The sequence below is a fragment of the Magallana gigas genome, chromosome 9 (assembly GCF_963853765.1).
Source record: "Magallana gigas chromosome 9, xbMagGiga1.1, whole genome shotgun sequence".
In the NCBI taxonomy this organism is placed as follows: Eukaryota; Metazoa; Mollusca; class Bivalvia; order Ostreida; family Ostreidae; genus Magallana; species Magallana gigas.
The window spans coordinates 4,377,729-4,521,907 of record NC_088861.1 but is presented as its reverse complement, the minus strand read 5'-3'; the positions used below and the strand labels follow the sequence as shown (position 1 = coordinate 4,521,907).

Here is a 144,179-nt window from a genome sequence, read left to right as displayed (position 1 = left end):
ATTTAATGCCGACGTGATTTTTTAAAGGGAAACAATAAGTCGTTAATATATATCTGAATTCTATATGTTTAGCTAATGTATGACTATACTGACCGACTGTTCTTATTGCAATAACAACAATCAAACAAGATGATGACCCAAAATATCCTAAGGTTAAAAAACTTGGATACTAAGAGTATTAACTATAGTTTATTTTACATTCCTTAACGTTTTTAAAAGTTGTATTTGTTATAACTACGATATGAAGCGATAACAAGTCATAGTAGTTTAAACATATAGTTTCATCGACGTCTGCAAAAGTGAATGATATTTTGTCAAGAATTGTATATCAACGAAAGGGTTTATTTCCCTCTACATACAACAGTGTTTCTGTTAAACTCCAGTGGCCTGCCTACAGTGATACTTTCTTACATTAAAATTAAGGGAGTCATGAATCATATTGTCTAATTATTTTTTACCTTAATACTTTTATGAAATTTCTTACATGTGTTCGTACGGTTTTTCTTCTGAATTACTTACTTTATTATTGATATTTTAAAATAATAAATTCAAAGAAATAAGTTTGAGCTTCGTCTTTTTATATTTTTAATATTTTTGTTCTAGTTTTTTTTTTCAAACATATGAAAGCTTTAATTTTTTTCTATACCAGAAATTATAACACACGGATTGATTTTGTTAATATTTTACTAAGTTTCAACTAGGAAATATCAAGTAGTTAAGCAATTTCGAATCGTGGACTAAGGGTTTTTAAGCTTTGATATATGTATAACATAGCTGTGATTTTTGAATATTTTTAATACATTTTTAGGAACATTGTGTGTAATTATATTTAAAAACACTTTCCTTTGATATTTGCATAGCATCACCATAATGAAAGGCACGTTGCTGATCTCAATCACTGCTTATAAAATACATGTAAAATGTTTGATAGAGCATCAAGGGTTAGGATATGTCTTTTCTCGTTCAGGACCAGATGTTATTGTTTCTTATTCATAAATGTTATGTTTTTAATCATATCTTAATGATCACACGAATAAGAGTTTTGTCAATCTAATTAAATTAATGTTTTGTCAACTGCTTTTACAGTTGTGTAGGTTTTTCCACTTTTCAGGTGAAAGATCTTTTGTTTTCCTTATGTTTATTGTTTTGTCTTATTTTTCTTCTGGGGGCAACTTTTTTACGAGACTCAATCGAAAAATACGGAGAATTTTACCATAGCTATTTTACTTAACGTCATATTACTACTAAAATTGACAGATATAATTTAGCATATGTTTCAAATACTTTCCTTCTTCATTTATTCCTTCATTTCTAAGAACTACTCCAAATTTAATCCTACAAAAATGAGGTCACGGCGCCCGGTTAAAACTTGTGTTATGTCGCCAATAAACCATTTGCTGTTCAAAGAAATATTTTCACATATTGGACTTAAAACAAAATAATATTAAAACTTCAAATTAAATATCGTCTTGCTATTTTATCCACCAAAAATGGCGAGTATAATGCTTAATTGAATATGCATCAGATACTAAAGACAGATAGTCCTCTTAATATTGACTAAAAACGTTAAGGTTGCAGAATTCACGGTGCAACGAGAGATACAAACAGTATATATTTAACTTGAGAAAAGACCTATACAAACTGTGAAATTGCTCAGTGTTACAAATTATATGTCAAAAATTATTTGCACAATTGGGTTTAACAGTAATACATTTAATGGGTGTGGTGGAATATATACCGGTGTATATATATATATATATATATATATATATATATATATATATATATATATATATATATATATATATATATATATTTTACATTGAGTCATTATTTTTTACAAGAACAACGATAGAATAGGATTACCGCACGATAGAACAGTATACACGCGTGATAGGATATGATTGATACATATAGGAAAGTAAAACGATGTTCATGATCAACTTATAATCGCTAAACGATCTTCTCAAATAAACTGATAATCGCAGAATTTGAAAAAGAAGACATAAGAATAAAGATTTACGTGGAATTTCTTTTTAGTAATAATTACCGAGTTGTTAATCATCGCTGCATCATTTATAGAATGTATTTATATGACCAGTTATTTTTTCAACTAACATTATGAGCTTAAATGGTCAATAAATCTTCTGTAATGTAAACGTGATATATATATATATATATATATATATATATATATATATATATATATATATATATATATATATATATATATATATTTCTTTTTAGGCAGTCTCTCAAACAGAATGGATTACTGTTTACAAAATTCCACATCAAAAAGGAGGACGATTAAACTATACACTTAACATCATCGACACACCGGGATTCGGAGACACAAGGGGAATCGATCGAGATCAATGTACTATAAGCCAAATCCGTCATTTGTTTTCTGCAGAATTTCCTAAAGGAGTTCATTACATCGATGCAGTTTGTTTTATTGTTAAGGCTCCAGATGCCCGCCTAACCGTATCTCAGAAATATATATTTAGTTTAATTATGGCCCTATTTGGTAAAGATATTGAATCAAATATTTGTACATTAATAACATTTGCTGATGGCGCCGAGCCACCTGTTCTCGCTTCCCTAAAAGAAGCTAATCTTCCTTTTGGCTCTACATTTGAGTTTAACAACTCGGCACTTTTTGCAGCGAACAAAAAATTGGCTCCCAAATCCTTGTCTTCAATGTTTTGGGATATGGGATGCAAGAGTTTTCAAAAGTTTTTTGATGAAATTTGTCATTTTGAAACAAGAAGTCTTACCCAAACAAAAGACGTCTTAAAAGAGAGAAAACAATTAAAAACGGTCTTTGAAAGCATATATCCACAGGTAAAAGCTGGCTTATCCAAACTCTCAGAACTTCGAAACCAATTAGACGAATTTCAAAGAAACAGAAATGATATAGAAAATAACAAAGATATTGCATATGAAGTTGAAGAAACAAAACAAATAAAGGTTGAATTAAAACCCGGGGAACATGTAACAAACTGTCTAATTTGCAATATTACATGCCATGAGAGATGTGAATACGCGGATGACGATCAGAAAAAAAACTGCTGTGTAATGAACAACGGGTACTGCACTTTCTGTATCAAGAAATGCATTTGGTCTGAACACAAAAACACCCGATATGTTTTTAGATATAAAACAGAAAAGGTTCGAAAAACTTACACGGAAATGAAAGAAAAATACGAACAAGCTAACGGAGTTAGAATGACTCATCAGGCCTTCATTGAGGAGCTTACCCGCGATGTTAATCATCTCTTTTTGTGTGTCAAACAAAAAATGAGGGAATTGGAACGTTGTAAAAGTAGACTCAAAGTCATTGCATTAAGGCCAGATCCACTATATACTGTAGAACATTTAGACCTAATGATACTGGCTGAGGAAATAGAAAAACAGCCAGGATATGAACAGCGAATAAAAGTGTTGAATGAATTTCGACCCATGGCTCTTATTGATAAAGACTTTGAAAATTTTGATGAAGAAATTCAATTAGCAAAACAAGAAATGGCATCATATGGAATTGAATCAGCCAAAAAGGAGGGAATCATTTTGGAACGAGGATTTGATTATATAAAGGATTTTTTTTCCCCATATTCATCAACAACGCCTAATATCCAACAAAAACGAAATAAGAAAAATAAAAAAAAGGTTTAACTATACTCAAATCATTTTTTACTTTATAATCTCTGAGCGTCTGCGAGGTTTTATTTGATTTAAATTCACTATTGCAACAGAGAGATAGATTGAATTAGCAACAAAATATGCTAAATTGTTACATTTGATATAAAGCAGATGAGATTACAAAATATAGCAGTATTGTATTGTAGTAGTAGCAAAGAAATCGATCAAAACCCGTTATACATGTCAATTTACGTTTAGCATCCTTTTCGAATTCGTGTATATTCTTTAGTTTTAATGGATGTTCGATATTCACAATATTAATTGTGTTATTATTCACATTGCTTCTTTAATTTCGAGTAATGATTAATGATGTACATTAAGAATCCACATACACAGGTACTTGTTTTTCTAAAAATTCGTTACGTTCATCTCAAGGTGACTATCGTGATACAAACAGTATCTGCTGAAAAGAATAATGGACTAGCTAATCTGGATAATCTTGCATATCTAATTATATTCTATTAAAGATCCCGTGTACTGATTATAATTGTGTTTAATATATATATTTTTTTAGATTCATTCAAAACCTTAATACATTTGCCAGCCGATCAATTTAACTTTCTTACGTATATATGTACAAGTTTAGTTAAAATCCGCTGTATATACAAATGAAATCGTATAATTATATGTGGGCAGTATAGATCAACTGAGTAAAACATCATTTGTTTAGATGAAGATAAAGAAAGAACTAACACTTTCATTACTTAAGTCTCAATCCGGCTCGGATCAGAATGTGTATTATTTACATTTAATAATGAAGTTGTGGACTTGTGTTTTTTTTATATATATGTGTTTGCAATATGTTAACTAGTATCTTTTTTAATTATTATCAACATTTGATCAATGTAATTTCGTGGATGCGTCAGTTTCCAGTTCATCTATTCTTAAATTTGTTTTCGTTGAGGTTGGAAATTCGTGGGAGAGGGCTACTTACGAATACCACGAAAATTGAGTCACCACGAATTCTAATGATTCCACAGTATTTAGATAATAAACTTTTTGAAAGAATATCAGGTGTTAAATGCCGAACTTAGTACCTATATAGGAACCAATTTAAAACGATATGTTGTTTTATTGTATTTATTGTATTGTATTGTATTTATTGTATTGATACGAGATAAGTGTATGGTGAACAATGTTAAAGGTCATTGACCAAAAAGGACACTTGACGTAGTTTGAATTCGTGTTGTCAGCGGAATGACCAGTAAGAGTAAAACTCCCGATGATGATTGGAATTTGGAAAGCAGTCAACGGATGCAAGACTCTTAATTGTAATTAACCTCTAACAATGGACTTCGTTGATAAGTCACTTATGAACAATGACCCGAAAGGATGTATTAACAATTGCTTATTCTATATACTGAGTTTTATGCTTATGATTTGATAAAGAAATTGTAGATTGATTTTATACCACTATACGATAAGTGCACTTAATAAATATCATAAAACATGAAGTGACTTATGATTTCAAAAGTCTAAAGAATAACAACATAAGGATCACATCTTTGACATACAGCTTTATTCTTTCTTTTCTAAATTATATGCTAATTTACTAGTTTATTTCATTGAAATTCCTGGGCAGAATATATTCCCCCTCCCAGTCATAACCCTGCCTTACGTGTAGGTGATATAGAATATTAACAAAGATGGCTACTTATTGGTTTTTGTTTTCAAAATATGCAGTCAGGTTTTGTTTTGTTTGTTTGTTGTGTGTGTGTGTCAGTAGACGTTTCTTAACTTCATATACATTAACACTAAATCACCATTTGGCAACACCCTGCATTAAAAACCCATACCCTATACACTATTTGAGTGTTTTGGCCCCGCCCTATATATTCAAATCCCTACATTGGGGGATTTAATTTTAAATTTTGATAGATGGTTTTATTTTCTTTTTTTTATATGCAGTCAATATCAATAGAAGTTATAATAATTAAATGTTCGTTAATGTTAATATCCTTTTATTGAAGTGATTTATTTGATTAGGATACGAAAAGAGGGTTACAGTAACTGTTGAAACACATAGATTCTTTAACATACCAAAGGAGAAATTATTGTTCGGCCAGCACGTTTTTTTAATAACACTGCATATACTTATAAAGAGCATATTTCTTTTTCCGATCTTAAATGTTTACCCAAAGTTGCTGAATATCATATGTTTTGGAAGGAAAAATGAGGGTTAGGTGACCTTCATCCTGTAATCAATTAAATGATGCCCTTGTATTTGACCTGTATCTTTGGTTTACCCCCACCCCCATCCTCGTTCTAAAAACGTTAAGTTAGATTCACGAGTGTTAACAAATCATCATAAAATAAAAAAAAATTAGAAATTCAGTTCCAGAATTTGTGATATAAAAATATTTTTTCTAAGTGCGTTAAGAGTGTCGATACTAAAAAATGTTGATGTACCTTCATAACGCACTTTGAATTTTTTTTTCAAAGTGGGTTAACTTGGTCCAAAATTTAACGCACTTTGAAATTTTTTTTTTAAAGTGCGTTGATTTTGTCCAAAATTTAACGCACTTTGAAAATTTTTTTCAAAGTGCGTAATTTTTTCAAGGTGCGTTGCCACAAGGCATGCAAATTGCCAGCGTTTCCATTAAATAGCACAACTGCCAAATAAAACAGAAACCAAACAGCGTCAAAGTCAAAGCTTCTGCTATACCAAATAGTTACACAGTGAGACATGTTTTGTCAAATCTTCTGGGTTTTTTTTGTTTTTGGCAAATAAATTTAGCGAGGTGTTTTCTTTTCTTATTCATGTCGTGCTTTAAAAACAGGCTGTGCATGTTATGCTCATATACAATGGGCATGAAATTTCACTGTTTTACAAAGCATTGGTATTTAGCTGCGTATCGAAAAAATATGGGTTAATCTAATTCGCTTGTTCAAATATTTGATGCACTAAAGAGATTTTGTTTTAACTAGACATACATAACTTACCGAGTTCAGTCGCTCCCCGACACTTTACTAACATTAAAAGGATGAGAGAGAGTCTTTTCTACAAAACAGCATAATATGACACATCAAAAGAGCCCGGCTTTCAGTACTTCAGTATTATGACCTCTAAAGGGGATGTCCATAATGTCAGGAATAAGCTGAGGAACTGAGCACTGTAACAACTTTTCCCACAAAAATTGTTTATAAACAATATACATGTAATATGCATGGAAAGTTTACCTAGAAATGAATTAATATGTGTTTATATAAAAGAGAAGTCATATCTCAGCAAATTACAATGATTCTGTAAAATAATCAAATCGATCTTGAGAAGTCTGTTTTATGAATATAACTTAAGGTTTCCGAAAAGCTTAAGTAAGTCAAGCTGTTATTTAACTTTTATATGCATGTATACATATCGGTAAGTACGAAAGCCGAGAAGGATCATTCGAGATTCGAGATTCAAAATACGAGATTCGAAATTCGAGATTCGAAATTCGAGATTCAATATCTAAATTAACCAATCAAATCATGGATCTGAAACCTGTATCCTAGCAACATCAAACTGTTCTAAATAAAGATCATTCGTACATGCTCTTTCCTACACATAAATGTCTTAATAGCTCTTATATTGTGGTTATAAAATGGTTGAATTAACATTGATAAATTGACCCCACACAGGATAAACAATTAAATTAGTGATAACACTGTGGGCTTTGCAAATCTATGTGATTTTGTTTGTCCTGTATGTATTCCCCCCCCCCCCCCCCCCCCCCCCCCGAACCATTTTAACCCGTTGTGTATTCGCCCCAACTGTGTAAAAATAGGCTCGCGAAGAAAGATCTGTTTAATCTAAATAATAAAAACTGAGTGTGGTTTTAGCTATGAAACGAAATTCAATGAAATAATCGACATGTCAAATTATAGGTTATCATAAAGTTTTAAACCATAGAAGATATAATGATTTACAACCTAACGACAACAATCCAGATAGGAATAGTGTATTGTAGGGTATCAGTGCCATTGTCGATGAGAGAGAGGGAGAGAGAAAGAGAGAGAGACACGCACACAGACAGACACAGACAGACGGACAGACAGACAGAGAGTTTTGTAGTGTCAAATTCAGTTTTGATTTAGAATTTGAAATTAATTTGATTTGTTACAAGCATATATAGACAATAATTAAGCCTCTAAAAGGAGAAAAGAGAGGAGGTAGCTAGGGTAGGGCAGATCAACTAGCAAGCTTTAATTTCACATCGACTCTCTCTCTCTCTCTCTCTCTCTCTCTCTCTCTCTCTCTCTCTCTCTCTCTCTCTCTCTCATCACCTAGCATTTCCTTTTCCGTGAGGGGGTTTGGGGTATTTGTGATGTCTTACATTAGCTAGCGAAAATGATAAAAAAACATGAAATGTTCTTTAAATTGTGTGCGGATGTTATACTCCAATGATCTGTTTTCAGTATATACATTTCAAGAGGGGAGGGGGGGGGGGGGGGCTAATATAGTCCTAATTAGTTTGCCAGTTATTCTGTCCCCACTTTGTTTTCACTTCGTTTTCCAGGTTTTTTTTATTTGGCTCGGCAAATTAATATAAAACTTTCTGTGTAGCTCCATAACGATGCACTATAGATAAATTATGAGTAGTTTTACTTTTGATAAACAGGTACATATCCGTACTTGATTTTTAATTTGACTCTTATAATCGGATTTAATATTCCAATAAATATAGGGTAGGAAAGAGAAGACGGGACTTTTTTGCGCATGCGCATATCCTACTGTACCATTCATTCAACACAGGTATTACCACTCATCGAGTTCGACTTGCTTTCCTTTTTTTCATCCACTGGATTTGAAGCTATTAATTTTTGAAAATATTTTGAATTTATGGCCTGATTATATATAAATTAGAGCTGCGCTGGTGCATCTATTTACCTAAATGGACCAAAATATAACCAAATGAATCTAAAAATTTTGACAAAATTAGTTTTAAACGTACGACTCTTTTTCAATTCTAATCGGGTATGTCCTTTAGAAAAATCTTGAACCACACACATTTTAGCAAATAAAACGGCAATTGTTTCATTTGTTTATGGGGAGGGAGGTGGTGCCAGGACATGTATTGCTTGTGGCAGTTGTGCTATACTCTCATTTGTTATAATAGGTAATACTACATATTGATATAAAATGAAAGTTTCCAATTACACTGTACATAGCTTCTATCATGCATTTTGACCCGTGCGATAGTTTAAAACAATTTTCAAAGCATTTAATGTAATTCAACCGATCATTTTTGAAATTTAATTTTCTGGATCCCCGCCTGATACGTCCGCCTTCTTGTATATTAGAATTACATGTACGTTGACCATATGTACACATTAACTTAATCGGTTATGTTATGGGACGATAACATTTTTTATCAATGATAATGATAAGGATATGTAACAAATAACAGCCTATTTGTGGGTTTTTGCACTGATTATTTGAGATAATTTGCCGCCATCTTTATGCATTCCACACACCACTCACAGTTTCTTTATTTGGTGTTCTGTGTGTATGGCGACAAATTGGTAAATTTGCATCACTCACCCCTTGTAGCTTCATCCTGACTACATTTTATCTGGCTTAGTGTAATGTAGTAGTATATTAAATACACACATCTTTGTTTGCAGTGCTTATTTACATCTTTAGATCTTTACTTACAAAAAAAGTAAACATTTGTATGACTTATATGTAATTATTGTCATTTTTGGTGCCGGGGTGGGGGGGGGGGGGTAGGAAACTACAGAGAAACTTAACTTGGCTGTGAAACATATTTTTTTAGTTTTTCTTGTTGATATATCAATGAATGAATTATAACAAAAAACATGTACAACAATTAATTTTGAACTATTCATGCACAATCAAATTTTAAAAAGTTTTACTGTTCTCTGCACAAGAAATCGGCAATGTGAACAAATTGGCACCCTATCATCCCTACCTTTAATTGTAGAGAGTAGGTATCCTTCTATATTGAAAACAATTCCAAAAGTAAGACTCATAATAAGTTGTTGACTGAGGAAAAGAAAAAATTGTATTTATTAATAATTCCGTATGATGTGATAATATCTCAATGATTAGTTTATAATCATTCACTGTATGCATACATAAAAACGATAAGTAAGGCTTATATTTATTAGTGAAACAGGACAGATTATTTATATTTAGATTATTTAGATACATGTACTAATCTTCATGCGGGGATCTAGAAAGGGGGTCAGGGGATCTGGACCCCCTCCTCGGGAAAATTGGAGCTTATTAAATTTACATAGTACAATTTTTTGAAATTGGCCTAGGACCCCCTACAGAAAAAATTAGCTACGCTTATGATGTTCTCTACCATAACAACAATTAATTTTGAACTATTCATGCACAATCAAATTTTTAAAAAGTTTTACTGTTCTCTGCACAAGAAATCGGCAATGTGAACAAATTGGCACCCTATCATCCCTACCTTTAATTGTAGAGAGTAGGTATCCTTCTATATTGAAAACAATTCCAAAAGTAAGACTCATAATAAGTTGTTGACTGAGGAAAAGGAAAAAAAATTGTATTTATTAATAATTCCGTATGATGTGATAATATCTCAATGATTTGTTTATAATCATTCACTGTATGCATACATAAAAACGATAAGTAATGCTTATATTTATTAGTGAAACAGGACAGATTATTTATATTTAGATTATTTAGATACATGTACTAATCTTCATGCGGGGATCTAGAAAGGAGGGGGTCAGGGGATCTGGACCCCCTCCTCGGGAAAATTGGAGCTTATTAAATTTACATAGTACAATTTTTTGAAATTGGCCTAGGACCCCCTACAGAAAAAATTAGCTACGCTTATGATGTTCTCTACCATAACCGCATTTTTACACAAAAGGGGTGAATAAACCCGGGTTTTAAACTATTACTGGTGGTGAAATACCGCAGGGTTCAAACGCATCAGGTGGAAATGCACCAGGGCAAACAAAATCACTTAGATCCGCGAAGCACACTGCAGTATTACTAGTCTACTTAGATATTCTGTGTAAAAGTAAATACAAATAATCATTTAGTTAGGTAGGGAGAAGTGAACATAGCATTTATTTGTAGGAAAGAGCATGTACGAATGATCTTTATTTAGAACAGTTTGATGTTGCTAGGATACAGGTATCAGATCCATGATTTGATTGGTTAATTTAGATATTGAATCTCGAATTTCGAATCTCGAATCTCATATTTCGAATCTCGTATTTTGAATCTCGAATGATCCTTCTCGGCTTTCGTAGGTAAGAGAGTGAATAATGACAAACCAATCCCATCTTCACTCCACTCCCAATCTGCTTTAGAGTTTCCGCTGTAATGAAGAATAATGACCCCCGTAGAATAATGCCCGGGGGTCATTTTTCGACGTAGAATAATGACACCCCATTGCTGTAGAATTATTGGATTTTTCTGAAGAAAAAAGACACATTCATTCATTCTTTATTTCTTTAAGCTTTGCAGCCCACCAGATTATACAAATTAAACATAGTAACGTATAAAAGTGGGTATTTTTTACAGGAGACGCTATTACATTGTACATACATATATATGACAAATTGACATAAGAAAAGGCGAAAAGAATCAAAAGAACAACAATCTAAAGTTTATTACATATATCGTTTCTTAATTTCATACAATAGTAAATGTGTATGCCGAGGTTACACATATTTTTAAAATTTTCGTTATTAAACAATTGCAACAGCTTGAACATCGATGGTTTCTCATAAAAATACTTTTTAATATATTTTTGACGGTATTCAATATATACTGGACTGTTCTGTCCCGGCTTCCGTAGTTTGGGGAACTCTTCTGTTTCCGGTTTATATATGTCAACCGCATGGTTGCGGTCTGCAACGTTTTGAATTTGTTTACCATTATTGTTAGATACCCGCTGCTGACCACAGTGTAAGTTAATTGTTTGTGTTATTTTTGTGTAATTGTGTAACAGAAGCATCTCATCTATTTCTTGATAGCTGTTTACAGTCTAAATGATAAATTATCGTGTCAAAGTTTTAGTCATGATTAATTGTAAGGTCTACGTACACTATCGTTGATATATTTCAACATGAGTTAATTTAAAACAGCTTTATTGTATATCTGAGTTCTAAAGAAAGTATTTGATTGCTATTTCATTTACAATGTGTACTATATCTATATTGCTATATGTAAGTACACTATTGTGTGGTTAACTGGCTGCAACCTGAGGCAGCACACTGGACAAACTAAAATAAAATGGAATTCATCGTTTTCAAAATTCACGAAGTTACATGTGCCCTCTATAGAGTTAAAAAAAATTGTTACTTGAATCAACATAAGAAGAATCCCATCTAAAAAACATTTTGGGTTCTATAGTAGCTAGACGTTTAACAAGGCTCTAGCAGTGTAGTACATTTAAATTCAATATGTAGCGGTGCATGGTCTGAGAAAGTGGTAAAATTGCAGACCTAGATCTGGTTTAACCCTTTCAGTCAGCTGATTGTCGGAGCTATATTGTAAGTTGTTGTCCAGTACAGACTCGTGCACCTGATCATTCACAATAAAGTCAGGCAAAGTTTTTGTTCTGCTATTAAAATCGCTAAATAAAAAGATATCACCAATAGACATGTAGTAACTTAACTGATTTTCTAATTCCATAAACAAATCTATATCATTTTCTTTAAAAAAAAACAAGTTGAATTACTAGATGGAAAATAAGTAAATGCAATATAAATATCTTTTGTATGATTACAAAATCTCTTATCTATTTTAAGCCAAACAATAGTATCATGTAAAGACTCCACAAAGGATATAAACGGAGTATAAACATTTCTTATAAGCACTACTGTTCCCCCACCCTGTGATTTTCCTGATTTCCTAGGAAACACAAATGTTTGAAATTTTGGTCACTGATGTCAAAATCCTCTCACTCCATTTGTTTTCGAGACCTCCATGTATGTTCCACGCTATTATGCGCAGTCCTGTTTGGTTCTCAATTTTTTCCTACGTTCTTGGATTTCTTTAGGAACTGTTCCCTAATGGATATATGCGTGTCTTTAAGCCTGTAAGAACATTTGCGGACCATTTCCCGGTGTGGAAATATATTAAATTATATTGCTATATATGGTATAAAATTCCTCGTAGGTCGTACTCCGGTAAAAACACGTCAACCTCCATACATGTCACGTGTGTGACACAGGGGTCATTTTTCGTCATAATAAACATGAAGAAAAATGACCCCCGTAAAATATGACCCCGCTGTAAACAAGAATAAAAATTGGTTACCCAGTATCCCGACAAGGTATCTGACTTTGGAATTACTGGATATTTAACTCTGTTCATTTGAATTTGAAGTTATAAACACCGAACTTATAAAGGAATCGCTGTATATAGTTTTTCATATCCGTATCAATACAAACACACATACATGTACATTGCCACAAATTGATTGTTAACAGTTACGCCTTTTCTCTCGTCGGCGGGAAATAACGCTGCACTTGTGTAAAAATCAGCTGAACTATACTTGATTCTTTATCATAAATAGTTCTTAACAACATTTTTAATAGCTTTATTATTTAAAATCGATATTTCATTTACAAAATGTATGCACAGCTTAATTAACTTTATTTATCCCGATTTTACAATTGCATCGGCAACAAGTTGACAGGTGTGCAAGTGTGTGTTTAGAAAAATCTGTGCAGGTGGTGCTATTGTTGCAAAGCCATTCCGTAATTAAAAAAGGAAACAAATTAAAAACAAATTTATACATATTGAGGAATTAAATTGTGTGATAATTGACAAACAACAATCATGAAAAAATAATTGTTGTAACTAGAGCAGAGCTCAAGGCAAAACCACGAGTAAGTCTTCCGCTGTTGCTGCAAGTTGAAAATATATATGATTTGTTGTCAAACGATTAAAATGACTAAACTTTCAGTTCTGCTTTAAAAAAAAAGTTCTGATTGAAAGCCTGTATAAAAACGTGTTTTGAAAAAGACAGGAAGAAAAATGTTTTAGGAAAACTATTTGTCAAACACAGTTTGTGTAATCGTTTGAAAAATTCTTTAAACAATGAGTTGTTTAATGGCGAGTTAAATTTTCAAAGGATAGCAAGCATTATAATATACGGTATGTACTCATGATTTATGTCAGGAATTGTATTTTTAAAAAAAACGAACCCGCCTACAAAACACGCAACCATTTCTCTAAGGATATTTCTGTATTTAAATCTTTATATTTACATTCTACTGTGTTTTTCCATTAAATTCCGTGATGTTTAAATGCCTCTAAATGCAACTCCTATTCACTGCGTATGAATTTACGAGTAATTTACAGAAGTAGTTCTCAAACAGTGATTTCTATGTTATCAGTTAAAAAATGTATTTCACGAATGTTGTCAAAACACCATGTTTTATAATTATTCAACAAAAAAGTTGACTTTATTGTTAAAAGCAACATTTCAAGAGTTATTTATCATGGATTATATTTTCATGCTCGTCGATCTCATCTCAGCAGTCTATGTGAAAACCAGTTTAAACCGGTTTTACAAAACAGCTGTTCTTGCTGTTACTTATTCACTCCCTCCGTGATCTGCACTTTATATCGATTTATTTAAGTAAACAATTGATTTCTTCAGTAAGGGAATGTAAATATAAGCATTGAATGATTTATTTTTGACGTCGTCGTGTCAATAACTGCCGTCAGGTGAGCAGACAAATTATCATAACGCGCTAACGCGCGTTATTCAATTTGTCTGTTCACCTGACGGCAGTTATTGACACGACGACGTCAAAAATAAATAATTCAATGCTATACTAAATTTTTGAAGACTATGTGCAAGTTTGAAATTGTTGCGTGCTGTCAAAATTTAGTAGTTAGTCAAAATTGATGGCGTCTCTTAACTTTTCTTTAGGGAAATGTGCGTTGTCTGATATCATTTAATGCTGCTAGGAAACTTGGGCATTTAGAATTAAATCAGCTATCAAAGATCAGGGGGAGAATTTATGCAAAAGTGAGCATCTAAATTTGACACCAAATGGTGCTTTTTTTTATAGAGACACCGCTATGTAACGTGAAATTAAATATCCTTATTTACAGTATAATGAATCTTACTTCTCTCGACGATGCAATTATATGCAAAATCCTTATTTTTATGTCATTGGGTTGACTAATTAAGTTGAATAAAACTTCAATTGCGCTAGCGTAAATTGGAATTCTGGGAAGAAATTAGACAGTATGTGTTAGAGAAATCCGTAGAAGTTATGAAACTGGTCACTTTCTAGATCAAACTGCGCATAGATGTATTGAAAGACTGTCAATGGGTATCGTCTGTAGCCCTGGCCCTTGACAGATAGTAATTTACCGACTGGTGACGATTTGCTGCTGCAGACGTGTATTGCAGTTTGATCACACAAAGCGCACAGACGAACTTGGAAAAAAATCAAATTTCACAGTAGGCAAAGTTCAAACCATACAAAGTAGTTCATAAGTGCTACACGACCACTGGCTGCATTACAATCGATCGAGGCATTCGCCTCCAACATTCCAAATGTCTTTTTTTTTGACAGTCTCGTGTCTCACATGCTCTCTGATTTCACACATAAACAACCACACAAACAGCTGACAACCAAAACATCACAATAATATCCACATTGACACAACCAGACTTCAGCATGTACAGTAAAACTCGGTTATAGCGAAGTCCTAGGGACCGATGGATTTACTTCTTAATATCCGTAATTCGTTATATCCGTATAACGAATTCGTAATAATATCTTTAGCGAATTCACTATATATACATGTTTTTTTTTCACCAGACTATAACGTTTGCTGATTGAGGCTTAAAAAAATTACATTACTTTGATAGCTTTAATAATTGGATTATGAGTCGAAAAAATTTTATAAAAAGAAATTCATTCAAACTATTATGCTAAATGGTATTGCAACATTCAACTGTAAAGAAATTCGTTATAAAAATGTTAAATTTCGTTATTATTAACCTCAACGGGACTCAAATCAGTTCGCTATATCCGTAAATTCGTTATATCCGAATTCGTTATAATCAAAAAATTTTGCAAAGATATTTTTAGAATTTGACCGGGGACTTAAAAAAACTTCGCTATATCCGAGTATTCGCTATATCCGTGTGTATACTAAACGAGTTTTACTGTATACTTCTCCATTACTTACTTCTCCATTACTTAAATTACGTCTTCACTTTTTGTTGTTGCATCATTCATAAAATCAGTGAGATTTTTATGGTTTTCTTCAGGTCTGTGCAAATTAGGGCAAGACTATTGGGAAGATAAATAAATTTGATATCAGTGATATTGTAAAGAGTTTTCATATTTCAAGCAGATTTTAAGAAAAACAAGTTATTATTTAATAATCAAACTATTAATATTATCAGATTCTACACAAGAACATGAACTCTTTTCTTCGTGTCATATAAACGTTAATCATAAAAAATGTAGTTAGAATTATTTGTTCAAAAGTTATTGTCAAGTTAATTGTCAAAGGAAAAAAAATAAACAACGGATGTTTTACATTCGATACACCGGTATTTGCCCGAGGGTCAGTTGTAGATTGTTAAAGCCGTTTTAAAAGTAGATGCTAAGATCACAGTATTTCGTTCCATATTCATTCTAATTACAAACACGTTTAACTGCCATTCAAGTGTTTCAAAGAATATGTTTTAACAATTTAATGCTCAACTTAATTGAAGTGCTCATACAGAAGATGCACGGGGTGTCGATACTCGATTCATTGATTCAGATTCTTCCTCTGTTCAGCCGTGGATTTTTCACACTATAAAACATTCCACTGACGAATACCCCATTGACAACATAGTTATTAACCTTATCAACCGGTAGTACCGTACAGAATCAGATAATTCCCTTTTTCATTCATTTTACTGTCATCTGTGATAGTAAACAACATGGCGGAATCGAATATGAAAATATTGGCGGCTGGCATTTAATCGACCAATGAACACGCGCGTAGCTTAGACTGGTCCCCCCGCCACTGCGTTTTTTACTTCGTTTTGGGCGGGAGCGAGAAGTAGACTAGCGGGTAACTTTACATTAAAACAAAAGTAAAAGTAGAAACAAACAGCTTAAGAAAAATCAAAATATCAAGCGGTTTTGTCAGATACTTACATGTATATCTAAATAGTAAGTTGAGTGATAATTGAATTTAGGGAAAAATATATAACGTTACCAAAAAAAAAAAAATCTGACGGTTTGGTGTTCACGAAAAAAAAATGGGGTGGGGGAGGGATGTCAAAAAGTACTTAACAGTGCGACATTTAAGTCCGGACATGACAAGGTCCGGGCTTTTCGCTACCATTTCCGTTGGACATAGCTTACTTTTGTTTATATATCTTAGTGGGACATTTTACTTTGATCCTATCATGTCAGCATGAATGTACACATTGCTCTAGTTTTCTTATAATTGTCTCTCAAATATCAAAATCCCATGGGATTTTGGTGGGATTTTTCATCCCATCTCAAACCCCACCAGAATCCCATGGGAGAAAAAGTACTGTGGGATAAATCGTCCCATGTGGAAGAAAAAATCCCATAATTGTTAAAAGGTGGGATTAATTCTCCCATATAGGACAAAAAATCCCACAAAATAAAGAAAATGGGATATATCCCATGATTTTTCACATAGGATAAATGTTCCCATATATCACAGATATTTTTCTCATGATTTCTCATAATAAATTATTTTCTTTTGTTATTTCACCTTAATTTGCACATAACATTAAACTCTGTCTCATAGTAATTGATTAATGATTGGATCAAGAACTGTACAAACATTTCATGTTTTCATCTGATATTAATCTTTTAAAGGCATGTGAGAATGTATTGTGTTGATTTTCCAAAATACTGTAGGTGCATGTTTGCTATAAAATGCAGATTCTAATCCTCAATTAATAGTTATTATTTGGTTCTTCATTTTTAATCCATCTAATTTGACTTTCTTGTTATCTATCTCTTAAGAACTTATAATTTCATTACATATTATATAGCTCTTTCTTTTAATTACCATAGGCACTTCCCACCTAAAATCAGTGTATAAAAAATCCATCCCGAAAAGAGATGCATATTTGGCACAATGATGTATAGATGGTGAGCGTTTAACAGGTGCGGTTCTTTACCTCAGCAGATAAGAATGACCTTTGTTGCTGTGCAGTACTAATGCAACGCTTAAAAAATACTTTATGCAGATTGTAAGCAACCAAATGTTTACCCAATGATGACGTTTTTTCATATCTAATGCTCATAAACTTCATGTAGTCATTTCTCAACTCTGATGATCAGACTAATGTTCCCAGTGATGTTCCTAGTTTCCATCTTGGAGTGTAATAATTATGTTGAATTACGAACCCGATTGTTAAATACCCCCCCCCCCCCCCCCCCTTAAAAGAATTCGGAATACTAAGACAATCTCATATCATGTTTCATGGAGTCAGGTGCACAGAACAAGAACCACATCACCACATCGTCAATAACGGCGATTGTCTACGCCGCATTGTTGCCCATTGAACGGATTTTTTTTAAATAAAAGAGAGTAAAATATAACATTTGGGAAAAAAATGTTTTATATTGACTTCAAAATCATGCTAAAATAACTGTATCAAGTTTTGTAGTTTAATTAAGTCATTAAAGTGAGACTGTTTGGTTTTTTTTTTCAATGTGATTGTTGTTGTTTTGATACATGTAAGAAGGTAACAAGACTTCAAATTGTCGCTAAGTTTAATAAATTTCACAAACGCTATTTCTATAGGTTGGTTGCACCGAGCTCAGCTTGAGCGAGTTTCTGTACTTGTGTATATTACCTGCAAACAGTAGATCAAATAAGTGTATTTTAAAAATACATGCACATACATAGTACAGAAGACCAAAGGCGGCAATGTTGCAAACATCAACCCGTAATTATAAATTGCCAGACTGTCACCTTGATTAATATTCTTACCCCTCGGTGGTTCGTATTGTATATACATGTAATTATATCCCCGGATGTTTAAGACTTACCTGTAATTAAATCCGCGATGTACGGTTCTAGGATAACACAAAAGTGAATTTTTTTTTTTTAAATTCAATTTACTGGTTACAATATTATTTCCCTATAAATTAAATTATAAATGAATTAATCATTTTCCAAATGTTTCATTTTTTGAAAAATCTCTCTCTCTCTCTCTCTCTCTCTCTCTCTCTCTCTCTCTCTCTCTCTCTCTCTCTCTCTCTCTCTCATTATTTGCCTGCTTAAGTACTGCTTTAAAGTATACCAGGGACAAACGGTATCTAGACTACCTACATGTATAGTGCGGTCAATTTTTGATATAATGGAGATCTATGTGTAAAAACATCCTGAAAATTTTACTGCGGTCGCATAAGTAACTTAAGAGAAAAATTCCTTAAGAAGTTTTATTATATTAAACCCTCTGTCTTTAAATTAATTCTATTATTGTCAACACAAAATGTAAAGGATTTGTGCAATTTAGGTAAATATATTAAGAATGCTTTTGTAATCAGAAAACTTCATGTATAAACTTGCCTTTTTCAAGTGACCAGTATATGTATTATAACATGTGTATATTAATTGTATATGTCTATGAGCTGTACAGCTGTTGACTAATAAACAATACAATAAGTACTTTTCGAGATATTTGGGGAAAACACGATTTCACACCTTCAGAACGATTTTTAATCAAGCCGATTTGGCGCGGGATGAACTGTGGCGTCACGGGGTCAACTACTATAATAATTATGAGAAACAAGAATATCGTATGATAACTGTTTGTTTTCTTGCGTTGCTTTTTCGATATCTGAACATTTTTTTTTTTTAATTTCCTTATCAACACTGAATGACTAAATATACTGTTGTTTGAGTTTAAACCCATATTTTATCGAACAAAAATGCCGAATTCGGAAACTTGTTAACGTTTGCTTCATGAATTTAGTCAAATAATTGTGACACATTTTGCATCACATGTGTATTCTATGTAGCAAATTGACAATCAATCAAGGCACTATTGTTATAAGAAACCTATTTTTTAAACATTTTTCGGATGTTTTTTCATGACATTAATAATGATATTGATAAATTTATATGTTTTGTAAAAGGTGACGTGGGGGTCTATTCCTCGAATGAGACATAAAATTCAGGCACGAAGCATCAGTCGGGGGGGGGGGGGGGGGGGGGCTTGCATTTACCATGTTTACATATAAAAAAATTAATTATCATGGAGCCTCCCCCCCCCCTCTCATTTTTGGGGGAGTATGTAAGTATTAATTAAGGAAATTAAGAGTGAAATTGAAGTAACAGATATATACCACGCCAGCTCCCGCCCTCCCCCACGGATAAAGATATAGAAGATTTTCAATGTCCCCTTTATTTTTTTTATTTTTTTTTTGTTTGCTTGTCAAGATTTTTTGGATGAGTCTGAGATGTAATTTCAGGCAGGTAGCATCGTTTTTTAATTTGGGGGGGGGGTGTCAAAAACGATGCTACCTGCCCGAAATTACATCAATATTACCCGATTATTCATTTTAATATTGATTTCGGAGTTATAACAATCAAAATAGCATGCACATTTTAACAAACAATCGAGGGATTATTAACGGATCAAGGAGAAAGTCCAAGATGGCCGCATGATGAAGTGTGTCTCGTAACTTCTTTGAAAATACGATAATGGAATTTTATTTTACACTTATTTACATCCTTTGTCAAGATATGTTAAAGTTTCTTTCAGTTTTAATCATGATTCAGTGTCAGTATAACAATTTAATTAAGCTATTTGGAGTTAAATTGCTGACTATAGCGCTCGAAAGAAAGGTGTTCTTTATTGGACAAGAAATTAAGACCAGGGACGTACTTACTTCCGAAATTATTACTTCATTATTACTTGATTGCATTTTTTAAACAAGGTTTAAATTGCTGAATTGTGAGTTTTGTCATTTTTTAAAAGATAAGTAACAATTAAGGCATATTTTGAACATTAGTTTCTTTTTGATAGTCTCATGCATGATTCTTTGACCACTGATTGACGGACTATACCCGTGTATTAGCTAATGAATGCTTATTTTACACAGTCTAATTTGATTTCTGTTTTAGCTGTCAATAATCGAGTAGCTAATTATACACAAATCAATTTACTAGTCTAGAGGTGTGAAACCTCCTCTTTGTTCACCAGACTCGTGTACCATGTGTATACATACCCTAGACACACACGTGTCTGGAGCAGTAGCTTCGTTAGTTTACCTGTGCCATCGTCTCAGGTCAATCGTGTGTGAAGGGAGATTATGTAATCAACAACTGAATAATGAACATCAATCTGTCCATGCAAGCATTTAAGATATCGTAATCATCGGTAAAAAAAGCCGACGAGAATAGCCAAAATCCTTTAAAAAGAAACTTGATTGTAACAAAATAATTACGGATACAAATTTCTAAAGCTACAATACTTTAAATAACTAGATACGTCATAACATCAGAGCTATATCAATTTTTTAAATTTTTGACTGCAAAATCGAATTTATTTTGTAATGCTTTTTAAGGTAATTACTTCCTGTTGATCTCATAACCTCTCTTCCGCATGTTGAATAAGCAAATTAATAAAATAATGTTAAATATGTCGCCTTAATTATAGTTATATTATGTAAGTACAACAAATAATTTTCTATAATATCAAACTGCTAGCATTCATGCCATAAATACTCCATTTCATAGAGCTTTATTTGTGATGCTGAATAAATATATTATTCACCAATTCCTATATATTTGCTTTGTTTATCTGTGTATATTTAATATTCATGTCGTTATGCATGTACATGTATATCGAGAAGGTCATTGTGTACACAGCACACAAGTCAGTATTTTTGTCTAGATTTTTGTTTTCTCTCAAATTGTGATTAATTTTGCTCTCAATTATAAACCTCCGCGCAGCCACTGCGCCACTCGTGCTTTAATTGTACGAGCATTTTTTTTTTTTTTTTAATATAAGGTAAGGCTATCTTTTAAAAAGGAAAAAAACTGAAAATCAATAAAAGTAAAGCTAATTTTTTCTTCGGAATAATATATTCTTAAAAATATAGAGTATTTCACCCCTTGTTATGGTTCTTTATTCAAAATTTGAATAATTACTTTTTGATGTTTTATAGTACTACCAGGGACATTTATGTATATCACCGCCTGACATGGAATGCACCGATCCAGCTTTTTTTTCTTGGGGAGGTGGGGGGGGGGGGGGGGTCGGAGTGACATTTTAGTTTGCCAGGAGGTCAGAGGCATATTTTCGATATTTTTTTATGTAAATTTAAATTTTCAAGGGGGTCCGTCCGGTCAATGATACGCGTTTTGTCACTGCCGGTTTGATACTCAGCTTAGCATTAGCTTTGAAATTCGTTATCATTTATATGTTCTAATTAGAAACCAATTATATTTTTTTAATTATAGCCGAAGCACTTGTTCATTCTTGAAAATGATTCTCAAAATCATGCATGTATTGCATTTAACATGGTTTTACACGAAATAATTTAATTGAATGATCAGCCCAAATTTGTGGCATCCCGTTTAATACATGTTAAGAAGCCCGATAATTAACAGTGTTTTAAAACTTACGCACATTTGCATTGATTGGCAAAATGTGAATATAATAATCTTCGTTTCGGGATGGCATTGTAACGGGCTTAGCAAAACCAGGGACGCTGGTGTCTCACTGGCAAGAAAACTACCAATTTACTTAAAATGATATATGTCGCATTGATCCACATAAATATCTTATGCCAAAAGCTATCTGATTAATTAATTCAAAAATTCATTAATATTGATAGTAACGAATAAAAGTTGGTTAATAATGTTTACATTCACGTAATAAAAACCGTGTTTGATTTCGTAGAGACGGAAGACCTTAATGATAAGTGTTCGGTAAAAATTTCTCGCTTCTGAACTTCCAGTAAAAAAAAAATAAATAAGAACGCAGAACCTTAAAAATGGATGAAAAACAATCCAAAATTAATATAAAGATTCACAATTCACTCCTTGTATGTGCCAAATTTTCATTTTATCATGCAACTTGATAAACTGGTTCACAGCCAGTTTCCAAAACTCGGAAGTGGAGTGAAGACAAACGAGGGGAATAATTTTGCTATCATGAGCAGCAAGTACATGTATGTTCTTAATTATTTTCTTCATCCAATTTTAGCCTACAGCGAGTTCACCTGTGTCACGTGTTTCTGTTCAATCTGGTATCTGCTCGCACGTGTCTTACACGTGTATATCTCCATTCTTTGTAGAACAATAGGGTGCTAATTAATATACACAGACTGACACCTGTAGATACTGCCATGTGAATTGGTAGATGCTTTAGGACAATGGGATAGTAATTAGGTATACACAGAATGTGTCTCCTTGGTCAGTTGACTTATCTATGAGAAATTCATAATGAACACAACAAAGACTTTTAATGCTACATGTACACAGCTGGCACATGTAAAGCTTATTTGTAATTGACTTCAACACAATATTTAAAAGTTATTAAAATGATATTATAAATAAAATGAATGTGCAAGTAATAAAATGTTGAAAGAGTAGATTATCATATATATAAAGTCAATGTAATACAAATCATTGCATTCACAAAACTATATATGCATTGATCTATATTGATAAAGTTTAAATACAGTTTTGTAACTACACTTGTATTGTTTTCATTTTAAGGAAATATTTATAAGTAATATGAACAGATCCATATTTCAATTTTGTCATTAGTACAATTGGCAACATTTTAAAAAACATTATATAGTCTGGCATCATGTCTATTATAGACTGTGCACTGTTGCATTCTCTCATTGGGGGGGGGGGGGGGGAGGGTGGAGACTTTTTTCAGGACCCGTTTCTGTCGTTATAGTCAAATTATTTTACTACTCCTATTACAAAGTAAACTAATATGTCAACTTATATTCTTCCAAAAATATTATACATGTGTATAAAATTATCAATTATTAATGTCTTTATGCAAAGCATATTTTTACCAAAAATTATTAATTTGATGTAATATATATCATATACCATATGATGATTGTAAAAACTTGAATAACTTAATTGAATGAGCTGGTCATCTAAGATAGTCTTACCAATTTTTATATAAGTCCGTTGAATGATTTAAGTTATATGTAAGTAAGTAAATCATTTATTATTGTGACATGTGTATCTTTTACAACTGAGTAGTATACAATTACATAAATCAAACACCTGCCCATTGGACCTATGATAAGTCACTGTTAACACTAAGTTATATGATTTTATGCATGGGCAAGAACTTAATTTGTCTTAATTAAAATGCAGAATGAATAAAATTTGCAGCTTGTCTTGGAGAATTACAAATGAGAGTTTGAATTTAGAAACTAGAGAAATTAGAGAGATTATTTGGAAAAATAACAATTTGATATAGTTTTTTTCTGAGATTGTAATCTAAGTTCATTTTAGAAGAAATTGGAATGTGTCCTCTACATGTATTTTGTCTACAGAGTTTTCATGTGCACTCTGAGTCTAGACAAGTTCACCCTGAAATTGTGCAGTCTCTATTTTCAGGGGTAGTACATGTATTAGGACTATATACCCCACACCGAAACTGTGCCATTGTTGATCTAGCTAACAATATGTTTAGGAATGTTCATTGAGATGTTATTTTCTAGGCAAACATTTTCCTTTGATAGTTTGTATGTTCTTAATTTAGGAGTATTTAATGTGGATATATCCATTTGCCATCTTAGTTCATGTTCTAACGGCTGTTTGCTAATAAAATGAGTTAATATATACATGAAGTACATGGGGGCATATTTTCATAGGTTGCCAGCTAGTATATCTACATCATCTAGAATAGACATTGTGCTTTTATGAATAGTCCTTGTCACACTACTACATGTACATTTTAATACGTGTATTGTCAAACAACAATTTATGTACATGATATACCATATGACTGCCCAGAAAGACAACAACTTCAGTAAATAATGAGTAACATAAATACAAGGCTTTTAGTTACTAAAACATCTTGTCAATGAATAGAAGAAGTCGATCAGAAATAATTAAGTACTACATATAGGTAACTGCAAGTTAAAAATCAGAATTAATCCTTTAAAACCTATGGCCAAAAACTTTCAGAGAGAGAGAGAGAGAGAAAGAGCTAGAACATACCCGGTATATATAATTATGTTCATAATTAACTTTGAAACAAACCAAAATCATTCATTAGGAGAGAGAGAGAGAGAGAGAGAGAGAGAGAGAGAGAGAGAGAGAGTTGTTGAACATTAGGGTTCGATCACTGGTTGAAAATACATGTACCTGGTATGTATATTCAGAGCTTTATTTAAGCTCATTGAGCATTGTTGAGTAGAGTATTAGGAAAAATTTAATATGTAACATAACTATTGAATAAACATTTAAGTGTTTGTAGTATAACCTCACAATATCCATAAAAGTACCACTGAGACCAACATAATACAACTGCATGATAAATAAATGTTATTTAAGAAATTAATGTGTTCTAGCCTCTGATCCGCCATTCAGTAAATATTTTAAAACAATCTTGACTAATAAATGTCAAACATATAATAATGATTCCAATATAAGTCAGATGAGCAAATCTAATGTTTTGAGGCTGTATGAGCTATAATTTTTGAGAACCTTAAATTTATCACAATGATGGGACCCAGTTCATTTAACAGGCATGGGGCAATGACTTTTTTCATAAAGGAAAAGCATGGGACAAAAACTTCCTTAGTATTAATTAAGTACCTGTGGGATGAACACTTTTTTAAAATAAGTTACAATTCCCAACTCAAGAGGAACAATTAATATCTTTAAACATATTTTATTTAAAAAAAAAATAATAATTTAGGAGGGAGTTACTCCCATTATCATTCAAAACTGTCTGACTTGCTCTCTTTAATTTACACTAAAATTCTATGAAAAGATGAAATTAGAAAGCTTATGCAATTCTGAGAAAAAATATGCATCATATTGCCAATTCCATTGAGGTTTAAGAAAAATATAGCCATTTAAGTGAACCTACCATTTCCCCACTCCTCTATTTAACACAGATTCATGGGGCTCTCCTTTAGTAAAACATATTAACTTAATCTTTTAAACATCAATTGTTGTTCAACCTCCTTGAATAAGAAACCTTATTCAGTACTACATACATCTACATAATATTACCATGATAAAAGCATCAAATCACTTAGAAATACTCTTACATGTATTACACTCCCCGTATTTTGATTGTCAGAAAAAGCATTTATAGTTTGAAATATTTTACCTAATATTATGAAACTTGTTGCAATTTTCTTGGATCATTTCTTACACATATTTGAAATAATCATCACTGATGCTAAGAAATTGCTCTTTTTTGGTAAATTGGATGATTTGTAGCATTTTTATTCACAACTAGACATGCCATCCTGCATGTTTTTTTTTGTTTCCATGAAAATGGAAGTTAACAATCATATTTAGTGAATATCTTATCTATTCTGGTTTCTAGTCTCCTTTTGATAAACAGTAGGACCTGCAAGTATGATATACCTACCTTTAATTTAAATAAAATTAAAACACACCAGGGTTACGCTGGAGATGGATATATATTAATATAAGAATTTCATGAAAAATGTTCAATTTTTACATGTATTTCTACATTTTTGACGCATATATATATATACAATAAAAGGGTAAAAATATGTTGATTCTTGTTCGTTTCAATAGTAGTACCGTAATTATAGTAGCTAGATGTTATTTGAAGGTCAAGTGTACCTTTACATATCATACATGTATACGTAATGAAAGAAGGGAGATGATTTAATTTTTAACTAATGTAAAAACATCTTAAATATCACTTTTGCACAGGATACATACACTTGGGTTTTTAAGGTTGATACTATTATAACTACATTTGTTTACATGTAATTACTACATTTGAAAGAAACATATTCTTTAAAAAAAAAAATGGGTTTATAATTTGTCAGGTTTCTTATTGGTATTTCATAAAACCAGAGAGCAACTTCACTGCAGATCTATAAATTTAATGATTAAATTGATAAAAACTGTTTTAAAAGTATTAATTTATTTTTATCTCAGTAATTAACTTAAGCCTATAAATTGTCATCAGAATAGGAAATTCCAACTTTCTGGGTAGGCCAAATTTTACTCATTATGACAAGTGGTGGCCATTCTACACATGTAACCGAAGAGGGAGTATTAATAAACTCTCCTTCTGTATGTATATAAAAATAATTGTTTACATTGTACCTTTTGTAATCAAGTCTCCCAAAAGAAGTTTGGAGACATTGTTTTTGACAGCTAGCGGTTTCTTCTTTTTCTTCTTTCTTGCCTCTGAACTTGTCCATCACTTTTCTCAGAGATGGCTGCATGAACAGAGTTGTACACAACTCTAGATCTAGAATATGATAGGCCTGCATACCCTGTTTTAAAATTTAAATTTTTTGTTTTTAAATTGGGGTTGGGCAACCATAGTTTTGGGGGTCAAATAGGGGTGGGGTCTAACACTGAATCCGTAGGGGAAAATTATACACTATATTGTAAATGGTTATCACGTATTGAAAACCGTTAAAGATATTGACATGGATTTTTCAAATGCTAAATATATTGAGTGTTAATTATGGTCAATACATGGTACATTATAGATATGATCTCTGGGGACTATATATATTCCCCAACCCCAAGGTTTGGGAAATTACTTAATATTTAAAAAACCGTGACTCCTCACCCCTAAACCATATAAATTCTTGTTCCTTGTGCAATGGGGCATCATATGGTATATAGGTTATGGCCATATGGGGGTGGTTCCGTCTACCCCTGAAACAGGAAGTGCCCTAATTTAAATATCTCATTAAATTCCTATGAGATCCCCAACCCCAAACTACTTATATTCTTGTTCTTTGTGTTAAGGGGCATCAAATGGTATGTAGGTTATGGGCCCTTGGGGTTGTCCTGGCCCCCATTGAACAGGAAGTGTCCAAATATCTCGAAAACGGTTGAGATCCCCACCCCTAAACCAAATAAATTCTTGTTCCTTGTGTCAAGGAGCATCAAATAGTATATAGGTCATGGGCCCCAAGGGTGGTCATGACCCCCCCCCCCCCCCCCCTTTGAACAGGAAGTGCCCAAATATCTTGAAAACAGTTGAGATCCCCGCCCATAAATCATATATATTCTTGTTCCTTGGGTCATGCCGGTTCACCTGATGTACAGTATCAAATCAAAATTGAAAACAAAAATGAGTCTCCTTGCAGCAGTGAAAAGTAAGAGTTTATAGGTTTACATAAACAGAAATATTTTCATTAATATTCAATAGAATTGGTAATTTTTGGTATTTATTTTCTCAGAATTTGTTAAATCTTATTGTTATAAGCTCTTTTAAGTCATTTCAAGAAGAATATGTTATTGATGGTACATATAATTTAGCATGTGTAATTCATTAGATGGATATAATGACATTATCTAATAAATTAATACATTGGTTGTTTGAATATTGGTTTTACTAGACTATATGATCAGACAATTGAATCATAAGTGTTAAGTTAACCCCAACATACAATCAATCAAGATGATGTATTTAGAGGACTTTTTATCCTCTGCGATAAAATATCCCAACATGGTCATTCATAGGATTTTAAATCCTATAAAAGCCTTTTATAGGATTAATTATCCTATCAACACCAAAGATGGGAGAAAAAATCCCACGGGAGTTTATATCCCACAAAGATTTTTTTCTCCCATGGGATTTTGGTGGGGTTTGAGATCATGGCTGGGATGAAAAATCCCACCAAAATCCCATGGGATTTTGATATTCGAGAGACAATTATAAGGAAACTAGAGCAATGTGTACATTCATGCTGACATGATAGGATCAAAGTAAAATGTCCCACCAAGATATATAAACAAAAGTAAGCTATGTCCAACGGAAATGGTAGCAAAAAGCCCGCACCTTGTCATGTCCAGACTTAAATGTCGCACTGTTACTTGTTAACAGAATTTTGCAATCGCTTACATGAGGAAAAAGGACGTATTTTTTTTCATTTTGATTTAACTGATACTGATTAAGTCCAATTTCCTAACCTCTTGCTCACGTGAGAAAGTTGAACTAAGAATTTTGCTCATGAGCAATCAGGTTAGCAAATTTTTGCTCATGTGTATTTTGGTTAGTATTAATTATTCCTCCCTAACAGGGACTAACAATCTGCACATGAGCAAAATTAATTCCTACCTAATTTGCATACATTTCTTACTAGATTAACATGTGCTTCTCATGAGCTGCTCATTAGCATTTGTTAGAATGTTTGGTACGGGATGGCACTGGAACTTAAGTTTGGTGCACTGGAGTTATTAACTAATTTTAAGAAATACGTATTTCGGAAATATTTTCTCCTCATTTGGTTTTGTCATTTACTACATCCGGAATCGGAACGTGTTTGTTTTGTAAACATTAGATATTGAGATGGCGATTCTTTTTTAATCTGAAAAATCGAAGTGGGGTTTTGTAGGAATAAAGTGTGTTTTAGTGATGAAAGACGTGATGAAGAGACTTTGGAAATATTTTTAAAATACTTGCCATTCATAGGTTAAGGTGTTTCTCATATATTTACAAAGTTTACATTGTAAACTATTGTGTGTCACAAATCTTGACTTAAATTAAAAAAGTCTTGTTGGTTCCTTTTTGCTTTCAATTTAGCATTTTTAAATATTTTTTCAGTAAGCTAAATGAATTGCAACTAGGCATTGAGGCTTTATATTGAAACATTAGGCATATTGCATATTTCTCTTTAGGAATTATCATTATAAATTGAATGAGTATTTTCAGGTTATAACTCTATGTAGTTTCAAGCTGATTTTTTAATTTTTCATTTATTTATTAACTCATTTTAGCTGGTATAGTCCTATTTTTAGATTATCTAATGGTTGAACAGGGGGGTATTTAAAGTGAATTTGAAGTAAAAATCACTGATAGTGGTGACAAAAACATACGCAGATAATCTATGGCATTGCCATAACATGTGTTCTCATTCAAAAAATGAAAGTTTTGACGTAATCACACACATTTCATACAAAAGCCCTTATAAGGTATGTAATTTTTATTCGTAAGGGAGACAATTTGAAGACATGAATATTAATGAGAACAGTGTCACGTGGAATTTAGCTCATGAATAAAGTGTTCGTGAATTCTCCTTCTGTTCTGAACATTTGTTGTAATGTTGTATTTGTGATCATGAATATACTTTTTTCCTTTAGAGCAAATGTGTGAAGAGTACTTGACTATAGTAAGTCTTTAATAGATAATAGATAATGGTTTCTAAAAGCGTTGATAAGGGGTTCGGTCTCATATTAGGGATTTATATCCTCCTTGATTTTGAACACACGATCTTTTCTGCATTCAACGTTGTCAATGCTCATACAAACTATTGATGCATTAATCATCTTGATATTAAGGTATCCCACTCCTCAATGTTCTTGTATCAAAATTTTTTTGAGAAGTATATCATTGAAATCTGTAGACAAAACACACTTAAAAAATACAAAGATAATGGGAGGTAATTGTTTATCACTCTGAGTTATGGCGAATTTAATTTGACCTGTTTGCACCTAAAATGCTATTTCAGCCTGATTAAGATTTGTTGTCAGTATTGCTGATAAAGCAGACTTTTTTTCTTGAAATACTGTTTTTAATTATGCACAATAGTCACACTGAATAGAGGGATTACGAGAAAAATTTGTACGAAGCTGCATAAGTTTTTGTGTGACTTTTTTCACTTAAAATAAACAATTTCAATAATAGTTACAATTTGATCTAAGATATATGGCTTCAAAGGTAAAATTCTCGCAAAATTTGGCTTCAAAAAATTCAGACATTTTCTATATATTTGCATGATTTTATGCTAAACGTCCATCACTTTCTCAAAATTTAGTTTTGTACAAGTCACACAGAACCAATAGAACACAAACCTATTAAATTTAGAAAATGTGAATAATGAATAAACTATAACAAAAGAAAAGTATATCAAAAAATTTATAAGATTGCTTGTTTCTGACATTTTCGACTAAAAAACCATCCGCACGAGAAAACAGTTCCCATATAAATTGGTTTGTTTCTTGGATTCAAATGGATTGTCTTTATGAATGTTGTGTAATTATGAAATGATAATTTATCTGTGAGGTTTAAATTAATAAAATCATATTCCTTTAAAATATAATGAACATCTGCGTAATGAAATCAAAACGTGAGGAGTGAGATACCATAATTAAAGTATGCCGATGATAAAGTAAAATATATGTTCTGTTCGAGTACTCTCAGTACTTTGAAGATTTTCCTTATTGGCCGTTAACTTCTACCTTAATGACTGCTGTTAGTGCCTGCTAACTTCAGCTTGGTTAAAATGCCTAACAGTGGAGTAAACATTTCATAATTTTGGTTTCATTATTAATTCTGGGTGATGCACCTGCATACCCAGCAGTTTGTAGTAGGGGAAAATCGTCAATGTATGTTTAATTCATGAACAAGATTGAGTCTACTCTTTCATCGCCAATAAACAGAATTTTGTTTTACAGTGTCTTGTATCTCGAAATAATGTTTATGTGTTATCACTCGTAATTATGAGATACATGTAAATGTAATGACCACCATACCCCTATGTAATACGTCAGTATCTTGTTATAACGGAATGGTTTTTATTTCCTAAGATATACCCCTTCTTTCACTTTAGGTTTATTTGAATATGAATTAAAATTTCTGTTACTTTCTGTAAACTGCAGTAAAAATTACAGTATTGTTAAAACTATTTTACATATAAATAAAAATATGCTGAAAAACTTAAATCTATAAAGGGGGTCATTATTCTACAGGGGTCACTTTTCTTCAAGTAAAGTGTGCTCATTTTTATAAAAATGACACTTATTCTTCAGGCAAAAGGGTCATTTTCTACGTAGAATATTGACCGGGGGGTCATTTTCCTGCGTAGAATAATGACTGGCCATTATTCTACGGGGATCATTATTCTATGTTACACCGGCAGAGCTCAGGAAAAAAAACAACTCGACTGTGTTACATTGTCGTACATGACAACCCCCATTTTATAAAACTTAATTTAACTACGACATATTTAACGATCTTTTGAGATACCACAGAAGAGACATACAAGACTGTCTAATGATTCTTAAATTCATGGGAAGCGACTCCATTTTGTATAAAATTTTAAATCCGGTGATGTTAATACATTCGAGATGTTTTTTTCGAGCTCTACTAGTAAGGCCAGAGGTGTTGCGATTGAAATACAAACCATTCAGCATTCAAACTTGCCTGTGCCCCCTGAATATTTTCTTACCACCATTTTTTTCTGGTCTCATGTGACTGAGTGGAGTGAGTCTGACCATCACATAATTATGCAATATTATTTTACTGATTAAGGTTTATCATTATTAAGCCTATTTAGAGCACACTATTTTACTTATCAAATCTATTCATTAGGTATTCTTATAATTTAAGTGCACAGTCTGTCTTAATTTTCGAATTTATGAATAAAGTGACTGCAAAATGGATTCAAATAAGGTAACGTAATCATCATGCAATCATGCATTTTGATTACAGTATTCGACACTATTGTCAATTTAGACCATCACCCCTTTCACATGCAATGTTTACAATGTTTGGTGTGTAGTTCAATACAAAAATAACACGTTTTAATATATACAGCAAAATAACCAAATAAAATACAATGGAAACGAAATACCTTAATAACGAGAATGTGTTGATCGATTTTAAAGCAAATAAACATATTCTGAATCAGTAAAAGGCTAAGGTCACTATCAACCTTACAGAAAAATATTTAAAAACAAAAGAGTAAAAAAAAAACACGGTTTTTTATCTTTCCTTCCGATAACAACCGTAAGTGACGGTGGACATTTTTTAACCGTGGTGCACCAAATAATTAAACGTCTATCATTGCTGAAAAAGTCCAAAGGAATTCATAAAAGAACAGCAAACGGACACAACCTTGGGTAAATTAAAAACTCTCGGCAAAAGTATGTCAGTGATATCGAATAGTGATGGTGGAGCAACCAAAATATATGAGTGGAACAACATTTTATACAGAGAGTTCAGCAGTCCAAATGTTTCGAATAAAAAAAAAGTTTCATCAGTTGATCGTACCGAAGAAATATCGATTCTTTGTATTGAAACTTGCGTAGAAAACACTGATACTTGGACATCTAGGGATAAAGAAAACCATTGACAGAGTTACATTAGAATTTTACTGGCCGAAAGGTCAAGCGGATGTATAACGATTTTGCAGTTCCAGTGACATCTGTCAACGAACAAATACAAAAGGCAAAATACCCCCTGTTCCACTAGGTCGTATGCCTCTTATTCAGAACCATTCCATCGAGTTTCTGCAGTTATTGTTGGACCACTAGATCCTTGAATAACAAAAGGCAACAAGTACATCTTGACGATCATCAATTTCGCAACACGTCATCACGAAGCAGCGGCGTTGTCTGGCATAGAGACTGAGCAATTAGCAACAGCTCTAGTTCACGTATTTAGTCGGGTTGGAGTACCAAGAAAAATCTAAACAGACCAAGGAACACAGTTTACATCAGATGTAATGAAGAAAGTCAGCAGACTACTATCATTAACAGGAAGTACGACAACACCCTACCACCGTATGTGTAATGATCTGGTGGGAAAATTCAACGGCACTCTTAAACACATGCTTAAAAGGATGTGCGCGGAAAGACCCAAAGACTGTACAAACATCTGAACGCTGTACTGTTCGCATAAAGAGATGTACCGCAAGGGAGCTTGGATTTGTCACCTTCTGAACATCTATACGGACTTACAGTGCGATGTCCCATGAAAATCCTAAAGGAATTATGAACAAAAGAAATAGCTGATGATGATGTGAAATCTACATACATGTACCAGTATGTAATTGACCTCCGAGAAATATTAAAGGAAACATGCAAGATTTTTAAAAAAAAAAATACACAGGATGAAGCTTTGCCATTCAGTCAACTGAATGTTAACTGAATGGTCTGGAAAGGTGACTGAATGGCATAGCTCTGCCATTCAGTCACCTTTTAGTTACTGTTCAGTCACATTTCAGTTGACTGAATGGCACAGCTTCGTCCTGAGATATTCAGTTTTGTGATTCTAGCGGTCATATGATCACATTGAGGTTCTTCTGAATGGCCGTTTGCTTCATACTAAAAACAAACTCATTAGTAGGTTGCCCCACCCCTTCCTGTGCTCAAGCTGAATTTTATTTTAAAAGATAGCGAAAAGAAATCAAAATGTCCCAGGAATAAATTTTTGTGACTCTGCATGTGGAAAATTTTCTCCTTGATGTGTTTCACTATTCCACCCAATTGTTTATTCTGTCAGTCTGTGTTAATTCAATCACCCATTGCGACCGGAAATCTCGTGTCGCTCAATTCAGTGCCCTCATTCATTCATTTATTTCAATCTAAACACCATTGTACAATGGTACACAGAGATTATAATGATACAATATGTAGTATATCTTACTAATTAACAATGCATGCGTAAGAGAGAGAGACAGAGAGAGAGAGAAATAAAACATATGCAAAATCAACTCTGACTCGTTAATACAAATGTGAAATATGGGGGGTTCTAACCTTGGGAGCATTTTTATTTATTTTTCTAATAAAGCACAGAATATTTTATAGTATTTGATAAGCATTGATTGCGTTCTTGTTGCAACGAGTTACAGTTTAGTATCTAGTGACATTCATCTCCTATTTTGCACTTATTGCAATGAACACATAATCTTTCATGTCTAGGAATATTTATCCAACGCCCACTTTCAATGGGTAAATGGTCAATACATGTTCGAAATCTACAAAAAGTAATTGCACCTTTTTTTGGTAATGTATCAAAATAATGTTCAAATTTTAATTCTTCCTTATACATTCTATAATTTAGAGCTTTTGGGGATGATTGAAGAATAGATTGCCAATTTTGTTTGAATTTGTCTATCAACGTAAGTTGTTTTTTTGCCTTTAGTCATTTTGAGTTATGTATAGTTTTATCAACCCAGATATTAGATAAACCGCAGTTGTTTGAAATATGTTTGATGTTTTCATACCAAGGAATTTTCTACACCCAATTTCTTGATTCATACAAATTCCTAGATCATATATTAATTTTGCAATTTTTGTATTTTTTCCGGTAGGTATTCTTGACCAATAAGAAATAATGCGTGTTTAAATTTGAATTTTAAGTGGGTATCGACCAAGTTCAATATATATCATGAAATCTGGAGTTGATTGTTTTAAATTGAGTAGAAGTTTACAAACCTTGAGATGAATTCTTTCTAAAATTGCAATATTTGAAAAAACCCAGACTTCACATCCATGTAACAGTATAGGTTGAACAATTTTGTCAAATAAATCTAGTTGACACTATACTGATATAATATAGCAAATAATTTGAAAAAAAAATATCTAACATATTTTCAAACATGTCAGTAATAGTTGGTAAACCTTTAATATTAGACTCATTTAAAAAGTCATGTAAATCATTAAGGTACATAGAGAATAAAAAGGCTGACATATTTTCACCTTGCCTCACTCCGTTTTCACAATGAAAAAAAAGTAGTAGAGGTTTCGTTATTATAAACAATTATTTACTTAATATGACTGTATATATTGAAAATAATATTAAACATTTTGTAAAAATATTATGGGATAATAGTTTAAACCACAATGCTTTTCGCCATACGTTATCAAACGCTTTTTCGAAATCTACAAACAAATAATAAAGCTTTTTCTACTTCATTCTTAAAAGGTCGAATAGAATATGTAAATGAAAAAAATATTATCAATGGTTGAATATTCTTTTCAAAAACCTGCTTGGTTTTCATGTAATACATTAAATTCATCTGAAAATGTATTCAACCGTTCGTTAAGAATGAAGGCAAAAAGTTTTCCAATACAGCTTAGTATAGTAATTGGTCTGTAATTTTGTGGGTGGGTTTTTGTATATTGGTAACATATCTCCCTCCAACCAAATAGAGGGAATCTTACCAGACGAAAAAACTAAATTGAACAACTTTTCACAAACTGGCAACATTATATAAATAGTTCCTGTTTGGGAGGGTAATTGAAATTGACACCCCAAGTAAACCATTGTCAACCGACGCGAAGCGGAGGTTGACAATGGTTTTCGAGGGGTGTCAAATTCTACATTTACCCTCCCAAACAGGCACTATTTTTTTTATTATACTGAATGTCTTGTTTTTTAAAGAAAATTTTACTGCTTTTATATAGAAATGAAGTGAATTTAACGGCGAACCGTAGGTGCTTAATTTACGCGCATGTAACAATTCGTTGTGTTACCCGTTGCCAAGTGTGTTGCTAACGTTAAGGGTAATAGAACAGATTACCAACTGCGTCTAAACCAATCAGATTTCCGTATTTACCATGAAAGTAGAATAATAACTGATGTGTTGCTTTAATATATTCGTTACTTATACCATCTTCCCCACTGGCTTTATTATTTTTTAGATTCTTATTTACTTTTTTTATTTCATCATGGGTAATATAATCATTTAGATCGTGATTAAAATCTTTATACTGTAAACTAGCAATTTCATTATCAACCATGTGATTATTTGTAGCGCTTATTTCGGGAGACCGGTTAAGGTCTCTGAAATACTGATAAAGATCATCAATACTGATTGCCGATAGATTTTGGCAATTTTTATTTTTGCTATACTTATTTATTACTTTCCAATATTCTTTAGGATTTTTGTTTTTAATATCTTTCAAATATTTACTAATTTTGTTTTTTTTTGCTGCTTTTGATCAATGATTGTTTTTTGTGTAGTTTTTTTTTTCATTTTCTTTATATTTTTTAAGGGCATTTACTGTACATTTTCTATAATAATAAACTTTGCTATTACGATATTTTGTACGAGCTTTTCGGCATACTTTTGTAAACTAAGGTTTTGAATTGGTATGCGTTTTTGAGATTCTAATTTTTCCACCAATAATACTTGAGCCTATGGCAATTTTAGCATATATATATATATATATATATATATATATATATATATATATATATATATATATATATATATATATATATATATATATATATTGGATCTCGACAGTATCATTAATAACATCATCTGTGGTATTTTCAACACAACTGTTATCTAACAATAATAAAAGTTTGCTAAGATGTTCGGTATCAATAGATATAAGTTTTCTTAAGAAGGATCCCATGGTTTGATTTTTCTAAGTAATTAACCTTCAAGTGAGACACAGCTGCATTTGTATTTCGCTGTAGATTTAGATACAATACAATAGGTGTATGACGCTTATAGTTATTCTGATCAAACTAGTTTCTTAACATGTATTTATAAGTCTAAACATTGCCTGCTGATCGCAGAATAGTCTCACAGAAATGCATCATCTGTGATGTAGAAAACTTAAATCACTTCATTCATTCTTTTTTATTTATTTTTTTTTGGGGTGGGGGGGTGGGTGTGTGTGTGTGTGATTTAAGCGTTCTTTTTGTTAATTTAAAAACAAAAATCTGGTTAAAACTTTTAAACGTCTATTGTGTTATCAATCTTGTAAATAACTATCAATACACAATTATGCATGGTTACCTTTTACAATTTGTAAGTATAAATGAAACTGCACATTTTATTTGCGGACAAGGACACTCTTTTAAAGATCCTTAATATCATTGCACTGACGTGTGATTTAGATAAAATTATCTTTAATCTTGGCGTGTGTACTTTGGTTATTGTAAATATTCTGCATTTATCAGTCCATATACATCATGAGACTGCAATTGATAGAAACAAATGGTTTAATAACTTTGATTGTGATATTGCTCTTACGACTTTTTGACGGAATTCAGAGGAAGTGTGAGGGTAAGGTATTCATGACATAAGAAACTAAACTTTCCTTCATCATCAGTAATATTTTTAAAATTATTTACGGTATCATTGATTTGTTTAATCTGAAAAATCATCAGTTGAGTGCAAAATCATCAAAACCTGAAAAATAAAACAAACGTGTTTCATGCCGGGAAGCATTTTATGTTATATATTTATGTTCCGAATGGTTAACTTAATCAAAAAACTACTTTAATCATAAAATTATTATCTCATTGCGTGAGATTAATCGCACACATAAATTTGAAACTCCAGCATTTTTCAACAAGATACATCAGATCATTAAATAGCATTCAAATCAGATATCTTAGATTTGAAAACTAGCAGTAAAACATAATACCGTAACATCGTTTGCATTTGGAGCAAACGCATTGTGTTATTTTATATGTATTGTTATGAATGACCTCTGATCCTGGTCAACCCCAACATTACCTGCCAAACCTTCCTGAGCTCCAGTTCCGATTCTGCTGTAGACTGTACCTCCCCATGTTTCCTTGTTTCCCTTGTTATCATGTATTGTTTGTTGTCTTCCACATATTGTAAGGTAAAACACCAGATATCTTCGCTATGTATGTTTTGTAGTTTCCCGGCTACACAACAATACTATTTATCCATAATTGATAATTTTCAAAATAGACCATTACTGCATATAGCATTATTCCACGCATATTCTTGAAATAATTAACCTCTATCTGCTCGAAATTGAACCACCTGAGCCCTTCATCTTTGTACAGTAAAACATCACATAACAAATAGGTATGTTGCACTCTGCCACTTCTGCGACATTATTGTTTTAACAAATTTGGTTTGAAATAATCAGGAAAATGACAATAGATGATTATATAACAATAATTAATAAGTTTATAAAATTAATCATAAAATTATGAATATTTCATTCTTTATGCCAGCTTCACAACAATACTATTTTTTTCAGTTTCTTATCTACTAACATATTCCTTTACTTACTGAAAAATTGTAATAAGCATAGATAATGTTAGCTTACAAAGGGTCACTTGTATACAACAAAAGAATTGACTTTAAAAGCCGGAATAGGTTTCTGTTTTTACAAAAAGTATATCGATTTCCGTTCAATTTCTTAATTTTAGGCCATTCACAGTAAACTCTCATCTAATTCTAATTCTCATAATGTACAGTGACTGAAAAAAAGTTTCACAGTCGTTGTCCGAGCAGTTTGATTTATGGACGCTTTATTTTAATTTCATTATTTCTAAATTTTATTTTCAGTAAAGCTTTTATGATACGATACATGTACTTTAAATGCGTTTATTTAAAACCAGGGACATATTAACAACTATCAAAAGTCTCACGTGACGCGATTTCAAAGGCAGTTTCATGTATTTTTTTATTCTATTAAAACAATAACACATTATCCTTTAAAAATAATGAATGTGTTACTTTACTTTATTGTTACTCCCATTGCAAGTAGTTGTCTCTCAAATCAAAAACACAACACTTAACCCCATCTGGAACTAAATTGTAGCACACCTAGCTGTATGAAAATGTCTGCACGTGCTGAACTTGGAACGCTACTAAAACCCTTTAACTCTTTGCGACACAAATGCACGTCGCCTTAGTTTTTCCAACAGAAATAACAGGAGGAGTGATGTTTGTAGATGTAAAAGAATTTTTACAAGGCGTTCGAACACAATCATCATTTACTGTACATTCAACTGACCTCAGCTGTATCATTTGTATAAGGGGCGTACCTGATGCCGGGGTGGCAACGGGACGGAAAACTCTAACTTATCCAGCCCCATTTTGTTCTAATGTACATTTCTCCTGCATTTTTGGCATAAAATGTCACCCATGTACTCATTCGTTTCAAAGAACAAACTGCATCTACTTTGCAGTACTTCTCCCGCAATTTTGTCATTTCCTATAGATGTTCTGGAAAGGCAAACGAAACAGTTTTTGCTCGGCATGATTTTCTTTTACATGGCACTTGTCTCGAGTAACACATAGTGAATGATTATTGTCCTCAAACAAAGTTTTCTTACACTAAGGTATAGTTACGGTTGATTGCTTTCAATTCAGTACATACGTTATCATAAATCAGTCTTCAATTTGAAAAGCAAATATTAAAGGAGGGAAATCGGAGTAGAATACAGAATGCAGAATCTTGCATAAAAAAATACAAAAGAGTTTATATAAACTGATTATTTTGAAAAAAGAAAAATCATGCCATTCGTTTGAATCGAACCATGATACAAAAACCTTTAGATATACGGTTAGTGAAACCAATTGGACTTTTCAAACCTTACAGGTGAAACATGTTTATATAAACCACTATAATTTTTGTAGGTTTTTTGCTACAAATGTCGACCTCAGGGCAAAGATGAATCTAAGATAGCATATCCTAATTTATTCCTCTGATCAAAACCTAATAAAATATCTTAAGTTTTTAGGGGCAGGCCTGTCCTGATGGTTGTCTAGGCCAAACTTCATGCAGTGATAGACTGTTTACTGAAGAAATGATGTTTTAGCCAACTTTGAAGGATAATTAAAGAAATACAAGCGCAATATGCTAGGTTCTAAATTAAAATTTGAAAAAAAATAGAAATATGTTCCGTAGAAACGAAGTTAACCAAATATACCGGTCAATAACCAGTGCATCAGTTACTTGATTACAGAAAGAAGGACCCCTATCCCTCATTTTTTTTTCTTCCAAAACATATGTTATTCAGCAACTTGAACGCTTAAGAGCGGAAAAAGAAATATGCTCTGTTCAGACTGTTGTAAATTAAATACATGGAGTGATATTGAAAAAAAACGAGCTGGCCAAACAATATCTCCATCGGTATGTCAAAGAATCTATAAGAGTTTGAACATTCTGTTTTTAATTTCTAATCAAATAAATCACTTCAAAATAAAAAGAAATTATATCAATAAACATTAAATAATTGTAAATCCAAAATGAACATTAGGATGTGGGTTTTTTTTCTTGCACTTATCTTTTAAAAGGTCATATTGTTATTGATAAACATTACTACATATCCTTTCATCGCATTATGTTAGTTTACAAGCACATGCAGTAAGCCAGTTGAAATATTTTATACAATGATCTTCCAAAGTACGTTTTGAACCCAGTGCTTTTTAATGATTACATGTGCACGATCTATCATAATTTCCTTTTTAGCATAATTCCAAAAGGGCCCATGTGAAGGGAGCAGAATGGAAGCACAGAATAAGGTTCTACATTATTATTTTATTACAAATTAACTTTGGTTTCTTGTGACAACAACTTATGCAAACATAATGAAATGTGTGTATTTAGGATGTCCGTAAAAAAGAAAATAATAATAAGTATAATAATACATAGATTATGACATGGCATTTTTATATCCTATACTTATAGAAAATATACCCTTTTCTGCCCTGCGCGATATAAATAAAAATCTCGTCTACAAGTGTGATATATACCATAGGGGTATGCAATGAGATTTTTATCTCATACGTGTGGTGTATAATACCCGTGTGATAAACCTTTGCTATATCAAACGGGTGATGCTTTATCAAATACTTCCGGTCCGAACTATTTTTGACACAGCCCCTCGCTTCAAAGATTCAGTGACCTATTTTCGAAGATTTGCTAGTACTTTCAACATAACTATATGACTGCCGTCATGAAAAAAATTCTGATTTGTCAAGTCTTTCTGAATACAAATATACAAAGATATCCAAGATCATGTGTGTTTTAAGCCTTTTACGGCAATTTTAGAAAGTGATGTTAACACGACTTTGACGTAGCTCGTCGAAAACGTCATGACGTCATTATTTTTTTGCATTGATTTTTTTTCTATACTTCCTTTCATCGTCTTTAATTGTTTGAAGTAGCGTTAATTAATAATTTTCTACAATTCTAGATTTCTTACAATTTTAACAAAAGAGATCGAAACATTTTGAATATCCAGATATAGTTAAAGTTCTGCACACTTCTGATGACTCCACATGCAATGACACCCCCCAACCCCAACCCCAAACATAAAATAGATAGATAATGGATATCTAAGGTAAACAAATATCAAACTTTTCTCCAACCTTTAAATGCATCAAAGTTATCTAAGCTGCCGAGAAGCAAATTAAACAAGCATTCTGAGAGTATTGCATAAGCAATACACGTCCCCTACCGGTAACCCCTTTGATTGAGAATGGCAAAAGTTTGAGACCCTGTATATTAAATATTCCCTATCATAAATGTAGTAATTGTATAGTATGAAATTATGAAAAATGATTATAATAAACAGCAAACAATCTCAGAAATCCATTAAAAAAATACATATTTGAAGCAAAGCAAACACAGAAGTCTAGTCTATTATTCAACAGCCCAAACCCGATAACGAACCCGATTGTAATAATAATAATAATAATAACTAGAGCAAAGCTTGTTGCAAAGCAACGAGTGGGTTTTCCGCTAATGTCGAAAGCAACGCTAGAAGTACGTCTAAGAAGCAGAGTTCTTAATCTAGTAACAAATAAACCTAAGTACAAAAAGATTGAAAAAAAAAATCGAATGATTCTTGGTACAACTTAACATGATCCGAATGTTTTTAAGTACGACTTAACCAAAAATCCTCAACCATTTCAAGAACGACTTAACAAAAAAAACAATGTGTTTAAGTACGACTTAACAAATTTGACTTCATTTTAGGTACAAGTTTACTTTACCTTGAACTAACATCTTTTTTCTTAACCCAGAATGCAAAATTAAAATTTATGTAAAAAATCAATTTTGTTTAAAACATAATTCTGAGCAACTTTTCCTCTTCACTGCTTTTCAAAAGGTTGACCTTTCGTACTGTGTGCTCGTTGCATCATTAATTGTCGGAAACTTATCGATGTAAAGTTTACTTTACTGTACTTCTGTGAATATTTTCTATGTAAAATTACTATGAACCAGACAACATTGAAATGGTGAACATTTCAAAGGGCCCCGCTTATGTTATTTCAGAGAATTCTGCTTTGACCTTGACCTATAACTTGAAATTTTTCCAGCTGGCATAGAACTTTTAATTCAATTTCATTCCCCCTAACATACATGCATTTTTGTTCAATCTGACCAAGATTAAGCATATTTGGAAAATAATCTACTATTTAAAACTAATTTTAAAAAGATCTGCTATGACCTTCACATTGACAGACTTGGTTCAAGGTCACTGCACGCCATTAACCAATAAACTATGTAAAGGTAAAATATTAGCCAAATAGGGGCTAAAAGGAGAGTATATCTATGCTCTTAAAATATGGATTTTTGTGTGATCTGATATGACCTTGACTCTTCATCTACAAATATCATTCGAGGTCATTGCATATATTTTGAACAAAGGCATCATGTGGGTGAAGTATGAGGCTGAATGGAGCAAAGGGAGAGAAGATATACTCCGAACAAGGATTTTTAAAAATATAATTCTGGTATGACCTTCACAGTTTCTTTTCACTGAAAATAGGTTCAAGGTCACTACACACCCTTTCACCCTTTACTCAAAAGCTCTGCTTATGTGAAGTCTGAGCCAAATAGGGGTTAGTAGAAATTATATATGCTCTCAAAAAAGGATTTTTGCATGATCCGATATGATCTTCACCCGTTACCTAGAAATTTCATGCAAGGTCACTGCACATCGTTTAACCATAGAGACACTCTGTGAGTATTAGCCAGATTGGACCAAAGGGAAAAAAGATATGCCCCAGACAAGGATTTTATATATATAATTCTGCTATGACCTTAACCTTATACCTAAAAACATGGTTCAAGGTCACTGCACATCCTTCAACCAAAGGAACCCTGTGGATGAGGTATGAGCCAGATTGGGCCAAGGGGAGAGAAGCTATGCTCCTGTCAAGCCATCTCGGATGGACAGACGGACAAATTGATCACTAGAAGGCGCCCGCATAAACATGCCTTTTTATCTAATTTAAAATAGTATCCATGCTATCTGCCCATGGTGAATAGTCATCAAAACCATTCATGAGCAGAATTTGATTTCCCTCCTTTTTAAGGTGGTATGGGACATCTGTCGATATTAATGTGGATTAAAGTACTATGTAATTGAAAACTTTTCACTGGTTTAGAATTTTCAAATTTTACAATATTTAACCAAAAAATAGCTTTTAAAAATATTTGAAAAGGTAAAAATTGTAAAACCCCAGCGGGATTCGAACTCATGACTTACAGGTTTCTAGTAAACCCTCTAACCCACTGTGCTAAGGAGTTAGGTGACCATTTTTGAAAAGAAACTACAAGTACTTATATAATTACACTTTATTTTATTGTTTATTTCGATAAACAATACGTCACAACATGGAAGTGTCCCATATCACCTTAAACTCGGAACACCTCTGACCTAATGAGATCACCGCATTAAATACAAAGTTTGATTTAACTCTAATTTGTTTATCATCAAGAAATTCTGCATCGCTGACAAATAAAGTTTTCTTCTGTATAATGAAATACCAATTAACTGCCTATTCGGACAATAGCAAGTTTATTGTCCCATTCCACAGCAACTATTTCCCTTGGCTTTGCCTCATTAAATAGTTGCTGTCTTGGGGGACAATAAACTTCCTATTGTCCTCATACCCAGTAAATACTAAATAGGCATATAATATCCCATCCACCTACATTTCATGTTATATAACCTCCCGTTTGTAACCTTCAATTTCACTGTAAAGTCAACATATCTGTCATAGCTGCAAGTTTCACAATTTATTTCTGCTTCTCATGTACTTAAAATTAGGGGCCTTAATATTGCTTACCAATTCCAACAAGAGACATCCCTCTAACTATTGATAATCATTAAAATTCATTTCATGAATCTACGCAACAATGATAAACCTTCAAGTACAGTCACTCTCAATTTTACAAAAATATTGACGGTACTTTATCCGAAACTGTTCCTTGTATCTTTAACTTAGTACACTAACATTTTTATGAAAAGACGGTTTGTCTTAGAATAAGAAAGCTAATGCAATTCTGAGAAAAAGAATACCACATATTGCCAATTCCATTGAGGTTTAATAAAAATATGGCCATTTAAGTGAACCCACCATTTCCAATTTCCTTTAGTAAACACAGATTTACAGGATTCTCCATAGTAAAACATCTTTACCTGACCTTTTAGAGGTCAACTTTTGTTCAATCACCTTTAAAAAGAAACCTTATTCAATACAACATATGCCTACATGATATAATCATGATAAAAGCTTCACATCGCTTAAAAATACCCTTACATGTATACCCCCCACCCCCCAGTCTTTTGATTTTCATAAAAAGTCATGGTTTGAAATGTTTTACCTAATTTTATGAAACGTGTGGCAATTTCCTTGAGTCATTTCTCACACATATTTGAAAACAATCATCAATGATTCTAAAATTTGATCTTTATTTGTTTATTGTATGATTTGTACCATTTTAATTAACAAATAGACACCTGTCCTGCTTGTGATTTCTTGTTTTCATGAAAAAAGTAAGCTAACAATCATATTTAGTGAATATCTGATCTATTCTGATTTCTAGTCTTCTTCTAACCATGCTAAAACAGTAAGTTACAACCTACAAGTTAGACATCTGCCTTAAATTAGAATTAAATTCAAACACACCCAGGTAGCTGGAGACAGAGTTGATTTCAATGAAAAATGTTCAAATTTGACATGTTTTTCTACTTTTTTATGCATATATACCTTAGAAAGGTAGAAATAGGTTGTTTCTTGTTCATTTCAAAAGTAATTATCATAGCAGATGTTATTTCAAAGTCAAATGTACATTTACATATCCTACATGTAATCTTAATGCAGACAATTAAATAGAGGGGTGGGGGGGTTGGGTTTCAATTATGTAAACACATCTAAATATCTTTATGAAATAAAAAATAAAGGAAACATAATTGTATACTTTTATTGAAAAACAAATTTTCACAGCAATTATGAATTTCTTTAAACAGCCTTAATTTTGTTTTCATAATTTCTTATCAAACACAAACCACAACATGGCATGATGATTTCTTTAAGTTCCATTATTGTTCATGCATTATCGGATTTAATTTGAATTACCGGTAAATAGTCTGTAGAACACAAGGAATATGCATGTGGATAGAGGTGACAGGTTAATCTCAGGGGCTGACCCACAAGAATCAACAGGTACCGGTAAAAGCCATGTGGTAACAAGAGTCTGTTTTGAGCTGAAATAAATAAAAAAAATAATTAGCTGTGTTTACATACATGTACTAGTAATAGCTGTGTTTACATTAACATATGCATAGTATTTTTGTAAAAAATACACTGACCATGCAGTGTAATAAGTATGACATATCCCAATACATGACATAACATTTAGGCAGTACAAGATCAAAAATTTGCATATCAAGTCCTAATATAATATTAAAAAATTTTCATAGGTATAGACACTTATCAAATTGAGAAAGAGAGAGAGTTTGAGAGAGAGAGAGAGAGAGTTTATTACCGTACTTGTAGTGCAACAGTCAATATTTCAATCCGTAAATTACAAACGAATATTACCCACCGAACAGCGTCAAAGTACATGTACTGGTATTAGCTTCTGGTATACCATTTTTTATCAATTCTACTGTGTATTTTTTTTTTGCAAATAAATTTAGCGAGGGGTTTTGTTTATTTTCTTATAAATTACATGTTTTAAAAACAATACTACGTGTAATAAGCATAAAACATGTATGAGTAAACTTAATGAAGAATTTTTAATAGATTATTTTTCAAAGAATGTGGTACATTACATGTATGTCAATCTTTATAAAACTAGCGTATATTTCGTGCGCCATAAATTGCAAGTTTTTTGTAAATATCATTTACTTGCATGATAGGTATATATGGTCTAACCAAAATTTTCTTCATAAAGCTACAGCTGTATGTACCACATATATGTTTTGTCACAAGTATACATTTTTAAAAAAAATACCCAAATTCCAACAGTTTAAATAAACTCAACTCATTCTCTGATAAGTTCATTGTGTTTTGTGCGTGCATATCTTATTTGTCTGCTGCAACAGCAGCCAATCAGCGGTAAGCTGAATCCACAAAAAGAAAGTTTGTGTTTTAGGAGCGGGTAAATTGTTTATGCGACACTGTCAAGAAAACCACACCAAATAATAACAAGAAACATAAATATTCACTTAAATGTATTCTGTTGTAAAGTAAAGGTTTTTAACACTTATTGCATCTTGCAAAACATGTGATGACCTTAATCATCTGTCATATATCTGATATACATGTATATGTAAAAGATGGGAGAAATAACGACGGAACAAAGTGGGATTCAAACCTGGCCCTCTGAATCTCTAGTCAAGTGCTCTACCAACTGAGCTACATGTATCTGGCACCGGTATTCAAACCAGTCTGACCCTCACATTCCTCCCCCTTAATTGATCTTCACCCTCGAAGATCATCCCTGGCAGGATCGAGTTAACCTGTTAGTTCCAGGGGTTGGTCACAACACCAATATTGTAACAGGATGGGAGAAATAATGAAGGACCAAACCGGGATTTGAACCTGGGCCCCCTGAATCTCTAGTCAGGTGCTCTACCAACTGAGCTATCTGGCACTGGTATTCAAACCGGTCTGATTGTCACATATATAAAGAGTTATTTTAAACAATGTTGTTCAATAAAAAATAACACTCGCAACCTTCAGTTTTTGTCTGTAATTAATCAATATTGGCGTGCGATCAGTTCTCGCCGAGTACCATTTCTCACCAGAGCATTGTTACGTCATTTTATCAACACATAAAATTATAAACGAAAATATGATGTAACAGTGCACCAGCGAGAAATGGTCCTCGGCGAGAACTGCTCGCACGCCAGTACTGCCAGTAGTCAGATTAAAAAAAGAGAATAAAAAATTACATTTAAAACATTAACAAGGACAATATAAGTTCACATCATAACTGCTAAACAAGAAAAATTATGTGAACTGGTAGAATGGTAGGCATAGTTCTAACTTGTAACCTACATTTACAAGTACATGTACCGGGTACCCGTTGGTCTGCTAAACCTCTTTAATGATACAATGATCGGCATCATAAAGATATTAAAGTCATGTTTTAACTCTGAAGTCTGAAGTATACAATTTTATTTACTTGAAGTTATGTGTACAGAGTATTCATGACTACATTTGGAGTCTTCTGCACAAGAATATATGATATGTTTCTAATTAGACCCTGCTTTGAATTTTGAGTTGAAAATTCACAATCTGTTTTTTTTTTTAAATAGATAAATTCAGTTACCCTTTCCAGTCCCCCATGAACCTCGAGCGAGTCTAAACACCCATGAAACATGTAAAAATTACACGTTAGTAAACAAACACCCACACCATAACAAAAACATCTAACAGTGTGCACGTACTTACATGTACATCTATACTATATACTAAATTTTAACCAGTTAACAAGAAACTTTAAAAGGAGTAAAAGCCTCACCTTCTTCAGTAACATCCACATAAATCACACACTTTAATGTCCATCTTTTCTCCTTTATTACTCGTACCTTATCAACGGCTGATCGTCGACAGAAGTGTGGCTGTCAGAATTTCCTCGTAAACGATTCACACGAGAAAAATATCCTCCTTAAACAAATATGTAGTATTGTTCCCTGTGCATGTTCATATGTTTCACAGCAAATTGAAAATGCATTTGTACACCGAAAGAATACACAACTTCTCTTCTGCATTACGGCTCTCTTTCTACAATGCCGTTCGTTACTGTTTACATTCGGCGCGCGCGCGGGGGTTACAAACAGGGGCGCCCCGACAAATAGTTGCACATAGAACGTTTAAATAATGTGTGTTCGTTGAATTCATAAATGATATAGATGAAAAAAAAAATGAAATTGAATCACAACAATTTATCTAAGACGCAACACAACGTAATGCAGTAAATGCCTGGGCCTTAATGTGGCATTTGTTCGCTTGTGTGTCTATGTAGACATATTGTAGTATTTATTGAGTTAATATGTACAATTATAATGATCCGTAGGTCCGGTACCGCTGGACTCGCCGGTCGCCTCGTCCTAAACACGTCAGGCGTCTGTACTAGCCGGCTGCAGATCTCCAACTGGCGGTAAAAGCATCTCGTGCTGGAACTCCCGCTTGGTGACGTCACGGGCTATAAACAGCCCGTACATAGAATAAGTCCACAATCACTACACTCCCCTCCGTTTTCTTTGAGAGGAGTAGGTCACGTCTGGTGCTAACAAAACTTCCGAAAAACTAGGAAGTGGGAAAGCCATCCCGGCAACAGTCGGGATAGCAAGTCACTAGGGCAGGGCCCATCTCCACGACAAGGGCCGACACACACACACACAAAGGAAAATCCAGGGACAGTCCAAGTCGTTTTGGGTTGCTGGTTCAGTCCGGGAAGGACAGCTCCGCTATGTCTGGTCAACAAGACATGCCGTACGCAATTCTGAGGGCAAAGAGGGTCTCGGTGGTACATCCATCACTTCTATCAGGACGCCAGGACTGGGGTACTTCGAGTTTGTTGCCTCTCCTTGGTGCTGTCCTCCGGTAGGAACTTTGAAATACTCCTTCGCTACCTCAGGGCTGCTCTCCATAATTCTCGGCTTAACTGTAGTGGCAGCCTGAACATACAGATCTTCATCCCGCGAGACTGCTCCCTGAATCTGGGGCACGGAGTCATCCACCAAGTCCACCATGGCCTCAGGGCATCTGGATTCTGTAGGGATCTCCTTACTGCGCTGCATTTGTCGCCCCGGATTACTGTCTGTCGGGGTAACTTCACCATTTCCCAAGACCGCAGCTTTCAGCCTCTTGCGTCGCACCCTTCGCCTACCACGCTTCCTCCTGCACCCGATGATGGCACCAGAGGTGTCCATGTCCTGATCAGCACACGGGTCAACTGCAGGGTGCTTCCTCAAACTGTTCATCTTATCCCGGGTCAGCCGGCACACAGTGCGAAGCTGCCCGCTTTCTACGGGCTGTGAACTGCCCATCTGTGTCTCTGTATCTGCAACTGCTCGACGGGCACCACGGTAAGGCAGAGGACAATCGTCTCCAGCACCTCCTTCCGTCTTCCGTCTGACATAAGTGCGACATTCTCTCCGAAAATGGCCAGACTTCCCACACTTAAAATAGTTGCTTGTCCTTGGGCCAGGATGCCTTCTGGGGAGGCCAGTCATCTGGGTCCCAAGCCGAGTTGAGTCAAGTACTTCCTTGAGAGTCTTCTCTAGCAGCTGCACTTTCTCTCTCAACTCCCGGATCTCGCTATCAGCTTGGCCACATCCCTCACATTTAACAACCCGCATCGAGTCTTCTCCATTGTCGTCCATGACCTCAGGGCACCCAGACTCGACAGCAAGTTCCTCACTTGGCCGCAACTTGCACTCTGCACTCCAGTCTGCAGGGGCTGACACTCTGCTCCCTGGAACCTCAGGTTCTTCATTGGAGAACAGATCAGATGAAGGTGAGCTCTCAAATCGCCCCTTAAGTCCACTGCATTTCCTCTTCATACAGGAATGCAGCTGTGTGTCGGAACCTGACTTCGAGGTAGTCTGCTCCGTGGTACAACCATCCACTGGGGGCGTTTCTGTTCTGTCACTTCTATTGGGTGTCATCATGCGTACCGTTCTAATCAGCTGACTCTCGCTAGCGGCTCTGCTCCTAAACTGGGGTCCTCTGCTATAGTCCTCCGCCGGACAGGCACCTTGGTTGGACAGGGGGCTATCCCAGTCCCCACTAACACTTCCTTCCGACTTCTGTCTAGCATTCAGAGGGCAATCCCTGCAGAGGTGTCCCATCTCTCCACACTGGAAGCACAGGCCTGCTTCCTCTCTCGCAGAAGGCGGAGGGGTACCCGACCTCCTGGTCGTCTCCTTGAGCACCATCTCTAAATCGTACACCCGGCTCCACAGGTCCTGTATCTCACTATTCTCGGGCTTAACTGGGGTTCTTATCTCTTCAACAGCTTCCTCTAATTGACTAATGCGTCTGTGCCATTCTTGCATTTTCCTACTCTCCTCGTCTCCTTCTCTCCTAGATTCCACTGTCTGGTCATCTTCTTCCGCCATTTGTCTCGCTGTCACATGCTGAGAGGGCCTTCTCCGCCGCGAGTGCTGGTAAAACTGCATCCGGTCCAGTGCCTCCTCCACAGTCTTAGGGTTGCCATCCAAGGCGTACAGGCCGGCATCTACATCCTCCGCACCAAAGCACAGGCGGGGTATAGCATGGGTGTGAATATCTGGCAGCTGGGGGAAAGCTCGGGTAGCCAATACAAGTACACGATCTGCCCACTCCCTCAGGGACTCGTCACCTCTCTGTGATGCTGACTGGAAGTTAAGCTGATGGGTCAGGTCAGGCGCCGAAGTGCCGAATCGCTTGTCAAACTTCTTCAGGATGTCACGGAAACGTAGACGGGGACTGACTTCCAATAAAAGTGTGTAGTATTCACTGGCCAGGCCCTCCAAGGAAAAGCAAAACTGGTCATGTTGTTCTAACTTGGTCCACTGCTGGCTCTGCGAGAGTCTCACGAACTTATGCAGGAATGCCTTCCAGCTTGATTTGCCATCATACCGCAGGTCCTTGTACTTCAGCTTACTACGAGGTGCTGGTGGGCCTCTATCATGACTGCGTGAAGTATGCCTACTAGGTCCCCCCAAGGTAACTGGGGCGAGGGTGTGCTTGGTGGGTTGCTGTTGAGCACAGGGAGTGGGAGTTGAGAAATTTAAACTGGGCAAGTGGGGCCATACAACACTTGATGGCCTATGCCCAACAGAAAACGTCAAATCTGGTGAAAGGTCCCTGGGTGTATGACCATTAGGTTGCTGTAGGGTGTATGGGCTGGGGGTCCCAAAGTTTACCTGGGTTTCCCTTGGCTCGTACATATGTGATTGAACTTCGGCTACTCTACCTCCCCCTCCTCTCTAAAAAAATAAGGTTGGGGTAGCACCACAGGTGCAGGGTAACCAAAGTTACTGGCTTTAGGAATGAACAAACCTAGTGGGGTTCCATCCTGGCTTACCACAGGTTGACAGCCAGGGGCGTAGGAATAGTGTCTGGTCTGGGCATTCCCCAGGTTTACATGCGTCTGGTACAAGTGCGCTGCAGAGGGGGTCCCCCCGCTTGATACTGCAACATTATGTCCCTGGGTGGTGGGGGTCTGGGTCGCACAGCCCTGAGCCTGCAAATCAGACGACTGGGCAGAGCGTGGGGCAACATGAGCACCACCCTGGTCTGGGGGCCTAGTCCCTAAAGAGGGCCCCCTTGGATTGGCATGTTGACTTCCCGAGGGCTGAGGTGCGGGCCCAGCTGGAGGGGAGGGGTGGAGCTGCTGACCTTGGGTGGGTTTGGAATCAAAGACTAGGGTATTGGAGTCCAGTACGTCACTGGCTGATGGTAGGGGTTCTGGGGTAATAACAAAGTGACTCTTGGACTCGGGTGTGGCACTAGCACTTTGGACTGTTGAAGGTCTCCCAGGGATAGGGGACACATAAGAATCGTGCAATATGCGGTCACAAAAATTATCACTGGGTGGAGCAAAGTCGTGATCCTTAACAGATGAGCTACATGTAACTACCGATCCCTGACTAACACCAGAATTTAATGTATGACTACCCTGCAACGCTGCTTGACCAACACCACGGCCATTATGAGCAACGCCAACCCCCCTCTTATGGCTACTGAGGAACTCGGTCCCACTACCAAAACTGAGATAGCCTTCCCAATCCCTGTCAGGGTCTTCGAACATATGGGCCCTCCCCAATGGTTGAGGAGTGTCATAATGCACAGCATCCCCGTCACTTAGCCTACCATAGGAGACATAACTATGCTTGCGAGACGCGCGCCCGATTGGACCTACGGGCGTGATCATGTCATCGCTATCACTATCACCTAACCCTAAGTCCGCAAATGCGTTTTCTAACGTATTGTTCATTGCAAAATAGTGCACTTGATGACACGTGGTCAATACACAAAAACAGTGAAAAATAAAAATGCAACAATGTCCGGCGAAATCTAGCACAAACAAACACTGGAATGTCAGTCAAATCACGAATTAACTTTGCACAAATGGAAAAATTCACATTACTTTGCAAGTTATTCAACCACGCGGTGGCCTCCAAAATGGCGGCCTCAACACGAACTATCAACAAAAGTCTACAGCTTACTGTACGGGAAAAAAATTTTCCTCGGAATATCCGGCAAGTCCAGGGCCTCGAGTTGGGCGCCAATGTAGTATTTATTGAGTTAATATGTACAATTATAATGATCCGTAGGTCCGGTACCGCTGGACTCGCCGGTCGCCTCGTCCTAAACACGTCAGGCGTCTGTACTAGCCGGCTGCAGATCTCCAACTGGCGGTAAAAGCATCTCGTGCTGGAACTCCCGCTTGGTGACGTCACGGGCTATAAACAGCCCGTACATAGAATAAGTCCACAATCACTACACTATTAACTCGTTCATGTACGATTCTCACATATTTGTTTTATGAAATTTGAAAAAAAATATAGCACAGAGTTTGTTTAATTTGATACCAAATGACATTATTTAATATATTAACAATAACTGAATTAATTTTTTTTCATAAAATGATAACGATTTTTGCTATCAGAAAAATACGTGTATGAGCTGCTGACCCCTAATTATAGGGGCCAGCCCTTTTTTCTTAATTTTAAATGAAAGCTCTCGTTATTCTAAACAACTTTTGTTCTATATGTATTAACAAAATATTTTTAGTTTAAAGGTTATAATACAAAAAGCAACAAAATTTCAGCCCCGAAAAAATCTTAAAATTTGGCGACAAATAGCTCAAAAACTAACAAAGAATTTACCAAAATTTTCATGCCAGCAAAACTATAAAATGTTACCGACAATTTCGCCAAATTTCATGCATCTATCATCTGTAGTTCCCGAGATCAACTCTGGACAAAAGACCCCCCAATTTTCAATTAAAGGGCAATAACTCATAACCGGAAGTGAATTTTAAAAATTTGAAAAAAACGTCTAGAGATATTAATATCATCTACATACCCTGAAAGTTTCATAGCAATCAGACAAAAAATGTTCGAGAAATCTCGTGCACAAAATTTGCGGGAAAAAAAAATAATAATAAGAAACAGTAGAATAACAGAAGGGTTTTCCGTTGAAAAACGGAAAACCCTAATAATGAAGAAGAACCATCAGAATCAGTACAAGGTCTTCCGTTGGAAACGGAAGACCTTAATTATATTGGAAATTGACCTAAGAAACCAAATATAGAGAGATACACTAAATACCTATTCAATGGTTTGAAATAAATATAGCAAAAAAGATTTTTTTCAGTCAGCTGCAACAAACAGAATTAAGGCCACGTACATGTATATTATATTTATTATCAATTTCAGTTTAGATTTGTCATCTTTGTCCGCTCCTCTAAATATCTAACAATGCAGTTTGTTTTTTATTTCAAATTTAAAGAATAAGATAAGGAACTAGACACGATCTCGTTGCGAGCAACGAGGAGGTCTTCCGTTCGAATTTTAGAATGAAATATGACATCATCGACTTTGATTTTCGACAACAAAACATGTTATGGAAAAAGGAGTGAAGTACTAACGCTTTAATATATCGCTTTTTATAAGTTTTCTTGCTTTTTTAAATACTTGCATTTCTTTCAATTAAGATAGAAAAGATCAAAGTTGTTTACCTCTGGTCCCTAAAAACCCTAATAGGGTAACGCAAGAAAATCATTATATTGTTAGGATATATAAACGTATTATACCTAATCTAGCTTTAATAACCTTTCACAAAATGGCTCTCATTAAAGGGCTATAGATAAAAGGTTTTAGAGCTCTTTGATCCCCTAATTTAAGGGGCAAGTCCCTTTTTCTTGGATTCAAATGAAAGGACATTTAATTCTGAACACATTTTGTCAACAAGTGTTTAGAAATTTGTTACCGTTCTGGAGATATATGAGAAAGAAGGTTTTAGGGGCCGATCCCTTATCTCCTTATAGGGGCCGTTTAACGAAATTTTGAAGGTCGTATATTGTTAAGAACATCATTTTAACAACTTTTCTTCTGTACTGCATTTCAAAATATTTTTTCTTTCTGAGATATGGGTGATCAAATTTTGGACTTTTGGCCCCTAAAAACCCCTAATTACAAAACACATGATAAAATCATTACTTGAAAACAAATTTTGTTCAACAAGTGTTTAGAAATTCGTTACCGTTTTGGAGATATATGAGAAAGAAGGTTTTAGGGGCCGGTCCCTTATCTCCTTTTAGGGGCCGTTTAACGAAATTTTGACGGTTGCATTTTGTTGAAACATCATTTTGAACAATTTTTCTTCTGTACGTAACACATGATAAAATCATTACATTGCTTGAATACATAACTATAAAATAAACTCATTTGCTTCTAAAACATTTTACAAATTATCTCTCAGTAAAGGGCTACAGATTAAATAATTTAGAGCCCTATGGTCCCCTAATTTAAGGGGCCAGCCCCTTTTTCTTGGTATCAAATAAAAGGTCATTTAATTCAACGCAAATTTTGTTCAACAAGTGTTTAGAAATTCGTTACCGTTCTGGAGATATATAAGAAAGAAGGTTTTAGGGGCCGGTCCCTTATCTCCTTTTAGGGGCCGTTTAACGAAATTTTGACGATTGCATTTTGTTGAGAACATCATTTTGAACAACTTTTCTTCTGTACCGCATTACAAAATAGTTTTCCTTTCTGAGATATGGGTGATCGAAAGTTTGGACTTTTGGCCCCTAAAAACCCTTAATTACGTAACACATGATAAAATCATTACATTGCTTGAATACATATAATTGAGATAAACACATTTGCTTCTATAGCATTTCACATAATATCTCTCAGTAAAGGGCTACAGATGAAAGACTTTAGAGCCCTTTGGTCCCCTTATTTGAGGGGCCAGCCCCTTTTTCTTGATATCAAATAAAAGGTCATTTAATTCTACACAAAATTTGTTAAACAAGTGTTTAGAAATTCGTTACCGTTCTGGAGATATATGAGAAAGAAGGTTTTAGGGGCCGGTCCCTTATCTCCTTTTAGGGGCCGTTTAACGAAATTTTGACGGTTGCATTTTGTTGAGAACATCATTTTGAACAACTTTTCTTCTGTACTGCATTACAAAATAGTTTTCCTTTCTGAGATATGGGTGATCGAAAGTTTGGACTTTTGGCCCCTAAAAACCCTTAATTACGTAACACATAATAAAATCATTACATTGCTTGACTACATAACATTGAGATAAACATATTTGCATCTATAATCTATTACAAAATATCCCTCGGTAAAGAGTTACGGGTAAACGATTTTAGAGCCCTCTAGGTCCCTAATTTGAGGGGCCAGCCCCTTTTTCTTGATATCAGCTGAAAGATCTTGTAAATATAAAGTTTTTTTACATTACATGTTTTAACAAAATATTTTCCAGAAAAGAGATGAAGAGAGAAAAGCACAAAAAATAACGACGCTTTTTTAATGTCAATTTTCGAGCCATAGCGAGCTTTGGCGCCAATAGTGCTAAACATACAAAACAACAATCATGCAAAACTTCAATCTTTCCTTTACCAACCGTAGAAATTTGAGCTCAAAATCTCTTATAGTTTAGGAGAACAGCCGCAGACAAAATACCCATATAAAAAATAGAAAAATCTCAATATCTCCAAAACGGATGTGACGTCATCAATGCAAAACATTTGCTATCAATTTCAGACCACTATCTATCACATCTGAAAATTTGATGGAGATCGGTTGAGCCGTTTCTGAGAAATCGCGTGCACAAAAATGGGAAGAAAAAAAAAGAATAAAAATAATAGGGAAAAAGAAACCGAAGAATAACAAGAGGGTCTTCCGTTGGAAACGGAAGACCCTAATAATAAAAAGAAACCGTAGAATAACAAGAGGGTCTTCCGTTGGAAACGGAAGACCCTAATAAAGAAAAAGAAACCGTAGAATAACAAGAGGGTCTTCCGTTGGAAACGGAAGACCCTAATAATCGGACAAAGTATATACAAAAATGCACAAAAAATTTGGTTCAACTTGTTAAGCATTATATCATAATAATGTGTAAAGTGGTAAATCCCGCGCTTGCGCGGGTAATTACCTAGTTGTTTCATAAAAACATAGGTAATCACAGATTACAAAGCTCATCAAGACGAGACATCACCCTTATGAGACTTCACCTTTATGAGACCACCTTTATCATATTAAATGAAAATCATACTTTATGATCTTGGATATTCATGGATTCTGTTTTCACACAATATCGTATTTCATCAGTATCATAAGATGCACCATCCATGGAAGTCTGGTGAAGTTAGGACAAGTAGTAACTAAGATATAATCATCAGAGGGCACCTGCAACAAAAACTTTAACCAGCTCTAAAATCCTTAACCTCCTTCAGCATCTGTAACCTATAGCTCAGATTCAGCATCCAAGCCTGCCTGGTGCATCAGTATCATAAGACACACCATCAATGCAAGTTTGGTGAAGTACGGACCAGCAGTAACTTAGATATTGCTATCAAAGGGCACCTGCAACAAAAACTTTAACCTGATCTAAAAACCTTAACCTCCTCCAGCATCCGAAACCTATAGCTCAGATTCAGCACTCAAGCCTGTCTGGTGCATCAATATCATAAGACACACCATCCATGCAAGTTTGGTGAAGTACGGACCTGCAGTAACTTAGATATTGCTATCAAAGGGCACCTGCAACAAAAACTTTAACCTGGTCCAACAACCTTAACCTCCTCCAGCATCCAAAATTTAGGACTCAGATTCAGCATCCAAGTCTTTCAAGTCCATAAGTAGGTCCAGGTGCATCATCCATGCAAGTTTGGTGAAGATAGGACAAGTAATAGCTTAGATACAGGACCTGCAACAAAAACTTTAACCAGGTCCGGACGCCGACACCGACGCCGATGCCGAGGGTATAGCATAAGCTCCCCTTCACTACGTCTCGGTGAGCTAAAAATAATCTTCGTTTGAGTTATCTTCTTGCATGCATATTAGAATGCATCCGTTTTCATATTTTAACGCGCAAATAATCCTTTCTTTTGTATATGTCCCGATAGTTATTGAACTTTGTTATTATCAAAGTATTTTCTACCCCAATCTAATTAAGATTAGATCTTTGATCCGCTCCTAATAGGTTGCTACACAAAGATCTAACGAAACCCTTCACAGGTCAAACCCAGTGATCTTTAATTCATGCATATTCATTATTCAGTTCAGCCATTCAGAAAGCTCTTTTAATACGCACTTCGAGAAAAAGTTTGGGGGGAAAATGGCGTAATACATAGAAACAGAGAGAGAAGCGCATCAAAGATCTAATTTTAATTAGATTGTTTCTACCCTATTTTTAAAGAAAATCGGTAGAGATTCATATACAATCTGACACGACTAAAATTTCTACATTGTTTTAACAATTTGTCTGCATATTTTTAGTTTTGAAATCAAAAGCCTGAAGGGCCTAAAAGTCGACTCGCTGTGAACGTGTTGTCAATATTTTGATGTATTTGTTTTTATTACATTGTTGTTAGTAATACATAAAAAGAATCTGTCTTTTTGAAGAAAAAAATTAAACATAGGTGAACAAAGAATACAGGTCTTATCATCTATATGAGACCAGCTTTATTATATGAAATAATATGATAATATGAAGATATTTTATTTATTTAAAAAATTATCTTTCACGATTCGTGATTTTTGTGTATCTTTGATATGTTGTAGCAAGCGATAATAAGGTACTTCTATATTTAATTTATGATTATTTCAAATTATGCGTGTTGAAAGCAGAAAAGGGTCAATAAATGCCCTGATTCATGAATCATCAACTCGTGTCAGTACTTTCAGTACTTTGATTCAACGTTCTGTTGACATTTCAATGATAGACTGGCAATGCCTGCCACCCTGACAATGCATAATATCGTAGGATAGAGACAAAGGACCAGTATAATTCAATAACGAAGAAATAAGAGCTATTTGCATTATATCGCACATTATCAATTCACGTTTGTTCTCAAATTCCACTCCAAGAGATCCGATGACAGCAAGGGTCTTCTCGCTTCGCGAGCTGGGTTTTCCTAAATATAGATTTTACCCTTAAGGTGGTTCTATACACCACTTTTTGATGACGCAGTACGCAAAAAAGTACATCTGGAAGCATGCAATTCCGGTTCTGGTTGATTTAAACTGAGGCGAATTGTGTGGGTACCGCTCTTTGAAAAATTTGTTAAATAAATAGATTGAATTTCATAATTGGAAAATTCATTACTTACAAATAATGTGACACCTTCACATTGTCCAGTATTTTTTTTATCGAAATAAACAATAAAATCAAGTATAATTTTCTAAATAGTTTCTCTCCCATGATCGTCATATTACAGCGTAGCGCAGTGGATTCACATCAAGCAGCTTTTTAAGATGATTTGTCAACAGAGTAAGAAAATATAAAAAAAAAATATGTTTTAGGGAAATGCTAAAAAAAAATTGGAATAATTTCATTTTTGAATGTTAAGAAATGTTATATTTTTTTAAGGTGTCCGAAGCCAATATCCATCATGTGACCACAAAATTCACCCAATCTGTTAATAGTTAATTTTTTAAAAATTATTTTACAAAAACACGAAAAAACATTAAACATTTCTTTAAAAATACCTATAGTGTTCCTATCATAATTTTAATGTTTGATAAGTATATGTTTTGTGGTCTTCTATTGAAAATTGGAATAAACTGTGGGTGTATAGAGCCACCTTAATATGGAACAAGGTTTTCCCTGTGTAAGTTGTCGAATTTATGGGCGGCGATTAAACAAAAACTACTTTGGTTTATTTTGGTTTTTATACATCAAGAAAAACTTTAAAACTATATGTGTAAAAAAAGAGAAGATTGTTTAACCATTTCAAATTGGCAATCACGCAAACAAAAGAGGTTAATGCATGCACTATTTTCATTAGCGCATGAATAATGTAGCTCAAAATTTTCGCAGAAACGGCTATGATAACAAACACTCGCTCGCTTCGCGAGCCGACTCAAAAATGATTGAATTCACATATATGTACCTATAATAAAAAAAAAGAAAACTTCTAAGCCGTTCATTGATTTTTTCAAACTTCTTAAGTTGACTTTCCATGGATTATGTCTTGATCGATCAAAACAACATTCAGAGCACAACCTCCACGAACCTACGGACTAACATAAAAACTTAATTAGCTGTTTAGAGTAGCGGTAGTAAAATTTCACAAGAGTAGCCTAGTTTTTGTGATCGGCTTCGGCCGATCACTGTTGTGTCCATATGAGGCATCCGGCAAATGCTTCCACGTGCGCACACATTCCGCTTGCATAAGTAGTTCTTATAAAAACTTGAAGTTTGGTTTAGTATTTACATTTTACTCAGTTTTATTTCAATTCATTTACGTTAAGAGATGCAAACATACATACTTAAATTTTTTTTTAACATTTTAGAATTAAAAAAAATAGTTTGCTCTCTCTCTAGGTTATTTAGCACAAATGAATTATCTCCAAAGAAAAAAAGGATTGCAAAACAATATTCTAGATACTGACAAATTTTCCTTAAGATGTTAATACTTATATATACTTATATATAGTGTATTTTAAAAATCATGTTAATTATCTGTTTAATTCACAATAAAAAAAAAACAAATAATATTTTTCTTAATGTACTTTATTTTGTTCCAGACAGAAATCTGGAATAGCAAATAGGATTTATAATATATGTGTCCAATTACACAGCAGGTATTCATGTTAAATCAAATTGACAATTGACATTAACAGAAAAACAGATTATTTGTCATTTGAAAGTTGGGGAAAAATCCATTATGTATCAAAACAATTTTTATAGATCACTGTTACGAATGCTGGATCATTAAGATCAACATGGTTTTAACAGAAAATATTTAACTTTTCCAGACTAATGAAATTATCACTCTGAATCACTGGATGAACTGTCATTTTCAACCACAGGTTCATTACTGGAGGATGCTCGTCCTGAAATTGATCAAGACCATCTATCATTTTATCAAATGTGATAGAACTGTGACATAAGAAAGCTTAACTTGATGGAACTAAATAATGTGTTATATTATATTTGATACATTAAGATCAATTAATCAAATATATTGCAAGGAACAATGAACAAATTTCGATTTCTATCTTTAACAAGAATAGAATTCCTGGGTCCCCCGCCGGTCAAGCAGTATACTAGTATCGAGTCTATCGACCAAGGCTGATTTAGGAACTTGACCAAGGTATTAGCGCTTACAAGGTCAATTTTTGGATAAAACGGAGTCATAATTGTGGTCAAAGTCCCATAACTCCAACAAAAAGTATCGACTAATGTTGATTTTCGAACTTGACCAAGGTAATAGTGGTATAAACATTTGGTATAAATTTAATGAAAATCCGTCAAAATTTGTAGGCATGAGAGCGCTTACAAGGTCAATTTTTGGATAAAACGGAGTCATAATTGTGGTCAAAGTCCCATAACTCCAACAAAAAGTATCGACTAATGTTGATTTTCGAACTTGACCAAGGTAATAGTGGTATAAACATTTGGTATAAAGGACTATATATGGTATGGGCCTAAAATGGCCCCCTAAAAGGAATATCATTATTTTACTGTAATTCTTTGTTTCTTTGTACAGATATATATGTGATGTTTAAACTTAATGTTCATTTTGATTCAAGTGCCCACAATTTAGAAATACGGCATTGTAAAGACAACCTTTTCCCGCCATTTTTGCATTTTAGCATAAAAAAGCTTGTTTTCAAGCAGTTTTTCTTTCAGGAAACATAGAGCGCATGCTTGAACCAACAAAATATTTTAATCAGAGATGTATCTAGCCAAGTATAATGAGTGACAAAAAATTTGTCCTGGTTCAAGCATGCGCTCTATATTTCCCATTGACAATAGATAAGAAAAATGTCAATTTTCGACTAATTTTGATTGAATTATAGAAATAGCATCACTTCTGACGTCATATAGTGCAAGTGAGTGCAAATAAATCAAACAAATATGTAAAAAATATATTTTATATCAACTCTTCTAAATTATAACATAACATATTATTGTACCCGAAACACTTTAAAAAATGGTGAATTATGGGGGCCAAATTTTACTCTTATCATATATAGTTCTTTAATGAAAATCCGTCAAAATTTGTAGGCATGAGAGCGCTTACAAAAAAGTGTGACACACGGACACACGCCCGGCATTTCTATGTCCCCGCTCCGCGTTGCGGCGGGGAACAAAAAAATACTTGCCTGCCCTGATCTGGTTAAGAGATGCTAGAACTCGGAGCATAAAAGCGGCAGGAACGGTGATGGTATCCCGAGTTTCCTCTAACATCACCTCATTACGTCTCATAATCTGCAAGGCACAGATATTTTAACCAACACAACTCATGTGAAAATTAACAATGTCAGCACAAATCTTAGATTTTAAGATTAAAATATCAAATTTGTATAATTTTTCTTGAGCTTTACAGATAAAAAAATTATACTAGCCTCAGCAGCTCTTTCTTCTTCAAAGTGAGGGTTTTCTTCAAGGGGCATCCATAATTTGATGTCATAGTCAATACCACTGGAGGCCAAAACTAAAAAAAATATATTACATTAAATTTCTTTACTTCTTACAATATTATCTACTTATTGTGTCATTATTTTTAATTCATAACAAGTAAGGTACATTTCAGTTTTACAAAGTTTGGAAGTGAACAAAACGGAGATTCACACAGAAATAAAAGTAACATGTTTGTCATGTCATAAGCTACAAAGAGAAACTACGGTACATTTGTAAATAAAACTTTTTGTTTTGTTTTGATATAACAAAAGTAATTTTGGAATACCTTTTTGACAGCTTATTAGTGCAGATATACACATATGTTAATAATCTCAATTGAACTAAATCATTAAATATTTAAGAAATTTATTGAGCAAGTGGTCTTTGCTAGCCATGACTATGGGGGATGAAAATAAGATTATCAAAACTAATATGCAATCAAAATTGTTGTTTTTACCATTATGATGACTCTTGCTTATATATTAGTGTATATGTATATCCAGTAACATAAAAATTCATTGCATATCCAAGCAATATCCAGATTTTACAATTTATTAGCGAGACATTGTTGAGATGGCCACAATCTCAAAGGGCCTTTCTTATATATTAGACATTAGGATAAAAAGCATTTAAAAGGATTTTGCTTTGATCTTAACCTATGATTTAAAAAAATTTCCAGTTGGTTTGGAACTGAAATTCAAGCTCATTACAAATTCCTTACCTTCAAGCATTCTTTTGGTTTAATCTGAACAAGATTGAGTCAATGGAAAACAATATACCAGTATACCGGCATATCTAGATTTTAAAGATATCAGTTATGACCTTCTCATTTGACTCAGGAACAAGGTTTAAGGTCCCGCCCTTTACCTAAGCTCTGTTCATGTGAGTTATGAGCCAGATATGGCTAAGAGGAGATATCTGCTCTGGACAAAGATGTTTTAATTTGGTCTTTTATGACCTTGACCCTTGAACTCAAAACTTCATTCAACATAACTGCACACCTTTTGACCAAATTCACTCTGTGGGTGAAGTATGAACCATATTTAAGGTCAGACGACACGCTCCTCAATTTTAGATAACTTTTTCCAGGAATTTATTGATGGTTTACTACTATTTTGACAAACTTTCTTGCAAAAAATTAGGGTACCTTACCAGGCATTTCTGCAAAATACTACAGTATTCAATTTTCTACATAATCTTCTTGAAAATACACTTTAATTGCTGATATAAAAATAAATACATATACAGCACAGCAAAATTCACTATATTGGAACTCGGCTTGGCCGGGGCTTTGAACTCACGACCTCTAGAACCTATACGCTTCTGTCAGTGAGTGGCCACGGTTCTAACCACTCGGCCATTGAGACACATAACCATATCCAATTAAATTTTAATCATTTTTAAAATAATTATAAAATCAATACTTTTAAATGGAACTCTTTATTACGAGGAGATACAAATAAGATTCTCGAGGAACGTGTCGTCTGACCTTAACCAAACGGAGAGGATATATGATCTGAATGAAGATTTTTCACATTGACCTTAAACCTAGAAGGTTGTTTCAAGGTCACTGAACACCCTTTACTCAAAGTCATTTTTGGGTGATGTATGAGCCAGATTAGGCCAAGAGTAGAGAAATGTGCTCTAAACAAGTGATCTGGGATGGACAGAAGACTGAATAATCACTATAGGGTGCCCACAAAGCAGATTCCTAATTACTGCACACTAAGCCTGGAATTCAATGACATCAGACCTCCGGATCATGAAGCAATTTTAGACTCAAGTCAAAATTTCAGTCATTCCTAAAATGAATGTTTATCATAATATGGCAATTGAAATTTGTAATTAACAACTTTATATTAAAGACACTTTAAATACCATTTAAATTATGTCACCGTTTTCAATCAAGAGACATTAAGACAGTGTACAATTTTTTACTTATTTAAGTCTAAGGTTGCCTCATGATCCTGGGGCCAAGTCTTACTTGGATCTATTGGATGAGGCTGCAGACAATTGACAACATGTCGGTCAGCCTCCAACAGCATGGCTAGCTTGGCTGTGTATCGATCCCAGATAAAGATGTGGCCACAGTCTGACCCACTCATCACAAACTGGTCTCCCCAAAAATTGGCTTCTTTTATCTGTCAAAAAAAAAATTACATGGGAACTGATTACCGATAAATAAAATGATCTGCTGATTATCAATTAAGCTCTAAAGGACTAGGTATGAATAGTACCATATAAAAAAAAAAGAGACCAATAAATGATATTTTCACAAAAAAATGGTAAAAACTCATTGTGAATACCCCGGTATGCAGCATTTAAACCACTTCTATTGCATGATCATAATCAACTTTGAATTGACTGATTCCAAAATACTGATTCACCAGTGCTGAGAAATCAATGTTAATGATAGTAAAAAAAAGTTCAGTCATGCAAAAAAATTACTGTATGGAGTTTATGCAACTCTACCATGGTTCTGGCGTTTCTGTGACCTTTGAACTTGATCTTGTGGAGCGGTTGGTGTATACTCCTCGTTTCTATCTCTTCATTCTCCCGCTCCTCCTGACGTTTCTTGTACAGCTCCTGGAGTCGGATAGCGGTGATGTGTCTCTCCAGAGTCTCCCTGCTACAAGTACATTCATCATTTAGTTATATGTCTAGCAGTCATTACATATGTATGTTTATCATACAAAAAGCTTAAATAATAAGTTAGGAGAATCTAAAAATGTGTACCGGTATGCACTGAAACAATTAAAAAGCATGGGTTTCATTCTCCAGGGTTTCCCTGCTGTACAAATATGTATGGTATATACATTTAGCAAGCAGTCAATTAATATCTGTAAATTGCTTTTATCTTAAAAATATATGTTGACAAGTTTAGAGAATCAGAAAATGTGTACACATCTGCACAGTTAGAGGGTAGTGATGTTCTATGTGTAATATATAGTTACATAAGAGTTTTGATTATTCTTTGAGGACAGGGAATTCCTTATTCCTTATCATTGTACATCCAAACCATGTACAAAGTAGTAGATAATATACTAATACAGTTTATCTTTTTATCATTTACTGGTTTCAATTGTGAGTTTCAATTGTGAGGGAGTGAAGAATTAACATAACAAACTGTAATGGTTTCAGCACAGAAGCCTTACCTTTGACCCTCCCCCTCCTCATCAGAGCTGGCTGCCTCGTTCCCCTGATGATCAGACGTCCTTGTTCTGTTCTCTATTTCAACATCTTCTTCATGCTCACCTAAAAGTATCATGTGGTTCTGACAGGCACGGTATATTTATTTCATACTCAAATTTTCTTATAATATAATTCTCTGTAAAATTTCTATGAAAAATTCATGGCAGATCTTCTAAATAACTTTCAATTTACATACAGACGAACATAACTGATGGATGCTGAATTACAAAAAGTCTATTTAATGCTTTGGACCAATATCAAATTTAATAAATCAAATGTCCTAGACGTGTTCTAGCATTTACCTGTAGCATGAGTGGACGAGTGACTGGCGCCCCTTACAACAGGTATTTCCTCTTCTTCCTCCTCAGACGTCCCACTGTCCCCTGTGAATCTGTCCGGCTGCAGTCCTGACCCTCTCTCCCTACAAAGTCGCTCTAAGATCCTCATCCTCCCAATCTGTCTGATTTTTTCCTTGACTGCTGCACTCGCCTTTCTTCTCCCTGCTCTCTGTGTTTGACCGTCTGCTTGTGAACTACTGCATGGCTGGTTCTCACTCTCTGACTCCACTAAAACTTCACTGGATTTTTCTGCTCTCTGAGATTCAGCTGTGGAATTAGTTTCAGTTTCAAAAACAGTATTTTCACTTTTCTCTCCCGATTCCTCTTTTCCAGACTCTCCTGAGAAAGAATCACTGTCAAAAATATCGCTGCTGTCTGTGGAGTCTGCAAACCCTACAGAATCCCCTCTCTTTGCCTCCTCACTCCCTTCAGCAGCTTCATGGCTTTCAAAGTCTCTACTACTAGTGGGAGTTGCCTCTCTAACTAAAGGCTGCAATGAGGCATTTTCAGCACTTCTCTCCAGAATACCAGCTTCTAGATTTTCAAACCTGGCAAAGCCAAGTCTGACAGTACTACTAGTGGTACCCTCAGAAGAGTACTGAAGACTAATCACAGGCTCTTCTTGCACTAACAGTCCCACATGCTGTCCCCTTCTTTCAACAGAACTCCTCACCCCCGATATACCCTGGTTTTCTTCAGTGTTTGCTGTCCCCCTTGAGGCAGGTCCTACGGAACGAGTTTGCACACTTGTCTCATTTTCTGCTAATGTCACCTGTGGATCTGAAAGACTACGAGGGTTTTGTATTGCACTTGATGTGGAGCTCTGGTCCTGGTTATCACACTCTGGTTGGGCATTAATGTCTGAACTGTGGATATTGTCCTGATTTCTGTCACTTATATCTTGGTTTTCTGTGTCTGAGGCTTGGTTTTCTACACTAGAGTCTTGGTTTATTCCTGTAGAATTTTGAGTTCTTCTATCAGTGGTAACTGTATTTTCTGTATCCATGTCTACAAATCAAAAGTGATAATTCTATAATCTATCATAAGTAAAATATGAAAAGCAACTGTCCTACCATAAATCAATGATTATCATAAACAATTCATGCATGCATTCAATTCTACCGGTATATATGTCAATGTCAAGATATCCTTTTCCAAAATTGTTTCTAATACCAAGTACCTTCAGTAGTTTATGGTAAAAATGGTAATATTAGTTTTCCTAGTTAATCATCAGCTACATACATGTATATTTTAACCTTTAATTAAGTTTTACATAACTACACATTGTACATGAAATACCCCTTGCTATAAAATTATAACATAAAATGTAGCAGGTTTCTACTTGTATGTATACGCTACCTTCAGCAGCTGGAGCTGCTTCATTGACAACATCACCACTTCTCTCCCCTGACACATCCTGTCCTCCCGAGGCCTGGGCCTCAGACCCCCTCCCTGCGACCTCATCTTCCCTCTCCTCCTCCTCTTGTCGCCTCAGATTTCCGTCTAACCACCGTGTCAACATGTCAGACATCCTCTGCATAATGGTGGTCTGCCTGTCTGGTTGTTCTGGGAATTTTGATTAAATTGTCAAAGGTTCAATATATTTTCTTCAGCCAAGTTCTAAAGAATTCAGTTATAGAGAATTTATCTGATTCAAATTCATATCAATTCATGCATCTTAACAACTTGCTTGTTAAAAAATAAGTGCATGTTTAGCAAGAAATGCTTTTGTTTATCATTGCAAAAAGCAGTTGGGGTTTTCTTATCAATGTAAGATAATTTACGTTGCCAATGTGCCCACTTACCATTAGTATGTCGCTCACTCTCCGGTCTGGCATGAGGTCCAGTGTCTGACCAATCTCCACGTAGACGTAGCCTTTTGATTGGTGGTTGTCGTAACGATGACCCAGAAGGACTTTGAGGAAGTAACATGGAGGTGACCCCCTCAGAAGTGGACAATCTGGGGGAGGAAGAGGTGCGGGGAGGGGTGCTGGACAGTGGGAGGTCAGCAGGGGGATCCCTGGAACCTCTAGAGGAATGTTGGGGCTCAGGAGTTTTGTGTTTAGGAGGCGGCTTTGTAGGTTTCTCAGCAAACAAGTCAGACGATTTCACTTTCTTTGCTAGCCGCTCAGCCTAACAAATGAAAAACATTTTAACTCAGAGTTGAACTATAAACTGGTGTGGTCTCTAAAACAATTTGGAATTTTTTCTGGAATCAAAATTTTTTGCAAATTATATTATATATTGATTTTAAGCATATTTCCCAAAATTTGAATTTTTCAAAGAGATGCAAAACTTAAACAAAGAATAAAACCCATCTGAAAATTAAGCACTACATTAATTAAAAATTTCATATAAACCAGTACGTACAAGTATTTTTACATTTTGGACACTTACTTTGTGTTTTGACTTTTGAAGAAATTCAGCAGGGGTCTGTAACCTTTTTGTCTTAAAATCCTGTCAAATGAAATGTTTAAGAAATGACATTTCAAATTACATCCTAACACTCAAACCCAATCTAGTAGCGGTAAGTGTTTTAAAATAAATGACATATAGTGCCCTTACTTTTTATTATCAACCTGAGAATAACACAATGACTTTTTTTTTTAAACTGATATGATACACTTACCATGCAATATGTGCACAAAATTAAATAAAACACAAATCTTCAAGAGAGGTCCACAATCTTTGGGCTTAAAGAATTGGTCCCACTAAAATCCTAACAGCTAACACAATGACTGTAATGAGCATATGCCTTCGTAATTCTGTATGAACAATAAAGAAGAATCCCCCAATCAACAAGTACCTTTGATCCAAAGAGATAGATGTATTCAGAGGAATAGCTGACCAAAATGTCCTCTCCATTGGGACTGTAGGCAAGGGAGGTAATCCTGTGAGGTCTGCTGGACAGAGTAGGTGCTGTGAACTTACAGGTCATTCCCAGAATTCCCTTACTGCTGTGGGAACCTTTGTTAAATCATGTACACATAGAGATTGACAGAGAACTCTGTCTCAAATGACATTTTTTGTAAAAGCTTCCAAAGCCAATCATATTCACATAGCAAATAATTTATTTCAAGAATATCCTAGCCTTTTTCTATTCTACAATGTACAACTTATAAGACTAAACTCTAACAGTGCATGAAATTGATTAATAAATAAATAATAGCAGTACATTTTCAAAATGAACTAAAAATTTACTCCTATACCATAATATGATGACAGTCTAAACTATCAAAAATTGTACATACCTTCATATAACTCAACTTGCAATATTTGTACATCAAAATTTCTTTGTAAATCATTAATTTACCAATACCTAATTCACATAAAACAAGATAATCTTCATTTTATTTAACTATCAAACATTTCATTGTAAAATGTACATGTTGGCACAAAAGCACTACATGTCCATATCAATCAAACTTCCCGATGTAACATGAGAAAAAAAAAATTAATGACAGGTGTGAAGCTGCTTGTGTTGTTACCTGAGGCTTTAGTTCCCAGCATCCTTCGGTCGTAAATTCTGACAGAGCTGTCTGCACAGGCGATGCTCAGTTCATACGGAATCAACGGATTGACAGCAATGGAGGTCACTGCTCTCCTACAGTTGATCAGGATGTCCTACAAAATGTTAGTTTATGTTACTGAAAGTAACAAATACTGATGATATATAAGAGACACATCTTAGGGCGCAAAGAAATGTATACATGGTCTGGAGGATTGTATAGAATAAATGTATCGCATACTATTTCAATCATATTTTCAATAGTTTGGTATCAGAGTGCAAGAATTGTTGTTAATTGATTATGTACATACTACGTATATTAAAAAATGAAATATCACTATAGACTGATAAACAGTACGACAGAAAAATAACAGTACTGTTCCAAAATATTGGCGAAAAACAAATCTTTACCTACCGGGTACATTGACAGCAACACTCCCACATAAGAGCTATTTTAACAAGACCTTTAACTTTGGGTAGTAGTTTCAAACAGCAATCTGATGTAAAGGAATGTCGATTTCGTTTTCAGCCATTCAATCATGGCTCATTGAAATCACCAAGATTTGTACGACTTCAGTTCTGAGCCATTAACGTAGTCCATGCATATTTTGCTAGATATCAGCATCAATCTTAACTTGTTCTGATGCAAGAACTAGATACATTCATCACACCGAAAATCCAATGTCTTGTTAAAATGGCTCTTAAATCAAGTCAACTACAGTAACTGTAAGGTCTTGATACCAATACACAAGTACTCTACCCATAGTTCTGTACTTTACAAATGTACCTCCTTGCAGTCCTCTTTTACACAGGAAGTCTTGGCCCTGAGGTCGAACCAGCGGACCGTGCCGTCTTCTCCACATGACAGGAAAGTGGAGGATTCACTGGGGATTACTATCACCTTGATAGAGAGGAGCAAGGGGATAAAAAGAATCATCACATTAAAAGCAAATGCTTGAATAGAGTACATGTCATTGGATCTCATTTTATCAATGAGTACATTTAATATTTTAATTTTATAAAAAAAAACAAAAAAAAAAAAACATGTATTCTTGTAATGATAACTAATGGTTCAAAAGACATCTCCAAAAAAAAATTACGTCTTTATCAAATATGATACCCATACATTCATAATAAACATGAAATAAGTGGTCTGTAAATTTACATTCTGGTACATTTCAAACATATAAAGACTTATGACTGGTTTACAAACCAGGCCTGTGTAAATTTCTGTACATCCTGATAAAACTTGAGGTAAATAAATTGATGTCACAATACAATGTGATAAAAATAGCATGACCTCTTATTTCAATTTGCATAGTTATACACATATAAAAATATCTGAAATATCTTTAGTATGTACATGTTTGAAATAAATTTAATAAAAATGAATCTTCATGTACATAAGTTTATTAGTCTTAGACATTTAGACATTTAGTCTACTTGATGATTCTCTGGACTGTCACACCAATTTGAATTTCAAGACATACCGGTACACAAATATGGTACATAAATTACTGTTACGTTAGCTTCTAAAATAGAGTCTGAGGAATCTGAAATAGACCATAGACAAACAAATACCTCATATGTTGTTCCAAAATGACAATCAAATAAGTTATTTCTAGAGCTGGTATCCACATCTGTGTAGTAGATTTTGCCATCCCCCGAGCAGCTAATAATCTGAAGAGAAAAAGGCAAAACATGTAAAATCAAATATCATATTAGCAAAATACAGGTACGAATATAATTATATGATTTTTATTAAAACTACAGGTACAAATCCATCGTATATAATATAATATAACATTTAATGGATCATTGAAACAGTAAATATGCAGTCGCTCAGTTATTTCGGATTAACACTTCCATTTTAAATGTGATTTTTGCATGTGGATAAAATTACAATGGTAAACTTCTATCAATGAGGTTTTGTACTGCTTCAAATAAATATGATAAAAAAAATAATACACTTAACTAAGTTTAAATTTGTTTTAGTAATTAATCTATTAGTGTACATACCATAGCAGTTTGATGATGACTTCTTAAAGCTTGATTTTGCCTTGATAGCCCTTACCTTTTCATTGGAATATGGAAGGAATTTGGCACTAAATATGTTGGCTCTGTGTCCTGACCTTACAGATGTAAACTGAAAAACAATAGAATAAGTTAATATTACAATGCATAATAATTTGGAAATTTGTTTTCAATTCTGAATAATTTACATCTACACAAAACACATGAGAAGCTCAAATAAATATCAATAAATGTCCTTTTAAATATCAAATGACTTATTATGCACTTGACACACTTAATATATCAAAATAATCTTTATGGGCCAATATAAGGGCATATGTTAAATAAATAGTCTATAAACCGATTTACCTTTCCAGTCCATGGTTCTGATATAACTAGGTGTTGGTCATCTGACCCAGATAACAGATATTGTCCCGTTTCATTCCAGCAAATCGTGTTTACCTAAAAAATCATTATCAGAAATAAATTATCATATGGTATGGTAACCAGTTGACTGTGCACAGTTTCACAACCAATGCATCTCTAAGAAAAAAATACATTCAGGTCATTTGAGAAAACTTACATAATTATGATTAAGCTTAAAAATAATATAAAAAATGCAGTTATCATATGATATTATTAATACTGTGTACTACCTGGTACATGTATTAGCAATTACTACACATATTTTTTACAAGCAAGTGCATACCTACATATTAAATATTTGTATTGAATGTATTCTATGATAAAATTAATACAACTTGCTGCCTTTAGTTGTTATATGAAAGAGTACTTAATCATCTCCTTACACATCCAGAATGAACTTCAATTTTCTTGTGTAATTTCAGTCTTTGTACGAAATCAATATTTCCTGTGGAGAACAAAAACACACAGATAGTTAATATTTAGGTAACGTGTCAACAATTTTGACTATAGTCTGTCCCGAGTTATAGCTTCCATCACTTTTTAATAATTTTTTATTAAAATAAACATACCTCTCAATGATCGAAGTTGAATTTAAATCAATGAAAAGAAAATTTAGGATTTCTTTATTGATACATTGTCTGTACCCTGAGAATTTCACAGGAATAAAAACAAACAATGTGCAGAAATTCAAAATGGGAAATGTTCATCTTTTCTCCATTTAGAAGTACTCGGAACACCTCGCACAATTTTTCAACATTATCTTCCGCAGTACTTTCATGTATTTTAAAATGCAAAACCCCCGCTAACATTCTATTTTTGGTTGTGTATAAAACCTGAAGCGGCAGAGGATGCAATTTTGGTCCAAAGGTATTTATGACTTTTGAAATATTACACAAAAAGTGGTGGCAGTAGAAATGTGGGACAGAGTATAATTAACTTTAAATTACATTCAACACACAATAAGCATAATAAGGTTCCTTAAATGATTTTATATATTAATAAAAAAAATAATTTTTCTAACTCTATCATGTCTATTGCAATGAAAAGCTGTTAAATAATTTTCAAATAAACAGATGCAAAATGACAAATTACGTTTTATTAGTTGCATTACACTTTCATGGCTTTGCACCTATAATTACTTATATAACAATAAACATACACAAATAAATTGATTATTCGCTTTAGACATTTTAGACATAATAGAAAGAGACATGTTTTAATTTTTAGTGATGTGTATAATGTTAAAGGTATGGTATTAAAGATCTATATAAAAATTCATATAAAATCAGTCTTTTTCTTACTAAATATTTGCAAAAATAAAATATTTTGACATAAAATGGCATTGAGCATCCTACAGTAAATAATAGAATAATGAATTGTCATCTAATAGTATTTTCTCACCTTTAGCAGCATTGTATAGTTTTTGTTTGCTATCTAATCCGTAATATCTGTCTTGTAAAATCTTAAACATAATTTCCTGACAGCTAAACGCAGAAGATCCTCATTGACGTATGTTTGTTGTTGTTTTCACAAATTTCCATTCCGAAATTCCTCAACTGTATTTTTTTTTTCGGTAGGTTGTTCATAAAATTAGTCGCTTTATCGTAAGAGCGTATGTATCATATGTATAGGCTTGTTGGCCTGCTATTACCATTGATTCTTGTGTATTTGTACTTCGGGTTTTTGGTTTGTTTTGTTTTCCAACACCCCAGCTGCACATGAATCACAAGGGCTCGGTTGTCGGAAAGTGGAGTTCTTTAATTATTATTTGTTCCCGCCTGAAAATGATTAAAGAAATCTATTTATGTGTATATTTACCTGTATTGCAAATAAAACACTCTCTGAAAACTAATGTGGCATATTTCTGCCCCCTACATGCAAGATAAATTATGTCAACATGCACGATAATTATGTAAACATGCAAGATAATTATGTATACATATGTAAGATATTGATTGTTGACATGCAAGTTTTTAAATCTTTTCAGTAAACGATTTGATTTTTATATGGGTAAAATGAGATAAATACTGCCAGACTCTGACATCAAAGATACAAGATGCAAGATAATTTTGACAACTTGCAACTTATCTATGTTGACATGAGAGATAATTGTGTAGACATGCAAGATATTTATGTAGACATGCGACTTTTTATGTCAATTTTAACATGCCAGGTATAATTATGTTAGCATGCAAGATATTAACACAGTTTATTCCAATTTTCAATAGAAGACCACAAAACATATACTTATCAAATATTAAAATGACGATAGGGATACTATAGGTATTTTTAAAGAATTTTTTTATGTTTTTTCGTGTTTTTGTAAAATATTTTTTAAAAAGACAGCTATCAACAAATTGAGAGAAATTATTTTGTCATATGATGGATATTTCCTTCGGACACATAAAAAAAAATATAACACTTCTTAACATTCAAAAATGTTATTATTGCAATTTTTTTAGTATTTCCCCAAAACATATTTTTTCATATTTTCTTACTCTGTTGACAAATCATCTGAAAAAGTTGCTTGATGTTATAAGAAAATGTATTTTAATAAATGTGAAATAAAAAATTGAATGAAAACAATTGCAAATAAACACAAAAAATATTTTAAATTTTATTTGGTATGAAAGTTCCTCATGTAAGGGTTATCGTTCCTAAGTCCAAAGGCCTAAACACCTTGGGGACTTTTCATTTCTGAGTTGAAGAAAATTTTCTAAATATAATGTTGGAATGATTAATACATGCATATTTCATTATAGACTTTGCCCTGTATAAGTGAATATATTCGCTTTAGTGCAAATCTAAGTCAAATAAATAAAGGGGAACATTGACTAGGCTAATAGGATTTATGTATCCCAACCTGAGAGAAATTCAAAGCAACCCTCTCATCCCCGTTAGGTGTCGATATTAATGTGCATTAAAGTATATTATAATTGAAATATTTTCACCTGTTTAGAATTTTCTTTCACGGTATTCAACCAAAAAAATACGTTTTAGAAATTTTTGGAAAGTTGAAAAATTTATTGTTCTCAACGGGAATCGAACTCATGACCCACTGGTTTGTAGTGAACCCACTAACCCACTGCGCTACATATCGATGATGCTAAAGAAACTCTTTAAAAATTTATACTTGATTTTATTGTTTATTTCGATAAATATTACCACACAACGTGAAGGTGTCACTTACCACATTACTTGTAAGTAATGAATTTTCCAATTATCAAATTAAATCTATCCATTTAACAAATTTTTCAAAATAGCGGTTCCCATACAATTCACATCAGTTTAAATCAGCCAGTACCGGAAATGCATGTTTCCAGATTTACTTTTTTGCGTACTGCGTCATCAAAAAGTGGTGTATAGAGCCACCTTAATGTTGACATGCGAGTTAATTATGTCGACATGCGACTTATTTATGTGGACATGCGACTTACTAGATATGGGAACATGCAAGTTATTTAACCGCATTACAATAGCAAATATAAAGATCGTGAGTTTGAATACTTATACCGCGCTACAGAACAGAACATTTTGTTGATACATACATGTACATGTATATATTGAATCACACACCAGTACGTTAAGTAAAATATCTCAGTCTCTGTAAACGCTCTAGATAGCCTTATTTTCAAGTCTGGCAATAATTAACTAAGTTCTTACAAATGCCATGCATTATTTCACTTTGAAATTGTGGTCAATTTTTCCCCCAGATTTAATTTTGTTTTGCTATTATAACTACTTTCGCGAATTTACACAAAATAATTTCGAATAAAGGCAAACAGTTTGCTTACATCTGACGTTTTAATATCCAACCCAGTCCAACCGGATTTCAATCAACTGAAATTAAAATTAATCTTGCAAAATCGTTCCGAAGTCGGTCAGCGTGCTTACGAGAAAGTTTGGGGCAAGTACATGTAAAGTGACAACATTATGCAGTAGTACATGTAAGTTGTCTAAAGGATATAATAATACTATTTATTTCTACAGAATTTGCATGGGATTAAATAGGTTAACAAGTCCAAAACAAGCATATACGTTTTGAGCCGTAAATTGCAACTTGTTAACACGTATATGTATATCCATAAGGAACTGTGGCTCCCAGGTCGTTCATCCGAATTTTTTTTTTATTTTAGATAGGGAGCTACAGGTATATATACCTCAGCTAGGGGGAGTATTCATTCCGAGATAAATTTCTTTGTCGGAAGCTGGATCGAGGAATATTTTTGGTACCGTTAATCAATTTGAATTTCAGTGTTATGACCTCATTGATTTCCCTGATGATCCGCGCATGCATTGTGAAATACACCGTTTCACATATTCCCAAGTCAAGGGTTTCTGATCCGATCCGCTCTACATTTACATTTTAGCGGATCAGTAACCCTTGACTTGGGAAGATGCCAGTTACAAAGCCGGTCAACTCATTACAATGTAGACCTGCATTATTTTAATCCTATTATTTTTTCCTTTTGATATATAAATTTCATTCGACTTATTAGAAATTTGTATAGTTTCCTGTTAGGAAATAACTGCAAAACATGTACACCTTTTTCCTCAACTAAAAATGGAGTGAGTCCTGTCATGAATATGTTCAGTATTGAACAAATCCTCTTACAAATGACCAAAAAATCAATATTTCTGGGAAGGAAAATATTTATTTTTTACAAAACATACAAGCATATAAAGCCCTTTACAATCACTTAAAGGAAATGGAAGAACAATTGATTTGAACATATGACATCACATGGCAATTTACGTTGAACACGTCAAATATAGTATATCATTGGAAGCAAGGCACAATTAATTTCACAAAATCATTGGTCTGTCAGTGTAAACACAGATTATACAAAAACTTTCTAAATTATCCTATCAAAAATCAGCTACATGTATTCTATATTTTGAACAACTTTGTTTCCCCAATACTTGTATAAAATGCTGCAAAAAAGTTTTTAAAAGAAATTATGTAAACTCATTCAGGAAATAACAATTAAACTAAATATTCATTATGTATTGTAATACTTATGTAACTATCAAACATGTACATCCCGGATGGACCACTTACAATGAAAATTAAAACAACAATTAAATACAGTAATGCCACACTTGATGAAAGGCCTTTGTGTAAATACTGTAATTAAGCATCAATAATACATTATCACGGATAAGCAATAGTGCAACATCGATCCCTATTCTCGATAAAAAAGCACAAACAAGAAATGCAATGAAAAAACTTGTAAGCATGGATTAATCAAGGTGAAAGCAAACACCAGCAAGATAATAAACAGTCAAAATGGTACATCTACTCAAATATGGAACTGAAATGAATTTTTTTTTATACAACAACAGAAAAGCTCATTAAGTTGAGCTAAAAAAGATGTGTCAGAGTGAATAATGGGCATTCTGATGTCCCTGATGTGGTGTAAAAGTCTGCGTATATGGATTCTGACTGTGGGTTATGAACCCCTCTGTGATGGGGGTGGGGGTAATGTCATTTAGGGAGACCGGTTGGTCAGACAAGAGATGGTGGAGAGAGTCAGAACTGTCCAGATTGTTAAGTAGAGAGTCCACAATGGACATCTCGGAATCACAGGTTGGGAGTGGGATGTCCCCTAGAGGACCAAGAGGAAGTTCCTGAGAGTCCGTGCACATGGTAGCTTCAGTCAGGGCCTGCGGCAGGGCGCAGTTATCCGAAACGATGCTGGAAGACATCATCGAATTCCCTGAGGAATAGGTAGTGGACAGGTCCGTGTTTGTTGACAAGACTGAGCTGACCCACACATTCGATTGCGATGGGAGCTGGGGAGGGCTGTTATTCACTGGTGTAGCAATGGTCAAGGGCGTGTGTACTGCCTCCATTTTGATGTCCGAAAGTGTGCACAACTTGTCAGCACAACTCAAATGGGCTTCCACTGGTAGCAGTTCGGGGGCATCCATGATTTTGGTGTTCTTGCTGACTGTTCTTAAGCAATTCAGAAATTCTGGTAGAAAGAATAATTCTTACTGTATTATAAATTTATTAGTTTATTTTCGAACTTGTAAATGAAATTGCCTGTAGTTCAAATGTTTCGATAAACAATGTTCTTGTCATGTGACACAATTAATCATTCAATTACAAACAGTTTACCTATCCGAAGATTTGGAAGAGCAAGTTTTTCTTTGACCCAGTTGCTGACAGAATGGGAAAAGTCATCTGAGGTTGTCGTAGTGACCATAACTTTAAAGGACTCAAACAGTGGCTTCAGCATAAAGCTAAACTGATCAACATAAGGAAAATTCATCACAGGTCTATTTTTCTTCCTTGTGGACATCTGCCTTATTTTAATTTAATATCAAATAAAATTCTTTTTTGTTTTGAAATCTCTGATTAAAAAGAGTTAACTTCTAAATAAACAACAAAAATGTAATATAAAAATGTTGTTTGTTTAAAATCTCTGATTATATGGAAAATTCATCATTTAGAAGATTCAAGTCTTCTTTCCTTCCCTGATGACATCTGCTCTACTTACCAATGTGTTAAATGAAAATCTCTGATTAAAGGAGAAAATGTCTAAAAAACATAATTTTTGGGAGGAGAGGAAATGGCTATCAAATTCAGACACAAAGTGTGAGCAGGATACGATGTAGAATTTCCAGTTTTTCTTGGTCTGTGAGGCCACATACTGCTGATAAAGCTGGTCGATATCTGTACTAGGGGGTTCCTCTACTGCGTCTACACCAGTCACCGGAAGCTCCTGCTGAAGGTCACTGAAAAAAGTCAAAGAGAACCAGTTAAAGAGAGACAGTCCATATTACTGAAATGCAGGGATATTTAAAGACTGAGGCCATCTTCCAAATATCCTCTGCAATACATTTTTGGTGGGATTTCAAAAATCCCTGGATTCATCATGAGCGAGATATTTTCCATTCTGAGAGATAATTCATTTATTTATTTCTTTTGTTTTAAACTTGATAATGTAGAGAATTGTCTCTAAATTTTAATAATAAATTTGAAAATTTGAAAATTGTACATGTAAGCAAGAGGAAAATATCTCAGTAAACCAAGTTGTTGGACAACTAAAATAGAAACTTTATCACCTGCAAAAAATACAAACTGTTTTAAATCATAATTCTGATGTAAAATTATTGTAATACAAAGCTGACTACACAGTATATATACAATAATCTTACCCAAATGTTCTGAAAGTAAAAACAATACTACATTTAAACAATGGTTCTTCCTGAAAAATGAAGTGAGAATTAGTGAAAAATCAATACATGTACAAAGCAAGTGTATTTGACTACAACAAAATATTATATTAATAACGTACCTGGAAAAAAAAGAGAAAAAAAATATTTAAACACAAGTTCAATGTACAATTTTCTGATATGAAAATATGTACATTTTCACTTATCAATAAATATATCCAACAACTTGGCATCAATATCATAACATCTGGAAGAAGAAATATAAGGAGAGACTGAGACGGTAAGCATACTGTATAAATAGGAATAATAATATACAAATAGGTACGTACAAACTATTGTTAGTGACGACCATGTACATGTAGAGTGAATCATACATAGCATGGTCAAACATTTAAAATGTTTTTGACTTACTGAATTTGAGTACCCACGGACTGGATTTCTTGCCGCAAAGCAGCCGCCTCATCGGTGAGCCCCCTACATTGGCCCTTAAGTTGCCGACAGTATTCAGCCGCTACAAGAGGGAGACAAGTCAAAACTTTGGGGTAAGATGCCCCCTCACAAAAGGGGGCAAACTATGCAGAGCCTTTACACTATACTGCCCCAAAAACATTCCTCTTTCTGGCATCCAACAAACATTTCTTTGTGGTTTTTCTTTCTTTTTCATCCAACAAACATTTCTTTGTGGGTTTTTTTTTCTTTTTGGAGTAAAGTTTTTTTTGAGGTTTTAAATCTCACACACAACCAAAGTGCTTTAAGTTCTTTTGCAAAAACATTTTTTGCAGTTGCAAAATTTTGTAGAACCACACAGAAGATGTAAAACTATGTCTTTAAGGTGCAGAAAGAGCAGTGTTATCTAAGGAACCTTAAATACCCCTAACACTAGCAGGTGCCCATGAGTGACTTCCCCCTTACGGCTACTGACTTAATTAAAACCTAACCAGGCGATTGGCGGATACCTACTTTTAAACAGCATAACAGCTTTGCTTTCCTTTTCAGACACATCTTCAAGAGAGGGAACCAAAGACCTTAAACTTTCAAATCCTTTCTGCAAAAATAAACCAACCAGATAAACAAATATTCAACAATTCAGAGCATTTTAAATAGCCTGAAAGAAAAGAAATAATGTCAAGGAAAATATAACAAAGCAACAGAGCTTATTATCTTGGAACATTCAGAGAAATGTCTTCCATTTGAACGTAAATATCAATTACACTGTATATTCATTCTCAAACATATTACTGATATGATCCCATTGAGTACAGAAGACATTTCTTTGTTGTCAGTTTAAATATAAACCATATGTGATAATGTAGAAGAGCTTATCAGCTACCAGTAAATCTAAATCATAATGGTTCTAATAAAAATTTATGTCATAGTCATACACTTCTTGAAGTCTCAGGAACAGACTTTTAAATTAATGCTTTTTGCAGTATTTGCTTCTACATATTCACATACTTTGAGCTGCATACAGTGCCAAAATATGAAAATATAAATTGATCAATGTTTCTTAACACACACCCACATCCACTTACCCAAAATGATTCCCTTCAATAGGCCTTACCTGATAGGGTATCATATAGATATGGGGACTAAATTTTAGGTACACTGGCCAATTTAGCCCAGGCTTTCTTTTTGCAAGTCGTACTACTGTGTACATTCAATACCCATGAAAAAATAACATAAAAAGTAATGCTTCAACGAAAACTAACACAGACTTGCAAGAGAGCAGTGCACAGAACACTATGTCACTAACTATAACATGAAAATACCTACCATAATTACTAATAATATATCCCTAACGTGAGATTAAAAGCAATATCTTAAACTACTAACATCTTGATAAATCTCTACAACATAGCAAAACCCAAACTGAGCCATGAATTCAAACCTGTATTTTGTCCCTTCGCTTGTGTTCCGCCTTGATGTGCGAGTCTCGTTTGTGTCTGGGGATTGGATTGGCTGGCCTTCCACATTTACCTGTCCGTGGAGATGAAGGGGAAGATGGCGAGCTTCCATCCGGAGGACTTTTTGCAGCCCTATGTCTGGTTTTTCTCTTTACCCTACCATTTACCTATATCACAATCAAAAAAAAATGATAAACGATAAAATAATTATAAATAGAGATCTAACGTTAACGTTATTTTTTACGGTTAAATGTTTTTAATATTTTAAATCAATTTTTCTCTTGATAATTCAGTTTAGTTAAATTTGATTAGTAGTTTAGGCTTTTTTCTATTTTTACTTTTTTTTTTACTTAAATATCTGAAAAAAAAATCCACAAAATGATTCCATAACAAATTTTAGATCCACTCCACCTGTTGAGTCAGACCTCGGGACTGTACCTAATGGAATCTGTAAAATCCCGAGTAGTTACGTAGGGATTGTGACGTGTTTTAAACTAATTCATATGCATACCACAGAACAACCAATCAGAATTCGTGATTTCATTTGATCATGTGACTAGAAACAGTCTACTATATAAGCCGAGTTTTCCCCACTAAGAATTTCTTGGCAGTTGTGAACCCGACGGATGTACACCCGTCAAATGAAATTGCTTTCATTTAACCAATTAAATGAAAGAAAAATGTTCCAAAATTCTATGGATTTAATAGAAAAGCTGAAGTAATGGAAGAAATTGGAAAATATAACAAAGAACAATTAAAAAATCATCAGAATTTATGACTGGAGCAAGCTGTCTACAAGTTCGAATGAGAGAAGTAGACGTGTGCATGGGGACAGCATGTTTCATTAATAAAAACATTCTGAGCAGCAAAAGATGGCACGAACTTCTTCGATTAATAAAATAATCTTACATACCTGTAATTTTTCGGTTATTTCCTTGTGGAGATTATTCAAATCCAATTCCGTTTGGTGATTGTTATAACCTGTCATCATGAGTTCACCTTGCCGGGTGAAGGCAGAGCGCCAGTTTTATATACTGCTATACCACAATGCATTGCGATAATAGTCTCGAATCCATTCATGAAATAGTTTTCTTTGTTGTGGTGTTTGTATTAATTAAAAACAAGACCACTGGATCTATACCAGAATGTGTGTTTTACAAATACCACATGTTTGTGTGTCAAAACATCAATTGTTTTGATTAATGCAAGCGAACACGGGGTTTACTTAGCACGTGCACACGTGTACCTAAAATGTTGACCTCGTCACCTAAAAATTTTGCAAATCGGATTTTGTTTTGGGGGATTTTTTTTGTCAAAACCTGATAAAAAATGAAATTGTTTCAATAAAATAAACGTTTAATCACCCTAAACCGTTAGATTGAGACTATGTTTACCTGTTTACCACTGGATGGAACCGGTTATAAACTTCAAAGGCGGATCTATGAAAAATTTCGCGCGATTAAATCGGTAATTGCAAGTAGGCCATGTATATATCATCGGATGTATGCTTACCAATATACACAATTGAAACACTTTATGTAATAAAACCGACACAGCTGTCTGCTTATGCTATAATATATAATTTAAAATTTAAAAAAATTATGCCAGATGAATATAGCCTATTGATATAAAATATCGATGATATTTTCTGATATATACATGAACATGCATTGTCTTTATTTGCACCTATGCAGCTTGTTTAGAATTACAAATTACTGCACAAGTAAGAGATTTCATGGAACAAATTAAATTATAGTATGATTAAATGTATATCTGTTAATATGAATTTACTCAGCTATACTGAACATTGTCATATGGAAAAAAAAACTTGACAAAAATTAACTGCATTTTTGTCTCTGTAGTATTGTATGACAGTAACATATAAGGAAAATAAAAGGTAATAAAAATATATTGACTTCAATGAAGTGTCGACTGAAATTAATTTTTAAAAAATACATGTAATGATTTTAATGATACATGCGCTGTAATACATGTCTTAGATCTAATTATTTTGCTTTTCAATGTGAAAAAAGACTTGAAATGTCAAGGAAAAAAGGCGCAAAATAATTCAATAGCCAGCTAAAGAGCCCATATTGGTCGAACCATTTTGTACTTACAGTGTATTTTTAGATCGCGTGCAAAATTCAATAATCAGAGAAATGTGATATTTCTACATCTTTTGAATTATGCATCTTTTAAATTATGCACCAATTTATTTTTTAAAACAGTAATACCCTCGACTGACCTAATTTTATTTATAAAAATTAACACAAAAATTCATTTTCGGAAGGACATCTTAACAACGGCTTCCATGATTTCGGGGAGGGGTTTACCTTAGTTTCTTAAACGGGCACCTGCATACTTTTGTCTGTAATCGAAATCCTGATAATGAAGGTCATATATTATCTTCTAGCAATCTTTTACAGCACATTGCAGCGTGTTCAGGTAAACGACCTTTGCTGTCACTTATATACATGTATATGGATTAACTTGAATTGTATGGATGCTGCAAGATATGAAGTACGTAGCCATATATAGAACGTTCGGTTGATCGTAGCACACACGCGTAGCACAATATATATCTTTATTCGTAGCACAATGTATATCTATATTCGTAGCACAATGTCAAAGTTAATGGTAAGATGTAATATTAGACCAGTTCAGCCAATGACAAACCTAAACCATGAGTAAAAAGACAAAAAAAACTAGACACGATCTCGTTGCGAGCAACGAGGAGGTCTTCCGTGCGATTTTTTGAAGGTTATATGACCTTGACTTTGATATTTGAGCCTTTATCTCCTTATCGGGGCAACAATAAAAAAAATTGATGGTTGAATTTTGTTAGGAACATCATTCTCAGCATTTTATTCTATATTGATTTTCAAAATGATGCTTTTTAAAATATTTGTTCTGTTTGAGGTATGTTATCAACGTTTTGTACTTCTGGCCCCTTAAAACCCATTAAAAACCCCTTAATACGGAACACATGATAAAATAATTATAATATATTGTTAAATAAATGTGAGATGAATATATTGCTTCCTAAACATATAACAAATATTTTTCAGTAAAGTGCTATGGAAGAAAGACTTTAGAGCCCTTTTGGTCCCTAAATTAAAGGGCCAGCCCCTTTTTCTAGGCATCATACGAAAGTTCTTTTGATATTAAACATATTTTGTTCAACAAGTGTTTAGAAATTCTTTGCCGTTTTTGAGCTATCTGGGATAGGACGTTTTAGGGGCCAACCCCTAATCTCCTTATTGGGGCCAGATAACGAAACTTTAATGATTGAATATTGTTTAAAACATCATTCTAAGCATCTTTTATTCTATATTGCTTTTCAAAATATTTGTCCTTTTTGAGATATATTCGATCGAAGTTTTGGACTTATGGCCCCTTAAAACCCCTAATTACGTAACGAATGATACAAATTTTATAATGTATAGTTTTATTAGTGAAAGATGAACATTTTTGCTTCTTTAACATATAACAAAATATTTCTCAGTAAAGTGCTATGGAAGAAAGACTTTAGAGCCCTTTTGGCCCCTAAATTGAAGGGCTAGCCCCTTTTTCTTGGTATCATACGAAAGTTCTTTTGATATTAAACATATTTTGTTCAACAAGTGTTTAGAAATTCTTTGCCGTTTTTGAGCTATCTGGGATAGGACGTTTTAGGGGCCGACCCCTAATCTCCTTATTGGGGCCAGATAACGAAACTTTTATGATTGAATATTGTTTAAAACATCATTCTAAGCATCTTTTATTCTATATTGCTTTTCAAAATATTTGTCCTTTTTGAGATATATTCGATCGAAATTTTGGACTTCTGGCCCCTTAAAACCCCTAATTACGTAACGCAGAATAAAAATTTTATAATGTATAGTTTTATTAGTGAAAGATAAACATTTTTGCTTCTTTAACATATTACAAAATATTTCTCAGTAAAGGGCTATGGAAGTAAGACTTTAGAGCCCTTTTGGCCCCTAAATTGAGGGACCAGCCCCTTTTTCTTGTTATCAAACGAAAGCTCTTGTAAATATAAATTTTATTTGCTCTATATGTTAAAGTAAAATATTTTCAGGAAAGGAGATAAAGAACGAAAACCATTAAAAATTACGTCGTTTTTTCAAACTCGATTTTCGGGTCCAGGCGAGCTTCTACGCCTTTGAAGCCAGACAACCATAAATGCCTTTAAACACATCTACAATCTTTTGTCTACAATCCCTGAAAATTTAAATTCAATATCTTTTTTCGTTTAGGAGGAGATAGCAGGACAAAATGACCCTCTAAAAATCACTAAAACGTCAATATCTCCCGAACGGAAATGACGTCATTAAAATAAAAAATTATATATAAGGTTTTTATCAATATCTACAAGATCTGAAATTTTCACGAAAATCGGTCAAGCCGTTTTCAAGAAATCGCTTGTACAAAAAAGCGTAAGAAAAAAAAAAAATAATAAAAGGGAAAAAGAAACAAAGCAATAACAATAAGGTCTTCCGTTGGAAACGGAAGACCTTAATAATCTACCACAGGGAATCTAGTGCACTTTTGATCCTGTTTGTTAGTAATAACAGAAATCATTAAAATTTATAATCTTCGAAACTACAGGATCCATCAACCAAAACTACAGGAACGTAGTTACATACATGTACTAGTATAGGTCCCTGCTAATTCCCTCTATCATTACTATCATGTTTTAAAAGTGTATTTTTTTGCAAAGTTAGACCTATAATAACCATTATAGGCACAATTATAGCATCATATAAGGTACAGCCCCCCCCCCCCCACTTTTTCTCGCAGGAAAGATAATTCTTCCTAAATGTACCTTGAAAAGATGGAAATATTGAGATGTTGGAGTCATAGATATATTACCCCCCCCCCCCCCCTCCCGGATTAGGAATTTCATGATTTGGGAGAAAAAAAATTGGTAGGTAGGAATTTTTTGGAATTATTTGGAACCATAGGTATACCCCCCCCCCCCTCCCCCACGGATTAGGATTTTCATGAATATTGGGAAGTTTTTTTTTTGCTTGTATTAGTCTGCCCCCCCCCCCCCTCCACTTTCAGTTTGCTTCCGACGCCACTGTACTTTAATTAACAAAATAAAATTTAGGAGACGACACTCGCTATCTTGGATCTATAAGCTATTTATAAGGGGTCCTCGATCCACGCCTTGCTTATAACATATGTTAATTCTCTAAGTTGTCAAACAATTTCGAACGAGATCTAGGAAAATTAACTGATTAAATGACTTATCCCTATATCGCCTGGTTATATTTCTGTGCCGTATAATAATCACATAAGTAGGCGTTTAATCCATAGAAACTGCATGATGGCCTTGGTGTATCTATAGGGATCTCGTTGTCGATTTAAAGTTGGAAATTCCAACTTTAAAGTTGATTTTCCAACTTCAGTATTAGAATTTCCAACTTCAGATCCACAACTCGTAAAATTTTAAGCGTCTTACATTAATTATCCATTTAAAAAGGAAATAATGAGAAAAAAAGTGGGACAAGAACTTATTACTCGGTTGAGCGATGTGGCTCGATCATGTCTATTTTTAAATACGCAAGGTTGCAAAGTAGGAAACAAGGGTATTGACTAATTCTATCATTGTCCCTACATGAACCCTACAAAGAAAGAAAAGTTATAAATAACGGGGGCCGTAAATTTTTTGAAGAGCTAAACTACTTAATCTTACGAAACACGAATGACAGGATACATGTAAACTCTGCGCCTAGTGAACTAGGCACTTGATAAACTTGGTGCTTTAACATTTATTTCATTCCGAGTCGAGTTTGTGTGTGTGTGTGTGTGAGAGAGAGAAGGAGAGAGAGAGAGATAGAGAGAGAGAGAGAGATCCGCGAATTATTCATAGTAAGTTTGTGAATGTTATATATGTAAAGTGGTTTAATTAATCAAAAGATCATTAATCCCCCCCCCCCCCCCGAAATAAGACAGTAAAAGAATCACGTCCAGGATTAAAAAAAAATAAAGTTTGTATTTGAAGAATATTTAAATGCAGCAAGAAAATATTACATGTATGTTCAGTCGAATACTAAGTTTTGTAATTTATTGTTGAATAAAAATCCTGAAAATGCATCACCTTTATGAGACCAACTTGATCATACTACATTAATGTATGAAAATCATAGCGGTTAGGCCTATAAAAAAAAGTTGTGTGTTTAGGGTAACACTGATGAAAAAATTAGGTTAGGTAGGTAGGGATTTTTTTTATTTTATCATATTTTTTTTCTGTATGAATCCTAAGAATGTTTGTTTGTGTCATATTTAAAAACAGATTTTTTAATAGAAATAACATAAAATTCACAATCGGATAAAAACAGACATCTAAAAATGGTAGGATCGGGGCATTTTTCTTGAATAGGTCGGGTTACCCTAAACACGCAACTTTTTTTTTAGGCCTTAAAAGGACATGGACGTGATATGTGCTCAAAATCTAAATTTCATTTTCCCATTTAGAATGGTTAATATGGGTATTTTAATTTTAATGCCTCGTCAAAATTTGAAATTCATGCAAGTAATGAGTTTCAAGCAAGATACAGAGTTTGGAATTGACGTCTGATTGTTCCAAAAAAAAACAAAAACCAAACCCGGATCCAAACGTATGGCAGGCCTAAGCAAATAGTGTGCTAAAATTTCAAGCACATGCGTTAAACACCAATTAGTTGCTCCGAAATTTTTGTCGATTATTTGTTTGAAAATTTAGGCTGAAAATAAAAACAGTATTCATTTAACAAAAACTTGACATCAGATTGGTACAAAAATAGACCCGTCATATGGCATGCCTAAACAAATAGTGTGTTAAAATTTTTAAGCTCTGCGATGAATAGTTGCTGAGACAGAAACTTTTGTTACGGACAGACAGAAGGATGGACACAGACAGACACACAAGGGTAAAAAAAATGTATACCCCTTCTCCTTCCGAGTGAGGATATAATGAAGCACTGACACAATTCACTCATTGTGTTGCAAATGTTACAAAATATCGACTGTCTAATAGTCTAGGACGACTGACTTATAATGACTAATTTTAATAATGAAAAAAGTTTATGAAATAATCACTAAAACCATTTGTTTTTAGTACATTTATTTATTTAAATTCACGGATTTCCTGTTTTGAATATCACTGAGTTCCTTATGAAGTTCAAAAAAAGTTTAAGCTTATGTTTAAGATACAAGTACATTCTCTTTTGTCTATATCTATATCTCAATCTATGCATTCAAGTAAAATAATAGGTATACAATTTTATCATCTCAAACTGATGTGTATACCACAAGAGCAATACATGAAAATGAACTTATTGGTAAAATCTACTGTATTTAGACAAGACTGTACAAAATATAAACAGGCACCTGGGTATAATTCTAATAATCTAAATTGTCCATGAATCAATGTTCATAATTGTTTCTGTTTTCTATATAAAATGTGCACCAATGGGTAATCTCTACTGTCTATATTATTCTGTGCCAGTGGATAACTTCTATTAAACTACATTCTTATTATCTCAATGTGCTGCCTATACAGAGCATCAACGGGCTACCTATCTCATTACTTGGTAAATTGTACCTGAATCTGTGTATATACAGAACATGTATTAATGTGTAATCTCTTTAGGTTATGGTACTAGTATACTATATGTAATCCGTGTCTTGGTCTCTATTCAATCTTAATCTTATTCAATACATGGGTAGACTCTATTGTCAATTAAATCTTTTGATTTCAGTCTGTTTACAATAACTTACATTCAATATTTTTTTCAGAGCAACATTATTCTAATTAGAATTGTTCACATGCAGTAAATACAACATCATCTAATCTCTACAGTCCATGAATTTTATCTCAATCTGTTGGCTATATAATGGATACTTTAAAAAAAAGTTATTGGGGAAAAATAATATTCAGATCAAAACTTATTACAAAGGACAACAGTATACCAATAACTAGTAGTACACGTATTTAAATTAACAAGGTTCTCTAGGCCATTTTACTACGTACAAGCTGCTCATCTATTTTACATGTCATCAGAACAAAAAATTCAGCACCACAATAAAATTCTCTGCATGCACCAAATTTAAATTGACAGCAATTCCTCAACTACATGTATTACCAGACTCTGCTGGGAGTTCACACATAATAATTACATGTAGAGATTATTTATATTTTTCACCCAAAACATGGTTGTGTCAGCTATTATGACATTGTAAGACAAAAAAGCAATGAGTGTAGAAACAGCTTTTTTTCAGTTTGCGTAACAATTAATGTTTAGCTGACAGAGAACTTTGCAGATATTACATTCAATGAGGTAGTCCTGACAAACTGGTAAATGCTGCTATATGCTGACTATTAAAATACATGTACCAGTAAATACTTATTAAGGTATTACTAATACAATGTACTGTCAACAATGTACATGTATATATACAAATACCATGTGTATACAGTTTAACAAACACTAGAAAAGATGGAGTACATATCAGTTTAACAACAGGTTCCAACAATTTGTCACATACATCTTTATAATGTACACAAGTGTGTTTGCAGTTGTCATGATATTGTATGGAGTCAATTTATTTTAGATAAACATATCAGAATGCAGAAACAAGGTTTATTTACAGAAAAAAGAAAGTTTCTTTCATTAACTCTAAACCAAATATTGTTTAAATTATCCATTTTATACAACTTACACATTACATCTTTTGTTTTTTTCTCTTGTTAACTTGATGTGTACACAACAAAAATACACATAACATGGATTTTAATATCAAGTCTTTGAGTTTCAGTAGACACTGAGTTTCAATCAATTTTTTCAAACGAAATATGAAAAGTCATGTATACGTACAAACACAGCATTTCATCAAATGTCCAACACCCCCCCTATCCAAACTACTGTACATATTTGTAGTTTGTCTCTAATAAATTAGACATACCATTCAATAATGATGTACTACCAGTAAATAAATAGTTATAATCATTGTCAAAGCTGAAAATACACAAAGCTCTTGGGCTAAAAATTTCATCTACATATATTACACAATCAAAAACTATCAACTGCAATCAACTATTCTCCACGTAAAGATGGAACTCTACAGTGCATAGAATACATTAATAAATTATGGCGGATATCAATATTCTTGATAATAATTCCATGTCTGATTTACAAAATCAGATACAATTGTAAACATGATTAAAATCTGTTCTAGAATAGTAAATGTGCAACTATTCAAAACCAATCCACTTCTTTTTTCAAATTGCTGAACACTTTTCAAAGACTGACTGTTTCAGCTAAATGTACATTGTATATGTACATACAGATTTATGTACACGTACATGAAAGCATCACCATATGATTGTCTCCATAGACTTTGACCTCTGGAGGTTAGATAAAGGTTTTCTTTTCCGAGGTGGTGTCTTGGAGCCCATGATTGGTAAAGGAACAGAATCAATATCTGTCTCCAAAACTTTCTCCTTTGATTGCGCCTTTGGGCTTCCTAATTCATCCAAGGACATTGAGAATTTCTCACTCATTTCTAATTTTGACTCTGCATTACCAGAATGGTGTTCTTTTTTCCACTGAGACTTTGCTTTTTCAAATCCATTCTGTTTAACATTTGGGTTCTTTGTTTTTGGTGGGTCGTTCTCTCCCACTACAAAGTTCCTTACATTATGGAGACCATTGCTAACAGTCATAGTAACCCTGAATTCGTTTCGCAGCTTTGGAATATTTCTCGGCAGTACCTTTGGTTTCTCCTTTTGACTGCTACCATCACCTGATAAAGACATTTCATGCTGATGTCCTAGACGTTTCCTGGACGACACATTCTCTTTTCCATTTTCAGGAAAAGAGGAAGGTTTTGAGGTGGCCACAGCGCGTTTTTCGGGAGTTATCAGGTATTTGCTGAAGGAGAACCTATTTTCTTTTGTTTTTTGCAAGTTTTCTAAAACCACATGTTTAACTTGGGATTCTGGAGAAGTAACCATGGAAGATGAACCACTCTGAAAAACTGTATGGGTAGTCTGTGATTCAGAACCTTGCTTGATAAACACATCATCTTCATTTTTCTTTGTCGATATTCTGCCATGTGCATGGCTCTTGTCAAGGGAATCTGATGCGATGCTTTCAGAAGGCTTCATTTCAAGAGAGTCAATTTCTGCATAGATTTGCTCCTGAGGGAAGAAGGGTTTCCTGATCTTTACCGGCGGACTGAAAGGTTTTCCTGCTATGGGACTGTGCCATCCTTCATTTCGTGGTTCTCCCATTTCCTGTCCACAATCATCCACCTCCATAGAACTGCAGGACTCGGTGACACTTACTCTATCAACGGAATTGGAACCTCTCTGTTCATAGTTAGTACCTCTTTCACCTTCCTGAGCTAGGGTGCAAATTTCTGAAGCATATTGACCATGATGTGTTGGTTGTTTTGCAACATTATTATCACCATCAATGTCAGTCAGAAATGATTTTGGGGGGACGGGTGGAGGAGGTGGGGATGTGACCGTCTCTGCAACCACTGGAGGTTTTTTCCTGGGGGTCGGTTTAGGCTTCCATGGTACAGCATACACAGGGGAATTATCAGGGAATGAGGAGGCTGGGGTACCTGGTAGGCTTGTGGCATTGTTATCAACATTTCTGAAACAAAGCAATAAATTTTAATAAAACTGGAAGAACTTTCTGTTGATTTTTAAGCAATAAACTGTATCAAAAAATAAGGAACCATGTCTGAGACATAGACACTATTGTATATTCTTATATGCTATTTAAATATTTTAACCTTTGTCTAAAAAGCATTACAAATACATGAACAGCTGACAGATATTAATTTAAATAACTACCTATCATATGTTGATTGAGTTGACACCCCAGATTCTACCATTGGTAAAGCATTTTTAGGCATTTGGTATTCTCCAAGTTTCTAAGGAAATAAAGTATGTTGTAAAAATCCATTTAAAAATACATGTAACAAGAACAAATAAATATCACACACACATTACCGGTAGTTTACAAAGCTTCTGCAGACGTCTTAAACGGCGTACAATTACATGTAATAAATTTTTGTTACTTCTCTCTTTGATGATAAAGTAATACTTAAACAAATGATAAAATGACGGTAGACAAAGATGCATTCTTCATTTGACATATTAACACAAATTCATGGTCTAGTCTATAGAAAGTTACCACAAATCTCATTTCTTGTGGATTGTCTTGATAATAAAATTCTATATAATATTAAATTGGCGTTCAGAGAAAATGAATGAAATAACAATATTTAGTGAATTTTAGTCTTACTGGTAGAGAGTCGTGTCTGTGGCTCCCTGATGTATTATGGGTCTCCTCACTGAGTGAACTGTCAGTCTGCAACAAAATTGAACCTTAATCAATTAACATAGAGAATTCAAATATGAAACTAGAAATTACACTCTACAGAACAAAAAAACTGATATTATGATGGAAGACCATCTGAAGAATTTGAATGTTTCTTAAATAATAAAATATTATAAACAAGAGGCCCTGGGGCCACATTGTCACCTGAGCAGCAATTGCCTCAACTCTGATCAAATAACCATTACAGTATCCAAATCAAAATATCTTGACAACTAAGTACAGTAGATCTTGCTTAAAATTTTTTAAAAATCTGCCGATTTCTATCCACATATTTTTATGGTAAATATCAAGCCCCTTTTGTTGCTGAACCAAGAAGAAGAACCTGTAAGAAGATTTAATTACTCTATTCCTATATACCCCCCCCCCCCAAGTTTTATGGCCCAACTTTTCTCTAGGGAATCATGGTTTGATCAAACTTTAATCTGCACAACCCATGCTTTCACAAAAGTGAACTGAAAAGTGGACTGAAAACATTCCCAGAATATTTTTAAAGATTTCCTCTATATATTCCTATGCAAAAATTCATCCCCCGTTGTGGCAGCAACCTACCCCCAGGGACCATGATTTAAAAAGACTTGAATCTACACTATCTAAGGATACTTCCATTTCAATTTGAGCTTTCCTGGCCTGATAGTTTTCAAGAAGATTTTTAAAGATTTTTTTTATATATTCCTATGTAAAAATTCATTCCCCATTGTGGCCCACCCAACCCACAGGGACCATGATTTGAACAAATTTGAATCTACACTGTCTGAGGATGCTTCCACACAAGTTTAAGCTTTTCTGGTCAAATAGTTTTTGAGAAGAAGATTTTTAAAGATTTTCTCTATGTATTCCATGTAAAACTTGATCCCCCTTTCCCCCCATTGTGGCCCCACCCTACCCCCCGGGACCATGATTTGAACAAACTTTAATCTACACTACCTGAGGATGTTTCCATACAAGTTACAGCTTTTCTGGTCTAATAGTTTTTGAGAAGAAGATTTTTGAAAAATACCAACAAATTTTCAATAATTCTAAATTATCTCCCCTTTAAAAAGGCGTGGCCCTTCATTTGAACAAATTTGAATCCCCTTCACCCAGTGATGCTTTGTGCCAAGTTTAGTTGAAATCTGCCCGGTGGTTATGGAGAAGAAGATGAAAATGTGAAAAGTTTACAACAAAGACAACGCTGCCAACACCAATGACAACAACGATAGACAACGGACAAAATTTGATCAGAAAAGCTCACTTGAGCTTTCAGCTCATGTGAGCTAAAAACCAAAACCAAGAACATTTAAGGAGGTTATAGGACACTTATATTTAGCATATAAAACATATCTACATTTTCTTTTGTATTCTTGAGGTCTAACAGCATAGTGCAAGTAAATAAAATGTCAGATGCTGATCTACAAGTCATGCCTTCACAACCTGCTGGACAGGAGATTTCAAAATTTACACCTTTTAAATTTTTCAAATGAGATTTTATCATGTTAATGATCAAACTTTCAAAAATAGATTTTGTGGTCAAATTTTGAATAATTTAAAAATTCATAAATGGGGATTACAATTTGAATATAATGTATATTTACATCAATATCTCAAGGTGTCTCATTTTATCAATGTTTATCTTAAACAGAAGTTTTATATATACATGCATATCATAAATCATAAGAAAAGGCACATATATTTGTTGGGTTAAAATGTTGTTGTTTTTAAACCAATAATTTAATTTAATTTAATTTTGTAATATCGTAATCTCTAAAACCTATCAATTCTGTATGTATGAATACTTGGGTTAAAAATTTGCCATGGACTTTATTTTGTTGATTAATAGTTTAATACTGCTAACGAAAATAACAAAATTAAATCCTCATCGAATATTTCTGCTTCTACAGTTAGCCTACCACTGAGGAGAATGACTCCAATAGGGGAAGGTTTGATGTCAGGAGATGTTTTGGTGGTGTCTTTCCAAATGTTGAGAAGGGTGAATCAGGTGGCCCCCACGGCTCAATGGACAGGCGCTTAGGCTTGGGGCGCGTGAAACTGACCACCTCTTCCTCATCATCCGCAAAACTGAACGTTCGAGTTGGATGGGTGGGGCATGGACTCTGTATCTCAGCACTGCCTCTGTAGTATTTCTATTTACAACAGTGTAAATATAATGTGAATAAAATGAATGTGGATTTATCCCAAAGTTTACAGATTATAATCGAAAGTTGATGCATATTTTTAATTTCAAGATGGAGAACTTTTTAGCATCATTTAGCATCAAAAAATACTTCCGGTACATGTATAAAGTTTCAAGGTTATAGCGGATACTTTACCTGTGGTAATTTCCTTTTGTTCCACAATTTTAGGAAAGATTTGAAGTAAGCCTTTCTTTTAGGTGATGACATTGCTTTGGGATTTTTATGCTTCTGTGAAAAAAAAATTCGGTTCAAAGAAATTACACAAAATGACACTTATTGTTAAATATTATTACATAAAAGTATTGCTCAGTAACATGTACATGTATTTACAGTACCTCTTCTTCAAGCCAGGTTATAAACTCCACTTGTTTACTCAGGAAATCATCCATGGATAATTTATCTGGAACATACAAACATAGGTATGTTACAATGGAAATAATGGGAGCTCAGTGTTTAAAACCACCATTCAAAATTCTCTATCTTTATGTTATCAGTACCGTACAATGTGTACTTAGTATTTTTAAGATGATATGAAGTATCTGTACTCATTTCAAGATTACTGCTTGTATGCACGACACAGTGTTCATGGGGGTTAAGGTGAGGGTGCAGGGATTGGGGATGGTTTTGAATAACAACATTTTTTCTTATAATCAAATATTCTGGATAATAATTGTAAGGAACTGCCCCCTCCCCCTCCCCCCCCCCCCCAAAGGGTCATAGAGGACCCAGTCAATTGATTTACTAGTACATGTACTTCTTTGAACCAGCCCTAATTAAAATATCCCAACAAATATGATTGAAAATAAAATAGTATTGCTTTAAAGTTTTATGATTATACATTTTATGTAGTCACTGTCAGTGTATGGCAAACTTACTTTTTTCTTTTCTCTCTTGCTTTTCCCTCTCTTTTTTCTTATCTCTCCTGATAGACTTCTTGGCAAAGGTCTGGAGCTTACGACTGGCTTTGTGGACATCATCACAGGATGATCCTGAAACTAAACACATTAATAAATTATATGTATGCAGAGATGAAATAGTTATTACCGGTAATAAGTAACCCACTATACATGAAATATTTTACATATATATATACCTCATCTTCAAACCTGAATCACTATTTGAACATTATAGTTTAACATTACAGCAAAACAACTGAATAAAAAGCCAACTATTCAAACATGATAACAGATTATAGTTGCGTACTCCTACTTATACTAATTTATTAAACCTGTATCAACAAAAAGATGCATTGAATTTGTTTGAATTATTCATTGATATCATGAAACTTTTTATACAGGCCCACAAGAAATTTCTGCATTACCTGCAGTCTCGACCTCAGATGAACTGTGGTCTGAAGTGTCTCCTTGTTCCAATTCATCATCAGTAACTCCATCAAAATCCTGATAATCTCCATTGGCATTTATTGAAGCACATTGATTTTCTTTGAAATATTTGAATTCAGCTTTGTTTTCCTTATCAATGTCATTTTCCTGTCTATTTCCTTTGTTGCGTTTCTTGTCACTTGAAGAGCTCAAGACAGTTGAAATGGCAAAAAACCCTCTTTTCTTTGACCTGAAAAGTATTAAATCAAATATTTTATATCTATACAAAAATCAGTTAATTTTCTTTTAATTAATATGCTTTCCGTCAAGGCATAGGTTGCATGGACTTCTAATTTTATGAAAGAACTTCACACTGAAGTATTATATTTGTAAAAAAGAATAAAGGAAACTATAATTGTAATATCAATAAAACATAAAAGATTGCTTATTCTTTTAATTTACAAGGATAATGCTGCCTTACTTCACGTGCACATTGAACACAGGTGTCATTCATACAGAGTGTATATTGTCTGCATGTTATTGTAGACCCACAAAGTGTCATACAGTTACTCAAACAAAAGAAATGTTTTAACTATTTTGCTCCGAGTTCCTTTTATAATTATACTACATAGTACAAATATAAGTTGACAGTTCCAAACTTCCTTCGACTTTTTGTCTGATTTACATAAAATGTAAAACTGCATAACGGTAGCTAAATAAACCTACTTCAGGTACTAGGTAAATAAAACTATGTAGGTAAATCAAGCTACGTAGCTATTTAAAATCTAGTGATTGTACCTGACCTGCTGAATGCAGTGAAACATAAATAGTGCTCTCGGCCTTTTATCAGTCAGGGCGAGACTCAATTCTATCATTTTTAAATGATGATTACTAGGGTCCGATTTCTTTTCATAAAACTGGTTGGGTGTAGTTGGGGTCCTCTGATGCTAGGTTGGGTCTGGCACATGTAGATACTGTACTAATATTTTCCACAGGATTTGGGTGAAAATAAGGTTAATCAGTCCAATTTAATACTACCGCAATTTTTTGGTGCGCAATAACCTGTAACATTTTAACACAGAACTTTATCTCCCATGTCGTCCATCCGCATTTTTTTTTCAGACCAGGAGCTATACATGTATTTACAGACTTGTAGCTACTCTGGTGTTAAGTTCATTTCAATTTCTTTTGGTTTAAAAAAAAAATTGCTGTCTCCTTCTAGGAACTGATGGCTCTGTCTAAAATCTGTACAGTGTCATAAATTGTGCCCAGGGTACAAAGATATGGTATCAGGAGAAAACGGACCCAGGAGAAAACGTACCCAGGAGAAAACGTACCCAATCTCTAGGGTACGTTTTCTCCAGGAGAAAACGTACCCGGGTACGTTTTCTCCTGGAGAAAACGTACCCTATAAAAATCATAATTATACTACTTAATAGTTTTTAATACTTTTAAATACTATTTTGCATAATAAATATACAGAAATGTAAGAAATTCATAGATAAATAAATTTAATACAGTAACTTTATAATTTGGACATTTTAAATAATTTTCAAATGCTACTTTAATGCATATTTAAATGCATAGATGTATAGAAATATATTCATTTTATGAATGATTTCTAATTAACCATTTATCGGTAGCCTTATACCGATTTGAGTTTCTCTATGCGAGATCCCCTGATTTTAATTATAGTGATAAAAAATTAAATACCTGAGGAGTTATTATTATGTAATATTATGTACTGCCTCCCCGTGCAGGAGGTAGAAATATTCACCCTCCACACATTATACAAGTCACTGGCGTCGGAAGCAAATTGACTGTTGAATGTTTCATCTCGTAGTAGTTTCCATATATATATGAATCAAACAAATATTTAAAAGACTTGGACTTGGTTTTATTAAGCAACTTTGTTTTATATATAATTTTCAAAAAAATGTTTTAAAAAACGCGATATCAACTTCTTGAGATACTCATCATTTAGTTCTCCAAATGAGATTGCAATAAAAACTAATAAAAACTAATTAGGGTGATTTCACCATGCATCGGACACCTTTTGATTTTTCCCTTTGTTCACGCATCAAATATCGTCCAGATATAAATAAAACTTGTTTTAAAAGTTGCAGGTTTTCCCCTTGCTTAATTATTGAAGAAAAAATTGTGAAATTGTTAAAAATGTAGAAAATAAAGCAAATAATGAAGCGTTGAACTATTTCACCATGGATCGGACAATATTTACCAAGCATCGGACAGCTATAGCAGTACAGTAGAGATTAAAAATACCAACATTTTCTGGTTTTAATGCAAAAATACAAAGGTTCGGAAATATTAATTTATTCAATTGCAATTCATATTTCTTTTAATGTAAGTCCTTTAATTTACACTAGTGCTTCTGTTTAAAGGAATATTTATCATAAGGGGCTCTTTATCGTGCCAGCTCCTACAGGAACTTTGGACTAAAAAGGGTTTGTCCGTAAAACTCGATTTTTAAGTGGTTTGAGGAAAATGTTTGCATCAATTATTTTTTAAATTTATATTTTACTTCACATTTAAAGTATATCACAAGGAATGGGCACATAATATCCATATTATTAGAAAAAATCATGCAGTGAAAACTGTCCGATGCATGGTTAACTTTTGTCCGATCCATGGTGAAATGAACATATGGTGCAATAATGACCTTGACATTAATTGTTCAAATTTCTTGGACTTATTTTAATCAAATTTTGTTTCAAAACTTACTTTTTTCTAATTATTTTAGGCAGAGAGTGCATTTTCACTAATGCACAATCAAACTCACAACATTCAAATAATGCTTTAGTGTAAAATCTTCGTAACTAAATTTTCAATAATGGCGTATTTGATGTCATTTTACGATGTCTATATTGCTATTTCTTTGACAATGTGACTGTCAAATTCTTAATAATGATAAAGTTCATTTGTTCTAATTCAGGAATATACGAAACAACACATGAGCGCACGCACATTTATTTGTATATTTATAAACAAAGTTGTCCGATCCAAGGTATGTGTCCGATGCATGGTTAAATCACCCTATTTCACAGTTTCGTTTATGGTGGATTAATTGTCGACTAATTAAACTGCTCAGGCCACGTTCGTGTATGTTACAAATTATTGTCTTAATAATTTAAGTACGTGACCATGGTGACTATGCATTTAAAAACTACAGCAACAAATGATACAAATGTTCATTGTATATTTTATTTTATTTCATTTAAGAATATCTATGAAAACCATTATTTATTATTTCCATAGGGTACGTTTTCTCTTGGAGAAAACGTACCCGGGTACGTTTTCTCCTGGAGAAAACGTACCCTATAAATTGGGTACGTTTTCTCCTGGGTACGTTTTCTCCAGCATTCCAAAGATATCACCTCAACCATCACATGTAGCATGCTCATCATGCTCATAGCAGAAATTCTCGCCATGGGCATGATGGGATGATTGGATAACATGCCTGAACACAAAGATTATCTGTAATGATTTATAAATTGATTTAAAATTTAATTACCTTAATTTATCCATTTTTGAAAATTTTACACCATTTTACTGTTTTGGAAATATCCCTTCGATTTTGACTCGTGTTTGAAATTCGCGTGAACCGCCTACTCTTGATCTATCTGAAGCGTACGTTTCACGTACACATTTTCTGTTTTAATAAACGCGCTATTGATTAGGACTAACATGATAAGGTGAAGGTCGTGCAAACTATAAATAGAAAATCACATGGAGGAACTTGTGTCAATGTTATGAGAGAACCAGACTGATAAAGGAGAGGTTTTCTGGTTGAATCACAATTCGTGTGCTAAAAGTTACAATTCCTGAATTGAAAATGTTTTCATACACGTTAAGGGCATTATACAGAAACATCAATACATGCTCATTGTCTGGAATTAAAAGTAGAAACTTTTCCAGAAATATCCCATGGAGAAATTACGGAAGCGCCCATTTGTCACGAGAAAAAGAAACCAAAGCAGTGACAGATTCGTCCAAAGTGAAGGAGATAATCGATTCTTACGACACGTATCTGTTGGATATGGATGGCACCCTTTGGGGAACAGATCACTACAGCTCTATTCCAGGAACTCCAAAAGCAATAGAATTCTTGAGAAAGCAAGGAAAAGAAATTTTGTTTGTGACCAACAATAGTTTCCATTCTAATTCTCATTACTTAAATAAATTTAAGTCTCAAGGGTTTGAGGCAGAGGAAGATCATGTTTTTGGGGTGGCATATGCAGCAGCTCTTTACCTGAAAGAGATGCTGAATGTGACGGGGCAGGTTTACGTTTTAGGGACACATGGAATGGAAGACGAGTTGAATAAATTTGGACTGCAGCATTTCGGTTTTGGACCAGATCCAGATGTCTCCAGTTTGCTTGTTGAAAACCTCCTAAATATGGAATTCAGAGAAAACGTCCAGGCAGTGTTGATGGGCTTTGACAAGGACTTCCATTACAACAAAATCTACAAAGCAGCAAGCTACCTGATGGATCCTAACTGTCATTTTGTTGCAACCAATGATGTAGAAATTGCTGTGAAAATTGCCCCGAACAGGATGCAGCCAACCACAGGGAGTCTAATTCAGTCAGTGGTTGCAGCCTCAAAACGAAAGCCCACAGTTGTAGGCAAGCCTCACACCCTGATGTTTGACTGCATCATGGAAAAATTCCCAAAGACAAACCCCAAAAGAACCCTGTTTGTCGGGGACAGCTTGAAAGCAGACATTAGATTTGCGAACAATGTTGATATTGATTCTGTTCTTGTGTTGACAGGAGCTAACACCATGAAGGATTTGAAGGACTACCCTGATGCCATTCCAAACTTTGTGATGTCATCGTTTGCTGAATTCTGTATACCATAGTCATAAGTTAGTTTAATAAACTGGTACAGTAATTGTCCAGAGTATGAATTAACAAGTTAAAGCTTTTATATAATTCCTGCTATAAAATGCACTTTTAATTTATCTTGTATCTTTGTACATGTAAATAACAAGCATTTTATCAAAATTTTAATATATTTTAGAAATACTTCATCATGTTATCTGGTGTGCCACAATGCTATTGTAAATCTTTGTGATCCCTTAACTCTGTCTCAAGATATTAAACATGCAGTCCATTTTCTTCAATTATTCAGAATTAATTTTAGAAATATTTTTTCAACAATGTTCATTTAATACAACTATAAAAAAAACCCCAAAATTTCTCCTTTGGAACTCCCCATCTGATTACATACACAGCTAAAAAGTTTATCGGGATTATGCATTGCAAGTGACATGAAAGTACCTGGATGATAACATTAAAAAATTGTGCAAGGTGTTCCAAATGGACTCCCAAAAAGATGTCAGATTTTCCCCAGTATAAACTTAGATTTTTCGCAAGAAGTTGTATTTTGTTTGTGTGGACTTCCTTGGTAAAAGTAGATAAAATGTCAATGAAGAAATCTTGGAATTAATCCTTTTTCTTGTTTTCAATTGGTATGTGTATTTTCTTTTAAAAACAATAACTTGGAACACATTATATAGTAATCCATACAAGGAACTATTGAGTTTATATCTTATTATAATATTCTTGGTGTATAGAATTGCAACGGGTACGAGTATAGCTTTTTATCTGTATCTTATATTTGTAACTTCATATCAACTGCCATCAAATGCTTGTCCAGATTGTTTAGTTTTGTGTAATAATAACAACAGGTACATGTATTTATATAGCTATTTTACAATATATTGCATGACAAGCACAGTATGCTTGATTTTTGCGCACTTACAATTTACATGAGAACTTTGTTTTTTTATAATGCTTTTATTCAAATAAATAAATCACATGCTTATAGATTATACAGTGGTTCATGTTTTTATAAATTTATTATAACAATGTCAATGCATTGAAGGCAAAATTCACTTGGACGCAATATAAATTAATAGAGATTATCTTAAGAAACACGTACAGTATTTTAAAGGAAAGCCATTTTAAACTCTGATGATTTAAATCCTTTAATACATATGTAGTTTTAAAAAAAAAACCATGATTTTTGGGATCACCAAAAAGTTCATTTTAACTGAATAAAATTGGACATTTTTCAATTCATTTTATTGTTCAACACTTTAAAATGAGAGATGAAAACAAAAACATGTTACTTATTATCAATGACCATTATGATGTGTTAGTTAAAAATATTTGGGTGTATATATATCACAGTTTTAACATCTAGTAATTAAATTTATGTGTAAAGCTTTCTGGCAACACCTTTGTTCATTCAATCCCATAAAAAAAACTAGCATACAACGTCTGTCAAAATATTGTTCAAAGCAACAAACTTATGTAGAAAAAAGCAATAGATGACAAGTAACATTCAAATAAAAATTCACCAAAATCTAAAAATTCTTACACAATGATTGATCCTAAATTAACATTCAAGTGAACAAATCTCAGCAGACAAAACTCTCACCTTTGGAACATACAAGATAAATGCCCTATGAAGACTTAACTTGTTAATAGTGTATTGACACATTTCTACCGGTATTTGCGGCATTTGACATTACAATTTGTTAAAAAAATTACAAATTTAAACACATGCATTTACTTTAAATGTTCTTACGGCCAAAAGAAAATGTGTAATGTCAAACACCTTAAACAGAAAATTATCTAAGATATAGTGCTGAAACGAATACCATAAATCAGTATTCGAATATTCGTGAGTGCTATTCGATTCGTATTCGAATATTCGTAGACGTCATAGACAATGTATTAAGCATTTATGATAGTTTGTATTACTAAGTGGGTGTATGTGTAGACTGCTTAAACATGTCAGTTCGAAGTTGACACTTAATGCATGAGTATCCATTGAATTGGGTGCGCATTTAATTTTTAAGCAAATAATAATATAACGTTACTGATTTTTAAAAAATTTCCGTCAACTACAATCAAAAGATTTATTACTTCTTTAATAATATACTGCAGTCCTGACTCCTGGATGAGACCGATACGTAACTTCGTAAGTCAGTCCAAATATTTCCGCAATGTTTTATATAGTATTAAACAGAAAACTGATAACGCTCATAACTCCGGAAATGTTCTGTTTATTTAAAAAAAAAACAAATTATATCGAGGTACATGTTGGGGGGTCTTTTGTCCAGAGTTGATCTCGGGAACTACAAAAGATAGTTTGTATCTTTTAAAAAAAGCTTTCGATGTACCTTTCGATACTAACTCTCCGTAGCTCACACTCGTTCAAACAGTTAAGCAATTTTTTTCTTCAGCGTCTGACATGAATTGAAAAATCCAGAATGTTTGTCTCCGTTCGATGTAAACCCTGCTTTTACTTTCAAGGTAAACACGCATGGCGGAAGAGTCTATTACTGGGTTAAGTAATAGACTCTACCAAGTTTAGCTTTTTTAAAAAAGCTTACCGTCTTTAGAACAAACCCTAAACAGCAATTAGTTATCAAAGACAGTTTAATTCTTTTTATATAAATGTCACCTTCCTCAACATAGCATGGCGAGTGAAACATTTTATGTCTTGTGTCGTTTAAGCCTTCGTGTCTAAAATTGAGAACTGCGTACCCGAGCTTGTAAGTTGTGATCGAAAAATATGGTAAAAGAGATCTTAGGTAGGGTCGCAGACTCGTATTATTTTTATAAAATCAAAGTTATCCCACTGCGTTTATCTATCTAAGGTGCAAATAACTTAACCGATATTAGACATACCACAACAATTTTTTTTAATTTTGTATAAATGTTTGAATAAACAATGCTAAAAGAAAAACAAATAATTTCAAAAGATATTATAGAATATTACTTCCACCTAGTTGGACATGAAAACCAAAGGCTGAATTTCATTCATAGCAATTTTGTATTGCTTTTTCGTTTTCTCACTTTTTAAGATTTGAAATCTACGAAATTTGTTAAGTCGTACATGAAAAAGATCATCAGAAAATTGTCTCCCTTGCGCCGGACAGTATTTCAACCAATGAAATAAATGTAAATTTTCACATCATGTATTTTCTACCAATCACAAAGGAAAGGAAGTGCACAACCCGGAGACTGTAAATTATTTCAACTCTTTATACCGTCTTCCAAGGAAGACGGTAACAAGCATGGCAGTCATAGATGGCTTTATATTTACTTTCGTTCCGAGTAAAATGAAATAACATGATGCTGCATAGTTTACAGTGCTTGATATGGGTGTTTAACATGTGATCGAATATTCGAATGCTAAATATACATTCGAATATTAGAAATTTACTATTTATTCGCGAATATTCGAACATTCGTTTCAGCACTACTAAGATATACATACTTGTACAAGACCTAGTCTAAGACAAGATGATTTGTGTACCAATTACCCTTTACAATAAGAAAGTATCAAATAAATACTGTTCCCTAATATTTCTGACAATAGATATTTGTTCGCACTTCACATTAATGAGTGATGATTTTCTGAAACGCTTCACTTAGTGTAGTGAAGACAGTGTCAATTTCTTCATCTGAAAGCTGGTTGTTCACAGATATCCGGATGCTTGGCAATGGAAGTTTATGTTCCTCCTCTTCTAAGTAGCGAGCCAACGTCACAGCAACTTTGTTGTCTCTCGAGAGATCGGCTATCTTCTGCAGAGTCTGCACATCAAAGTCCCTGTCAGTACTTGGCTCTGCAAGTCTAATGTGCTTGACTGGGGAAATAGGTTCCCCTACAATGACGGTTCCATTTATATCGCTCAGCTTGCTGTGGATTTTTTCACAGTTTTCGCGCAATTCAACAAGCATGCCTGGTTTTTCATCAATCAAACGCAGGGACTCGATAGCTGCAGTTGCTAACATGGGAGGTAAAGAAGCTGAGAAGCAATATCCAAGTCCTGACAAACGTTGATGGTCCACAATATATTTCTTCCCACAGCAAAAGCCTCCTGTTGATCCAATAGCATTTTCTAATGAGGCCGCAATCAAGTCAATATCATCTGGAGAGATATTGTAGTGTTCTGTTACACCTTTCCCATTGCTACCAAGAATGCCAAATGACAAACTTTCTTCCAGAAAAAGGCGGACTTTATACTTCCACTTGAGTTCAACTAATTTTGGAAGTGGACATAAGTCACCATAGTTAATGTAGAGTCCTTCCACAACAAGAAATCTTCTGGTCACTTTGGCTTTCTTAGGGTTTTTCTTGTCCTCCTTTGCTTGTTCAATAAGTAGACGCTCCAGATCCTCCATATCGTTGTGTTTGAACCACTTTATTTTGCTTCTTGAGGCAACCAGTCCTTTCTGTATAGCAAAGCATACTCCCTCATCAGCAAATATTACATCTCCACGTTTCGAGTAAGCTGGGATAGCACTCGCTATGGTCGCAAAGCCAAAGGCATATAATATAGCTTCCTCACAATTCATGAACTTTGCTATTTTGTCTTCAAGTTCTAAATGGACGTCCATTGTGCCATAGAAACCTCTGGGTCCACACGATCCCACTCCATACTTTTTCAGAGTTTTGATGGCCTCTGCCTCTACAGATGGGTTCCCTGCCATACCAAGAAAGTTTAATGTAGCCATGTTAACACAAGATTTTCCATTAATGGTTACATATTTTCCTGGTTTCCCTGTAATAATGTTATTTTCCATCGCCATTAAAACAGGGTGGTCGTCTGGAATTTCGGGAGCTAGAGGTTCCGGCTGCCATTCTGCAATCAACTCCTCCTTTTCCTTTTCGGTTAGGACGGATTCTGGGGCGTAGGCTTTAGAGAAAAACAACAGCTTGAAAATCCATATGATAAGCAATGCTTCGAAGAAAAGATGATATGAGGGAGCCTGCAACAGGGCTTGAAACATATCATACATTTCCCATGTTTGAGGAATGAACGTCGACGCCATGGCGTGATTTTAAACTGGTTCTCCAATACCTTTAGCATGAACCCGAGCCTTCAAAAATTATGTAATGGTTTCTTTCATTGATTTTTACTTCATTTTATAAATATATAACGTTAAAGGAATATATTTTCATTTTAAAATATGCATTAAGTAAAAGATATTTCAATTTGAATTAACGGCTTTTATCAGATTTTTTTCAAATCGGGCTCGGAATTGCAGATCATCAACTTCCTGATCAACTGCTGTTTCTGGAAAAAAAACTTGAGTTGATCTTAGCTTACGAAATTTTACATCATGACAACGATCAATTACAGTAAATGGGACCACATTGAGGTAAATAGAAAAATTAACATTTTATATCTATGACAAATTCATTTTTGTCTTCGAATAAAGTTTGAGAAAGAAGAAATTACGTTGTTTTACATCTGTGTATCATTGTATGAAAGAATGTTCCAGAAAACAATAGATTCATATAGTTTGCAAAATATTAAAAAAAAAAAAGTCTTAATAAAATTTGTTTACGTGTTCCATGAAAATTGATTTTTCTGGATATTGCATACTTGGTAGTAATCCGAAATATCTGACGTTTTTCTGGCTTTTTTAACGATTTTGATATTTACTTGCCAGAAAAAAGGGGATTACAATATACTTTATTTCGATAAAAAAATCGATAGGGTTTTTTCATATAACAAAATTATAGGACGCAGTACGAAATTCTTTAAATAAGCAATTTTAAAAGCATTTCTTTGAGATAATTACAGTATTTCTATTATAAATGGGAAAAATTGCCTTTAAATAGGCATTGAACGTTTTCAAAAACATTCATATGTCCCAGAGAAATGGGGGGTTCCGACCCCCGGAACCCCCCCTCTGGATCCGCCAATGAAATATATTAATTTGTTTTTAAACAATTGCATATTAAATTACGCTATTAAATTAAAGTACATGCCAAATATCTGGAACGAATGTTAACTTATTATGCTTACGGTAGTAACATATACGACAAAAATTTCCCCCGACATTTTACAGTTTACCGCCGAAATTTCTACTATCATTACTGAACATATAGAGAGAGAAAGTACAGAGTAATCTTTTCTTGGGCGAAGAGATTGGGTTTCTGCAGCAGACAGCAATTTTAATGGGATAAAAACGCTTTTTACCGAGTTTATTAGGAATATTTGAGTGTGAACGTGTTTTTTCACAACATTTGCAACATTGTGTGCGAGGATTTGCGTAACTTTTGTGAAGTAAGTTGTTTTTTGACATTGTTTACAAATCGTGTCCTACTTTCGATTCTTCCCTTGTGTATTATTATATATATATCATAGAGTGTAGAGCGGATATGATGCCCCTGTGGTTGGAGGCGGCGAAATTTCCAGTTTTCGTAATGGCGCGGGTTCTGACGTTTTCCTGGCAAGTAAATATCAAAATCGTTAAAAAAGCCAGAAAAACGTCAGATATTTCGGACTAACTTGGTAGTTGCTTGCCTTTGGTCTCTTTAGTTCTTTATGATCAACCGATTATAAACTCTTACTTATCTGGGTAAGCCACAGGCCTCTGAATTTCTATCAGTAAGCCGTTAATTATATAAAAAGAGAGAGGGTATATATCCTTCTCTTCCCATGAATTTAATATATTTAATGGCTAATTGATAGAAATTCTAGATAGAGTGTACATATATCTTTTTCTTCCGTACATTTAACAGCTTGTTGATAGAAATTCAGAGGCTTGTTGCAGCGTTGTTAAGCAAAGACCACTAGCACTGATGATTTCACTGCTAGTTGGTGGTTAAACACCTGTTTGGTCCCCACATTTTACCAACCAAATGGGAATCATTTCGAATTATGTTGTTCTTAAAAAAAATTTAAGCAAATCATGTTTATTACAAGAGCAAGTACTCTGACATTACTTGATACTTATTAACCTAATCTTATCATATATAATCACAATTGAGCTTTTGACCTACATCAGTAAAGATCATTTTCAATTGCATTAATATCATACAACACCGTCAAGAGAAAATACATGTGGATAATCTTGACTCTTGGATGAAATAGGTACCGTATATGTAAATCAACTTTTACTTGCCTGCAAGAAATTTTTGCAAGGTTTGCGAGAGCCTCATAGTCGCTTTTATTTCTTGCAGCTGGCCAGCATTTGCCATATTGTTGTAATAAAAAACAGGTGTGGATGAGGCTTAATTGCAAAAATTAGTCACCACAAATCAGTTCATCACGAAATTTAATCATCGCTAATAATAGTTGGTTTGCAGTAGGTTGCAGGTACCAGTAATGATGATGATTTCATTTTATACACTAATTAAGCTTCATTTTACAGATCTCGGATGATGAAGATGACACTCATCCAAATGTTGACACAGCCAGTCTCTATAAGTGGCGACATCAAGCCAGGGTGGAGAGAATGGAGCAGTCCAAGAAAGAAAAAGAGGAGTTTGAGAAAGGTTACAAAGAGTAAGAATTTCTTTTCATTACAAGCTATCCCTGTCTTTTTTGCAAAATTTTTTTTTTTTTAAATTCTATGACTGATTCATGCTAACACTGTTAGAAAATGAATTTTAATTTTTACCCTATAGACACCAGCAAAAGATGAATGAAATTAAACAGAAATTAAAAGCAGCAGATCTGGTGAGTTTAGAATTATTCTGTATATGCACTAAAAGTATTTAAAAGAAATATTACTAGAAGTTGAAAGCAGAACCATTTTTTGCGTAGTGTAGAAACAAAAATGTTCTGGACTTAGAATTGTCAACTAGCTATTTCATACCATAATTTTGCAGGGATTCAATTTTCATGTACTGTTACTGTTTCTTGGGTTTGTGTTTGATTCTTAATTGTTTGCAATAAAAGCTACACTTTGCTGTCAACACATTTTAACAGATATATCTGGTAAAAAAATTTTTTTTGGAGGTTTAATTTCTTTGATAAATCTGTCATATGAAATCTAGGATGAATATCTTAGCCTTTAGACTATATTGCACAGATGTATAGAACCACTTGTCGGTAAAGAAATTTGTTGATACTCTAATGTTTTTATGAGACTGTTTTATTTCTTTAGAATAATGACCAAGAAGCACAAATTGCAAAGACAAAACTCTCAGAACTGGAGGAACAGGAAAGGAAATGGAAAGAAAAAGAAGCTGAATTAAAAAAGAAAGATCAAGTAGGTTTTTGTTTGATACTTTTACTGTATTTTAACTTAAATATTTTGCATAGTCTAGTTTTTGTTTTCAGCTAAATTTTGTATCATATAAATTTATATTCAATTAACATACCTTACTTCTTTTTACTTCCAGTTAACTCCCTTAAATATTGACACAATTTGCCATGATGGAAAATCCAAAACAGTTTGTATATGAATATTATATATAATCCACATTATTGTAGTTCTGTAAAGCTTGGAAAGATTAAAGAAAAATTACTGCTTGCATTAAATGTTAAATTTTGATCGTCAGGTGATTAACAAACCAGCACCAAAGAAAGAATTAACAGAAGAAGAGAAAAGTAAAAAACATGTAAGTCAATATGTTTTTGCATGATTTAGCTACAGAACTCTATATATAGCTGTACTTGATAGGGAATGACAGGCAGCAAAACTACAGCTCCTTACATACAAATACTAGCAATTTATGGCTCTCAACAATGTGCACTAGTTTTGGACTTATTATTCTAATTTGTTAAACATTCTGTGATGATATTTAATGCCTAAAAACACATATCACTACTGATGATGTTACTTTACTAGCTGTTGAAAATCTTTTAATTAATCGCCCTTGCCAGCCCCAGCTGTAAAGTCGGAAATTGTGGTAAATATATGTTAAAAGGTAAAAATGTAAATAAAACAGAAGGATTTTACAATTAATCTGTTAAGTCTGTTTTATCATTCAGGAATTAATGAATTCTAATGATTCCTGTTCTGTAAATTTGATATCAACCATTGAAAAGTGAGGTTCTTATATATATAAAGGTTGATACCTTTAAGCTTATCATTACATGAATTATCATATCAAATGATGATTTATTAGTTTTCCTGTGTGTGAATCTGATTCAAATTTAATTGAACAATTTACAGGCAGAATTTGTGGAGAAGCATAAAGCAGAAGCCAAGAAATTTGGGATGCTGCGTCGATATGAGGACAGCCAGCAGTTTTTACTGGACCATCCAGAGCTTGTGTGCGAGGAAACTGCAAATGTTCTTGTCATCTGGTGTATAGATCTGGCCATGGAGGAGGTAAGATTCAATGAATAGGGCCAAAAAATTAATCTTTTTCAGACCAAAATGTAGTGTGACAGTGTGTATCTTATTTTTACTGCAAGAATTTTAAAGGAGCATAATCAATATTTTTTCCAAAATAAAAGTTGAGTTATTCCCCTTTTCAATGTGGCATTAAAGTGATACAGCAGTGCCTGAAAAATTACTGTGGAATCGGTAGATTTCGTTGTGGCTCAATTTTTGTGGAATTTGTGGATACCTCTTAACCATGAATTAACATCCTCCACAAATTAAAGAATAAGGGTTATAAAGTCATATTTCCTTTTGTAAATATCAGAAAATTCACAAAATTACATCCCCACAAACCTATAAAATTTAAGCAATCCACGAAAGTTGGCCCCCACGAATTTTAATGATTCCACAGTTATTCTATTTGACCTAGTATATTCAGTCAGAGTAAACAAGTATCTGTAATTAGATACACGACAGTCAGAAAATGGCATGATTTTAGTTGATCATTGAAACAAAATTTGAACATTTATAGTTGCAAACGATTCCTTTGTTTCAATTTATTTCCTTCCTTTTATAATTACAGAAAAATGACCTGATGAATCATGTGGCTCACCAAACAATAGTGATGAACTTCATCATGGAGCTCGCAAAACAGATGGATGTGGATCCACGCAGCTGTGTTCGACCTTTCTTCTCAAGGTGAATGTTCATAGCTTTTAAATCTAATTGATAAAATGTCCTGTGATCTTGATTGAGATGGTGAATGCCAACTAGATCAATGGAATAAACTTAAGGAATAGCAAAAGAGTTGTGCAATTGAATAACTATTGAGTTTTGCTTAAATGTTCTTTTTTTATTTGCGAATCTGTAGAATAAAGCTGGGGGAAAAGCAGTACATGGAGGCATTTAACAGTGAACTGGATGCTTTCAAAGAAAGAATTACCAAGAGAGCGAAAGAAAAACTACAGAAAGCTATGGAGGAATATGAAGAGGTAGAGTATTTTATCACGGAGACAAATCATCGTTTAAGAATACCTTATGGATAAGGTTGATCTTAATCTAAATAAAGACTTAGGCTTATAGTCCTCAGAACTGTAATGATATACTGTAAACCGACTTTTATTTACAGGCGAAAAAATTTTGCTAGTTTTGCAAGACCCTTATCATCGCGAATATTTCTCCTTGCGATCTAGGCCTTGCCATATGGCTGTTAAATCAAAATGGGCGAGGGTTAGGCTTGGTCGCAACAATAAGTCTCCAAGTCTATATAGTAAATCGTAAAATAAAGTCGTCAAGAATAAAAGTTGATTTACAGTATCTTGGGTATGGAAAAAAGTATTTTAGACCAAAGTTCTTTCGAAAGTGTAACCTGTTTTTGACTTTTTGAATAGGAAGAGAGACAGAAGAGGTTAGGGCCTGGAGGGCTTGATCCGGTGGAAGTGTTTGAGAGTTTGCCAGAGGTAAGTCTCCTCTATAATCTACAGCCATTGCATGCACAGATTCAAGAGGGGCTCAGAACCAACCCCTGGAAGTTCAAACTTGATAAATTTGTTTGGTTGTGTACCGTACCCCAAGAAGTTAATAGACCCATCCAAGCAAACAAAATTCAAGAAACAAAGTTTTTTTTTTAACGAAGCTTAAAATTAAATTACAGGATATAGCAGATACATCTCTCATATAAATGATTTTTTTAACACCTCATTATAACCATGATTATTGTAGTAAACTGATATTTTTTTATGATCACAAACAAATAGCAGGTAAAAGAATCAATTTAATACACATATTTAATTGAGAGAAATTTAAAATATTTGTACCAAAGATTGTTTACAATGAATAGTGCAATGTTTTAGAGTCGTGTAGTGTCATTGAACAGAGTTTGCCACCTGTAAAAAAAACAAAAAAAAAACTGAGGAATGCTGTAGATGGAGTTAAGGTGGAATAACACACCTGGAAAAAGTCGCTCAAATTAACTGTAAATTATTTGATAATGAAAGCACAGGCACTTGTTTCTGAAAAAAAATTCCTCTATAGTATAATAATAACACAAGGTATCTAACTCCGAATGAGGTAAACCACCCCCTCCCGTGTATTGCAGTCGTTTTCGCTTTTATACGAAAATCAATGCAAAAGTGTTTAGTACCATTTTCTTCTACAATAAATTATCTAAACAACCATATATAGCATGCTTACTTTTGTTGTATTCTAATGTGCATAATCTGCGTCAAAACATGATAGACTCCAATTGAACCGTAGGCACTGACATGATGGTATCGCAGAGAATAGTAAATCGGATTCTGGTTAGCTAGGAATCTTTTTCTAAAATTACACAGGAAAACTGAACGAGTTATTTATAACCTCGAAGGAAAAACATGGATGCCAAACAAGTCTTTGTTTTTGTATTTTTCTTTATATGTGTAAGCTGTCTATATATAGTTATTCATTTAATTCATAGTTTAATGTTGTATTTAATTCATACCATGAACAAAATCCTTCTTTATGCTCCATTGCAAAATTCACTGTGTTTTCAAATTCTACCGCCTGAAATGTTTTCAAAATCTATCTTCTTCTTTCTTTCAACGCAAGGAAAATTCCCGAGGTATACCGAAAACCTTGGAATTCACCAGGAGCTAAAAATAGCAGCTAGCAGTGGCTGATCATCAATTCATATTTAATTAACGAAAAGTTTATTTTGCAATATTTTATTTTATTTAAACATCATAAGTTTTTTGCAAATTTTAGGCACTGAAAATGTTTTTTAAATCATGTTATTTTATTTTGTTTATTCTCTGCGATACCATCATGTCAGTGCCTACGGTTCAATTGGAGTCTAACATGTTTTGACGCAGATTATGCACATTAGAATACAACAAAAGTAAGCATGCTATATATGGTTGTTTAGATAATTTATTGTAGAAGAAAATGGTACTAAACACTTTTGCATTGCATTTCGTATAAAAGCGAAAACGACTGCAACACACGGTAGGGGGTGGTTTACCTCATTCGGAGTTAGATACCTTGTGTTATTATTATACTATAGGGTAAATTTTTTTTCTCAGAAACAAGTGCCTGTGAATGAAAGGTATAATGATAAATAAACTATACATATGTCAAATAAGCGAAAAATTTGCAAATTAGGGATAAAAAATGATTATCTAAAAAAAATCAATTCAGTAAGTAACAAAAAAAGCCCCTGCAGGATTCGATCTCGGTATATATACTGATCAAAAGCCCGATGCTTTATCCACTCGGCTATGAGGTTAATAGTTATATGTTACCGTCGATAAAATCCTTTTAATAAAACAAAATGTCGTTTCGATAAGAGGTCAGCCATTTTATGACGATGTGTTATTCAACCTTAAGGTCCTTTCACTTACACTATTGACATGGAATCGAGTTGAAATTTAATGTTAAGTGAATTAAAAAATTGCATAATGAAGAAAAAAATTGTTTATGTTGGCATAGATTGGTAGTCATGTTAAAACAGTTGTCTCTCTTGCATTGCCTATATGAACAGGAATTGTGTATCTTAATTAAAGAAATCTCATTGAACTTTTATGACATCATACAACTGTTAAAATGGGTCCCTACTCAGCAATGTTTTATTTAAAGTGATGCTTTTTCTCTTCAAATCATTAGTTTGACATCTTGTGTAATTCAGGGATGTATATACTATGTTATGAATGTCTCTGTGTAATTAAAAAGTCCAAAAAATAATTTCTAAACTAATTACTCTCCTCATTATGTATACTTTATGTATACCGTACACGTCTTCAGCCAATTTCCATTTTTGCAGTTTTTGATACATTTTCAAGTAAAGCAAGTTTTAGATAATTACACATTTCTAAATTCAGAATTATGTGAAAAACACATTACAGTTGTTTTATTTTATCGATAAACTGATACAGATAAGATTTTGGAGGAAAAAATACTAATACTAAACAAGAGAATAAACCTTATTACAAAATTAAAAGTATCTTTTAACGAGGCCGGGTCTAATTTGTTCTGCCCTAGATTTTTAAATAAAATTTTTTACCTGAATTTCTACTGATATAATTATTATTTTAAGATTAAAAAATAAGACATTTACCACACCGTTTGTTTAGGGGGTCATTTCAAAGTTTGTTAATCTTTAACATAGGACCCTATGGGATTTCGCTTGAATGTATCAACTTTGCACATTTTTTTAAACTTCTGCCCTAGTGATTTCCTTTTCTGTTCTACATATTAAAGTTATTGCTAAAAGGCATCAAATGGTCAAATAAAAAGAAACTTTTACCTCCTGGTTTGTTCCAGGGGTCTTATCAAAGTTGATTTTTGTATGCCCAATTTCCCAGATTTGTCAGATAATGGCTATTTAAAGGCGGAAAAAGTGCTCTTTATAGTATTATTAAAGCATTCAGACATATTTTAGTAATAAAGAAATATATAACATCACATATTAAGGTTCATTAATATAAAATACATGGTTACTGTCTTGAAATATATGAATTAAGCTATATTTAGCGGGTTAAGAAAACGTGACAGAGGGTTAGGCCTGCTGAACCCTCTTCACGTTTTTGACCCGAGCCCAAATATAGCTTATACTTCGAGACATTTATGTTTATTTCACAATATAACATTAATTTTACGCATTAAACGAGCCATTTTCAACAAATTTCGCTGAATATCTGCAGTTGAAACTATCACGCCATGGCGTCAACCAAGCAAAAAGATGACGTCACAATACAAATAAAACGCTGCGCGAAAGCGTGCGTACTCGTTCTGTACTCGGCCTCGTTAAGTGTGTTTAGTATTTTTATCACAACTATGTGAAAAGAACATGACTGTATATATACTAGTTTGCAGGTACAAATACAATATTTTTAAGTGTACAGTAGTAGGTAATCAAAACGTTAGAAACATGCAGAAAATTACACATAGGTCTGGTACTTAAATGCAATACTATTGATTCAAGGTCTCTACAATAATGTTGTGCCTAATACATATTTTCAATACATTATATATACAACCATCAATGATGACATCTATCGAGTGGGGTTTCACCATAATGCCTTCTTTAGCACCATTTGATTACATGTACATGTATGATGTAGTTCTCTAACCCAGCTTGATTACATGCATGGTTTGTCTTGAATTGAAACTAATTTTGATACATTTTGACAGGTCTTACAGAAGTGTTTTGAATCTAAAGACATTGCGTCACTACAAAAGGCAATCACGGAACTGCCTGAGGAAGAGGCGCGCTACCACATGAAGCGCTGTGTAGACTCCGGATTGTGGGTCCCTGAGGCCAACAAAGGCCAGGAAACCGAGGGCAAGGAGAAAAAGGAGGGGGAGGGGGAAGAAGTGTATGATGAGGTGGAATGAAGAGCTCCACCCACAAGGTCAAGGTTAAAATCAGCAGCTGTCGCATTAACTACAAAACCAAAGTCTCTAGCACGCTTGACATGTTTTTCTTCTTAGAAGAGTATTAATGAACAGAATTTATTACTTTTTCTTTAAAGTTAATGCATGTACATGTAAAAATGTAAGAGTGTGATGTATTTGACTTATAGCAGTGGCATTCATTCCTTCATTATGGTAAACAAAGCACTGGAATACGTGATAACATTTAATCTAATACTATTGTGTTGTAGTAATTGAAAGGGAAAAGCACTTTCTTCTTCACCTGTGAAGGTCACATTTATGTACTTAGTTAATAAGATTTCCTTAGATGTGAAATTGTTACCTTTATTTATGTTCTCTTGGTAGTTTTCTTTGTTAAGTACAAGAATTGCAAATGTATAACAGGTAGCCTGAACAAAAAAAATTGCTAACTCTGAGGTATTTTGGATGCCTATGCAGGCTAAATTTTGTTAAATTAACAAGTAAAACTTGTTGATATTGATTATATTAAGGAAAGAAAATTATGTATAACATTGGCGTTCTCTCATGTTCATCTAAGTTTGTCTCCATTTGTCAAAAACTAGGGTGATGTCATGTTATGATGAGAAAAAAACAATTCTTTGTCACCCAATGCATTGTTGTTGTCCATTTTATCATTAATTCATTATAGCTGTCTTCAGCATGAATTTTATTAATTTGAAAATAAATTACTCGTATTTATTAATGTTTCTCTTCAAAGAAAACTTTTTAAGATTCTGTCTAGTGGATCTCATAAGTTATTTCTTGGAGACAACCAGTTAGTTGTCTGTCTATTTATTTAGATCTAACCTTGAACTAAGTTGTCTGTCTATTTATCTAGATCTAACCTTGAACTAAGTTTTAAGGTCAATTATCTAGGTCAGGTCAGCATAGTCTTGTCTCCCTTAGACCCAATCTGGCTCATGTACATCACCCAACAAGTGCTTTTGGGTAAAGGATTTACAATTTTCTCCTCATTGTTCAATTGTAGTGCCTGATTGTAACCTTGAACGGAGTATTTATACCCCCGCTCCGAAGGAGAGGGGGTATACTGTTTTACCCTTGTGTGTCTGTCTGTCCGTCCGTCTGTCTGTCTGTCTGTCCGTCCGTCTGTCTGTCCGTCCGTAACAAAAATTTCTGTCACATTTATCTCAGCAACTATTTATCGCAGATGCTTGAAATTTTAACACAGTGTTTGTTAAGGCATGCCATATCGTGGGATATATTTTTGTACCAATTGGACATCAACTTCCTGTTAAATGACGACTTTGCTTATTTTTTAACCAAAATTTTCAAACAAATTTTCGTCAAAGATTTCTCGGCAACTGTTTATCGCAGATGCTTGAAATTTTAACACAGTATTTGTATAGGCATGCCATATCGTGGGATATATTTTTGTACCAATCAGACGTCAACTTCCTGTTAAATGACGACTTTGTTTATTTTTAGCAAAAATTTTAAAACAAATTTCCGTCAAAGAATTCTCAGCAACTGTTTATCGCAGATGCTTGAAATTTTTACACAGTATTTGTATAGGCATGCTATATCGTGGGATGTATTTTTGTACCAATCAGACGTCAACTTCCTGTTAAATGACGACTTTGTTTATTTTTTGCCAAAATTTTCAAACATTTCCGTCAAAGAATTCTCAGCAACTATTTATCTCAGATGCTTGAAATTTTAACACACTATTTGTTTAGGCATGCCATATTGTGGGATATATTTTTGTATCAATCGGACGTCAACTTCCTGTTAAATGACGACTTTGCGTTTTTTTTAACCAAAATTTTCAAACAAATTTTCATCAAAGATTTCTCAGCAGCTATTTATCGCAGATGCTTGAAATTTTTACACAATATTTGTATAGGCATGCCATATAGTGGGATATATTTTTGTACCAATCGGGTGTCAACTTCCTGTTAAATGACGACTTTGTTTATTTTTAGCCAAAATTTTAAAACAAATTTTCATCAAAGATTTCTCAGCAGCTATTTATCGGAGATGCTTGAAATTTTTACACAATATTTGTATAGGCATGCCATATTGTGGGATATATTTTTGTATCAATCGGACGTAAACTTCCTGTTAAATGACGACTTTGCTTATTTTTTAACCAAAATTTTCAAACAAATTTTCATCAAAGATTTCTCAGCAGCTATTTATCGGAGATGCTTGAAATTTTTACACAATATTTGTATAGGCATGCCATATAGTGGGATATATTTTTGTACCAATCGGGTGTCAACTTCCTGTTAAATGACGACTTTGTTTATTTTTAGCCAAAATTTTAAAACAAATTTTCGTCAAAGATTTCTCAGCAGCTATTTATCGCAGATGCTTGAAATTTTAACACACTATTTGTTTAGGCATGCCATATTGTGGGATATATTTTTGTACCATCGGATGCCAGCTTTCTGTTAAATGTCGACTTTGCTTATTTTGCATATTCACATCAGAGCGGGGGTATCACTAGTGAGCATTGGCTCACAGATATCTTGTTTATTATAAAAGTCAAGGTTATAGCAAATCTCCAAATCCTTATTAGAGGATATGTTTCCTTGGCCCTATTTGCCTTATAATTCACCCATAGAGTACTAGTTCATTTTGCAAAGTAGTAATCCCTGTGTATAAAGTTATAAAGTTATAAAGTTATTCAATTATTTGCTTCAGTAATTGACAGCAAAATTGTAACGAAAACGTGATATAAGCTTTCACATGTTTTTATCTTTTAGTGCAACAAATAACAGCAAAAATAAGCATTTACCATTATAGTTATGTTTTGCAATGTTTAATAGTCTCTTATGACACGTATTACCTGACATAATTTCTGCGGGTTTAATTGTTTGCGAGATAAAAAAAATAATGGCGAAATAGAAAAATAGGAACAGATAATCGTAATTGCAATAGTAGAAGAAAAGTACATCTTCAACATTTATTAACTAGAGTACTGTTTTCGATTTTGTTCAAGAGCATTCACCTCGGTGTGTATTGGGTGTAGACAAAAACACATTCTTATATGCATCTAATATCAAGATGAAGATAAAATCATAATTAACAAATTAAGTGTTTATCGTCATCAATTAAAACTGTTATTTTAAGAAACGATACAGTTAATCAGGAAAATAGAATCAAGGTGATGGTAATTAAGACTCCCTCTACTCGGTTCTAAATCTGTGGCGCTGACGGGAATTAAGATACGGAGCCGCGTTTTAACGTAATGGCGATAGAGTGAGCGACCCACGGCTGGAAGTGGAGACAAAAAAACTCCTAAAATATATATCGTGGCTGATGCGGGTCTCTGAGAGAGAGAGAGAGAGAGAATCATTTTATTACTTTACCACATAGCAGTATATGAAAAATCAACAACGCTGATGTTGCAAATGTTATACTTTGGTAAACTCCCAAACTGTTTGTCTTTTGATAGAAGAGGGGAGCGTTTTCTTATAATTAATAACTTTTATAAACCAAGTGAACCTCGTCATATATATCTCTTATCCACGAAAGATATATCAGAAAGTCTGCACTTTACTTATTATATCATTTTATGTAGACTTCTGAATTCCACATCTGCCATTAAAACTTTATAACACTTTTCGAAATTACTAATAATAAGAGAACCATTGCTTAAGAACGGGATAAATTGAGAAACGCTTCCAGTACGCATCACTGATGTTGGACTTTTATAATAGGAGAGATAGCGTGGCGTTTGAAGATGGCTCTGTAATATCGAATGGCGCGGCACCGCGGAATTAAAACACAAATCTTCCAAGGTTTTTTATTATTAATTTCAAGGAGGATTCTATTTTTAAAGCAACTAATTGCCAAAACGTGTATCATTTTGATCAAAGGGCCTGAGCCAGAGAAAGATGCCATTTGCATGATTTATATATCAAACAAAATATAGCAAAGAAAACCTCGTCTTTATTAATGGAAAAATAATTTAGCTTTATTTAATATTCCTGATGAATGAAAGATATACATTGGTTCCCATAAGAATACACATTCATCTTAGAAGTGACGTTATCGTGTAAACTCTTAATTTATATTTTGCCCGTGCAGCAGATATATAGAAATACTGCCGGTAACGTTAACGGTACGAGTTTTTCTAAGCGTACTATTTGAATAAAAACGTTACCAATTATTTGGCCAGCTTTCGAATTATTCGCGACCATGATTTTTAGCGCAAGTGATCGCCATTCAAAGTTCATTCTCAACGTTCTTATACATCACCGAGACAGAATTCGCGTTCCCTAGGTATACGTTGAGAGGCCCTCAGATGTTTTAGCTTTAAAGATGCCGTTTCATTAAACGTATTGAAAAGATTGATTGGTTGTCGTTGGATCACATGAGTCTTTGTTGTGATTTATTTTCTCATGTATAAATGGGCATTATATATGATTTTTATATATGTCAGTTATTAGGGTTGAATTTTGATAACGTCACGCCCTAAATTAATATATACTCCCTAACATAAGCATTTAACGTTAAGATTTTTCTCTTGATAGATTTATACATATATATTTTTCATATTATATAACAGTTATACGCATAAAAACATTGGGTTTATTTTTCATGCTTAATAGATATAAATATTTTGTAATATTTAAGGAATATCTACATGTACCTATCAAATAACCCTTTTCTTGTACCATATTTGCAGGAAAGTAGGACAAGAGGCCAATGTATGCCATTATTTTATGCTTGAATACATTGATTTATGTATTTATAGAACAAAAAGAACCACAGAATAATCTATATGTACATCGATCTACTAACCCTCCAACTTCTACACGATCTCTTTCAGTTGTCCATGATCTATTACTATTTTGGTTAACCCGATTGTGGCATTTTTTGATGCAATGATATATATATTCATATACATGTATCGACATACAAAATATATAAAGTCTGATAGCTTAAAAAGCATATCGACCATGTGTGCAAGGTTGACGTGCTTTTATCCCAGATGTAAGTCGATGCATTTCTCTTGCGCCAAGTTTCACTGTCTTATAAAAAAACAGAAACTGCTTTATTGTCATAGTGTAAACTTTGAATCTACTTGATGTACATGGGTGTAAAAAAAATACAGAATAAAATCGTCATATTGTAAAACTCTATTTGCATCCACTTGGTATAGGTTTGATTCACAGGCACCTGACGAACGTTAATTTTTTTTCAACTCAAAATGAAAAAATATATATACTTCATAATATTAGGAATGGTATATTTTGTTTAAGTAGAAGCAAAATTAAAGCATATGCCTGTGGTATTTCAAAGAGACATGAATGTACCAAAAGACAGTAACCATTCGCCGCAATTATATGTGTGCATATTTATTTCTCAAACTGTAAATTACATGCAACCTCGTCCACATCTTCAGAAAAAAATATATTAAATAAAACACCACTATTTATAAGTGTAAATTCTGTCAGATCTACTAGTATTGACATTTTTTTTTAATTTTGAAGACAAGTACTCGTAAAAATATAGAATTTGATTAACGAAAAAGTGGCTTATTTATACATCTCAGTTAAACTAGTATCTTTCATTTTCTCTCTTTCAATTTTCCCATTCTTCTCTCCAGACGCACCCCCCTAAAAAAGAAATGTGTATTATCACAATCTCTTTTGAACAAGAAAAAGTACAGGTCATGGAGATAATAAATGCAGGTTCGAGCATCCATCAATGTCTAATGATGAACTACAAATCTACACACTAAACGACGGGAGCTCGCCATGATGAATTGACTCTGGTCAAATTTTTCTTTCCTATCTATCACTGCGGAATGTTCGATATACGGGTCAGTTTTTGGGGGCACGTTTTTTTTCTTCTATTTCGTGGATTCCCGTTCACAAATCTTTTTGGAACGACTTTAGTGCAAGCAGACTAGCTAATTGTCTATAGCTGCCAAGTAATGGGTCAAGATTTAATGTGTAAAGAAAATTTCATGCGATATGTACCCGAACACTTACATTTTCAATATTATACAATGTATTTCTTTAATTCATAAGAAAGCATGAGAGGAGTGAATATATGATGCTAGCCATACACATGTACATACCTGGAATAAGCGTTTATTTCTTAGATTAAAATAGTCTCGGACATATTTATTTTAACGTTTTATTCTCCCAAAATATAAATATGCTTGACCCCCATTTTTCTATGCTCTCATGATATCGTTATATAACACCGTTTCTTAGCAATTATTACAGTATTTTTCATCATTTCGAAAATCCAGAGAATTGTTTGGGGGATTAACAATTTCGGTCAAGATATGCGCGAAGTTGTTCTGTCGTCAGCTCAATTCGGGAAGGCGTCGATATAGAAATTCCTCAGCAAGTTCCCCGGTGCGGGTGGGACAGTTGTTTAGGAATTCTTATCAAATTCTTTCGGAGTGTATTGTCCGTGTTACTTTAGAGAGATCCTAACCGTACGTACTGAGTAACATTGCATTGACAACTAAGCATTATGTATTCCACTCCATTCAATCGCAGCCAAAGTAGATATAAGAAAATTTAAATGATAGAAAATTGATAAGAAAGAGAATTATATCGCCTGTTTTATCAAAATATACATCCTTGCTCCGAATATTGTGAAGATAAGCTAATAAAAACTCGAAATTAAATGTTGTAGTTTGTATTTTTAATATATTAATTCAATTTAAAAGAAAGATATTTAGGTTTATTACATAAAAATTAGTCTACCATTCATGTCAAAAATAATTTGGTTTTGAAAATTATATTTTTAAGCTAAAAAAAAAAAATTGGACTCCGAGCTGCGTTGCCAAAATCTATTTCAATTTGAAAGTTGAAATCTGCTACTTTTTACCAAAATTAAGATTAAATTATCAAATGTGAATTAAATTAGCCATGACACGATATTTGATTTTGTTGTGTAAAATTTGAATTTACCGATTGATAAAATCGTTATCGGTTAAAAAGAAGTCTACATAAAACAAATACATGTACAAATTTTGTATTTAAATTTGAACCTTTTAATTATTAACACTATACTTGCAAATAAAAAAAAAATGAAAATTCAAATTAAAGAATCACCAATAACAAGAGACGAAAAACAAACAGAGAACGACGAACATCAACAAACTGTTATTTATTATGTTTTCCATCTCCCTTTTGGCTCTATATATGGCGATTATAGCTCTAACATGGACACCAGTCGTTTGACATTCATTGGCTTCTGTCTCCGCCGATTGTCAGATAGAGCCTTATTTTTCATTGCAAATTTATTAAGACAATAAAGCCTTTACACGGCAATGTGTCTGCATGCATATATAGTGTTTGTATTTCGCCTTTTTGTTTCTTTTCTATTCAGCGTTTATAGATAAATACTTAGAATCGCAGGTACTTGAGATCTGTTTAATCCTTTACTCCAAATGGAAAAAAACCCGCACCCCCCCCCCCCCCCCTGGAATTTTAAAACCATCCCATCCCTGCACTCTAAAAATTGTGTTTATTATAAAATGGGATATTTGTACACATGGGTTCAAAGTATTCTCCACCAATGGAAGATTCAACGAGCCCAGGGTTCTAAATTGATGGAATAGTGTGAGGGCGGGTGTTTCTAGTCCCTCAAGCACCAGTGACATACACGTTATATATATATATATAGGTTTTTTTTTTTTTTACTAATGTATGATTAACAAACGGTGCCATACCCACTGATGTGCCAGTATCTTGATATGTCTGGACAGTTGACTCACAAATTGGGGTTCATATAATTCTGTGGGGGTCAAGGTGAAAAATTACACAAGATGTTGACTCTGGTCCAAGTTGCAAAAACAGTTGCTGGTCAGAAAGCTACATGTAATTGCTGAAAGAAAAATACAATATGTATATATACACGCTCTCTAGCTGCGTCTTAGTCCAAATAGACGGTGGATATCTGTAGAGTAATCCTCTTCTCTATTACTATTAGCTTCTTTCTTCGTTTATTAATAAGTATCATATCTCAGTTGCTTAAGATAATATTAATAAATATATTTAATAAATAAAAAAGATTTTAGACATTTGATCTGCGTTTTAGAATTCTTGACTTTTTGGAGGATTTGTTCAGTCTAATCGTACAATTATTACCTTTTTTTAAAAGTAAAGATGGGAAATCAAATCGGTTGAAATTTGACGATATACAAACACTCCAAATTAATATCTTTGTACCGTACCGGCCATATGGTAGGACGGAAAAGAGGAATTTGAAGAATCCCAACCTATTTAACTTTTGTAATAGAGTCCGCCAATTTGATGTCATGAAGTCTCCCCCCAAACATCAAATAAAGCTGGAAGTCATTCTCTGTGCACCATTAACAAAGGATAGACTAATGAAAAGAGGCCATTGTATCTCCTATTAAGAGGCGGAGACGTGGCTTATAGCTCTACAGAATGAAATTAATTTCTTTTAACATGGCGGTATCGAATTTTTACCGTCTGGTAATAAAACGGCGCACTTTTATAGAACTAGTTTTTTTTAGAAATATAATTTGATACACCTGGTATTGAAAAAAAAGTTTATTTTTTAATGAAAAAAAATTTAAGTTAAACTTTTTTGTGCCAGCCAAGAGACGGATTGTAAAGAGCGCGATTCTTTCTCAGTTCTTTGAAATTGTGATGTAAATGTTGATAATTGTCTCTAGGTAAACTATATAAACCCGAAAAAAGCTAAATATAGAGACATGATTGATTTACTACTTACCTCAACATTTATTCACACAATTCAAGGCTACTAGGATAAGCAGAAATAGCTCCGGCAAAAGATTGTTAAACTCAGACAACCATTTCCTCAAAATTTCAAATTCACCCAGTTGCCAATTTTATTTTAAGGTATGTTACTGATAATTTTCTACATAAATGTGACATGAATGTCTTCCAACCTATTTTCTTAAATGTAGTTCGTGTTTGTAAATTAACATGAATAGTAAAAGCTTGCCAGGATAGATTAATATTATTGCTGTCAAAACCAAATTGTAGAACTGCATAGTAGCAAAGTTTTATCTTTTTTCATTCTGTACAAAAAATATTATCCACTGACAAACGTTGTGTTCGGATATTGATATTTAGAGGGTTAATTGTGGTTGGAAATTAGAGTTTATATCTTTACATACTCTCTCTCTCTCTCTCTCTCTCTCTCTCTCTCTCTCTCTCTCTCTCTCTCTCTCTCTCTCTCTCTCTCTCTCTCTCCTATTGGCCTAAAATAAAGCTCCCGGTCGATTGATCTGTGTCAACATAAAAATACAAATCCAGGTCTGTCTTGTTCACTTTTGACAAATGTATAATCTGCATGGAGACGTTTTTATTTTTACTCTCCAAATCATTCAAAATCTGCCATTTAAAATCGTGATACCCATCTACCTGTCGGATGTTAATTGATAAAAAAAGAAGCCTTTTAAACAGGTATGATGTTTATCACAGTTTAAAGTGAATGATAGTCGCTTGTAACCCCATTTTCGTGTTGAATTTAGAAACGGCTCATTTCTTTGATGGATGTCAATTTCTCCGCAGACATCGTTAATTCTAAATGAGTCGAAATTTAAAAAAAAAAGAAACGGCTTTGTCAAAAGTTTAATCTTTCCAACAATGCCAGATTGCCTGAATCATAACATTAAACAGAGGCATTTAAGACACAACAAGCATATTCCATTTCTCTCTTCCAAAGTATGACCAAGGCACACTCTTATTGGGTATACTGTCTTTGATCTATGTTCTATTGAATTACAAGTCTAATCTCTGTACAGGAAATGCACAACCGTGAGTCAACTCTTGCGAAGGGGTTCTTTTATGTCAATCCTCCAATAATGAGATCTCACGAAAAATAAATAAATAATGTTTGATCTGCCTTTGTGGACAAATTCTGTTTAAGACTAGGGGACAATTACCACATTTTTCAAATATTTTTTCATCAAGATGACATAACAGTGAAAAAAAAAATACATTATATATACGTGCCTCGGAGAGATATGTATTTACCGTTTAAATTTGCAATTAATCGCACGAATGTGAGAGAGCAAAACCCATTATCATGTATTCTTAATTGATGAATTCCAAGTTTAGAGTGCAAACCTTCTCCTCATCTTTCAAATTCGTCAGCGAGATATAAATCTAGGAAATAAAGAAAGTGCCACAGGATAGATGGAAGGTGAGAAAAAAAGTAGGGAGGAAAATAAACAAAGCATAACACCCCTCCCAGGCAATGGAATTAAGAGGGAGTATTTGGGGTGAATAGGTTCCTGGACAGGTATTAAGCGAGCTTTTTGCACCGGGTTACACGAAATGCTAGAGGCTCTGTATGATTTCGATAAATGGACTCGATTGGAAATACACACCAAACAGGTGCATATATCTCTGAATCGCGAAAAATAATAATTTATCGAAACACACCACTTGAAAGAGATCAGGGCGTTTTGAAATAAATTCATTATTCATATTAAATCGGGGAAAATGTTTTTATTGAGGAATAACAAGATCAGATTGCGAGAGATTTAATCCATTGGTTTAGATTGTTGTTTTGTTAAAAAATAAACTTTGTTTTTACAAACATAATCAGTAGTTTATTAAAAGGAATTGTGACCTTGTGAGCTTTTCGATTATGTATTGGGTACTAACGTGACTCAGTCAGAGAGAGAGAGAGAGAAAGAGAGAGAGAGAGAGAGAGAGAGAGAGAGATGCAGTAGAGGATATAAAGATGTGACCCCCAATACCTAACCTCAACCCTCCAAGAAATTGAACACAACGTTTGCCAGTGGTGGCGATATTTTTTGGTGCAGAATAAAAAAAAATAAAACTTTTACTATTCATTTTCAGAGAGAGAGAGAGAGAGAGAGAGAGAGAGAGAGAGAGAGAGAGAGAGAGAGAGAGAGAGAGAGAGAGAGAGAGAGAGAGAGAGAGAGAGAACCACGAACTGAAACAGGACCTCTTGTAAACAATTTCAAACAAAACCTATTTATGAAAGTTGACTTAAATTCATTCGATTAAAAGTGTATACAGAATCCCCCGCCGAGTAAGGATCTAACGCGGCTGTTCTATCTTATCAATTCCATGAACAATTTATTATCGTGGGTGATGATAAAAACTCAAAATTATAATCCCAAATCTATTTTTCGAATGAAATTAAATTTACATGGGTCCGTTCGGTTTTCTGCGTTGTGGAATACGGCTGACACCAAATCTAGCAACATACCCTTGTAACTAAGTGACTGTAGCTAGCTCTTCACACGCGAGATTTAACAAACTTTCAAATTCAGAGCAGGTCAGAGAGATAGGTAAAAGATAGCGACGATGTCCTCTCTATGAGTAATTTGAACTCAGTGTGTGTGTCATACTCTTGACAAATAATCATTGACTGGGTCATTTCACTTACATCTGGAAGAATATAGATATTTATAAACGAAAATGGTGACGAAGGATTTCAATAGATCATATAGGAAATCCTGGATAGTTTTGTTTATTTTAGGCGATATATATAGATTTCGTGAACTTATTGATTTTTCATAAAGAAAGAGGAGATATAAGAAGCCCCGTGAAAAATTTATGAAGATTTTACAATGTATGAAAATAACCATCGTCATAGACTAACAAAACACTCAAAAACACGAGAACACAATAGAAATGCAAAACAGGAAATGATATATCCCATATTCGAAGAATACGTTTTGTTTACTCAAAGACGTAATTCAAACAAGAAATATTATAAATCAGAAACTGAATACCTGTCGTCTGAATAAAATCATTTGCATTTTGACCCTTACGTAATATTTGGCATTTTAAAATGGTAATAATAGTAAAAAAAATTTTCTTCTTTGGAACATTTTAAATTTAAATTCGAATGCGTAATCACAGTAAAGCTAGAATGACCTAAAGATATATTAACCCATATAATGCTATGAACAGCTCACCACCATTCGTGAGGAAAACGACCTCAAGTTTAACTCGCCCTAATACATCTAAATTGGCCCAATGAAACATAATTACAACAGAGGACAAAAGGCGACAATAAAATGGATGGGTAGGTAAATTATGAGTGACCGGAGAATCCCTTCAACTTCACGCCCGGATCTGACCCAGTGAAATACATAATTCGCGTCGGAGACTTCGTAATAAAGGAGGCAAAATCATATAAAAAGCCCCTACAGAATAGCAGTCTTGTTTAGATGTATTGAAGGCTATTGGCAGGACCTGTGTCAAACAAGAGTTTTCTTCAACGATCGACAGTGTTTACCTTCTGAGCAGAGCCTGCCCCGTTTTCACCTGTGCGCCGTTCTTTTAATAAAGCACCTGTGCGTGTGTGTATACAGCTATATAAGCTTCGACCCTCAGATAGCACACATTTAGACTTAGGGGGCGAGAGCTCCACGATCGTATTAAATCCATTATTTTGTTTCAAAAATATTGATTCAAAGGATCAGTTTAAGCAAAAAACCTTGACGTGTGCGAATTAGGTGCATTTGGAAAGGATAGAAGTTGAGTGAACTTCTTGCATAAGTTATTTTTTTTTCTAACCATACACCAGGTTGTTTAAGCCTCGTGCTCCGAATCCCGTGGAGTCATTGATGCTAAAAGCCGAGCCGGGATACAGTGTATTCATAGTTTACATGGATGCGGGCCAGCGATTGTAGCTCTATAAATGAATAACCGATTTTGCGGAAGATAGAGGGAAGAGAAAAAAAAATCAGCAATTATCGAACCTCCTGTCGCAAATCATCTAGCGGCTTCATTTTAATTATTCAATTTTTTTTTTCGTAGAGTGGGAGAGTATATATAAAAGAAAGCGACTGTGTTTACAAGCAATGTGTAGTAAACTTTTACCAAGAGATCGTGCGTGACTATATATACTACCTGGAATAATTCTGATGATTGTGTCTTAACTTTGTGGATTTTATCATTTTAATAAAGACTCTTAATTGCCAAAGGACCAATTCCTAATGAAGACCACTATGACGTCATCACTTAGAGTAGTGGTCCTAGGGGCAGAAAAGACGGGTAAATCAGGTGAGCCTTGCTCTCATTTATTTTAAAATATTCTTTTGAAATATTCAATATGTTGATGTCTTGTGAACCTTTTTCGTACTTAAACCTAACTGCATTTATTGCAATAAAACTTAGCAGTGGCGAGCAAAACTTGATTTAAATACAGTTAATATGTTTTAGGCATTTATAATAGACTGTATTTACCATCAGAATCTTGCATGCTGATAAAAACTTAATTTAACATCTGTATGGGTCGAAGGCGAGACTTAAGTTACCAAAAAAAAAAAACCAACTCAAAAGTGCAAATTGCAAAGTACACGCGTTTCTTTTCTTCCTTCTTTTTTTAACAAACTTATTATCAGATTGATTTCATTTTTATGTCGAAAAACACTAGATAAAAAACCGGAAACTTCTGTCTACCTACAAAACTGCTTGATAAGTACTACAGTAAAAACATAATAAGTGCATACTGTCTAGGACGACTACATCACGTTTTGCGATGATGTACGATGGCTTTGATCAGAAAACAAACAGCAAAAGCCCATAATTCAGATTGCCTTGAACAGCCACCCATCTGTTCCTCTGAAGTAGATTTTCCCTTCCTATTTTTTCTCTCTTCGTTTTAACATCTGAGTGAATGGTGGCGCTGGCCATTATACGTGATTCTTGGTGCAGGGATTTGACGTAAAATAAGACTTCTAAACGTTGCTTTTTGTTTGGTTTTGGGATCACGAACAGAGAAATCTCCGGAGTTTATGTTTTAATTGGTAAACACCGCCTACTAACACTCGTCAGAATCTAGAGTGGACCATGTTGTTCCAGTTTGGCAGTACACAAAGCCATTTGAAAAATCAGAAGTTTGAAGTATACCCACCGTACAATAAGAGCATGTTTGCTGAAAGACCTTCTCACACAATTTTAAAAGCTGATGGCAAATTTGAGATGGTTGAAGACTTTTGTACACATGTATGACCACACAATCCCTTTATTGGTGTTTCAAGGTTTTTAAGATGTCAAAATCCCAATATAAGACATCCAATATTTTAAAGATGTCAAGTCTGACCTTAATTGTTTGTTTTCAACACACATTACAAAAGCAACACCCAGGAGGGTAATTATCAGAAATGAGCTAGAATCAAACTTGCCGATTTATGTAGGTGGATTTATTTCAAGGACGATGACATGTATTAAATGTCTGCAATGTTTAAACGTTCATTTTTCACGACTTAATATGGCAGAAAAATAAAATAGAAGCCTATTTAAAGTCTTTGCTTTCTATTTACTTTGCATTTTTTTCTTATGATGAGCAAACAAAGACCTATATGGGTAATAGCCGTTAAGTCTGGGTCTTGGTCTTTTTTTGCAACCACTAAGACATTTTTAAAGTTAAACGATATACACACTGTCCCGCAAGTTACCAAGCGCTGAAGGTTTTTTTCTTTACATATGTTAATTCTTTGTTATTGTTGGGGTCCTTGCTAAATAGCTTAGAACGGACATCAAAGAACTATTTTGACAATTTGAGTCTGAAGCGGCGGTTCCATGTCATTTCGTGGTCTGGTGATTTCGCTGGTAATCCATAAGATGGCAATATGAGCTCACCCATCACATCTTTTCATGTCTTTTCTTGTTCGTCGTGACAATAAATGCGGAAATACAACGATAAAACATTTAGATGTTGTACCTTGAACAGAAATTTACAATTCTTGCAAGTCTAGAGTTTTTACAAAGAAATTTAAAATGGGTTAACTGCTTTGAATTCTTTGAAGTCACAAAGAACATTGTTTACGACTGTAACGTTTTAATGCAGTTTTCAGACAAACGTTGACCCTCGGCGTGCACTAAGGGATTGAACACAAAGACTGGAGACCATTGTTTTACGAACCATTTACAATATCGCTCTCTTTAATTAAAGTTTTACTTTTTGTTTTTCAAGGGTTATTGCTTTTTACTGCCATAGAAGAAGCCTCGTGTTACATTAACACTGCACAGTTAATGCGTGCACACTCTCTCTAAAGTTCTCATCCATACATAACTTTTAAATATTTTACTTTCATAGAGAAATAAACCTTAATCAGAAATACATTGTTCTTCGATTTGAGTCGGCAAGTGCTTTTGGCTTCGTGAATGGTTCTTCGGATATTAACCCTTTCAGAAACATCTGCAATATATGCCAAGATCATGTTGATTACGCAACATTAAGCAAAAAATATATTTATCTTGTATAAAATGCAGCATATGATCTGAAAGTACGATTTTGTTGTACGATAAACCGCTGACGAAGGAGAAAAGGGAAGGAGATTAAGCACAAAAAAAAAAATCTCGCACACATAGATAAGTTCATTGTATCTTTGTTGGAAACATAAAAGACAAAAATGATTTGGGAGCTGAGGGTGGTGAATATAAATCCGAGATATAAAGAGAGTTAAAACGGACCTATGTATAGTTTTTTTCTTTGATTAACATGTTATATATTCATTGATAAAAATAATATAAAACGGATCCTGACAACCTAAAAGAAATACATCGGACAAGAAGATAGCACCTGGTTATAAAGAAGCAGCTTTTGTACAGCTTGCACTCCCTTAGTACATAAAACATCGGGTAAAAAAATATGTAGGAGCTATATTGTGGGTGGCTCGGTTTTAGACAACTCAGCGGGTAGAACCCGGATCAAAGAAAATCACGCCAGCTTTGTCTTTTTTATGTGACCTGAACACTTCTATGTAAAATAAGTTTGTAAGTGATCATCAGGGGTTTCAAGATCTAAAATTGCTTATACAGCGCCCGATGTCGAGAAATTAACATTCCTGCATTATTCAACCCATCATCACATACAGCTACATTCTTACCTTGAACAACTAGATAAATAGGGATCTAGGTAAAGGGGGGCCCCCGCGCTAGATTTGACAATGGACGTCCTACTCTCAACTTCAAATTAAAACAATATTTGTCAACCAAGTGTAATCTTATGGGTTCTCGACAAAAGGCGACTAAATCTTTAATTTTACGACATAAATTGGAGGAAAAAGAGGCGTTATGTTACATTTCTTTACACCTGTTAAAGAGCTCAGAATATTTCTGTGTGAATTACTCTATCACGTTTAGGCTATTCCTTTACGTAATTAAATAATGCAGCAATTAAGAACTCCTGAAGTGAACATTGTTTTTAACTGTATAACAAACCTTTTCAAAGAAATAAGTTATAGTTTTGAAAATCTTTGCAAATCATTGTGCAGGGACTGTTGTGGTGAAATTTCAGTGATTTCATGAAAAAAGATATAATTATTTTGTTCTTTGTAATTAAAATTTTTAATATTTGACAATTTGTTGTAAACACTTGATTTAAATGTTTCAGTTTATTAATGATCTTTTTTAATTTCTTTTAGCTGTCACTGTGAGATTTTTAACCAAAAGATTTATTGGAGAATACAACTCAAATATAGGTGAGAACAATCGTGTTTTGTCAAATTATCGTGTGCGTTTTTAATTTCAAATGTGCACTTTTGTTTTTTGAAATCCTATAACTTATGCACTTTTAATCTCTTTTCACAGATCTTTTGTACAAGTCGTGCATAAAGCAAGAAGACTATCTGACAGACATCGAAATTCTAGACACCTGTAGCAAAAAGGTAGATATCAATTCTTACTCATCTTCCTCCAACTGTCAAAACCCTAATGACAAATCTCCTCAAAAATGCGGATACAAGATAAAGAAGCAATGTTCTTCCCTGGGCAAGGCCGAAATCAACATACGTAATCATAAAAACCTGAATGAATGAATAGTGATTACGTAACGTTATAGAAGAAAAACAAATACTGTCTGTTCTTGTTCAGACGAACAAATCTTGCGAAGTTCCAACAATAACAACAACAATATTATGAAAACACAAGATGCTTGTAGTTTCAACTTTTGTGTCTCTGTTTTCATTGAAAATTAGTCTAAGTACTGCTCTACCTGATAATATAAACGCGGTGAAGTCATAATCTATTACCTATATTTCGGGTTTATTTGTTCTGACCCACGGAATGTGTAAATTTGAAGAGCCAGTGTTAGCTGGAGTGTTGACATGGTTGAAGTGATTACGGGGAATTATGCATTACCCTAAATACATTATCTGTCTTATCTTTGGAATTCGTGCTAATATTCGATTGAATGTAAACATTTCATATTAATCCATATCGTATATAGGTCATCTGAAATATTAATGCAAATAAACCCAAAAATGAGAAAAATCTCCTTATTCGTGTTAAACATGTTTATTATCATTCGAAATCTTGTATATATTTTATAGCTATACAATGAAATGATTACTGCTTATATGATTTTTAAAAAGATGATTTGAAATTGTTTTCTTTTTTAGAGTAATGGAACTTCGCCATCAGCAGAAACACAGATGAACTGGGCCGACGCGTTTGTGATAGTTTACAGTATTTGTGATACGTGTTCATTCGAAAGGGCGAAATCTCTACTGGACACTATCGGCAAAGTGCGTTCAAACTCTTACATTCCCGTCCTTCTATTGGGCAACAAAACGGACCTCGAACACAGAAGAACTGTTGGCGTCGAGGAAGGCCACCAGGTGGCGCTAGAGTATAACTGTCAGTATTATGAAGTTTCCGCCGCGGAAAATTACGTCACGATCAACATTGCATTCCAGGCTTTGCTCAGAGACGCTAAAATGAACCAGCAACAGAAATCGATGCTTAAGCGCAGGAGAACTTCTTTAGTAAATGTTTCCAAGAAACTAGGTGCCATGTTCAGTGGGAAAAAAGACTGTGCCGAGTTCGATAAACGACGGACGTCAATGGATGTCAATTCGCCGCTCAAACTCACGTGAACAAGTGCTCACGCGAAAATGCGCGTGAGACACGAACACGAACACGTTAAATCTAAAGAAGAGGTTTGCAAGAGAAATGAAAAACAATCCAGCATTATCTGTGAACTGTCTGAATCTTCAAAGAATCAGATTATCAGAAAGGTGCTGTGAGAATTGCATTGTTAAGCAAATTGTTAATCGGGCGTGTTGCAAGAAATTAAGAAATTAGAATATAGTTGTCAGACTGTGCGTTTTAATACACAAGTCTTTGAACAGAAGACAGAGTTCCGGTATGTGCCCCCTTAATTTGAGAACGACGGCATTTCCCTGTGATGTTTTTAACGAGATAAATGATCAAATCATTGCTCACTAAGATGCCACTCTATTAAATCTGAAGACAGAGTTTATATTATACCCAAGCATCGAATGCTTCTTGGTTTTGTTACAATTGTTTCTTTATTCATGTTATTTCGATTATCTTTGTATATCCATTTCAATAAACATGAAATGTGCTTTCTTGAAACCGTCTTATGTTATTTAAGTCTCCTTTAAACTTTCCTTTATCTCCTTTGTCTGTTTTCAAATACAAAAAACTTTGACGAAAATAAATGGAGGGGTTTTTATCACACCATGTCCTGGTGCTGGCATCGACCAGTTTTGCCAAACTGAAGGCTTATTTTAACAAGACTATTGATTTTGGCACAGAGATACAATTTCCGTATTGACATATTTACACTGGGTGACAGACTGTTACCCAAAACATCGTTGTGTAGATTGGAAACCCTGACATGCACCTTGGCACATGCAGTGCATTGGAGGTTCAATACGTAACTTCAATAGATTAAGCCCCGTTTTTAGCTACATTGAACTTCAAAATTTCTTCAAGGTCGGGTCAAAGTCTTATTAGGAAATGCTAAAATAATAAATAATCAAGCTTTTTAACAAACAAAAAAATAGGGCATAAAAAGTGATCTATTGGCCATTCTTAAACTTTTATGAAAATTTTATTCGCAGTCTACTTCAAAAGTCTAGTCTCATTGTATTTAATATCTGTATAGTTATTCGCAGAGAGTTCAATAAAGCAAAGTTTTAGAAGGAAGTGTTACCCAACACTTGATCCCATTGTCCCATTTTTGCTTTTATATATGCAGGTTAATAATGACAAGCCACTACTCTCCTCTAGACGTAATGCTTTTGCAGTAGAGTCACGATATTTTTAGCATAATTACGCATTAACTTTAAAACATCAAACCTTTTTTTTTTTTTTTAAAAAGCACATGTATTATTAGAATTAACACTTCACCTAAAATCTATTTTATTCCCGTTCAGAAATTAGCCGATTTGGCTGGTGTTAGTTTCTGTTGTGTTTCTGACTAAACTTAGCAAGTACTTCAGACTGACTCGTATTCGAAAGTTTAAAATTTTGATAAATATTGACGTTGTAAAAGTCTCAAACAGAAGGAGAATTGATATGGAGTCCAATGAGAAAAAAATATTGATTCTTATAAATCACACGAGAAAATTATGCAATCAGGTTTTTTAAGGGGGTTTGTTTAAAGCATGCTCCACTTGTAATCCATTTTGCGAGATGAACGGGTAATTGCCACTTTTATTAATATCGCTAACGTCTGGTTTCTTATCCATATGATGAAAGGAAAATGGGAGTTAGTTCCTGCATGATGTGACAAAAGATTGCTATCAAAGGCTATGATTAACCAAGTTTTCAGACTTTATCTTTCTTTTCTTCGTGTTTTTTGGTAAGACTTTTTGACTAGGCAGATAATTGCTCAAGACAACAATCACGACACCATACCGTGATGATATCTGGAAGCCGGAGATTGCCGGAGATTGCCGAACACAAACGACATCCCTATGAATTGATAACGTTGTTTGATATCTCATGATATACCTTTATAATGTTATATTTCAAATATTATATTTTCATATGTATATATATTAAATTTGACCAATTTTTATCAAAGAAAAAAAAAGATTTTTGGGGTTGAAAATTAAGCATTTATTTTAAAGTTTTAATTTGAATCAAATTTCACTAAATATCAAAATGTTAAACTGTAGCATTGAATCGCACTTTAAGTGACACACCTCATTACAAAAAAATAATGATAAGTATGTTTATTGAGTAAAATCTGAAATGTTGATTTTGAAATCGGGTTAATAGAGCTCTGTTGATTAGTCCCCTGGCTTGGTCCTTTTAACCAACTGCTCTACATTTTTATTGATGCTAGAATTCAGAAAGATAACAAAATGATAAAAAAAAGAAAGAAACGAGAGTAATACACTTTCACTGTTAAATGAGATTTGCCGCCAATCTTCGCCGATTAACCGTGTTTTGGGTGCCCGATGTTGCTGATAAGTAAATCCGTGTTTATTGAAACATTAATCAATCTTAGATCAAGCTACCGACATGCTCTCTCCATGACCCGTCGCACACGCGCCATCATATCAACTGCCGTTCTTATTAATTCATACAACCAGTCTCCATCTTCTGTACGTAGAAAAACTGCCCCCACATTTTGCCTGCGCTGATTGATATAATTCATTAACTAATTACAGATTTCCGGTTTGTGTATATTAATATTAGTGAACGGCGCCCATGTACACCTACGCTTGCAAAAGTTAGCATGGGGTGCGAAGAGACGTAATTAATTGGCCCAACGATCATGACATTGCAATCAGACGTCTGCGGTTTCCGTCAGTGCTTTTCGCTTTCTTTAAAAGTTTACCTCTTTTGTACAGTGTGCCATTGCAACATCAGTTGGTGCAATTAGGCATTAGAGTACCAAAGCAAGCACTAATGATGAATCGGATGCACGGAATGTATGTTATTGCATGGAACCCCCTCTCATGCACAGGTGCTCTATGGATGGAGTCTGTTGACATTCAAGATGTAGACAACACATTATGTCAACATTACACTTAGAGGTTGCCTCTTTCCTCAAATTTAAGGATGCATTTGACGCCTCCGTTTGTGACGTTCGGTGTTTCAAAATAAACAAAAGAACTTAACGAGGTTTTTTTTAACGTTTTACTTGCTTACAGTGACACTTATCACCTTAATTCGTGTTCAGTCTTTCTATCTAATTTAAGTATTATATATTGGTATACACTCGAGGCACTATTTTTACGTGAAAAAAGATCTTATAATTGCTTCTTTGTCCCAATACCTAAGTGTTACTACAATACCGGTATATTTTGTAGGACGTCGCTTCATAATACTGATTTTACTGTTGACTTTTACTAAAAGTGCGATCGCATTTAGCAGCAAAACATGTGATAAACTGATAGCAATCGTGAGCGATCTATGAAAGAGTTTAATGATAAACATATTTTGATTTGTTAACATGAATGAAAAATGTATTAAATGTTTTGATGAAATAGATATTTATTTTAAACGATTTTCTAAACAACCCCACACCTTTATAAAAAGTGCAAAAGTAACTGCATGATACATTTATCATCAGAGAAAATCTTCAGAATAAGAGCTAAAAAAACAAAAAATGAGGAAAATACATCAAAATTGATCTTGTAATAAGAAAAATATCATGTTCATATATTTATTTGTTCACAAAAATATCATAATCAGATGATAGAATCAGCCATAATATATATTGCTTCAAAACAAATAACACCATGTGAATCCAATAAGGCCAAGAGTAGTATTTAGTTACACGAGAAAACAGAAACAACTGTTTTCAGTTAAAACGACTTCAGTGTAAGCTTTAGCATAGAATGGCAAGTTCATCCAGCATGCCATCGTAACATGTTGCTTAACTAATTATGACAAAACGTCTAACAGCAACATTGTCTTTTATTATAGTTGCCTCTGTAACTGGAGCTACGGTGACCTCTTTATGACCTTACGGCAAAACAGTTCCCAAACCGTTCCAAATCCAATTACCCTCAATGGCCAATGACTGTTGCTTCATCAATTTCAAAGTTTGCTTTCACCTACGGTGATCCCAAAGAAACCAAAACAAAAAAAGTTATTTTCATCAACAGCTAGCGGTGGTTATTAAGAGATGTTTTCTTATTGAGGGGAAGCTCCCCAGTGGAGGTACCATTCCCAGGTGTCTCGAGTTCTTGTTTGTTCTTATAAACACGAAAAGTCATTGATTCTAATTCGCTCGGGTTTTAAGGCTGTTGACTTGTTGTAGCATAATTCTTTTATTTTCTGAATTACAATGATTTTAATTTTGCTTGCAGAAATGGGAATGGTTCTCTTGAAAATGGTACCAATGACATTGTGTAATATGGTACATTTTGTATGAATGTACCGTTACGGTATTTGTATTTAGATGTAACACTGTTAAAATGATAGAATCAAAGAATTCACAATTCGAACTAAATGCTTCATTGAATATAAGTGTTTTAGTAGGAAATATAGGCATGCACTAATTGAACTTTTTGCACTCTTTGCATTTCTCAACTTAACGTAATACCAGAGTATTTCAGCACCAAAAATATGTTGTCGGATTATAAGATTTTTTTCTAAAAAAAAAAAATGTACCATGAACAATAAACTGTTTATATACAAGATGACAATCTGTAATAATTTTTTCAACCTCAACACCTGTTGCATGGTTTCTGTGTTTAAATTATTTCACTACGAATGGTTCTGGATTTTCGGTACAAAACGCTTTTATTTGAATGGTTTGGTTTTTGTAAGCACTCCTACACTAGTCTGGGATATGTCAGCAGAGTTCCAATGGAGCTGTACTGTACCTGGCGAAATCTTGTTCTTCAAATTGTGTACATGTATAAGTGAACCATTCCTCCACAAGAGGAGGTCTAACGTATATCGATATATATGATTACGTACAAATGTACATCACAAGAGTTCCAGTACTTACGTTAAAAATATAAGTACTGAATAAGTAGAAATAGTTAAAGACTGTTGAATGTAGACTACATATGTACGTGATTTGTATCCATCATGTAAAAAGCTGTTTGTGTATACTTATATCTACATACAATTTATAAAATGAGATTGAACAATATTACCTTAATCCTATTGTATTAAATAATGATATTAGATATGAAAGCGTTCTCGCTACCATACGTACATGTACATTGTGGTTTTTTCTCTTAGAAGAGTAAGTTACATGTACATGCTTTTGATTGAAGTTTTTTACAACGTTAATCTTACATGCATATCTAGTTAACATTAGATTTGTTGTAAGAATTCTTTAGCTAAGAAAAACATTGTGCTAGTATTGAATTATTACGAGTATAGTCGCACACACGGATTTTGGAAGTGTTTTAAGATCCATCTAATGGCAAAGTTAAGTTTTTATTTTATATAGCAAGAGAATAGGACCATTTTTGTGTTAAAAAATCCATACAGCTGTGACTTTATTTTTTTCCTATTCTCTTCTATTTTCTGCGATATATGCCTTTCCTTTTGATCTGTGATTCCAGTTTCGAAAATAGCAGAGCATGTTCTACATCGATCTGTTTTATTTAGATTTTTACTAAATGACCGAAGAGTGAAACAACACGAGAACATTACCTGATGTTTAACATGAAACATCAGGCGCTGGGTGCACAACAAATATATCTATACCTACATCCGTGCTATTAAAGCCTTCAACTGCATCGCCGTCAAACTGTGAAAGTTTATACTCAATAAGATATACGCATTATTTATCAGAAAGGAAAGCATATCTTAGGCCTGTCATTTTTTTTTCTTATTCTCTATAATTCTCATCATCTTTTATTAACCCACCCACTGCGAGCACAATAATTTGCACGTGCAATTGGTAAAATTTTTGGGAAGTTCTCTTTGGAAAGGCTGGGGCATATTTTCATCCATGTCGGAGAGACAATAAAGGGTTGGGGATTATGCTTAATGTAGGATAATAATAGTAGACTAGCTGACATGCACATAAAGTAGAAAATCAAAGCGAACTTAGAAGACACTGATCAATGTTATGACAAGATAATATAAGACATAGATTATACTAACTAATATATATAGGGAATAAAGATTGTTATATTTAGTCTGCAGCTGCTTCTGATACAGTTCACATATCACGCAATTAAATAATAGTTTATGTACATATTTACAGATATCAAAAAGATATCGTACTGTTTGTAACATTGCGAAACAGTGTATTATCATGATGTTTATGTCCCAAAAGAATCTAAATGTATATACAATACAGGTGAGTCCCATTTATCACTTCCTGTAAAATAATCAGTTATGTGTTGAATTATATAGCGCGCAGGCTAATTCTAGATAATTTGAAACTTGTAATATATCACATTTAGTACACAGTCAATATGTATGTATCCATTTGTGATATCAGAAATTGTGCCAATGTAATATCTATATCTAAATTTATATCTACATGTGCAGGTGTATGAAAAAGCTAGTCTAAGATTGATTGAACGGGCATAAATAGTGTCTATATTGCTTTGTTTATGGCTTTATCAAGTATAGTATAAAATTATCATCCATATATATTACAAATGCATCAATTTAGATGACAAAATGATAGTATTACATATTTATATAAATAATAACTTATTATATATATATATTAAGTATGCATTATTTCACCATTTTATCTACTAATTATAACACTTATAATTAATAAGTTGTGATTAGTCGATGAAATGGTGAAAATAAATTATGTGCTGTATGTTCCTCGGACAATAAAAAACAGTTGAAGCTTGAATAATTGATATCGAGGAATAAATTCTTATCATGTACCTAAATTTATTATATATTTCAAGAAGCTTTTCGAAACGCGCACCTGTAAGTAAAAAGCAGAAATCATCCCCACCCCATCCATCCGTACATCTTGTTAGACCTCCCCTTGTGGGGAATGGTTCACTTATATACATCACAAGAACTCCAGTCCCTATTACTGAAACCATTTTTAATGAGCCATGCGGGATTGAAAAGTACATTGCAAATAATTTAATGTCGTATGAAGAGCTTAAACGAATCTCGTTTGAGTAAACATGATTTGTCTCGTGTTGCACTTTGTACATGTAGAGAAAGGAAACTTAGGTTGCATGGAGAAAGTGAAGTACAATGTCTTGCAGAGATCAAACAAAATAGGCAAACACAGATAGGAGTTTTCAATGTGTTAAATAATGAAATGAATCCTTTTAGGCGTATTTCCATGAGATCTTGCTTTTCCTTGCAATCCCGCCCTCAACAGAATATTGTTTCCGAAAATAATGTGTGTACTGGGAATTGTAGGTTAAATCAAAGATCCGAGTTTGCTTTGGTACATGTCGTTGGGTGTGTTTTCTCCATTTCATTGACAGAAATGTGTATTCCAAACAAACGGGCTCTTACAATTAGAAGAATACATATTTACACAATATGAACTCTATGAACCCCACAAAGGACAACAAACGATTGGGATAATTTGTGTAAATTTAACCGAAAGTTGTTAACACTGTTTATTTAATTGAATTCAAAGGAGTAGCAAACCCTTCCCGCCGTTTGATAACAATTAAGAAAATAAAAGGTCGATCGAGTTTTCCATTGTTTCAAAGACTTCACGAAAGTTTTGGCAAGATCGAGTTCACTTGGAACAAAATTCGCCAATCAATGTCTGTTTTCTTTTTCTAAATTCGAGAGAGAGAGCACCCAAATTTTCTTGCGAATATATTTATAGATGACTTGAACGAGTGTTTCTGTATTTCTTGTTCAAAGTTATCGCTTGAAAGTGTCTTAGTGGTTTTTTTTGTAATGCTCATATAACTTTTAGAGAAAGCAGAGACTGAAAGGACTTAAGAGTTCAGCGCTGGATCGACCCAATGCTAGCTTATAATACCTCTTTCAACTTTTTCTTTGGACTGCAGGAGAGAGAGCTTTCATACAAATGGTTCTACATGTACCTGTAACAGCAATCCCGAAGATAAAAGAAATTGCAAAAGTATTGCTAGTTTATTAATTCCAGCATCAATTGAATTATAGAAAATCTGTCCAGTATGCATTGCACTCTACTGTATCTATTTTCATTTGAAGGTGTTCCACAAAAATTAACGTTTGTTGTACTTTAAAAGATTAAGAGAGCTTTTCCTGAACTCCGTTTTTGCACTCTTACTGACGACTATATTGCAAAGGTGTTTCTGATTGTAAAAAAACCCACCTCCTAACCTGCTGTAGTACCTATATGCCAAGTCTTTGTATATGACAACTGTTGGCTTTCTTCATTGATATTGACAGCAATAGGTAGTGAGTTCACCACAAGCCTGTCTTAATGAATACACTTAGATGTCTGCCAAAATGTGTTATTGGAACCGTGTTTGAAAAAAAAAACCCTTTTACTATCTGGGATTGTATAATGTTTCTCGTTTGTTTTCGCGCTGTTTCTGACAAATTCATCTTGTCTCAGACTTTTGTCATGATAATGATGAAGTGACTCAACAATTTTAAAAGTTTCTATCCCTAAAAAAAAATCAAGGTTCAGAGGGAACAAATGATGTGTAGCACTTTACAGAGATGTTGCAACCTTTCCACAGTGAAGTACATACATATGCATTCAGTTTGTTTTAATCTAAGAGAGTGGTAAAACGTTATTTTCAATCACATTGAATCTATTTTGCAGAAATATGGAATTATTAATAAATTATATCACATGACATATTGTATCAGGAGTGACATGTACTTGCTACCCTTTTTCTATCTTGGATGGATCATATATCACAAATGAATGAGGAGACAATCGAAAAAATCGATTGCATGATTAAAAAAAAATTATTTTTTTTCAGAATGTAAAAGCCAGACATTTTGATGTCGTTATCTTTCATAAAGATCCCAAAACTGGACAAGTAACATTCGCAATTCGCCGGAATAACATTTAACACCAAACGTTCGATCGCGGGTTTTGTTATACACGTAATTGACGCCACTTTCAAGCCTTTTTCATTATTTGTTTATTATAAGAATTATTCATATTCTAAATGCTTACAAAAAATGTTAAAGTCAAAGCTATTAATTTGAGATTTTCAACAGTGAATTTTTTATTGTGTTTTGCTTTTATTGGTGATAAATATGACAACTTTATCACCAGCACACCAATTTGTTTTTAAAAAACATATCGTTCATCATTGGCTATGTATATTATATATGAATTAACAAATCACGTTTTCTTTCTATATCTAGGTTTCTGCATAGTGGTTTAAATGAAAAACCATGTTATCGTAAATAAAAAGATAAGTAATATTTTTGCGCATAAAGGTAACGACTGGTTAAGCTGATTTTTGGCTTTTTTTGCATCGACGTAATGCCACTTTCCTCTTAACAAAACGTGCGTTTATATTTTCTTAGATTTGCATTAGCAAAAATGATTTCGAAGAAATGATACTATATGCCATTAACTTTATTTACATCGTAAATTCGAGCAACAAAATATGTTAGATGGGAAACGGCGCGGATTAACACACTTTTTAAAATAGGCTTATTGCTACACCGTATCCATTATACAATACAAGACATAAATGTTCCTACTTCCAATAGCAATGATGTATTTCCGCTTGGTTAATTTCCTAATCTTGTAAAATATTAATACAATGGCTAGTAGGTGGAATGTAAATTCAGGATATGATAATTACGCTAAAGTTACGTAGGCGGGTTTTCGATAAAAGTAAAATAGTGTCTTTAATTCTTAAATTGACGTCTTGTCAGTTTTTTTTATTATGTTTAAAATGAATTATTACCTTAATCCATAAAGCTCAAAAAATCATTTATTTTAGTTTAACCGTTATTTGTTTGATGATTATTGGCATGAGAAATATTGCTATGCATATAAAAACTAAAAAGCTAACAATATTACAGAAATTAACTAGAGCTCTCTCTCTCTCTCTCTCTCTCTCTCTCTCTCTCTCTCTCTCTCTCTCTCATTATAGCAACAATGATACTTTTTCTCCAATAAGAAGTTGTATATTTACCTTTTTGTTTGTAAATGAAAATATCAATGAATAACATAGTATAGATATTCAATAATATATCATTTTGATATTTATATCAAAAGTCAATTTACACAAAATATTCAGTCAATTCAACTTAGAGTACCAATAGTACAGATGTACATGTAAATGACTCACTTGATGGATTTGAAAGCGTGAATCATGCCCCCAGCCTGTAACGCAAAGATTTTAATTGGTAATTCATTATCATTAGCCTCTTTCCCGCGAAATCGAATTATCGTAATTTTATAATCAAAGTCAATAAATAGATAGCTCAAGGTCTTGAAAAAAAAACCCCGATGGCATCGTGAATGATTTGTGTTTGGTTAATGAGAACCTGTTGTTTCTTCGGGAAGGCAAGGTTGTTGTCTGTGTATACAGGAAGGAAACACGCCCACAGCCCCCTGTCAGGACACGAGCAATTGCTACCACACGCCAAACAACTCGCTCAAAGTGGGAGTGCGCATGCGCCAGATAAATGAGGCCTGAGTGGCTGTTGTCTGTATGATACCGGAACACTGCCAGGAAAGATGTCGATTTCAGACCGATGTATCAGCTTGGGTTTTTTTTTCTCTCGGGTTTAACCAAAATATAGGTTAAGCTTTTCAATAAAGGATTTTAACGTTACTCACCTCTTTCTTTATTGAGACATTGACTTGTTTATTGCTAAGTTTTCAAATGGCTTTTGATAATTAAAAAAAATAAAGTTAATCGTGTCTACCTCAAACATCATAATACTTGTGATGCCTATTTGGTCTTTTATAATTTGATAATCTTACCACTTTATCTTTCTATAAGAACCCAAGAAGAACAGATTACACATGGTGGTTAAGTTAATATACAAACTATTCATGTTCATCTATTTCGTAACAATTTAAACCCATACATGCTTAAAAATGCATTGTTGTGAAACGCAGATATATTCTTTAGCCCTGAACGTAATTTTTTTTGGTGTTCCATAAGTGAGGTCCTCGAATATTGAATAACCTTTGTTTAAAGTCAGGGTCATATGTGGGATAGGTACACACTGGGGACGGGGGTGAAGGTAGAAGAGGCACAGCTACCAACAATGCCCTTACTTTCCTAACTACATGTATACATGCGTGTCAGTGAATACATGTCTACATGTACTGTGGTACATGAAACATTGATGTCTTCTTTAAAAAACAG

At 33.8% G+C, this 144,179-nt stretch overlaps 7 protein-coding genes and 1 long non-coding RNA gene across 12 annotated transcripts; 3 read left to right on the top strand and 5 right to left on the bottom strand.

Moving 5' to 3' along the window:
• Positions 1–18,890: 18,890 nt before the first annotated feature.
• Positions 18,891–19,870, bottom strand: LOC136271840 (uncharacterized). The gene is made up of 2 exons (XR_010709834.1): positions 19,344–19,870; positions 18,891–19,086 (listed from the first exon to the last, which is right to left on the bottom strand). It is a non-coding gene; the product is annotated as an uncharacterized lncRNA (long non-coding RNA).
• Positions 19,871–60,369: 40,499 nt separating this feature from the next.
• On the bottom strand, positions 60,370–73,319 carry LOC105343042 (DDB1- and CUL4-associated factor 6). 2 transcript variants are annotated; one of them, XM_034476956.2, is made up of 18 exons: positions 73,150–73,319; positions 72,132–72,193; positions 71,692–71,784; positions 71,384–71,455; positions 70,891–70,989; positions 70,097–70,210; positions 69,290–69,425; positions 68,608–68,768; positions 68,199–68,258; positions 67,607–67,934; positions 67,161–67,367; positions 65,766–66,809; positions 65,427–65,526; positions 64,744–64,900; positions 64,256–64,412; positions 62,217–62,305; positions 61,974–62,079; positions 60,370–60,698 (listed from the first exon to the last, which is right to left on the bottom strand). In XM_034476956.2, the coding sequence occupies exons 1-18, from the start codon at positions 73,217–73,219 to the stop codon at positions 60,634–60,636; spliced, it is 3,120 nt and encodes a 1,039-aa protein (XP_034332847.1). In that variant the 5' UTR covers positions 73,220–73,319; the 3' UTR covers positions 60,370–60,633. The 2 variants fall into 2 exon arrangements, with proteins under 2 accessions (XP_034332847.1, XP_034332850.1); XM_034476959.2 differs by having other exon boundaries at positions 64,744–64,897.
• A 3,064-nt stretch (positions 73,320–76,383) lies between these two features.
• Positions 76,384–82,155, bottom strand: LOC105343043 (MLX-interacting protein). Of its 4 annotated transcripts, none has more exons than XM_034476952.2 (7): positions 81,751–82,155; positions 80,822–81,004; positions 79,894–79,978; positions 79,345–79,444; positions 78,255–78,492; positions 77,873–78,002; positions 76,384–77,726 (listed from the first exon to the last, which is right to left on the bottom strand). In XM_034476952.2, exons 1-7 carry the CDS (start codon positions 81,826–81,828, stop codon positions 77,128–77,130), a joined length of 1,413 nt encoding a protein of 470 aa, XP_034332843.1. In that variant the 5' UTR covers positions 81,829–82,155; the 3' UTR covers positions 76,384–77,127. The 4 variants fall into 4 exon arrangements, with proteins under 4 accessions (XP_034332843.1, XP_011448500.2, XP_034332844.1 ...); XM_011450198.4 differs by having other exon boundaries at positions 78,366–78,492; positions 81,751–82,147; XM_034476953.2 differs by lacking the exons at positions 79,345–79,444; positions 79,894–79,978 and having other exon boundaries at positions 81,751–82,150.
• A 6,786-nt stretch (positions 82,156–88,941) lies between these two features.
• LOC117691265 (uncharacterized) lies at positions 88,942–99,416 on the bottom strand. The gene is made up of 9 exons (XM_034476951.2): positions 99,271–99,416; positions 95,738–95,988; positions 95,292–95,411; positions 94,752–94,816; positions 94,552–94,644; positions 94,132–94,365; positions 92,150–92,215; positions 91,696–91,775; positions 88,942–91,492 (listed from the first exon to the last, which is right to left on the bottom strand). The coding sequence occupies exons 1-9, from the start codon at positions 99,282–99,284 to the stop codon at positions 90,202–90,204; spliced, it is 2,214 nt and encodes a 737-aa protein (XP_034332842.1). The 5' UTR covers positions 99,285–99,416; the 3' UTR covers positions 88,942–90,201.
• Positions 99,417–99,456: 40 nt separating this feature from the next.
• Positions 99,457–102,043, top strand: LOC105324313 (uncharacterized). Its single transcript, XM_011423379.4, has one exon. It carries the CDS (start codon positions 99,592–99,594, stop codon positions 100,618–100,620), a length of 1,029 nt encoding a protein of 342 aa, XP_011421681.2. The 5' UTR covers positions 99,457–99,591; the 3' UTR covers positions 100,621–102,043.
• A 2,136-nt stretch (positions 102,044–104,179) lies between these two features.
• LOC105324314 (serine palmitoyltransferase 1-like) lies at positions 104,180–105,583 on the bottom strand. The gene is given in 1 exon segment (NM_001308844.1): positions 104,180–105,583. A coding segment is annotated over 1 exon segment (1,404 nt).
• A 243-nt stretch (positions 105,584–105,826) lies between these two features.
• Positions 105,827–115,967, top strand: LOC105317959 (hsp90 co-chaperone Cdc37). Its single transcript, XM_034476954.2, has 11 exons — positions 105,827–105,946; positions 107,951–108,084; positions 108,207–108,258; positions 108,689–108,793; positions 108,927–108,977; positions 109,086–109,145; positions 109,703–109,861; positions 110,439–110,554; positions 110,727–110,847; positions 111,247–111,315; positions 115,022–115,967. The coding sequence occupies exons 1-11, from the start codon at positions 105,908–105,910 to the stop codon at positions 115,223–115,225; spliced, it is 1,110 nt and encodes a 369-aa protein (XP_034332845.1). The 5' UTR covers positions 105,827–105,907; the 3' UTR covers positions 115,226–115,967.
• Positions 115,968–127,165: 11,198 nt separating this feature from the next.
• Positions 127,166–133,578, top strand: LOC105343047 (ras-related and estrogen-regulated growth inhibitor-like protein). Its single transcript, XM_011450201.4, has 4 exons — positions 127,166–128,256; positions 131,625–131,681; positions 131,791–131,867; positions 132,600–133,578. The coding sequence occupies exons 1-4, from the start codon at positions 128,190–128,192 to the stop codon at positions 133,074–133,076; spliced, it is 678 nt and encodes a 225-aa protein (XP_011448503.1). The 5' UTR covers positions 127,166–128,189; the 3' UTR covers positions 133,077–133,578.
• The last annotated feature ends 10,601 nt before the right edge of the window (positions 133,579–144,179 follow it).

Excerpts from the sequence above, each read along its gene's own strand:
- LOC105343042 (XM_034476956.2), bottom strand. The coding sequence starts at position 73,219 with ATGTTTAAGATTTTACAAGACAGATATTACGGATTAGATAGCAAACAA. Across the intron at positions 68,259-68,607 it reads TCTATCTCTTTGGATCAAAG|GATTTTAAGACAAAAAGGTT; the intron begins GTACTTGTTGAT and ends TTCATTTGACAG. Across the intron at positions 62,306-64,255 it reads GCCTCATCCAATAGATCCAA|TTTTGGCCTCCAGTGGTATT; the intron begins GTAAGACTTGGC and ends TATTTTTTTTAG.
- LOC105343043 (XM_034476952.2), bottom strand. The coding sequence starts at position 81,828 with ATGATGACAGGTTATAACAATCACCAAACGGAATTGGATTTGAATAAT. Across the intron at positions 81,005-81,750 it reads AAATAACCGAAAAATTACAG|GTAAATGGTAGGGTAAAGAG; the intron begins GTATGTAAGATT and ends ATTGTGATATAG. Across the intron at positions 78,003-78,254 it reads GATTTTCATTTAACACATTG|TTTAGCTTTATGCTGAAGCC; the intron begins GTAAGTAGAGCA and ends TATGTTGATCAG.
- LOC117691265 (XM_034476951.2), bottom strand. Across the intron at positions 92,216-94,131 it reads TGGAGTCATTCTCCTCAGTG|ACTGACAGTTCACTCAGTGA; the intron begins GTAGGCTAACTG and ends ATTTTGTTGCAG. Across the intron at positions 91,493-91,695 it reads ACTCAATCAACATATGATAG|AAATGTTGATAACAATGCCA; the intron begins GTAGTTATTTAA and ends GCTTTGTTTCAG.
- LOC105324313 (XM_011423379.4), top strand. The coding sequence starts at position 99,592 with ATGTTTTCATACACGTTAAGGGCATTATACAGAAACATCAATACATGC.
- LOC105317959 (XM_034476954.2), top strand. The coding sequence starts at position 105,908 with ATGACAACGATCAATTACAGTAAATGGGACCACATTGAG. Across the intron at positions 109,146-109,702 it reads AAGAGAAAAGTAAAAAACAT|GCAGAATTTGTGGAGAAGCA; the intron begins GTAAGTCAATAT and ends AACAATTTACAG. Across the intron at positions 109,862-110,438 it reads TAGATCTGGCCATGGAGGAG|AAAAATGACCTGATGAATCA; the intron begins GTAAGATTCAAT and ends TTATAATTACAG.
- LOC105343047 (XM_011450201.4), top strand. The coding sequence starts at position 128,190 with ATGAAGACCACTATGACGTCATCACTTAGAGTAGTGGTCCTAGGGGCA. Across the intron at positions 128,257-131,624 it reads AGAAAAGACGGGTAAATCAG|CTGTCACTGTGAGATTTTTA; the intron begins GTGAGCCTTGCT and ends AATTTCTTTTAG. Across the intron at positions 131,682-131,790 it reads AGAATACAACTCAAATATAG|ATCTTTTGTACAAGTCGTGC; the intron begins GTGAGAACAATC and ends CTCTTTTCACAG.